The sequence below is a fragment of the Pristiophorus japonicus genome, chromosome 11 (assembly GCF_044704955.1).
Source record: "Pristiophorus japonicus isolate sPriJap1 chromosome 11, sPriJap1.hap1, whole genome shotgun sequence".
Lineage (NCBI taxonomy): Eukaryota > Metazoa > Chordata > Chondrichthyes > Pristiophoridae > Pristiophorus > Pristiophorus japonicus.
This window is the reverse complement of record NC_091987.1, coordinates 94,049,759-94,193,937: the sequence shown is the minus strand read 5'-3', so window position 1 is coordinate 94,193,937 and position 144,179 is coordinate 94,049,759.

Genomic DNA, 144,179 nt, shown 5'->3' with positions numbered 1-144,179 from the left:
GGTCAGTGCCATCCATTCACAATTTCCCCCTCCCCAAATTACCTTGCTAGCGGCTGGCTGGCCGGATCCTGAGGCCTCAATCTGGTGGCCTGCTAAATTTAAATGAGGCCGGGAACTCAAAATGGGAATGGGCAGCCAATCAGCACGCTCTGCTGGTCAATTGCCCAAAAGTCAAAATCGGCCCCCTAGGTGTTCCCTGTGCAAAATGCATTTTAATACAAGCCCAAAATAACCACAAAGTTGTAATTTTATTTTTAAGTACCAGAGTTCAGAAAACTAGTTGTATAAACAGAATACTTAATAGAAACAGGATATTGTATGACAGGCTCAAATAAATGATTGATATGATAAAGTATCAGCCCATCAAATATCCTCTATGTTCTAAATTAGGAATGTTAATGAGGCCTGTCCAGTACGAACACAGAATCGTCTATTTAACCAGTAAGGAAATCCAGCTGTGAGAGATAAAACTGTTCAGCTCATCTCCAAACACTTCTCACAACAAATTAACACTGACTGCCAACAATCACAGCCCTTCATGAAAGTCAGCTACTGGCTCTCACACTACTCCACAGAAGTTCAGGTAGATCCGAACCAGATCCACTGACCCACTGTTTAGAAAACTGGTGTACTTCCCTGAATGGGTCAGTGAGGAAATACACCAGGTGAGTGTAGTGTTAAGCCACTCAGGCCAGATGATCACAGGCTGAATTTCGCTTCTGTGCTGAGCTGGTGTCTCTGCGTTACACAGGAGAACTTTTCTGCTGCTGATTTCAATCTAGCGAGTCCTGCTGGAAAGTGCACGTGTGCTGTCATTAGGTGGGGACCTAGAGTGTCTGGTTCAAATAACACAAAATTGAATAGCTTACTGACAAGATTCAAACATGAAGACTGGTTCCTTGAGTGAGCTACCACAGGGAGACTTTTACCAATAGGTCCATACCCCACGCACAGCCAGTAAGAAGAATAGGGGAGGTAATATGGACACTGCCAAGTAGCATTTTGAGGCAAAGAAAAGAAGACAAAAGCTGACACATTGATCGATCAGAACATTTACTGCTATTAATAAATTCTTGTTTCTGAGAGACGGTAGTTCAAGGACTGCCAAGCATCAAACAATATGGCAATCACTGTCACTCAGGAATTAGATTTTGTTAACTGTGAAGGTTCGAAGGTGGATGTCTTCAGCATCAGTCTAAAGCAATCATCATTTTTCAACAACCTGTTTACTAAATATGTATGGTAGTTATTATTCACTTATGGTCTACGAGAAGCAAAGCTAAAATAAGAACATTTACAATTTGATCAGATTTTAGTACAACAATGTTGTTCTAGAACACCTCATATGGTTCAGTTGATAAGGAGAGAGCTTAGTGCAGATTTGAACCGTACAAATCAGATAGGACCCAGGTTTGATTTCTGATCTTTGCTAAATGAGATGACCTTAGACCAGATAGCATATAGTCTTAGAACTATATGTTACGGAAGAGAAACTGATCCAGAGCTCCCACTTTTGACTATATCCAACTGTTGGATAGCATGATGTTGTGGGCTGGAATGGAACTGGAGTTGTCTCCTCCTACCACCTGTAGAACAGTCCCTGAATGTCTTGTCACCTCTGGAAGGTGATATTGGCCTTGGTGGGGGGTGAAGCTCAGGTTCACCAGTATAATATGGGGCTTAGAGGGTTCAATTCTGAGGACATGTTGCATAAACTTGGCTTGTATTCCCTTGAGTATTGAAGATTGAAGGATGACCTGATTGAGGTGCTTAAAATATTAAAAGGATTCCAAAGGGTAGAGGGCCCAAATTTCCCCAGGAGTTGCTCTGTTTTGTTTGGATCAACTTGATTTTTCTGGAGTATCTTTTTAGTTGCAATTCTGGCCATTTAATTTGCGCCAGTGCAAGTGAGTTAGTTAGTTTTTTTTAAGTTTAGTTTTTTTTTCAAAAGGGGGTGTTACCAGCCACTTACGCTTCTTTTGGCCATTTAAGCATGTTTAACCAGCTAAAAGTTACTCCAGACTAAGTTAAGCCAGTGTAAGTAGGCACTCTTGTACGTTCAGAAAAACTAAATTTTCTCTCCTCGACCTTTCTGCTGTATTTTATTTCATTTTTTTAACGAGCATCAGCCTTTTAAATACATCAGTGGAATAATTGCATCAGGAACTAAATTTAGAATTCACATTTGGGCACCATCTTTTGAATCTCCCAAACTAATTTGGATTTCTTAATGGTGCATTCAATTTCATGAACAGTTACAGGTGCTTCCTGTTGCAACAGCTCTCACTACACATCTGGAAAGCGGAGATGTGGGATTTGCAGTTTGTATTGGTCTAAAATTTGCAGATTCAGGAAAAAACCCAAGAGCGGCAAATCGGCCCAATTTAGTACTACTTGGATTCTGTGGTAGCCTGAATCTCATCGGTGAGAAGCTTTAGGTCTGTCTCCAAATAGTTAGCTGTCAAAATAATCAGTAAAATACTCACAATTCAGATAATATTTTTGTATTGGATATTCCGCTACTCACCTGCATCAAATGAACAGGTATCCAGCACTGAGAGAAAAAGAAATGTTGGCAGAACCAACAGGAGAATTCGCTGCCCTTTGTCAAATAGCCTGTTTGGGGTTTTTGCATCTTTCTAATCAGGTAGATGGATCTCAGTTTCGTGCTTTATCCGAAGGACAGCACTTCTGACAATACAACAGTCCCTCAATGTATTGGAGTCTCAGCCTCGATTAAACGTGCAAATTCTAGAAGGGGCCATGCACATGCAATCTTCTGCTTCTGAGGCAAAAGTGCTGACAACTAAGCCAAACTGACACCATGGCCACACTGAGGATAATTCAGAGGGCAGTTAAGCGTCAACCACGCTTAAGGTGTGGGACTAAGGTCACATATAGGCCAGACTGGGCAAGGATGGAAAGTTTCCTACCTTAAAGGGCAGTTGGGTTTTTACGATAATCCAGCAGTATCATGGTCACTTTTATTGATGCTATCTTTTTATTTCCAGATTTTTAAAATTAAATTCAAATTCTCAAACTGTCATGGGGGAATTTATCTCATATTCTCTGAATTATTCATCTAGGCTTCTAGATTATAACCTAGTAACAACACCATTACGCTGCCATACCCAGTGTAGAAAGAAAGTTTTCGATTGGCCTGGTAATGGAAAGAGTCGCCATCTGCTTTTTAGAAGATGAGTGACACAGAGGTGATGGGGCAAGGTGCAGATCTAGTCAGCCCACGTGTACTGGCCAATCCAGTGGTGCATGCAAGGACCACCTGGGGAAAGGGTTCAGGCTGGGATCAAGCCTGGACCCTTGAAGATAAAGGTGGAATGGGGGGTGGGGGGGAGGGCAAGGTTTTTTTTTCAGGTTTTGAAAAGAGGCTGTAGGAGCAGCTAGATTGTTCTTCTGGGCAAGGGGGGGTGGGGGGCGCGAATCTGACACCCCCCTGCCTTGGCAAGTATCTGCCAGCATTTCCAGTGTCTTTGGTGGTGTTGGTGGTGAGGGGGGGTGGGTCCCGGGGGACGGCGGGCCACACCACAGATTTACTTCCAGACTGCTGAAGATCTGCTCCTCCCCGCCCCTGACCCCTGTGGCTTTTCCAAATTGTAAAAATGCAAACACATTAATTAACCAGCACATGCTGATTAAATAGTAGGACTTCTCAACTCAGTAAAGAAAGAACTTGCATTTATATAGCGCCTTTCACAATCTCAGGATGCCCCAAAGTGCTTTGCAGGCGATGAAGTACATTTGCAGATTAGTCACTGTTGTAATATAGGAAATGTGGTAGCCAATTTGCACACAGCAAGATTTTGTAAACTAAATTCAAATTCTCAAACTGCCATGCTGGGATTTTAACTCAGTACCAAGGACAAACTCAGTCTAAGATGGAAAATACTTGGTGGTCAATTGTTCATGGTGTCCCAAGAGTCTCTGTAGAAAGCCTCTTACGGTGTTTGCCTGCATTTTGAATGTCAGCAATCTCACAGTACAAACAGATATGAATAATAAAGAATGAACAGTGAAACTGCCAGCATCTTAAATGGCAAGTTTATTTATGGGCCATTCAGTACTGAATCTTAAATATATTCCAGCCACCCTGTCAGTCATTACACTATAATATATTGCTCCTTTGCAGTAAATTGTGTGCATTTGAACTCTGATAGTTCCAATAAAGCCAAGAACTGAGGGAAATAGTGTTTAATATTTATTGCCACTATCTATCGCCAAAGAGTTGGAATGCAATATGCATCCATTATGATATTCAGATCTTATATTCAGCCTGATGTGGAAATAATTTGTTTGGAATAACTATTTACATATAAACAGCCTTTTCTGAAATAAGTTAAGAAGGAAAGCCAAAAAGCTCAATTTTACTTGAGAGGCTCTTGGTAATTTTATGCAAACTTTTGAAGATGAATTCTCACATTAGTGATAAATAGGTTGAGCCATGGGACTGAAAACACTTTCCCCTAGAATATTTGCCTTATATTTAAATGATTTCCTGAGAACTTAGAGTATTGGTTATTAAGAGTGGAATATTGGATACATTAGTGAGAACAGGAGCTGATCCTTGCAAGCACAGTTGCAATACAAGTCCAGCATGTTTTATAATATTTAGTTTAGCAAAATCATCTGTTTTCTATAACTGACTTTCAAAAGTTCGGTATAGCTGCCATTCTATTTGACATTTTGTGAACCTTTTCAAGTTATTGAAGCGTATTCTGCAAATAAACCTGTTATAGGAGACACGTTGGTAGGTATGAAATTGTTTCATTCTCCCCTCCCTGGGAGGGGAGAATGAAACAATAAGGAGTGAAACCTATCCTTATTTATTTAAATATATTGTAACATAAGAATATAAGAAATAGTAGCAAGAGTAGGCCTTTCAGCTCCTCAAGCCTGCTCTGCCATTCAATGAGATCATAGCTGATCTTCCACCTCAAGTCCATTTTCCTGCACTATCTCCATATCCCTTGATTCCCTTAATATCCAAAAATCTATTGATCCCTATCTTGAATATACTCAACAGCCCTCTGGGATAGAGAATTCCAAAGATTCACCACCCTCTGAGTGAGGACATTTCTCCTCATCTCAGTCTTAAATGGCTGATCCTTTATTCAGTGACCCCTGGTTTGAGACTCCCCAACTAGGGAAAACATCCCCCCTGCACCTAGAATAATAGAATCATAGAAATTTACAGCACGAAAGGAGGCCATTTCAGCCCATCGTGTCTGCACCGGCCGACCAAGAGCTATCCAGCCTAATCCCACTTTCCAGCTCTTGGTCCGTAGCCCTGTAGGTTACGGCACTTTAAGTGCACGTTCAAGTATCTTTTAAATGTGGTGTGAGTTTCTGCCTCCAACACCTTTTAAAGCAGTGAGTTCCAGACCCCCACCACCCTCTGGATGAAGAAATTTCCCCTCATATCTCCTCTAAACCTCCCCCCAATTACTTTAAATCTATGCCCCCTCTCCTTATAGGACAATCCCCCTATCCCAGGAATCTATCTGGTGAACGTTTGTTGCACTCCCTCAATGGCAAGGATATCCTTCCTTCAGTAAGGAGACCAAAACTGTACACAATATTCCAGGTGTGGTCTCACCAGGGCCCTATATAATTGCAGTAAGACGTCTTTACTCTTATACTCAAATCTTCTTGTAATAAAGGCAAACATACCATTTGCTTTCTTAACTGCTTGCTGTACCTGTTCAGTGATTCATGTACAAGGGCACTCAGGTCCCTCTGAACACCAACATTTCCAAATCTCTCATGATTTAAAAAATACTCTGCTTTTCTATTTTTCCTACCAAAATGGATAACTTCCCATTTCTTCACATTATATTCCATGTGCCATGTTCTTTCCCACTCACTGAGCTTGTCGATATCCCTTTGAAGCCTCTTTTCATCCTCCTTACATTCCCACCTAGCTTTGTATCATCAGAAAACTTGGATATCACATCATTGTCCAAATCATTGATATAGATTGTGAATAGCTGAGGCCCAAGCACTGATCCTAGTTAATGCCTGCAAACCAAAAAATTACCCGTTAATTCCTACTATCTGTTTTCTATCCATTAACCAATCCTCAATCCATGCTAATATATTACCCCCAATCCCATGAGACCTAATTTTGTTTAATAACCTCTTGTGTGACACTTTATCGAATGACTCCTGAAAATCCAAATACACCACATCAACTGGTTCCTCCTTATCTATTCTGCGAGTTACAATCTCAAAAAACAGATTTGTTGATCAAAAAGGGCCACATTACAGCAAAATTCTAAAGGGGCAAAGTGTGTTAAAAAGACAAGCCTGAAGGCTCTGTGCCTCAATGCGAGGAGTATTCGTAATAAGGTGGATGAATTAACTGCACAGGCAGCAATTAATGAATATGATATAATTGGCATCATGGAGACATGGCTCCAGGGTGACCAAGGCTGGGAACTCAACATCCAGGGGTATTCAACATTCAGGAAGGATAGACAGAAAGGAAAAGGAGGTGGGGTAGCATTGCTAGTTAAAGAGGAAATTAACGCAATAGTAAGGAAGGACATTAGCTTGGATGATGTGGAATCTGTATGGGTGGAGCTGCGGAATACCAAAGGGCAGAAAATGCTAGTGGGAGTTGTGTACAGACCACCAAACAGTAGTAGTAAGGTTGGGGACAGCATCAAACAGGAGATTAGGGATGCATGCAATAAAGGTACAGCAGTTATCATGGGCGACTTTAATTTACATATAGATTGAGTTAACCAAACTGGTAGCAATACATTGGAGGAGGATTTCCTGGAGTGTATTAGGGATGGTTTTCTAGACCAATATGTCGAGGAACCAACTAGAGGGCTGGCCATCCTAGATTTGGTGATGTGTAATGAGAAAGGACTAATTCGCAATCTTGTTGTGCGAGGCCCCTTGGGGAAGAGTGACCATAATATGGTAGAATTCTTTATTAAGATGGAGAGTGACACAGTTAATTCAGAGACTAGAGTCCTGAACTTAAGGAAAGGTAACTTCGATGGTATGAGACATGAATTGGCTAGAATAGACTGGCAAATGATACTTAAAGAGTTGACGGTGGATAGGCAATGGCAAACATTTAAAGATCACATGGATGAACTTCAACAATTGTACATATCTGTCTGGAGTAAAAGTAAAACGGGGAAGGTGGTTCAACCATGGCAAACAAGAGAAATTAAGGATAGTGTTAAATCCAAGGAAGAGGTAGATAAATTGGCCAGAAAAAGCAGCAAACCTGAGGACTGGGAGAAATTTAGAATTCAGCAGAAAAGGTCAAAGGGTTTAATTAGGAGGGGAAAATAGAGTATGAGAGGAAGCTTGCCGAGAGCATAAAAACTGACAGCAAAAGCTTCCATAGATATGTGAAGAGAAAAAGATTAGCGAAGACAAATGTAGATCCCTTGCAGTCAGATTCAGGTGATTTTATCATAGGGAACAAAGAAATGGTAGACCAGTTGAACAAATACTTTGGATCTGTCTTCATTAAGGAAGACACAAATAACCTTCCGGAAATACTAGGGGTTCGAGGGTCTAGTGATAAGAAGGAACTGAAGGAAATCCTTGTTAGTCAGGAAATTGTGTTACGGAAATTGATGGGATTGAAGTCCGATAAATCCCCAGGGCCTGATAGGCTGCATCCCAGAGTACTTAAGGAAGTGGCCCTAGAAATAGTGGATGCATTGGTGATCATTTTCCAACATTCTATTGACTCTGGATCAGTTCCTATAAACTGGAGGGTAGCTAATGTAACACCACTTTTTAAAAAAGGAGGGAGAGAGAAAATGGGGAATTATAGACTGGTTAGCCTGACATTGGTGGTGGGGAAAATGTTGGAATCAATTATTAAAATGAAATAGCAACGCATTTGGAAAGCGGTGACAGGATCGGTCCAAGTCAGCATGGATTTATGAAAGGGAAATCATGCTTGACAAATCTTCTAGAATTTTTTGAGGATGTAACTAATAGAGTGGCCAAAGGAGAACCAGTGGATGTGGTGTATTTGGACTTTCAAAAGGCTTTTGACAAGGTGCCACGCAAGAGATTAGTATGCAAAATTAAAGCACATGGTATTGGGGGTAATGTATTGACGTGGATAGAGAACTGGTTGGCAGACAAGAAGCAGAGAGTCGAGATAAATGGGTCCTTTTCAGAATGGCAGGAAGTGACTAGTGGGGTGCCGCATGGCTCAGTGCTGTGACCCCAGCTATTTAGAATATACATTATTGATTTAGATGAAGGAATTGAGTGTAATATCTCCAAGTTTGCTGATGACACTAAGCTGGGTGGCGATGTGAGCTGTGAGGAGGATGCTAAGAGGCTGCAGGGTGACTTGGACACGTTAGGTGAGTGGGCAAATGCATGGCAGATGCAGTATAATGTGGATAAATGTGAGGTTATCTACTTTGGTGACAAAAACAGGAAGACAGAATATTATCTGAATGGTGACAGATTAGGAAAAGGGGAGGTGCAATGAGACCTGGGTGTCATGGTACATCAGTCATTGAAGTTTGGCATGAAGGTACAGCAGATGGTGAAGAAGGCAAATGGTATGTTGGCCTACAGAGCAAGGGGAATTGAGTATAGGAGCAGGGAGATCTTACTGCAGTTGTATAGGGCCTTGGTGAGGCCTCACCTGGAATATTGTGTTCAGTTTTGGTCTCCTAATCTGAGGAAGGACGTTCTTGCTATTGAGGGAGTGCAGCAAAGGTTCCTGTGATGGCAGGATTAACATATGAGGAGAGACTGGATCGACTAGGCCTGTATTCACTGGAGTTTAGAAGGATGAGAGGGGATCTCATAGAAACATATAAAATTCTGACGGGACTGGACAGGTTAGATGCAGGAAGAATGTTCCCGATGTTGGTGAAGTCCAGAACCAGGGGACACAGTCTAAGGATAAGGGGTAAGCCATTTAGGACTGAGATGAGGAGAAACTTCTTCACTAAGAGAGTTGTTAACCTGTGGAATTCCCGACTGCAGAGAGTTGTTGATGTCAGTTCATTGGATATATTCAAGAGGGGGTTAGATATGGCCCTTACGGCTAAAAGAATCAAGGAGTATGGAGAGAAAGCAGGAAAGGGGTACTGAGGTGAATGATCCGCCATGATCTTATTGAATGGTGGTGCACGCTCGAAGGGACGAATGGCCTACTCCTGCACCTATTTTCTATGTTTCTATGTTTCTATGTCAAACATGATTTCCCTTTCATAAACCCGAGTTGACCCTGCCCAATCTTTTATGCTTTTCTAAGTGCCCTGCTACCCTGTCCTTATTAATAGATTCTAGCATTTCCTCTACTACTTATGTCAGTTTAACTGGTCTATAGTTTCTCTCTCCCTCCTTTCTTAAATAGTAGGGTTACATTTCCTACCTTCCAATCCGTGGGAACCATTCTCGAATCTATGGAATTTGGAACATGACAACCAATGCATCCATATCTCTATAGCCACCTGTTTCAAAACCTTATGGTGTCGTCCATCAGGTCCAGGGGATTTATCCACTTTCATAGAAACATAGAAACATAGAAAATAGGTGCAGGAGTAGGCCATTCGGCCCTTCGAGCCTGCAGCATCATTCAATGAGATCATGGCTGAAGACTCACCTCAGTCCCCCTTTCCTGCTTTCTCTCCATACCCCTTGATCCCTTTGATCTGTTTAATTTCTCCAATATTTATTTTTACTAATACTAATTTCTTTCAGTTCATCAATCTCACTAGACCCTTGGTTTTCCACTATTTCTGGGAAGTTTTTCGCATCTGCTTCTGTGATGATAGCCACAAAGTATTTGTTTAAGTTCTCTGCCATTTCCTTATTCCCCATTGTAATTTCTCCTATCTCAGTCTGTAAGGGACCCACATTTACTTTCACTAACCTTTTCCTTTTTACATTCCGATAGAAACTTTTACAATCTGTTTTTATGTCTCTCGCTAGTTTACTCTCACATTCTATTTTCCCTTTCTTAAATTAATTTCTTGGTCTTCCTTTGCTGAATTCTAATATCCTCTCAATCCTCAGGCTTACTACTCTTTTTGGCAACATTATAAGCCTCTTTCTTTGATCTAATACTGTCTAACTTCTCTTGTTAGCCACAGTTCGACCACTTTTCCTTTGGGGTTTTTGTGCGTTAAAGAAATGAATATTTGTTGTAAATTATGTATTAATTCTTTAATACATTTCTTTCTGATCTGCCCTCTTGACATCTGCATGCTCATCCTGTCCGTGAGACCCACTTCTTGCTCCCTTGACTCTATTTCTACTAAACTGTTGACCACCCAACTTCATTTTCTGGCTTCCATCTTAGTTCATATTGTTAACGATTCTCTCTCCTCACGTGCTTTCCCCCTCTCCTTCAAATCTGTCGTCATCAACCCGCTCCTCAAAAAACCAACTCTTGATCCCATTTTACTTGCAAGCTACCGCCCCATCTCCAACCTCCCTTTCCTTTTCAAAATCCTTGAATGTGTTGTCACCTCCCAAGTCCATGCCCATCTTTCCCCAAACTCCATATTTGAATCCCTTCATTCTGTTTTCCGCCCCTCCCACAGTACCGTAACGGCTCTCACCAAAGTCACAAATGACATCCTTTGTGACTGTGACAAAGGTAAACTATCCCTCCTCGTCCTTCTCAACCTGTCTGCAGCCTTTGACACGGTTGCCCACTCCATCCATCTCCAACGCCTCTCCACCACCGTCCAGCTGAGTGGGACTGCAGTCGCCTGTTTCCATTCTTATTTATCTAATTGTAGCCAGAAAATCACCTGCAACGGCTTCTCTTCCCATTCCCACATAGTTACCTCTGGTGTCCCCCTCCTTGGCCCCCTTCTATTTCTCATCTATTTGCTGCCCCTTGGCGACATCATCTGAAAAGATAGTGTCAATTTCCACATGTACGCTGATGACACCCAGCTCTACCTCACCACCACTTCTCTCGACCCCTCCATGGTCTCTAAATTGTCAGACTGCTTACCCGACATCCAGTACAAGGGAGTCAAGGATTATGGGGAGCGAGGAAGTGGAGTTGAGGCCAGGATCAGATCAGCCATGATCTTATTGAATGGCGGAGCAGGCTTGAGGGGCCAAATGGCCTACTCCTGCTCCTATTTTTGATGTTCTTATGCACTGGATGAGCAGAAATTTTCTCCAATTAAATATTGGGAGGATCAAAGGTCTTTGGTCCCTGCCACAAACTGAGTTCCCTTGCCACCAACTGCATTCCCCTCCCTAGCATCAGTCTGAGGCTGAACCAGACTGTTCGCAACCTAGGTGTCATATTTGACTCTGCAATGAGCTTCCGGCCACATATCCGCAGCATAACTAAAACCGCCTATTTCCACCTCCATAACATTGCCTGTCTCCGCCCCTGCCTCAGCTCATATGCTGCTGAAACCCTCATCCATGCCTTTGTTACCTCTAGACTTGACTACTCCAATGCACTCCTGGCTGGCCTCCCACATTCTACCCTACATAAACTTGTGGTCATCTAAAACACGGCAGCCCATGTCCTAACTCGCACCAAGTCCCACTCACCCATCATCCCTGAAACTGGCTTCTGGTTAAGCAACGCCTTGATTTCACACCCCTCCCTATCTCTGTAATCTCCTTCAGCTTCACAACCCTTCTGAGATTTCTGCGCTCCTCAAATTCTGCCCTCTTGAACATCCCTGATTATAACTGCTCAACCACCGGTGGCCGTGCCTTCAGCTGCCTAGGTCCCAAGCTCTGAATTTCCCTCCCTAAACCTCTCCGTCTCTCTATCTCTCTTTCCTCCTTTAAGATGCGCCTTAAAACCTACCTCTTTGACCAAGCTTTTGCTCATTAGCCGTAATTTCTTCTTATGTGGCTCGATGTCAAATTTATTTGTTTTGTCTTATAATGCTCCTTTGAAGTGTCTTGGGATGTTTTACTACATTAAAAGTGCTATATAAATTCAAGTTTTTGTTGTTGTTTCAAATGCTAGCCATTGCTTGTCTACCGTCATATCTTTTAATGTAGTTTTCATTCTGGCTTTGCCAACTTGCCCCTTATACCTACTTAGTTTGCTTTGTTTAGATTTAAGACCCTAGTTTCAGATTTAACTAAATCATTTTCAATATATAATTCTATCATATTATGGTCACTCTTCCCTAAAGGCCCCCTTATTACAAGATTATTAATTAACCCTTTCTCATTGCACAATACTCGATCTAGAATAGCCTGTTCCCTAGTTGGTTCCTCAACATACTGATCTAGAAAACTATTTTGTATACATTGCATGAATTTGTCCTCCACACTATTACTGAAATCTATTAATATCTGACAGAATTTTTTCCAATGGAGGAATTTCTTTATTTGCAAGGTTTCCCCACATTGATGCAATCTGTTGCCCTGTTTGAACCTGAACACCATGAAACACGTTGAACTGGGGGGCGGTAATGTTAGAATTAATTTTAAATACATATGTGCAGTGAGATACACATATGCATACTGACATGGACAAAAATCACATGCACCAGAACAAGCAAATCAAATGCACTAACACATTCACACCCAGACAAAGGGACATCACCTACATACATATAGACTCCCATATGCACACAGACAAGCACATCGCATGTGTGCACACATGCAAATAAGAATATTAAAGCAAAACCAGGTCTGACAAAAGGTCATCAATCTGAAACATTACCGCTGTTTTTCTATCCACAGCTGCGGCCTGACCTACTGAGTTTTTCCAGCATTTTCAGTTTTAATTGCAAGTAAGAATACATTGGCCTGCAGTTTCCGACTTAGCCCCAACCCGGACATTAGACACAAAAATGCGCCCAATGTGTTGCCCATTTTAGCGACATCAAGTTTTGCCTAAGTATCCTCCCAATTTCATTAGACTATGCCTGAACTTAAAACGGGCGTAAATCAACTTTCAAAATTGGAGTTCAAGGAAAGCGCTGAAACCACACCACATGTTTTTTCTTTATCTGAATATTGAAGTTTCAACTCATTTAACCATCATTCATGCATATTAGACACAGCGGCCGCAATTTCGCCTACCGAGGAGGGTTCGGTGCGGCAAGAGTCTGTCACGAGGACCAAGGCAGATGCTAGCTGCAGCCCGCTCTGTTGAAGTGATTTTACGATGATTGGGCTTGTTAAGCCCACCCAGCGAGGTTCCCGACTAATTAAAAGGAAATGGGTGCTGTCATTTTAGGATGCGACATCAGCCGGTTTCTTTAAAGGGACCATGTCCAAATTTACTTTGACAGTTGTGTTGTCAGTGGTCTGCAGCATTGAGCTGCTGCAAACATTGATGATCACGGCACAGAGGTGCACGGCTGCACCCAAGCTCTCCCATGACTCCCTCCATATGCTTATGGGTGGAAGAGATCTCCCAGGAGACCAACGCAGCCTGGTTGCACATTGTCTTGGAGGGCACAAGCAGGAATATCATCGGGAGCACCTGGCTGCAATGGCGCAAACCTTTTAATGATCTCAGTAGATCATGAAATGTTGCTGCAAAGCCACACTCAACCTCATTCTGCTAGGCCACTCATTACATCCCCATCGCTCTGCATTCATGACCTTGCTCCTGCGCATCCTTACTCACACCAACTTACCTTGCACTTGGCGCATCGCTCTCTTTATCTACAGTTCCTATGGACTGGAGGGTAGCTAATGTAACACCACTTTTTAAAAAAGGAGGGAGAGAGAAAACGGGTAATTATAGACCGGTTAGCCTGACATCAGTAGTGGGGAAAATGTTGGAATCAATCAATAAGGATGAAATAGCAGCGCATTTGGAAAGCAGTGACAGGATTGGTCCAATTCAGCATGGATTTATGAAAGGGAAATCATGTTCGACGAATCTTCTGGAATTTTTTGAGGATGTAACTAGCAGAGTGGACAAGGGAGAAGCAGTGGATGTAGTGTATTTGGACTTTCAAAAGGCTTTTGACAAGGTCCCGCACAAGAGATTGGTGTGCAAAATCAAAGCACATGGTATTGGGGGTAATGTATTGACATGGATAGAGAACTGGTTGGCAGACAGGAAGCAGAGAGTCGGGTTAAATGGGTCCTTTTCAGAATGGCAGGCAGTGACTAGTGGGGTGCCGCAGGGCTCAGTGCTGGGACCCCAGCTCTTTACAATATACAGTAACGATTTAGATGAAGGAATTGAGTATAATATCTCCAAGTTTGCAGATGACACTAAACTGGGTGGCGGTGTGAGCTATAAGGAGGATGCTAAGAGGCTGCAGGGTGACTTGGACAGGTTAGGTGAGTGGGCAAATGCATGGCATATGCAGTGTAATGTGGATAAATGTGAGATTATCCATTTTGGGGTCAAAAACACAAAGGCAGAATATTATCTGAATGGCGGCAGATTAGGAAAAGGGGAGGTGCAACGAGACCTGGGTGTCATGGTTCATCAGTCATTGAAAGTTGGAATGCAGGTACAGCAGGCGGCGAAGAAGGCAAATGGTATGTTGGCCTTCATCACTAGGGGATTTGAGTATAGGAGCAGGGAGGTCTTACTGCAGTTGTACAGGGCCTTGGTGAGGCCTCAACTGGAATTTTGTGTTCAGTCTTAGTCTCCTAATCTGAGGAAGAATGTTCTTGCTATTGAGGGCGTGCAGCGAAGGTTCACCAGACTGATTCCAGGGATTGCTGGACTGACATATGAGAGACTGGATCAACTGGACCTTTATTCACTGGAGTTTAGAAGGATGAGAGGGGATCTCATAGAAATATATAAAATTCTGACGGGACTGGACAGGTTAAATGCGGGAAGAATGTTCCCGATGTTGGGGAAGTCCAGAACCAGGGGACATAGTGTTAGGACAAGGGGTAGGCCATTTAGGACTGAGATGAGGAGAAACTTCTTCACTCAGAGAGTTGTTAACCTGTGGAATTTCCTGCTGCAGAGAGTTGTTGATGCCAGTTCATTGGATATATTCAAGAGGGAGCTAGATATGGCCTTTATGGCTAAAGGGATCAAAAGGTATGACGAGAAAGCAGGAAAGGGGTACTGAGGGAATGATCAGCCATGATCTTATTGAATGGCGGTGCAGGCTCGAAGGGCCGAATGGCCTACCCCTGCACCTATTTTCTAAGTTTCTATGTTACATTATCGCTTCCCCATCTCACTAGCCACTCTTCACACTTACTCTCATCCTCGTGCAAACAAACCAACTAACAACACACAAGGGTAGGCACTTAGGTCTTGAAGCCAATGTTCATTTAAAGTTTCTGTAAATATGGTGTCAAATATTGAAAACTTTATTTTAAACACTTTGCGTTCTTGGACAGATTTGTGTTCACCTTTGGAAGTGGCATAGTGAGTTGCAGTGAATGGTGAGACATAAGGGTACCTTCCACAATGATGATGAATGTGAAAGGAATGGCTTGGGCACTGCAGGGATGATTTATGGTGTTGGTGAGGAGTGGTGCCAACCTGGTGCATCATGTGACAGCCATGGTGTACGGCGTAAATTGAAGTAAATCTGGCTATGGCAGCAATGTGGTTGGGTACTGACACCCTCTGTCTTGTGCAGAATCATTTGATTGCGGAGAAGGTTGGTGTTGTTATTAGTACAGCTGGTGTGCCTGGTGATGTGGGTGTTGGGGTTGATTGTGGTAGGATTCTGAGGACCAAGGTGAGATTTTTTTTCAAAGGCACCGATGCTGATGGAGTAGATGGCAGGTGAGGTTGAGATGACAGAAGCGATCAGTCAGTGGAGAGAGAGGTTGTTCCAATGAGGTGACAGTGGATGGAGAATTTACTCCAAACACTTGCAAGCTGCATAAAGCTAAATCTGTCTTCCAAATGCAGTAAGTACCAACTTCTAACCTTGGAAAATGAACACCTATGAAATGGGAGCTTTTATGGACCATTTGCAGCTGTCAAGTTAAGAAATCATCCCCTGCTGACAGAACACCTGACCTCCTTACCTGACGTGATCCCCGAGCAGTGGGAAGCTGTTGCCAAATTTTTAAAATCTAAAAATGAGCTTAAAATAGTTTCTCAGTGCCTGTTAACAAGTCCTTACTAATCTAAATCGCCTCCCCCACCGCTCGGTGTCGGGCCGGGGCCCAGGAGCAAGGTCGGAGCCCAGGAGCGAGGTCAGGCCCAGGAGCGAGGTCAGGGCCCAGGAGCGAAATCGAGGGCCCAGGAGCAAGGCCGAGGGCCCAGGAGCAAGGTCAAGGGCCCAGGAGCGAGGTCAGTGCCCAGGAGCGAGATCGAGGGCCCAGGAGTGAGATCGAGGGCCCAGGAGTGAGATCGAGGGCCCAGGATCGAGATCGAGGGCCCAGGAGTGAGGTTGGGGCCCAGGAGCGAGATCGAGAGCCCAGGATCGAGATCGAGGGCCCAGGAGTGAGGTTGGGGCCCAGGAGCGAGATCGAGAGCCCAGGATCGAGATCGAGGGCCCAGGAGTGAGGTTGGGGCCCAGGAGCGAGATCGAGAGCCCAGGATCGAGATCGAGGGCCCAGGCGCGAGATTGAGGGCCCAGGAGCGAGATAGAGGGCCCAGGAGCGAGGTCGGGGCCCAGGAGGGAGGTCAGGAGCCCAGGAGCGGCACAGCATGAACCAGGAGCGAGGTCGGGGCCCAGAGATGAGGTCGGGGCCCAGGAGCGAGGTCGGGGCCCAGGAGCGAGGTCAAGGCCCCGGAGCGGCACAGCATGGACCAGTAGCGAGGTCGGGGCCCAGGAGCGAGGTTGAGACCCCGGAGTGGCGCAGCATGGACCAGGAGCGAGATCGAGGGCCCAGGAGCGAGATCGAGGGCCCAGGAGCGAGATCGAGGGCCCAGGAGCGAGGTCGGGGCCCAGGAGCGAGGTCAGGGCCCAGGAGCGAGGTCGAGGGCCTAGGAGCGAGATCGAGGGCCCAGGAGCGAGGTCGGGGCCCAGGAGCGAGATCGAGGGCCCAGGAGCGAGGTCGGGGCCCAGGAGCGAGGTCAGGGCCCAGGAGCGAGGTCGAGGGCCCAGGAGCGAGGTCGGGGCCCAGGAGCGGCACAGCATGGACCAGGTGCGAGGTCGGGGCCCAGGAGCGAGATCGAGGGCCCAGGAGCGAGGTCGGGGCCCAGGAGCGAGGTCGGGACCCAGGAGTGGCACAGCGTGGACCAGGTGCGAGGTCGGGGCCCAGGAGCGTGATCGAGGGCCCAGGAGCGAGGTCGGGGCCCAAGAGTGGCACAGCGTAGACCAGGAGTGAGATCAAGGGCCCAGGAGCGAGGTCGGGGCCCAGGAGCGAGATCGAGGGCCAAGGAGCGAGGTCGGGGCCCGGGAGCGAGGTCGGGGCCCAGGAGCGGCACAGCGTGGACCAGGAGCGAGAATGAGGGCCCAGGAGCGAGGTCGTGGGCCCAGGAGCGAGGTCGTGGGCCCAGGAGCGAGGTCGGGGGCCCAGGAGCAAGGTCGGGGGCCCAGGAGCGAGGTCGGGGGCCCAGGAGCGAGGTCATGGGCCCAGGAGCGAGGTCGGGGGCCCAGGAGCGCCGGGCCCTGAACATCGTGGGCGAAGGTGTAGCGAATGAGAGTACGGGGCCCAGAAGAGCCGAGGGCCCAGGGGTAGCACGGGCCTGCCCACACTGCGATGTGTGTGCACACTAGGTGTGTGCAGCACAGCAGGTCTCCAATCATCCTGATTCAACCCTTGCCACTGGATAAAGGCCTGCTCCTTCGAGCCCGTGTGGTGGCTGATGTGTAACAGTCATCACAAGTTAAAAAGATCCATGCACAGGCATTTTCCACCCCGTCAATTGGAGCTCAGGACTGGAACATCGGGTCCTTCATTGAAACATTTGTGAACTTTTGTGGAAGCAAGTCATCCTCGATCGAGGCACCACCTATGATGCTGATAATGATCTCCAAAACAGCGGTGGCAACAGAAACAATCAACAGTGGAGCACTCAAGGACTCTGCTAAGAAAACCTTATTCAGCTCGCGCCTCACAACCAACCTGATGACTCCCAGTGATCCCGAGACACAGAGTGTCCACAGCACCTGGTTTGTCTTCAAGACCTCGATAATTAGTACCTGTGAATCGACGCTCGGTCACTCGTCCAGGTAACACCAAGAGTGGTTCGACGAGAATTACCAGGAGATCCAGGAGCTAATAAGCCGCAAGCGCAAGGCATTCTTGAACTGGAAACAGCAACACAACTCGAGAACAAGAAAGCAGTTCTATAGACGTCCGAAGGCTGAAATCCAACAAAAAACTTGCGACCTAAAGAACAGATGGTTGATGGAGAAAGCATAAGAGATCCAGTAACTAGCTGACAACCACGATGTGCGTGGATTCTTGAGCAGTCAAGACTACCTACGGCCCAAGCACCCAAGGCCCTACCCCACTGCGGGCCAAGAACGGAGAGGTACGCATCAAGGATAGAGAGGCAGTCAGTGCCCACTTCGAGGATGTCCTTAACCGAGACTGTATCTTTGATGTGCGTGTCCTTGACTCCATCCCGCAGCATGCTACCTGCCACCACCTCAGCACAACCCCAGCCCGGCATGAGGTTGAAAAGGCTATCTGACAACTGAAGAACAATAAGTCCTCAGGAGCAGATGGAATCCCCACCGAGGCACTAAAGCATGGCGGAGAAGCACTATTGGCACGAATACATGGAGTCAATTCTCTTATATGGAAGGAGGCGAGCATGCCAGAGGATCTCAGAAAGTTGACATGTCCGATTTTGGTAATTACAGAGAAGTTTCCCTGCTGTCTGCCACAGGGAAAGTCTTCGCAAGAATCCTCCTCAATTGCTTTCTCCCAGTGGCTGAAGAGCTCCTCCCAGAGTCACAATGCGGATTCCACCCACTAAGGGGCACAATGGACATGATTTTCACCGCACATCAAATTCAAGAGAAATGCAGGAAACAGCACCAACCGCTGTACATGACCTTCTTTGTTCTCACAAAGGTCTTCGACACGGAGGGGTTATGGAGCGTCCTCCTCAAATTCAGCTGCCCTCAAAGTTTGTCACCATCCTCCGCCTGCTTCACGATGACATGCAAGCCGTGATCCTGACCAACGGATCCACCACCGACCCATTCCACATTCGGACTGGGGTCAAGCAAGGCTGGGTCATCGCACCAAAACTCTTCTCGATCTTCCTGCAATGCTCCATCTCACCCTCCGCAAGCTCCCTGCTGGAGTGGAGCTAATCTACAGAACAAATGGGAAACTGTTCAACCTCTGTCGCCTCCAGTCCAGATCCAAGGTCGTCCCATCCTCTGTCATTGAATTACAGTTTGCAGATGTCGCTTGCGTCTGCGCACACTTGGAGGTTAAACTCCAAACCATCGTCAACACCTTCACCGAAGCGGACGAGAGCATGGGCCTTACACTAAACATCCGTAAGACAAAAGTCCTCTACCAACCTACCCCTGTCACACAGTACTGACCCCCAATTATCAAAATCCACGACGAGGCCTTGGACAACGTGGACCATTTTCCATACCTCGGGAGCCTACTGTCAACAAGGGCAGACATCGATGACAAATTCCAACATCGCCTTCAGTGTGCCAGTGCAGCCTTCGGCTGCCTGAGGAAGAGAGCGTTTGAAGACCATGACCTCAAACCCAGCACCAAGCTCATGGTCTACAGAGCAGTAGTGATACATGCCCTCCTGTATGCTTCAGAGACATGGACCATGTACAACAGGCACCTCAAAACACTGTTGAAGTACCACCAATGTTGCCTCCGCAAGATCCTGCAACTCCATTGGCAGGATAGGTCACCAACATCAGGCCAACATCCCCAGCATCGAAGCATTGAATCACGCTCAATTAGATGGATGGGCCACATCGTTCGCATGCCAGATACGAGACTCCCAAAACAAGCACTCTATTCGGAGCTCTGACATGACAAGAGAGCCCCAGGAGGGCAAAGGAAATTCTTCAAGGACAACCCTCAAAGCTGCCTTGAAAAAGCGCAACATCTCCACCAACACCTGGGAGTCCCTGGCCCAAGACCACTCAAAGTGGAGAGGAAGCATCCGGTAAGGCGCCGAACACCTCGAGTCTCTTCGCCGGGAGTAAGCGAAGGCCAAGCGCAAACATCAGAAGAAGCACATGGCAACCCAAGCACCCCACCCACCCTTCCAATAAACTACTGTCTGCCCCACCTGTGATAGAAACTGTAGGTCCTCCATTGGACTCATCAGTCACCTGAGAACTCATTTTAGTGTGGAAGCAAGTCATCCTCGACTCCGAGAGACTGTCTAAGAAGAATAAGATACTCCACTCAAGCCTCCTCCTGTCTTTTCTCATCTAAAGCTGTCAGCTTAACCCTGTATTCCCTTCTCCTTCACATGCTTATCTAGCCTCCCCATAAATACATCTATACTATTCATTTAAACCACTCCCTGACCGTAAAGTAGTTTCAAAGGGGTCGAAATTGGTGAAGGGCAAGTGCCCCCCAAAGGACCGTCAATGGCTGCCGAGATACCTGATGGTACCCTGGGCGGGATTTTTGGCAAAAAGACCCTTGAAAGGGCGGCCAGCAGCAAAAGAGGGATTTACGCCGTCAATCTGGGCGGCAGCGGGTGGGAGTTCTCATTCTCGGTAGCAAAGGCGCTTTGCCGCCCAAGTGCCACCGAGGATGGAGTCGGGCCTACGAAGGGTCAAAGAGCTGCAAATAAAAAGCATTAAAAAAAAACATCGGAAGACCTGCAGGGGATCCCATCAAGATAAGTCGCTGTAAAGAACATTTTTTAAAATTGTTTACTAACCTTTTTATTCAGCTCTTCATACTCACTGTCGGGGATAGACTAGCCTCCTCTCAGCGGTCCATCCCCGTTCTGGTGCTGATTCCCACCTGCACCAATTTGGCATCTCGGCAGGCGAGAGGTCAGTAGCGCCACTTGGCCATCCGCTGACACCAGATCCAGACCAAATCGAAACTGGCACTGGGCGCAACTCAGTGATTTTAACTTTCGTATAGATTGGGATAGCACTTCTCAGAAAGGAAGTGAATTTCTTGAGTGTGCCCCGGGATAGATTTCTACAACAATATAGAAACATAGAAACATAGAAATTTATAGCACAGAAGGAGGCCATTTTGGCCCATCGTGTCCGCCCGGCCGACAAAGAGTCGCATGGCCCTCAGTCAGCAGCCCTGAAGGTTGCATATAAACCTATGAACGATGAACAATGGCAGAAAAGTAAAGAACATCCAGCCCACCCAGTCTGCCCCACACAACTGCGATACCCCTTAGACTGAATATGTCCTACAGGCAACAAGGGGGGCAGCATGCCATATTAGGTTCAGTAATGAGTAATGAGCCAGATTTCATTAACAGCCTAACTGTGCATGAACTTTGAATGGTATCTACTCATGTTGTGCCTCAGGTACCTACCTAGTTTTCCCTACAGGAAAATCACTTTTTGAATAACTGCATTTTAGGGACTCCTCCAGAAGTGCTGCTGGTCTTTCATTATGTTGAGTAAAACTGTGCAATAAATTCAACCTGGATACATCAGTCAGGGGTTAGTCTAGGACTGTGTTCACTTCCAGGATTAACATTGGTGTTCAGTCTGGTTCTCACCATCCCAGTCTTCTTTCGTTCTTCAATTTATTCTCTGCCAAATTTTGTCAATGTTTTATCAAAAAAGCTCAGTTGTGACCATAAGAATACCGAATTGTTTCACACTTTTAAGTGAACCAAAAAGCAGTGGACAGTAACAGGCAGGTCGCTGGCAAAACTGGATTGAAGATTGGGCTGCTGTGACGCTGACAGCAGACCTTCGGGTGAGGGATGAAGGGCATTGGGGGTGGGGACGATTGGGGAAGGGGGACAACTAGTAGGGAAGGGGGACGATCGGGTTGGGAGGTAACGGCGGGGCACTCTGGCTCGTAATGAGTGTACACTTTGTACCCACCATACTGCGGGCTTAGGAGGCCATTAGGCACCCCAAAAAATGGACATTGTGTGGCTGAATCTCTAGGCCCTTCAGGTGGATAGTGAAGCTTCCTGCTATTAGCCCTACGAGATGACCCTACATATTAGGTTTGCAGGGTTATCTAAAATGGAGTGGGATAAATCCCAGCCCTGATGACAGGTCTATCCCTCTGGGTCCCATTAATAAGTTAGAGTGGTTGTTCACTTGTTAACTAGCGTACTGCACATTGCCTGCTCTGGTGTGGGATTATATTGACTGCCTCAGAGAATTGATTCAATTAAAATCTCTCATTACTAGGCATGCCATTTTGGAGCCAACTCAAACCTAAAGGGAGCCCAGATTTCATACAAATGAACAGCAGGAAGCATTTGGGGTCAAGCTGACATTTTTCGGAACATGGAATCCCTTTAACTGATGCTCATAAATCCAGAGATGCAGTAATCAGAACAATCACATTTTCCCTCCGTTTTTAATCCCGATGTCCTGAGGCCTGGAATGACATACCATAGTTCGTGGTCACCCTTCATTATCTTGTTAAAATGACTATTCTTCAAGATGAAACCTGGGTGGTGAGAGTCAGCAGGCAATCTAATTATAGAGAGCATTACAGGTGTCCTCGCCTGATGTGCACTCATATAGATATTCCAACAGATGCCATTGGATAATGATTAGTAACAGGAAACCTGGCTCATTATTTTCCCATAGGGGCTGAGGCCATGTGTAGCATCCTTACAGCCACCCCCAGCACAGAACAGCTAACTGAGTCCAGAATAGGGAGCAACCCTAGTCTATAACTATCAATAGCACACTGGGGCGTGCACTAAAATTATTCCAGCCGCCCCACTGAACCCACATTGTGTGGTTTAAAGTTGTTACAATAAAATAGTGTGTCTTTCGACTCTCTGAAAGCTATGGAACTGTTTTTAAAAAATGTAAATGACTTCTTTATTAAAAACTTTTTTTTCTCCATGGTGCTTTAATAAGAACACAAGAACATAAGAACATAAGAATTAGGAACAGGAGTAGGCCATCTAGCCCCTCGAGCCTGCTCCACCATTCAACAAGATCATGGCTGATCTGGCCATGGACTCAGCTCCACTTACCCGCCCGCTCCCCGTAACCCTTAATTCCTTTATTGGTTAAAAATCTATCTATCTGTGATTTGAATACATTCAATGAGCTAGCCTCAACTGCTTCCTTGGGCAGAGAATTCCACAGATTCACAACCCTCTGGGAGAAGAAATTCCCTCTCAACTCGGTTTTAAATTGGCTCCCCCGTATTTTGAGGCTGTGCCCCCTAGTTCTAGTCTCCCCGGCCAGTGGAAACAACCTCTCTGCCTCTATCTTGTCTATCCCTTTCATTATTTTAAATGTTTCTATAAGATCACCCCTCATCCTTCTGAACTCCAACGAGTAAAGACCCAGTCTACTCAATCTATCATCATAAGGTAACCCCCTCATCTCCGGAATCAGCCTCGTGAATCATCTCTGTATCCCCTCCAAAGCTAGTATATCCTTCCTTAAGTAAGGTGACCAAAATTGCACGCAGTACTCCAGGTGTGGCCTACACCAATAATGTGTAGAGGTGAAGATTATGGGGTTCTCCTCATCTTGTACCGTAACTTCAGCAGAAGATTGGTTAAAAACCATATGGTGCGAAATGGTGTGAATAGCCATTTTGGGCCATTTTTAGGCATTTACGCCATTTCGCCCATCGTTCCACCGATCACCCACCGAAATTCCAGCTGCCCATGTATATTCTTTGGAAGTCATGTATTTGAGAGGCACATTCATTTCCGTTGGCAAGCTGATGAGGGGAAATGAGACCAGTGAGTATTCACCCAATATATCTATGCCCATGATGCCTTGTGACCCACTGAGGCACGAACATCAGAAGCAAGAGCCAGCTTCCAAAACGGGGATTGTAAGCTTGCCTACAATTTTACGGCAGCCTACATTGCACGTGCTCAGAAGTAGCAGGTGAAGCACAGCTGCTTTTTTTTCACTTGCCTCCCTTCCAAGGGAATGTTCTAATGGATTATCGAAGATCCACAGTCGGTCCGATCTTCAAAAAGAAAGGCAACAAAAGAGATTGTGGCAATTGCTAAGGTATTTCACTTTTCAATCATCTAAAGAAAATCTATAGTCAAGTTACAGAAAGCACAGCATGTGCAACAGTGGATATATTGTTGGATGAAGCCCAGAGTGGTTTCAGACCAGAGAGGGGGATGCACAGATGCTACCTTTGAGTTTCAATAACAGGCAAAAAAAAGAAAATTGAAAGCAGAGATGAACTATGTGCTGCATACTTAAGCCAAGTAAAAGCATTTGGTCAGGTGCTATGGGAATTAGTGTGGAAAGCAATGAAACTACACTCAATGAAAGAATAACTCCTGAATGAGATCCAGCCTTTCTATCAGAATGCAGCAAAAAAGGCAGAGAGAGTAGAATCTGCTTTACCAGATTGAATCCAAGCTAATTGTTTTGCAAGGACAGATTATCTACTTCCTTTTTTGTTGTCACTTTCTTGGATTGTAAGATAAAGAATGGACAGCTACAAAATAAGTGACAGTATAGGCCTTTGTTGCATAGATAACTATGCCATTTTTAAAACCAACGCTAAAAACATTCACCTTCTCAGAAAATGTAATGAAAAGTACAAAATAAATCAAGTGGATATGAGGCCCAGCATGTAGAATTAGCCTTCGGTGCAGAGGAAAGTAAAGATGTTAAAGGTGTTAAAGAGGGATAGGTTTATCCACAGAGGATTTCCAATATCTGACTGCTCCTTTTCATAAAGAAGTAGCGAGATATGTAAAAGTGCATTACAACATCTATAAACTAAAATTTGTCCTTCAGTGAGAAATATAATACAAGCAAATCAATTCACTTCCAAAGGATCTAGCTTCACCGGATTACAGTTCCTACCAGTGTGAGGGATAGAGTAAGTCAGAGGAAGCAAGAGAAGAAGATGGCAGTTTTAAAAATGAATTTTGTCGGATCTTTAATTGGAATTAGACTGAGGGCCAGCATGTGGAATGGTGACCTTGGATAGATGAAAGATGTTACAATTCTGAAGAACTGCACTGAATAACAATCCTAAAATAGATTGAGATTTTTTAAAAATTGTTCAAAATGGGGCAAACTTCTTGGAATTCATCCAATATTGTTTCCTTATTCAGTATGTTGTATGTCCAACAAGGAAAGTTGCAATGCTAGATCTGATTCTGAAAATGAACCAGTACACGTAAGTGAAGGTAAGAGAAGAATTTTAAAATAGTAACCTAATTAACTTGATATTGAAAATAGATAGCAAAATAGTAGTCACAAGAGGAGTGATATCAAAGTTTGGGAATTATTGGGCCCAAGTTTCGGGCCACGCATAGAACGGCACAACCCCGACCTGGATGCCCGTTTTTCGCGCCAGAAAGTGCGCCTAAAAAATACTTACCGATTCTCCGGCTCCCCGCAGGTCCTCTGGAGTTGGGCGCGGCGCAGCACGAGCTGTGGGGGCGAAGCCAGGTCCCTGCGCTGAAAACAGTGCCGAGACCTCTGCACAGGCACGCTACAGTGGGCGCACAAGTGCAGTAGCTCCAGGCGCACAAAACTGTGTGGGAGGGGCCTGAAGCACGCAGCCCCTAGCCCTGGCCGAATGGCATCACTGGGGCTGCGTGGATCAGGCTGAACCTCCCACGCCCAGCTCCTGCTTCCTCCCGACCCGACCCTACTCTCTCCCCAACCTCCCCCCGGACCCGACCCGACCCGACTTGACTCCCGCTCCCCACCCCCATCCCCGGACCCGACCCTGGACCCGACGCCCCCCCCCGCCCCGCCCCCGGACCGGACCCGACCCGGCCCGACTCCCACTCCCCCCACCGCAACCGGACCCGACCTGACCCCGGACCCGACCCACCGGACCCGACCCCCCGCCCCCCACCCCCGCCGGACTCGACCCCTCCTCCGACCGGACCCCGGATCCAACCCACCCCCCCCGACCCGACCCGACCCCCAGCCACCTACCTGTAAATCCGGTGCTGGGCCCGAAGTTCAGCCTCCCTCTCCTCTCTCCCCCACCTCCCTTCTCTCCCTCCCCGCCTTCTCCACCTCCCTCCCTTCTCCCCCTCACTTCCTCCCTTCTCTCCCTCCCTCTCTCCCTTCCTCCCTCCCTCCTCCCCTCCTCCTCTCCCTCCCTCCTTTCTCTCCCTCCTCTCCCTCCCTCCCTCTGCTCCCCCCCTCCCTTCCTCTACCCCCCTCCTCCCCCTCCCCTCGCTGTCAGAAACACAGACACTGACAGACAGAGAATGAGAGACACACACAGACAGACAGACAGAGAGATAGAGACACTGACAGAGACACACTGGGCGGGGGGGGGGGCATCCCAGCATGCAGTTGGAGGGCTCCCGGTGCTGCAGTTGGTAAGTAGAAAATGTTTTATTTATTGATTTAAAAAAAAAATAATTTCTTATTAATTTTTTTTGATTGATTTATTGGTTGATTTATTTATGTATTTATCATTTATTATTGATGATGGCTCTTTATTTGTAAAACTGAAGTGTTTAATGTTTGTAAACTTCCCTTTAAACCCACCCCCCCCATTCCCTACGCCTGATTTGTAACCTACACCTGATTTTCTAAAGTGTAGACAAGGTTTTTTCGAGCATACAAAATTCTTCACTTACTCCATTCTAAGTTAGTTTGGAGTAAGTTTTCACTGACGAAACTTTGAAAACAGGCGTAAGTGGCCGGACACGCCCCCCTTTTGAAAAAAAAATTCTGTTCCAAAGTGAAACTGTTCTAACTGACTAGAACTGGAGCAAACTAAATGATGAGAATTCCGATTTCTAAGATACTCCGTTCTACACCAGTTGCTCCTAAAAATCAGGAGCAAATCATGTGGAAACTTGGAGCCTATGTCCCCGAGTTTTAGTTTCCCCTATGAGTGGAAATATCTTCTCTGCATCGACCTTGTCGAGCCCCCTCATTTTCTTGTATGTTTCAATAAGATCACCTCTCATTCTTCTGAACTCCAATGTGTATAGGCCCAACCTATCTTCATAAGTCAACCCGCTCATCTTCGGGATCAACATAGTGAATCTTCTCTGAACAGTCTCCAATGCAAGTATATCCTGTCTTAAATACGGAGACCAAGGGTTCAATTTTCCACAAAGCTTTTTTTTTGGCGTACTTGAAGAGTTACGCCCGTTTTTTGGGGGTCCAAGTACGGCAGAAAAAAAATTTCTAAGTTTCTCCATTGGATTTCTTCATTTTGGCGTGGCCTAACCTGTCCTTTAGTTTTGATCTGCGCCAAAAAGATCGGGCTGCCAAGGTAACCAGGGACACAATGTGAGCTGAGGCTGCAAAGTGAAACATACAGCCAGCTCCCAGCACATTGAAACATATTGCATCAACTTAAAAACACATTAAAATATATTGCAGCAACTTACCTCCAATTATTAAAGCCCCAGCTCCCCCGCTCTTAGCCCTGGCCAAAGGGCTTGCCGGTCTGCTTGCCTAGCCCGCCCCGAGCCCCTTACTGGTGCCGGTCCAGCTCCAGCTCCCCCACCCCCTCTCCAGCCCTGAGTGCCTTGCCGGTCCCCGACCCCCGCCCCTAGCCCTGGTGAAGGGCTTGTCGGTCCGATCCCCCACCCGACCCTGGCTCCGAGTGCCTTCCCGGTCTGCTCCCCCGCCACCAGCCCAGGCCGAATGGCCTCCCGGTCTGCTCACCCGTCCCTATCCCAGGACAAATGGCCTCCCCCCTCCCGGTTCCCACCCTCTCTCTCCCCCCTGCACCCCCTCCCCCCTCCCCCCATATCCTCTCTTTCCCCCCCCACACACCCATCCCCCACCACACCCCCTCCCCCACCCCCTCACCTCTCTCTCCCCCTCATTCTTACCTTTCCTGCTGCTGCTGACCGAGCATCTGCTGCACTTACCTGCGCCGATTTCTTTAACTTTCCAGAAGGTTTTTCTGCAGAATCCACATACGCTGGCCTAAGCAGAACTGGAGTAACTCCCAGCTGGCCAAACTTGCCAGAATTGGCGAGGATGGCAGGTTATGCCCCCTTTGGCTGAAAAAAAAACTTACCCAAAAAAAATCGTAACTAACTGAATTATGCTGGTGCAAATTGATTGGAGAAACTGTGCTTTTTTTAAACTTAGGCCAAAAAAAGCAGCCTGCTCAAAAAACGGCTCAAATCACTGGGGAAAATTGAGCCCAAAAATTGTACACAGTACTCCAGGTGTGGCCTCACCAATACCCTGTACAGTTGTAGCAGGACTTCTCTGCTTTTATACTCTATTCCCCTTGCAATAAAGGCCAACATTCCATTTGCCTTCCTGATTACTTGCTGTACCTAAATACTAACCTTTTGTGTTTCATGCACAAGGACCTCCAGGTCCCTCTGTACTGCAGCACTTTGCAATTTTTCTCCACTTAAATTATAATTTGCTTTTCTATTTTTTCTGCCAAAGTGATAACCTCACATTTTCCCACATTATGCGCCATCTGCCATATTTTTGCCCACTCACTTAGTCTGTCTATATCCCTGTGCAAATTTTTTGTGTCCTCCTCAAAATTGGCTTTCCCACCCATCCCACCATCAGCAAACTTGGTTACATTACACTCGTTCTTTTCATCCAAGTCATTAATATAAATTGTAAATAGTTGGGCTCCAGCACCGATCCCTGCGGCACCCCACTAGTTACTGTTTGCCAACTGGAAAATTTCCCATTTATCCCGACTCTCTGTTTTCTGTTAGTTAGCCAATCCTCTATCCATGCTAATATGTTACCCCCAACCCCGTGAACTTTTATCTTGTGCAGTAACCTTTTATGTGGCACCTTGCCTTCTGGAAATCAAATACACCACATCCACTGGTTCCCCCTTATCTACCCTGTTCCTTACATCCTCAAAGAACTCCAGCAAATTTGTCAAACATGATTTCCCTTTCATTAAACCATGCTGACTCTGCTTGATTGAATTATGCTTTTCCAAATGTCCTGCTAGTGCTTCCTTAATAATGGACTCCAGCATTTTCCCAACGACAGATGTTTGGCTAACTAGTCTTTGGTTTCCTACTTTTTGTCTGCCTCCTTTTTTGAATAGGGGCGTTACACTGACGGTTTTCCAATCTGCTGGGACCTCCATAGAGTCCAAGGAATTTTGGTAGATTAGAATCAATGCATCCACTGTCTCTGCAGTCACTCCTTTTGAGACCCTAGGATGCAAGCCATCAGGTCCAGGGGACTTGTCCACCTTTAGTCCCATTATTTTAACGAGTACTACTTCTTTAGTGATAAGTTCCTCCCTCCCTATAGCCCCTTGATTATCCACTATTGAGATGTTTTTAGTGTCTTCTACCATGAAGACCGATACAAAATATTTGTTCAACGTCTCTGCCATTTCCCTGTTCTCCATTATTAATTCTCCAGTCTCATCCTCTCAGGGACCGACATTTACTTTAACCACTCTTTTCCTTTTTATGTACCTGTAGAAACTCTTACTATCTGTTTTTATATTTCATGCTAGTTTACTTTCATAATCTATCTTCCCTCTCTTTATTATTTTTTAGTCATTCTTTGCTGGCTTTTAAAAGTTTCCCAATCCTCTGGCCTCCCACTAGTCTTAGCCCTTGTTTTCAATTTCCTTATTTAGCCACGGATGACTATCCCTTCTTTTACAGTCTTTCCTTCTCTTTGGGAGATATTTTTGTTGAGAGTTATGAAATATCTCCTTAAATGTTTGCCACTGCTCATCAATCATCCCACACTTTAATTTATTTTCCCAGTCAACTTTAGCCAACTCTACCTTCGTACCTTTGTAATCTCCTTTATTTAAGATTAGGACACTGGTTTGAGATCTAACTTTCTCACCCTCCAAAAGAATTTGAAATTCAACCATGTTATGTTCACTCATTCCTAGAGGATCCTTTTCCAGATCTTTTATTAATCCTGTCTCATTACACAGTACCATATCTAAGATAGTCTGCTTCCTGGTTAGTTCCGTAATGTACTGTTCAAGGAAACTATCCCGGATACACTCTATGAACTCTTCCTCAAAGCTACGCTGGCCAATTTGCTTTGTCCAATCAATATGAAGGTTAAAATCACCCTTGATTATTGCCATTCCTTTTTTACAAGCCTCCATTAATTCTTGATTTATACTCTGTCCAACAGTGTAGCTATTGTTAGGGGGCCTATAGACTATGCCCACCAGAGACCTTTTCCCCTTATTATTGCTGATCTCCACCCAAACTGATTCAACACCTTGATCTTCTGAGCCAATATAATTTCTCAATAATGCACTGCTCTCATCCTTTATTAACAGAGTTACCCCAACTCCTTTTCCTTTCTACTCTGTCCTTTCGAATTGGCAAATACCCCTGAATATTTAGTTCCCAGCCTTGGTCACCTTGCAACCATGTCTCTGTAATAGCTATCAGATCATACCCATTTGTATCTATTTGTGCCATCAACTCATCTATTTTGTTACGAATGCTGCGTGCATTCAAATAAAGAGCTTTCAAATTTGTTGTTTTTAAATCATTGTTTCCTGCTTTGACCCCACTTTCTGATTCACTTTTATGTTATACAATCTGTCCCTTCCTGTCATGCTCTGGTTTTCATTTCCCCCAGTGTTACCCTGATCTATTGCCTTCACCTTATTCTTTGACTTTTGACATTTTCGCTCACCTGAACCCTTCCCCCCGCCCCTACTAATTAGTTTAAAGCCCTCTCTACAGCCCTAGTTATTTGATTCACCAGGACCCTTGTCCCAGCATGGTCTAAGTGGAGCTCGTTCCAACGGAACAGCTCCCTCTTACCCCAGTACTGGTGCTAGTGTCCCATGAACCAAAACCCATTTCTCCCACACCAGTCTTTGAGCCACGTGTTTAAGTCTCTGATCTTATTTACCCTATGCAAATTTGCTCGTGGCTCAGGTAGTTATCCAGAGATTATTACCTTTGTGGTTCTGCTTTTTAACTTGGCCCCTAGCTGCTCATGCTCCCTCAGCAGAACCTCTTTGTTTGTCCTACCTCTGTCGTTGGTACCCACGTGGACCACGACAACTGGATCTTCCCCCTCCCACTCCAATTCCTCTCCAGCGCAGAGGAGATGTCTTTAACCCTGGCATCGGGCAGGCAACACAGCCTTCAGGACTCATGCTCTTGGCTGCAGAGAACCGTATCTATTCCCTACCTATACTGTCCCCCTACCACTACAATGTTTCTTTTTACTCTCGCCACTTGAATGGTCCCTTGTGCCATGGTGCTGTGGTCAGCTTGCTCATCCTCCCTGCAGTCCCTGCTCTTGTCCACACAGGGAGTAAGAGCCTTGAACCTGTTGGACAAGAGCAAGGGCTGAGGCTCCTCCATCACTACATCCTGGGTCCTCATATCTTCCTCACTCATAGTCACACCCTCCTGTTCCTGACCACGGATCGAATTTGAATTAATTAATCTAATTGGTGTGACTAGCTCCTGGAAGGCGGCGTCCAGGTAACTCTCCCCCTCCTTGATATGTCGTAGTGTTTGCAGCTCGGATTCTAGCTCATCAACGCGGAGCCGAAGTTCCTCGAGCTGCAGACACTTGCTCCAAATGTGGTCGCCGTGGACCTCAATGGTGTTCACCAGCTTCCACGTGTTGCAGCAGTGACACATTGCCTGCTCTGCCATCTATAATATATTTAATTAATTAGATTTAGTTTTTAATCCCGGCCCCTAATTTAAGGCCCTTAATTTAAAGCAAGAAAAGAGAGAAAAATTCACCAACCAATCACTTCCCTGCGTTCCTGTAATGTTGAATGTAGTCACCCTATTCTCCTTTGTCGCCCTCTCTGAGCTGCTCGTGCTGCTCCCTGCGGTGGCTGGCTACTGCTGCTTTTAACTGCCTACTGCTCCTCTGGTGTTCCCACACAGACCGGGGTATCATCGCTGTACTAAGATATCTAAGCCTTCTGATAGGTGTTTAAGGATGAAAGTTAAGCTATAAAGGCCATAAAAGACAAATAGGACTCTGGGTTTTATGCATGGGGCATTGATTATAAAAGCAAAGAAGTAATGTTGAATTTTTACAAGACATTGGACAAATTAGAAATTGTTTGCCATTCTGGGCACCCAGCATATGAAGGAAAGTACTGCTGTGGAAAGGGTGCAGTGAAGAATCATTATAATTTTATGAAGAATAAGCAGTTATAACCATGAAGAAAGCTGGAAAGATTGGGGCTTTTATCACTGCAACAGAAAAGGTTAAGAGTGAACCTAATAGAAATTTTCTAAATTACGAAAGGCTTTGTGAAGTAAATAGTGTAAGATTGTTTTTGTTGGTAGATAAATTGTAGACTGAGGATCTTTACTAGAAGAATGAAAGGGGAAGTTAGAAGAATTGTATTCACACAAAGGGCTATTCGAACATGCAATGCTTCATCACAAGTAACTACTGAGGCAAAGATTATACATAATTTAAAATGTATTTAGATAATTATTTGAAAAGGAAGAATATACAGGGATAGGACAAGGAAATGGAGTAAAGTTAGATAGATCCAGTTGAAGAGTTAGCATCAGCATAGTTGTGTTTGTTTGAACGGCCTCCTTCTGTACTGTCATTTCTCTGATTTTATAGGTACCAAAGAATAATATGGTTTACACAATCTGCAGAAAGCAGTATCAAGTATCCATGCAAGGTCAAAGGTGAAGGATCAGTTAGAATGTCTGTATAAAGTTGGGTAGAAAATGGAGATAGTTAATAGAAGTAACGTGAAATGTGGAATAATTATTGAGGACACAAGATGAAGATCCAGTTTTGCCTTTGCTGTTTGCACAATGACCATACACTCAATTTAAGAAGATAAAAATAGACAAAATGGAGCACAGCTTGTACACAGATATATGGTTATGTTCTTAACTCATAATTTATCAGTTGGAGTGGGGAGCGATGTAGATTTCAGTGCCTCAACATTCATGAGACTTCAATAACATTGAATACCTGACTTCAGGTTAGTGTTACCTTCATGCTAAATTGCATCCAAACATTAAAATATTGACTGGCATAGGTTGGTTATCCCTTATAACTTAATGTTAGTTCCATTAGGTAGGCAGCCCAACATCTTTCGTCGTAGAGTGTTGCCATTAGAGCTACAGCTGACATTTAAACTTGACTCTACTCAACTCTTTTAAATATGACGATTTGCAAATTGAATTCAACCCTTGCTGAAGGGGAACAACCACCAGAACCCGCAAATTAACAAAACCGTTAAAAGGAATCTTAATAAGTTAACTTAACATTCTGTTCCCTGTTGGGATGATACACTCCAGTCCCTCTGGTGCCCACCGATCGCGGAAGGCCTCAAGCGTGCCAGTGGACAGCACGTGTTCCATCTCCAGGGACACCCAGGCACCAACATAGCTGCCGAAGAGAGAAACATAGAAACATAGAAACGTAAAAAATAGGTGTAGGAGTAGCCCATTCGGCCCTTTGAGCCTGCATCACCATTCAATAAGATCATGGCTGATCATTCACCTCAGTACCCCTTTCCTGCTTTCTCTCCAGACCCCTTGATCACTTTAGCCGTAAGGGCCACATCTAACTCCCTCTTGAATATATCCAACAAACTGGCATCAACAACTCTATGCGGTAGGGAATTTCACAGGTTAACAACTCTCTGAGTGAAGAAGTTTCTCCTCATCTCAGTCCTAAATGGCTTACGCCTTATCCTTAGACTGTGTCTCCTGGTTCTAGACTTCCCCAACATCGGGAACATTCTTCCTGCATCTAACCTGTCCAGTCCCGTCAGAATTTTATATGCTTCTATGAGATCCCCTCTCATCCTTCTAAACTCCAGTGAATAAAGGCCCCAGTCAATCCAGTCTCTCCGCATGTCAGTCCAGCCATCCCGGGAATCCGTCTGGTGAACCTTCGCTGCACTCCCTCAATAGCAAGAATGTCCTTCCTCAGATTAGGAGACCAAAACTGAACACAATATTCCAGCTGAGGCCTCACCAAGGTCCTGTACAACTGCAGTAAGACCTCCCTGCTCCTATACTCAAATCCCCTAGCTATGAAGGCCGTCTTCAGCGCCTGCTGTACCTGCATGTCAACTTTCAATGACTGATGAACCATGACACCCAGGTCTCATTGCACCTCCCCTTTTCCTAATCTTCCACCATTCAGATAATATTCTGCCTTCGTGTTTTTGCCCCCAAAGTGGATAACCTCACATTTATCCACATTATACTGCATCTGCCATGCATTTTACCACTCACCTAACCTGTCCAAGTCACGCTGCAGCCTCTTAGCATCCTCCTCACATTCACACCGCCACCTAGTTTAGTGTCATCTGCAAACTTGGAGATATTACACTCAATTCCTTCATCCAAATCATTAATATATATTGTAAATAGCTGGGGTCCCAGCACTGAGCCCTGCGGCACCCCACTAGTCACTGCCTGCCATTCTGAAAAGGACTCGTTTATCCTGACTCTCTGCTTCCTGTCTGCCAACCAGTTCTCTATCCACGTCAGTACATTACCCCCAATACCATGTGCTTTAATTTTGCACACCAAGCTCTTGTGTGGGACCTTGTCAAAAGCCTTTTGAAAGTCCAAATACACCACATTCACTGGTTCTCCCTTGTCCACTCTACTAGTTACAGATTTGTCAAGCATGATTTCCCTTTCATAAATCCATGCTGACTTGGACCGATCCTGTCACTGCTTTCTAAATGTGCTGTTATTTCATCTTTAATAATTGATTCCAACATTTTCCCCACTACTGATGTCAGGCTAACCAGTCTATAATTACCCGTTTTCTCTCTCCCACCTTTTTTTAAAAAGTGGTGTTACATTAGCTACTCTCCAGTCCATAGGAACTGATCCAGAGTCGATGTTGGAAAATGATCACCAATGCATCCACTATTTCTAGGGCCACTTCCTTAAGTACTCTGGGATGCAGACTATCAGGCCCCGGGGATTTATTGGCCTTCAATCCCATCAATTTTCCTAACAAAATTTCCCGCCTAATAAGGATATCCTTCAGACGGGCAGTCAGGCTGAACGACCCCCTCGACCGCCCGCTGCCTGGACCTGTTAATGGCCACCTTGGCCAGGCCCAAGAGCAATCCTACGAGGAGGCCCTCAGCCTGCCCGCTCCCCCCACACCAGGTGCCCAAAGATCAGAAGCGTGGGACTGAAGTGCAGCCAGAAATCGAGGAGCAGCCCCTTCAAATAATGTTGACTCTACTCAATGTTGTACCTTCTCAGACAGTAATCTGTGCCAGTTGGGGGCTTTAACCTGGGAGAGGAAAATTATCAAGGCCAGTCTGACTGAACACAGCATGCTTCCTGTTGACCAATCATGGAATAGTAGCCATCGAGAAGCCGACATTCATGGCCACTCTGTTTTCCTAGCTGAGGCAATGAATCGGGGAATTTAAAGGGGAGCAGAGATAATAATAAAGTATGCAATTAATTTCATAGATTGGATCCATTACATTGATAAATTGCCACCTAGTGAATTAACCTTTGACACATTTGGTTGCATGTGAATGTCAAAATAAAAGCAGTTTCAAATGTTTATGCAAAGTAGATCATTTGTGGATTGAACATAAAAACAGAAAATGTTGGAAATACTCAGCAGGTCAGGCAGCATCTGTGGAGAGAGAAACAGATTTAATGTTTCAGGTCAATGATCTTTTGTCATCAACTTCTTCTGCCAAAAGATCATGGACCTGAAATGTTAACTCTACTTCTCCCTCCCACAGATGCTGCCTGACCTGCTGAATGTTTCCAGCATTTTCTGTTCTTACTTCAGATTTCCAGCAGCCGCCATATTTTCCTTGTGGATTGAACATGTTTGTTAGCTCTATAATATTTAGGAAAACAACAATTTGAAATGACTTTATGAATGTTATTTTATAATGATATGTGGATGATTATAAAATGATTTTATTAATGTAATTTTTTAAGCAATGTGGACATATGTACCATTGTATAACTAACTTTCAAAATAAGAAAACACATTGAATATGCTGATAAATTTGCAAATTTTTTCACAAGCCCAAGAATCCAATGCCGATTGCTTAGACAAATACTTACCATGGAAACAGCAAACATGTGTGCTAGCTACATCTCTGGGTATCATTGATAAAATGTCTTCAGAACCTGTGAAATTACCCTCCTGATAGAGTTGTGTACATTTAAAGGTACAAGAACATTCAGCAAGACAAGTAGTTCATGGCTAGTAACTAATAAGGGAATTACTAAAGAATGGAAGGTCGAGAGGTTATTCCAAAGGGCAAGAATGGTTGTAACTAAGTTGGTTTATAAAGTAGCAGCTAACTCCATTGTTGTTAACACAGTAAATTAGATGATTGGTCACATTAGACCATCTTGGTTGGGTATCTATATTTGTGCCTGACTATTCTCAAACTAGTTAGGCATACAGTTTTTAATTACATGGAACACTATTTTGAAACCCTGATCCTGAATTATCAATTGCCGACAAGTTTTATGATATTTTACAGAGCTAATTCAATTCGATGTCCTAACATTTTGTTGCCACTTCCTGAACTTTGCAGAAGTTTATGGGCTGAGTTTAAATCAGGAAAGAGAGGCTGGACGAAATAGTGGAATTATTCCTGCTCATTTCAATCAGTACCATGGAATCTTTATCATTATATCATTCGGAAGACAGGAGTTAGGGCTAGATTTTCCCAAAAATCTGCCAGTGCCGGATTGCCGCCCAAAATATCGCTAAGATTTAAAAATTATCGGCGGTGAAAAATTTCATTAAAAAAGGAAAAAATTCCAGCCGGCGAAAAAAAATGGACCTTACACCCACCCTGATTCTCGGTGGAAAATGGAATCTTGGGCTGATTGGGCGTTTCTTAAACAAAATGGGCGATAATTGCTAAAATTTACACTGAGGCTGCAGGTTGGGCCTGGAAGGAGAAATCACAAAAAAAATGTTTTTCCGAAAAACGTAAAATAAAAAAACAGAAAACAATCTTGGGACCATTTTCACCTCAATCACCATAAGAGGATTTAAAAATAATTATAAAAACCTTTTTTTTTTTGCAGGGCTACTTACCGACAGCCCAGCACTGTCTGCTTCTCACGGGCGTTTTTTCCCTACTTACCTACGGGTCACCGCTGAGTGAAAAATTGGGTGATGGTGGTCTTTGGATGGTGCATGCCAGCAGTCCGTTCCCCAGTGGTACTTCGAAACCGTCGGCGGAACTCTTTGTGGAAATTTTTGGCGACCCGGTTCTCGCCCAAAATGATCAATACCGCCGAGAAACCAGGCGGCGATGCAGTGGAAATTCTAGCCCTTAGTCTCTATTCTTGGGGAAGAATCCTTATTTGAAAGGTTCAAACTTTGATTGACAGACAGCAGTCAATGGCCTTAATTTATTTGATGATATTCGACCAGTGAGCTTGATCTTTAAAAGAACACAAATTTAAATTATCATTTTCTACCAACAATGTTTGTATAAACTCTCATTAACCGCTATAAATCTCTGTTTAGGTTAATACCTTTGTTGCACAGGGGCCCCATTCTAATCAACACACAGCTGCCTTAAATTGGCATATATTCTATTAAAGCCAAATGCGAGGTTCCAATTTAAGGCAGCTGAATGCTGATTAGGATCAGGCCCCAAATTGAACTTTTACTGTGTTCAGGTTTGATTTTGTTGTGCTTCTCAACACGCCTGGTATAATTTAATCATTTATTTTTACCATCCTAGAACATACCCTGCAATAAAAGTGCACTTAAAATAGTTTAGGTCCCATGCATTTTTCATCGAGACATTTTGCTATGTAAGATGTGTCGTAACATTTCAGTGTGGATTGTAAATAGGTCAATGATCTAAAGGAGCATAAGGCATTAAGACATCAGTGCAGCGTAACAAAGACCTTTCTAATGAAAGAATCACTAAAATGTTTACAGCAGCAGTATCATTTTTTAAGTTCTTTAAGTTTTACAGATCAAATAGGTTACTGTATTGCTATAGCAACTGTAGGTTTGTTAGCCTGTCTTCTCAGAGTGCTAGTTTAAAAATATGGTCCTGGTAATTGCAATGTACAGTATCTTATTACTGTTATTTAATATTTTTGAGGGATTGCTGCATCATGCCGAGCTGCGATATATTGGGGGAAAATTGCGGCCGGAGGCTTCCTTCGTACGAATGCCTCTGACCTGAAAAAATTCTACGAAAGTACCTGGTGGTCCCAGAGAAAAGTAGGATTCCGGTCAGTGGCCTAAATTCACTGCGCAGCATACGGGAAGATATATTTCAGGTACGAACGTACATGTTGGAGTCACATGGGCCTGGACCACCAATCACTATGCAGTATTCTCATTGATAAAAATGGGAAATCCGTTTTTATGAGTTCCCATTACTATCAATGAGAATAACCCCCTAAAACACCAAAACACAGCATAATAAATAAATAAAACACGTCACAATTGTAAAATTAATTGAAATTAAATGCTTTAGGAAAAAAAATGTTTTGGAAGTTTTTTTAATGAGTTTTAATAGGGTTATAAAAAAACTTACCTTAATGGACAGTGTTTTTAATATAAAAATGAGTGATTAAATGTAATTTTTATATGTTTAAAAGTGTTACGCTGGTGAAAGTAAGCTATGCGCCTACTTTTACCAGTGTAAGACTTTGAAGGACATTCGCTGAGAATCTCTCCCGTGCGCATGGGCAGAAAACCGACTTTTCCGAACTGACAAGATTTCTCTTGAAAGATCCTCCACATCCCCGGGAGAAGGACATCTGCAGTGGGAGAGATTGGGCTATTTGCGAGGTCTCGCCGGGTCCTTGTGCACTTCGTAAAGACCCAGCGAGGCCGCAATTTTTGGCCCATTGATTGTATGTAGGTTATTGAACACAAACCTGAAAGAACTGATTAAAGTACTTGTACACTGAGTGTATTCGGGAGTACCTTCACCACACAGACTGCAGCGGTTCAAGAAGGCGGCTCACTACCACCTTCTCAAGGACAATTAGGGATGGGCAATAAATGCTGGCCATGACAGTGACACCCACCTCCCAGGAACGAATAATAAAAAAATGTTCCCTCTCACCATCATTCCCCTCATGGGCCACCTGCATTTCCCTGCTAGCAAGGAGCTGTAGAGCACCTTGCTGCACAGCAGAGGGGTCATGAGGACCCAAGTCTACGTTTAAATTCCTCCTAGCGAGGAGGCCAATGATCCTCTAAAATCTGTTGTCCATAGATAGCATGTGCTCATGTGAGTGGCGCATTAGCTGCTCCATGCAGATGGCCATCCTTTCCATGGAAGAGCCTGCTGTACCCATCGCCTGCAAAATGGTGATACTCATGTTGAAGATGGACTCCTCCATTCTCTGCACATTTGCAGACATCGCAGCCACAAAACCTGTCAAAGCCTCTTGCACTTCTTCCTGCAGCTTCAGGAAAAGATTAGTGAAGACAAACGTAGGTCTCTTGCAGTCAGGTTCAGGTGAATTTATAATGGGGAACAAAGAAATGGCAGACCAATTGAACAAATACTTTGGTTCTGTCTTCACGAAGGAAGACACAAATAACCTTCTGGAAGTACTAGGGGGCCGAGGGTCTAGTGAGAAGGAGGAACTGAAGGATATCCTTATTAGGCGGGAAATTGTGTTAGGGAAATTGATGGGATTGAAGGCTGATAAATCCCCGGGGCCTGATAGTCTGCATCTCAAAGTACTTAAGGAAGTGGCCCTAGAAATAGTGGATGCATTGGTAATCATTTTCCAATAGTCTATCGACTCTGGATCAGTTCCTATGGACTGGAGGGTAGCTAATGTAACACCACTTTTAAAAATAGGGGTGAGAGAGAAAACGGGGAATTATAGATCGATTAGCCTGACATCAATAGTGGGGAAAATGTTGGAATTAATTATTAAAGATGAAATTACAGTGCATTTGGAAATCAGTGACAGGATCGGTCTAAGGTAACAACGATTTATGAAAGGGAAATCATGCTTGATAAATCTTCTGGAATTTTTTAAGGATGTAACTAGTAGAGTGGACAAGGGAGAATCAGTGAATGTGGTGTATTTGGACTTTCAAAAGGTTTTTGACAAGGTCCCACACAAGAGCTTGGTGTGCAAAATTAAAAGCACATGGTATTGGGGGTAATGTACTGACGTGGATAGAGAACTGGTTGGCAGACAGGAAGCAGAGAGTCAGGATAAACGGGTCCTTTTCAGAATGGCAGGCAGTGACTAGTGGGGTGCCGCAGGGCTCAGTGCTGGGACCCCAGCTATTTACAATATACATTAATGATTTGGATGAAGGAATTGGGTGTAATAGCTCCAAGTTTGCAGATGACACTAAAGTGGGTGGCGGTGTGAGCTGTGAGAAGGACGCTAAGAGGCTGTAAGGTGACTTGGACAAATTAGGTGAGTGGGCAAATGCGTGGCAGATGCAGTATAATGTGGATAAATGTGAGGTTATCCACTTTGGGGGCAAGAACACGAAGGCAGAATATTATCTGAATGGCGGCAGATTAGGAAAAGAGGAGGTGCAACGAGAACTGGGTGCCATGATACATCAGTCATTGAAAGTTGGCAGGCAGATACAGCAGGCGGTGAAGAAGGCAAATGGTATGTTGGCCTTCAGTTTAGTTTAGGAGCAGGGAGGACTTACTGCAGTTATACAGGGCCTTGGTGAGGCCTCAGCTGGAATATTGTGTTCAGTTTTGGTCTCCTAATCTGAGGAAGGACGTTCTTGCTATTGAGGGAGTGCAGCGAAGGTTCACCAGACTGATTCCTGGGATGGCTGGACTGACATATGAGGAGAGACTGGATCGACTGGACCTTTATTCACTGAAGTTTAGAAGGATGAGAGGGGATCTCATAGAAACGTATAAAATTCTGACGGGATTGGACAGGTTAGATGTAGGAAGAATGTTCTCGATGTTGGGGAAGTCCAGAACCAGGGTACACAGTCTAAGGATAAGCCGTAAGCCATTTAGGACTGAGATGAGCAGAAACTTCTTCACTCAGAGAGTTGTTAACCTGTGGAATTCCCTACTGCAGAGAGTTGTTGATGCCAGCTCATTGGATATATTCAAGAGGAAGTTAGATATGGTCCTTACGGTTAAAGGGATCAAGGGGTATGAAGAGAAAGCAGGAAGGGAGTACTGAGGTGAATGATCAGCCATGATCTTATTAAATGGTGGTGCAGGCTCGAAGGGCCGAATGGCCTCCTCCTGCACCTATTTTCTATGTTTCTATGTTTCTGAATGGCCCCCGAGGCTCAGCGGTTCAAGAAGGCGGCTCATCACTGGCTTCTCAAGGGCAACTAGGGATGGGCAATAAATGCTGGCATTGCCAACGATGACCACATCCCATGATTGAATTTTTTTAAATTGGCTGCTACAAATTTCAATTTTTCTTTGGTTTCTTTATTAATATGTCTATAATAGACAGCCACACATGCAAATGCATGTTATACAAATGCTAGGGAGAGTTCAGATCAATAACATTAATTTTTTTAAGATCCTTTTAAGTTAAATTCACTAGAATTTGAATAATGGCATATAACTTTAAAGTTTTTCAAAGTTGATTACTTGTTGAACTAAAGTTTATTTTTATTATTATTGATTTACAAAGAAAGTTCCACATCCAATTTACTACAATTACAACTTGCATTTATGTAATGCCTTTTACATAGTAAAGACTATTATCAGACAAAATTTTACATTGAGCCACATGAAGAGAAATTAGGACAGGTGAAAGCTTGGTCAAAGAACTCAGATTTAAAGAGTGATTTAAAGGAGGGGAGAGAGGTAGAGAGGTGGAGCGATTTAGGGAGGGAATTACAGAGTTTAGGGCCTAGGCAGCTGAAGGCAAGACGTCAATGAAGGAATGATTATAATCAAAGATGCGTAAGAACTAAAAGTAAGTATTTACATTTTTTTTTTAAACCTGCTATGGTGCCAGGAGGAGCAGGTATGCTGCCTCTGACTCCACAGCCCTGACGATCACACCCGCACCCCATTGCATGACCCAACGCCCCTCCCAGAAATTACCCGAGGGCTGCTGCTGACTGCAATTCATTTATCTCGTGGGTGAACTTCTTGTGAAAATGGAGCTAGCTGCAGCAGTTCGAGCCCAAGATATAGATTTATTGCCAGAAGGAACATAAAAATTGTCCGGAATTTGCGATAGAAATAACGGTGAGGCTATCAGCATTCATCATTATTAAGGAGTAAATCAGACAGCAACTTCCAAAGTCCGCGTAGACCAGTTAAATGCGGAAATCAGGAAGTTGCTGTCCGAGTTGCCCTGCTCCTCCAGAGCTAATGGTAACTCACCAAGAGACTCGGCATTGAAATACATGGAATGGTGTGAAGTCACTGTACTTACCCATTAGATACCCACTAAACTCACCAGAACAAGTTAGGATTTGTCCATTCAAGTTTAAGTGAATTTTTAATGTCATGATCATTCTTAATTACTGCCAAACAATTCCTCTGGCACTAAAAATTAACTTTTACAAGTGTGGAGCCTCATTCCTTTAGATTTACGTTATGTTGGAGGTTTATTAAAAATTTAAAACTTAAATAAAAAATGTTTGAAAACTTTTTTCCTGTCTCTTTTATCTCTCGCTCTTAATCCCATTGTTCTTTCCCTCTATTTTTTTCTGTACATAATTTGGCATTGAATTAATTATTCTAACTAATACTTCCTGGTTTAGACTCTGCGTGCTTCAGTAAGGATTCTTCAATGGGTCGAAAATTGCGGCCTCGCCAGATTCGTACGATGTGCGCGCACCCGGTGAGTCCTCGCAAAAGCCAGTTCTCGGCACGATGCGCATGCACCAAGAACCAGCTTTTGTGATCTGTCAAAATTTCTCTTGACAGGTCGAACACATCCCCGGGAGAAGGATATCCACGGGGCAGAGATTGGGCTACTTGTCCAACTCTTGCCCGACCAATGTCCTTCAAACTCTTACGCCTGGTAAAAGCAGGAGTATAGCCTACTTTTACCAGCGTAAGAGTTTTAAAATATTGAAAACTTAAATTTTAATCACTTATTGTTATATTAAAAATGCTGTCCATTGAGGTAAGTTTATTTTTAATCGTATTAAAACATATTTTAAAAAATTCCAAAAAATATTTTTTTTTCCAAAGCATTCAATTTCATTTAATTTTAAATATGTGAGGTCTTTTTTTTAAAAATTTATTGTTATGTGTCTTGTCTTAGGGGGGTTTTCTCATTGATAGTAATGGGAGTTCCCATTTTTATCAATGAGAATACGAGATAGTGATTGGTGGTCCAGGCCCGTGTGATTCCAGCCTGTACTTACATATCTGGAAGTTATGTTCCCGTACGCTGCACAGCGAATGAAGGCCCCCAACCAGAATTCTACGTTCCTCTGGGACCAGGTATTTTCGTAGATGTTTTTCAGGCCGTGGGCATTCGTCTGAAGGAAGCCTCCGATCGCAATTATCCCCCCCCAATATGATCGGTTGAGGAGAGCCCTCCCTGTTCACACAGGTCCCAGATCCACTGCAGAGGGCGTCGCACTGTTTTTGATTTCCAATCACGAGAAATCCCAGAGCAAAAGCCCAAAAATGACTGTGAGCAAGTAGAAGTGTAATGAACGGCTGGCAACATTCATCCGCCAGTGATCGCAAAATCTGGGTTATTCATTTTCCAGGCAGGAATGGTAGTAGAAACAGATGCCATTCAGGAATGAATCAATACATACAATGTTACTTTTTCTGTATACTTTTTAAAAACTGAGCACTTATTTTTGGCTCAACAGTGACCAAAGTGGAGGTGCTAATGGTCAAAGGAGGTCAAGGGTGACCAGAGGAAATGATAGCTGGTCTCTAGATGTGACAGAGTAGTGATTGCATTTCACGTTCTATGTTTCAGAGCTGGTTTGTATCTGGAGTTTACCTCAGTAAATTGAGAGCCCTCGCAGAGTTGCAGAATTGATGTAACATCAATTGGTTGAACTCTACACACCAATGAAAAGACCTATCAAAGAGGAAAACAATACGATTAATCCCAGGATGAAGAGGATGAGATTTTATATTAAATCTTTCTCCCACACCAAGCTATAGCTAATTTGTGCTTGTAATGATGAAAAGTGGGAGAGAGCAATATTATATATTCACAGAGCACAGCACACACAGCTCCAAACATGGCAGGCAGCTCTCTCGGAAGCCTCCGGAAATCTGCCTGGTTCTGTTTAATTATTAACTGTGCAATTGCAGTACACAATATGTCCACATCCATAGTGTAGGGCTACAAACATTACAGGCTTACAGACATTACACTTCTCCCTCCTTAATGAAGAAGTTATTATAACAAACATCATACATAACTTTCATGTTCATACATAACACAGGAAAAAACTTATTTTTTTCCATATTTACAAATTTAACTTTACCACTTGTTTTCATTTCGAAGAGGATACCTTTGCTCTCGAACAGAACCTGCCAAACATGGTGTTGAATCTAAACTCATTCGAGGCTCATCCTGAGGAAAGTTTTCCTCCACGGAATTTCCTTGATTTTCATTTGAACTCACTCTAACTTCAGGCTCATTGTTTTCCTGACTCGGACTCAGACTTTCATTCTGATTCTCTCCTGGATTTGTTTCCAGTACATTGGATTTAGGATTTGCTACTGGTTTTTATCAAAACTATCTGATGAGTCAGAAATAATTGAATCATTCCCACCTTCAACTCCTTCCATGACTGTAGGTAAAATATGATCAATATGAACAAATCTAACCTGTCCATTATCAAACAACTTTACCAAATATGTGCGAGGACCACATATCTTCACCACTCTTCCTGCTAACCACTTTACCCATTTATGGTGATGGTTCTTCACTCTCACCTTCTGGTTTAATTTCACACTTCTCTCTTTTACTCTACCTCTATCATGATTCTCTTTCTGTCTTAATTGTGTCTCTTCTACGGACTGTGCCAATTTTGGCTTTAACAACGAGAATCTGGTTCGTGGCTGTCGTTTGAGAAACAACTCTGCTAGTGTTCTACCTGTAGTTGTATGAGGAGTATTTTGATATGTAATCAAAAAATTAGCCAATTTGTGATCCAATGACAACTGTCGTTTCCTTGGATTTGGATCTAACATTTGTTTTATGAGGGCATGTTTTACAATTTGTACAGTGCACTCTGCTGCACCATTCGAAGCAGGATGGTATGGTGGAACCTTGGGTATGTTTCACACCATTTTTGCTCGTGATTTGTGCTGAACAAAATTGTAGTCCATTATTCGAAACAATTTCTTCAGGGAGGCCAAATGAAGAAAATAATTTTTGTAAAATGTCCAATATTTTACTTGTTGTTATTTTCCACATTGGAAACACCTCAACCCACTTCGAATGGCTATCAATAACAATGTACAATTGTTGTCCTTCTAACTCAGAAAAATCAATATGTAGCCTTTGCCACACCCTGGGAGCTCATTTCCAAAGCTGTAATGGATTGGTGGTGGTTGCTTGCTTACCGATTGACATGCCGTATACTGACTCACGATGTACTCTATATCTTTATCAAGTCCTGGCCACCATAAATAACTGCGCGCAAAACTCTTGGTCAAGCACATTCCCAGGTGCTGGTCATGGAGGTCTCATAATAATTTGGACCTGAATTTATTTGGTATAACCACTCTTGCACCCGACATGATACAATCTTTGTCGACTGATAATTCATTCCTACGAATGAAGAATGGATGTGTATCTTTATCTGTTACCTGGTTTGGCCATCCATTTGCAATATACTCATACACCTTTGACATCACTGGATCACGTTTGGTTGCTCTACCAATCTCTTCAGCTGTGACTGGCAGTTCATCAATGTATGAAAAATAAAACACTTCTTCCCTATCGGGTGTAACTTGTGATGGGGAAGGCAATCTGGACATTGCATCAGCATTACTGTGATCAGCTGATCATCTGTATTCAATATCATATGTATATACTGACAAAATCAAAGCCCATCTCTGCATTCGGGCTGCAGCTAATGTTGGAACTGGGGACTTTGGATGGAGGATTGCTGTTAGGGGCTTATGGTCCGTAACAATGGTAAACTTACGACCATACAAGTATTTGTGAAACTTCTTGACCCCAAAATTTAATGCCAAAGCTTCCCTTTCAATTTGCGCATAACTACTCTCACTGGCACTGAGATTGCGTGAAGCAAAAGCAATTGGTCTCTCCTCCCCACTACTTAATACATGAGAGATTACTGCCCCAACTCCATATGAAGAGGCATCACATGCTAGCTTAATCTCCTTAGATATGTCATAGTGAACTAACATGGTGCTCTCTACCAATTTGCTTTTACACTCCTTGAATGCTGTATCGCATTCTTTTGACCACTTCTAATGGACCTGTTTTTTCAAAAGTTCATTCAGTGGATGTAATACTGTAGCCAAATTTGATAGGAACTTCCCATAATAGTTCAAAAGACCCAAGAATGAACGAAGTTCAGTGACATTCCTGGGAGTGGGTGCATTTCTGATCGCATCCAATGTTTTCATGGTTGGATGTAAACCATCTTTGTCTACTCTGTACCCTAAGTACTCCACTGAGTTTTTAAATAACTCACACTTACGAGCAGACACTCGTACTCTGTGCTTCTCTAGCCATTTGAGGACTTCATTCAATATGTTATTATGAATTTGCCTATTTAGTGCTGAAATTAGTATGTCATCCAAATAACATACTACCCCTTCAATACATTGCAAAATCTGGTTTATCACCCCTTGGAATATGGCAGGGGCGGAAGACATTCCAAACAGTAGCCGATTAAATTGATATAGGCCTAGATGAGTATTTATAGTCAAACATGACTTGGACTCCTCATCTAGTTCAAGCTGTAAGTAGGCATTCATAAGATCCAGTTTTGAGAAGATCTGACCACCTGTCAGTGTTGTGAACAAATCTTCTATATTCGTCAATGTATTGGGGACATTACCCTCTAGAACCTGGTTTACGGTTACTTTATAATCACCACACAATCTTACCTTACCATCGGACTTAGGTACAACAACAATGGGTGTAGCCCAATTACATCAATCTATCTTACAAATAATGTTCTCAGTCTCTAGTCTTTTGAGTTCTTGCTCAATTTTCTCCTTGAGTGCATATGGTATGGAACGTGGCTTGCAGTAAACCGATCTAGTATACTTCTGTACCCTGACACTCGCCTTGAAGCCTTGGATCGGACTGCCCATTTTGCAGAACACCTTCGGATACTTCTTGATAACCTCATCCGTTGATGAAAATCTCACTTCCACACAGAAAATCTTACTCCAATCCAACTTCAGTGAGCTCAACCAATTTCTTCCTAGTAAGGCAGACTTGTCTCCTTTCACTATTATTAGAGGCAAGTTCTGAAATTGATCTTTATATTTCACCGGTACGGTGACACGACCTACCACAGGAATTTTCTCTCCCAAGTAGCCTCGAAGCTCTATCTTGGATTTCTCCAGTTGGAAATTACGCACTTTGTCGAGGTACAGCGACTCCGGTACTACACTCACAGATGCACCCGTGTCAATTTCCTTGAAATCGCAACTTGAAATCGCAACATCTATGTGGATTTTGATGCTTTCCGAATTGCTGTCTGTTAACCTCGTGCTCCTGATGACATGTAACTCTAACATCTCCTCATCCTGTTGTTGTTCTTCCATGCTATGTAGTCTCTTGGGATTTCTAATCATAGCTTTGAACGCTGGATTCATAGCTTTAAAAACTGGTTTACCCTTCAGTTGCCATGCCTTCACAAGATGCCCAGTCTTTCTGCAGAAGAAACACTCTGCCTTCATGCATGGACAACTTTGAGCAATGTGTTGTCCCAGGCACCAATAGCACGACTTCGACGCTCTGTTAGAATTTCCAGTTTCTGAGACTTTGGGTCCCCACCGTCTTTTACCTTGAACCTGCAGGTTGACTGACGACCGTAATCATTATTTAATTCTCGGGAATATTGTTCGGCCATGCCCATCGACCTCACTGTCTGACAAGCAATCTCAAAAGTCAAGTCATCTGTCATCAATAACTTCCTTCTGATCGCATCATTTTTCACCCCACAAACAAAACGATCCCGTAATGCTCGGTTTTGAAAGTTTCCTAAATTACAGTGCATCGATAGCTTTTTTAATGCTACGATGTAATCACTGATAATTTCATCAGCCTTTTGATTCCGAATCCTGAAACGATAGCTTTCAGCAATTTCTAATGGTTTGGGGTTATGGTGCTGCTCCAGCTTTATTAAAATCTCTTTAAGCATTGTGTCCTTTGGCTCATCAGGCACAAGCAGATTTACAAGAGTGTCATATAATACCGGACCTGCCTCCGATAAGAAGATCGCTTTCTTACGTTCCAACACAGCCTGGTTCTGGATTGTATCGTCTGAAACTTCGATTATGTTATTTGCAGTGAAATACATTTCTAGCTGATCCACATACGCTTTAAAACATTCCCGGTCGTGTCTATATTTGCCCAAATGTCCGATTACACCTGCCATTTTAATCTCTAGCTGTTCACACCTTGTGCTGTATTTAACCTCGGATTTTGTAACTTTTATCCAAAGACAGGAACTTCCAAAGTCTCTCTGTCGGCTGGCTGAATCCTTCCCCAACAAAATTTAAGCTTTAAATCATCTGAAAAAATCCCATCTCAATCGCCAAATGTGATAGCTTAACAGAGCACAGCACACACAGCTTCTAACATGGCAGGCAGCTCTCTCGGAAGCCTCCGGAAATCTGCCTGGTTCTGTTTATTATTAACTGTGCACTTGCAGTACACAATACGTCCACATCCATAGTGTGGAGCTACAAACATTACAAGCGAGAATCCAACAAAATTGCAAATAACAATTGTAAGCAATCCTTCGTGTGGGGGAAGGGGAAGATGTGGGAATTGTGATTCCCATGCTGGCAATCAGATTTACCCAATCTCACCAATTACTTGTCTGTACAAAACAGAACGAGTAGAATAGCCTATTAACAAGCAGAACAGGAAGAAAGAAAAACAGAAAACACTGAACGCACTCAGCAGGTCAGGCAGCATCAGTGGAGAGAGAAACAGAGTTAATGGAATAGAAATTCCGACGTCCCGGGCCTGTACGAAGTTTCTACGGACCCAGGAAGGAATTGGAAAAGTCGGTTTTCAGCACGCAATGCGCATGTGCTGAAAAGCAGCTTTTCCGGAGCTTGACAGAGCTTCGACATCTCGGGAGCGATGACAGTTGTATGGGCAAGATTGCGGGATTTATGCATATCTTGTCAGGCAAATGTCCTCAAAAACCTTGTGACTGAAAAAGCAGGTGCATAGCCTTCTTTTACAGGCGGAAGAGTTTAAAAACCTATAAAAAACATGATTAAAATAAAAATTTAAAAACATATTTATGTTAAAACCCTGCCCACTCAGGTAATGTTATTCAAACCCTAACCCTAACTTTAAAAAAAAATCGGCAATTTTTTTTTCTTTAAAAAACATGTATAACAACTTTAATTTCTATTAGTGTTTTGTGTGAGGTGTTTTTTAAATGTTTTATGCAGTGTTTGTGCGTTTTGGGGGTTTTCTCATTCATTGTAATCGGAGCTTTGTAAACTTACGAAACTCCAATTACAATGAATGAAATAATACTTACCTGTGATTGGGTGTCCAGGCACATGTGACTCCTGCGCCTGTCCCTAAGAGCACGTGCTGCGACGCGCAGAGAGAGGAGGCCTGTGGATCGGGATTTCAAGCGGGCTCAGCAGCTTCAGGTAAGTGCACATTTTATGTCCATTATTTAGTGCTTTGCCCGCAGGAAGTCCTCGAGAGGAATTTCTGCCCCAATGTTTGAGGACGATGGCCTATCATCAGAACGGAGAGAAATGTTCTGCTAGGAGATTAAATGAGCTGTGAAAGGAAATGATGAAATAAGTTCAGTTATCTTACTTTATGGCTCAGTGGGGAAATGCACTGGCCAGCTGGATTTAGAAATGATCAGATGGTGCATCACTTGCTGTCGTTTGTACCGCATAATATACATTGAGCCACACCCAATGTAGCACAGACCTTCTCTGTAATGCTTTTTTCTGCCCCCTCAGCTAGTCAGACTTAAATATCAGAGTCTTAGGGCCCAAATTTCCCCATGAGTTGCACCGTATTTTTTGGTGTAACTTGATTTTTCTAGTGTATCTTTTTAGTTGCAAATATGGCCATTTAATTTACGCCAGTGTAAATGAGTTAGTTAGGTTTTTTGTTAGGTCATGTTTTTTTTTCAAAAGGGGGCATTCCCAGCCATTTACACCATTTATGCCAATTTGGCCAGAAAAAAGTTGTACTAAATGAACTTAGGGCAGCGTATGTGTCCACTTTTGTCCGCACAGAAAGACCTTACTTACAGTTAAGGAATCGGTGCAAGTAACTACACTTAAAGCACCACCAAGCACCAAACAAAGCACAAGCAGTAATAACAATTCAATAAAAAATAAAGAAGTGAAGTAAATAATTAAAGTAACAAATAAAAGTACTGCATCAAATCCTATCTTAAACTGAAAGGGCAATTAAAAAATCGGTGCAGGTAAGTAAGGACCTGCACCCAAGCACCAAATATTGCAAATAAATGTTTAAATAACTCATTAAAAATAAAGAACTCAGTAAAAAATGGAATAACAAATAAAGAATTGTAGTAAATTCTATCTTGACGTGAACTCGGCCAGGGAAGGCAGCGGGCCAACCTGTACAGAAGGCCAATCGGCTGGGGAAAGGTTCGGCCGGCAAAGACGCATCGGGAGGCTCAAGGGAGGGGGAGGAGAGGCTGGGCTGGGCTGGCCACACACCAGCAAGCCCTTCGGCCAGGGCTAGGAGGGGGTGGCGTGCGAAGCAGCGCGACCGAACGCGGCATCGGTGGGGAGGAGGAAGGGAGAGAGAGAGAGAGCTGCTGGCTGGCCTGGGGGGGGGGGGGCCGGGGGGCAGCGGTGGCGACTGAACACGGCATCGGCGGGGGGCAGGGGACGGGAGGAAGGGAGAGAGAGAGAGAGAGCTGCTGGCTGGCCTTGGGCTGGGGGGACGACCGAACACGGCAACGGTGGGGGGTGGGGGAGGGGGAGGGGTGAGGAAGGGAGAGAGAGCGAGAGCTGCTAGCTGGCCTTCGGGGGTGGGGCAACCGAACGCAGCATCTTAATTTGCATACAAACAGCAACACAGGCAGGACACGGCTGCAAGTTTCGCTGCCACTGCACATGTGCGAACACCGGACCCGAAACCACTGCATATGCACGCGCTGCCGACACTGATTTCGGCACAGGGCTGTAGCTCCGCCCCCCACCGTTTAATCTGTGCCGCGTCAGGGCACTCCAGTTGTCATGTATCTCACATTACTGTATCTAACTGTATCTTACCATGCGAGACATGACTGTAACTGGATATGACCTGTAACAATAAGCATACCTTACCACCAGGGGTGCACTTACAGGAGACACTCCATACCTGTCCCACTGTGGTATATAAAGGGAGGTCTCAGGCAAGTGCAGCACTGGAGAGCTGGAATTAAAGGTGCAGGTCCTGAGTGACCTTGACTTCAGCATGTGTCTCGTGTAAGTCAGTACATTAGAGTCAGGACTTAACAGTGGCGACGAGTTACGGGATCACAGAATCCACAGAATGGCTACCAACAGCTCAGGTGAGAAATACAATACTGGAGACAATTGGGACGACTTTATAGAAAGACTCCAGCAAAGCTTTGTCACCAAAGACTGGCTGGGCGACGATAAGACAGACAAAAGAGCCCATCTCTTGGCCAGCTGTGGCTCGAAAGCATACGCTTTAATGAAAGACCTGCTGGCACCCGAAAAACCAGCAAGCAAGTCGTTTGAGGAGTTGAGCACACTGGTAAGAGACACCTGAAGCCAGCGAGCAGCCTACACATGGCCAGACACAGGTTCTACAACTACAGACGCTGTGTGGGCCAAAGCATACCCGACTTCGTGGCGGAACTTCGGAGGCTGGCTAGTTCCCCGATGAACTAAGGAGAGAAGTACTGAGAGACTTTTTTATTGAAGGAATAGACCATGCAGGCATATTCCGAAAGCTTATAGAGATTAAGAACTTGACTCTCGAGGCAGCAGCACTGGTCGCACAGACATTCTTGGCAGGCGAAGAAGAAACGAGGCTGATCTATACTTCGGGTATGACAACCAACGAGGCATCAGAACAAGGGGTTCACATTGTGAAACAAACCGCTACCCCCACACACAGACAAAGGCAGGAGAGCAGGCCTTCAACGGCAGACAGTGGCGCCAGAAGCCACATGAACGGCCGATCACACCTCATCAACCCACAATGCGAGCAATCAACAACAGACTGAGAGAAGCTCAAGGGAGATCAGCCAGACGCAGCTCATCCTTCGTAAACAATGGAAACGGCCTGTGTTGGAGATGTGGGGGAAGGCTCTCAACCAGGATGTGTCGATTTCAGCATGCCGTTTACAGAAACTACAACTACACAGGGCATCTGGCTCGCATGTGCAGAAAAACAGCAGCTTGGCTGGTATACGAATCGGAAGGGTCGGAAAGCGGACCAGAAGACGGTTGGAACAGTGCACGGGACGCCGAGGTACAGCGGGTTAACACGATCAATGTCCACTGTTCTTACAACAAGACACCTCCAATTATGATGAGGGGTTCTACTCAACGGGATACCCGGCAACATGGAACTGGACACGGGGGCCAGTCAATCCCTCATGAGCATTCAACAATTTGAACAGCTGTGGCTACACAAAAGCAACAGATCAAAACTCACAAAGATCGACACCAAACTAAGGACCTATACTAAAGAAATCGTCCCAGTCCTTGGCAGCACCATGCTCTCAGTCACACACAAAGGGATGGTGCACCGACTTTCCCTGTGGATTGTCCCCGGGGATCTCCCAGCCCTGTTGGGAAGAAGCTGGCTAGCAGAACTTAATTGGAAATGGGATGATGTTCACGCCATGTCGTCAGAGGAACGGACCTCCTGCTCAACAGTTCTAAGCCGTTTTGAACTTCTCTTTCAGCCAGGTGTGGGCACCTTCAAAGGGGCTAAAGTTAGAATCTACATCACACAGAATGCCAGGCCGGTCCATCACAAGGCTAGAGCTGTGCCTTATGTGATGAAAGAAAAGATTGAAAACGAACTGGACCGGCTTCTGCGGGAAGGCATAATTTCTCCCGTGGAATTCAGCGACTGGGCAAGCCCCATCGTCCCCGTCATGAAGCCTGATAGATCCGTGTGAATCTGTGGGGATTACAAGTCTACCATAAACAGAGTTTCCCTACAGGACCAATACCCGCTGCCACGTTGGCAGGAGAAAAGCTTTTCTCGAAATTTGACCTCACATTTGCGTATATGAGGCAAGAACTGACCGAAGAGTCTAAGCTACTCACCACCATCAACACACATCGAGGCCTTTTTGTGTACAATCGATGCCCATTCGGCATCAGGTAGGCAGCTGCTATATTGCAACGCAGCATGGAGAGTCTGCTCAAGTCCATCCCAGGGACGGTTGTGTTTCAAGATGATATACTCATCACAGACAGGGACACCGACTCTCATCTCCACAATCTTGAGGAAGTACTAAGTCGATTGGATCGGTTAGGCTGAAGAGTTAAGAAATCCAAGTGTCTGTTTTTCGCGCCTGGGGTTGAATTTTTGGGCAAAAGGGTTGCCGCTGATGGAATCCGCCCAACCGAATCCAAAACCAAAGCGATTCGCCTGGCACCCAAGCCCTGGAATGTTTCGGAACTGCGCGCCTTTCTCGGGCTACTCAATTACTTTGGGACCTTTATGCAGAACTTGAGCACGCTGCTGGAGCCACTCCACGTGCTACTCAGAAAGGGGTGCGATTGGTTTTGGGGGACGCCCAAGAACGCGCCTTCAATAAGGCACGCAACCTTCTATGTTCCAAGAGTGTTTTAGCCTTTTTTGACCCAGGTAAAAAATTAGTCCTTACGTGTGATGCGTCAGCATATGGGGTTGAGTGCATTTTACAGCACGTCAATGATGCGGGTAAATTGCAGCCCGTTGCTTATGCCTCCAGGTCACTTTCGCGGGTGGAGCGTGGGTACGGTATGGTTGAGAAGGAGGCACTTGCGTGTGTGTACGGTGTCAAAAAGATGCACCAATACCTTTTCGGGGCCAAGTTTGCGTTAGAAACCGACCACAAACCCCTCATGTCCCTACTATCCGAGTGCAAGGCAATCAACGCCAACACCTCGGCACGCATTCAGCGGTGGGCACTCATGCTGGCGGCTTACGACTACACGATAAGGCACAGACCAGGCACAGACAACAGTGTCCGACGCGCTTAGTAGGCTACCCCTGGCGACCACAGAAGGGTCCGACAAACAGGACTGTGAGATGGTCATAGCAATCAATGCCTTTGAATCCACAGGTTCGCCCATGACGGCTCGCCAAATCAGAGCCTGGATGACCAGCGACTCCACGTTATCTCTAATTAAAAGATGCGTTTTAACCGGTGACTGGGCAGAGACTCGCGATGCCTGCCCCGAGGAGGTCAAACCCTTCCATAGGCGCATGCATGAACTCTCACTACAGGCAGACTGCCTGATGTGGGGCAGTCGAGTAGTAATGCTCTTAGGAGGCAGGGAGGCGTTTGTCTGGGAGCTCCATCGCGAGCACCCGGGGATCGTCCTTATGAAGGCCATAGCCAGATCTCATGTCTGGTGGCCTGGCATTGATGTGGACTTGGAGCTCTGCGTCCGTCGGTGCACCATTTGTGCCCAACTCAGTAATGCCCCCAGGGAGGCCCCCCCCAAGCCCCTGGCCTTGGTCCATCAAACCGTGGTTGCGGGTGCATGTAGACTATGCGGGCCCATTCACAGGCAAAATATTCCTCATAGTCGTTGATGCATTTTCAAAATGGATCAAGTTCACCATTTTAAACTCGAGCACCACCTCCACCACTGTGGAGAGCCTTCGAACCATGTTGGCAACGCACGGAACTTCTGACATATTGGTCAGTGATAATGGTCCATTCTTCACCAGCTCAGAATTTCACGATTTTATAGTTGACCACGGTATAAATCACGTTAAGACGGTACCTTTCAAGCCGGCCTCCAATGGCCAGGCGGAGCGAGCAGTGCAGATCATTAAACAAGGCATGCTCAGAATCCAAGGTCCCACGCTGCAGAAAAGCCTGTCGCGAGTGCTGCTGGCATACAGATCTCGTTCTCATTCGTTGGCTGGGGTCCCCCCCGCGCAACTATTGATGAAATGAACCTTAAAGACCAGGCTCTCGTTAATCCTCCCAAACATGCATAAAATTGTTGAGGCTAAGCGTCAAAAGCTAAATGAGTACCATGACCGAAATTCGAGGGGTAGGTGGAATGAGATAGGGGACAAAGTGTTTGTGCTAAACTATGGCCGGGGTCCCAAATGGCTTGCAGGGACAGTAACAGAAAAGAGGGAAACAGGTTACTGGTTGTACAAATGGACCATGGCCAAACCTGCCGGAGGCATATAGACCAAGTAAAAAGTAGATTCACTGATAACACTGAAGAACCAGAGGCAGACTACAATGTGGAACTCACACCACACCTGGTGGACAGGCAGGTGGAACAACCTGAGGAAAGGGCAGTCTCATCAGACAGCCCAGGCGAGATACCAGCAATCACACCGAACGAAACAGACAGCCCAGGCAAGATACCAGCAATCATACCGAACGAAAAACAGGAACCAAGGCAAACAACTGAACCACAACTAAGACGCTCCATGCGAGAGCGCAGACCACCTGAGAGACTGAATCTATAAAGGCAATAAGACCTTGGGGGAGCGTGATGTCATGTATCTCACATTACTGTATATAACTGTACCTTACCGTGCTATACATGACTGTAACTGGATATGACCTGTAACAATAAGCATACCTACCACCAGGGGTGCACTTGCAGGAGACACTCCATCTCTGTCCCACTGTGATATATAAAGGGAGGTCTCAGGCAAGTGCAGCACTGGAGAGCTGGAATTAAAGGTGCAGGTCCTGAGTGACCTTGACTTCAGCATGTGTCTCGTGTAAGTCAGTACATTAGAGTCAGGACTTAACACCAGTCTCATCAGGATGGCCAAGCTGGGACTATTTTTTTCCGGCGCCGTTTCCAGAGTATAAAAACAGCGCATGAGGGGTAGGTATGCCAAAAGACTGCGTTGGCCAAAATCGGGCCCTTTGTGTGGTGCAGCAGAAGAAAAGGCCAGTCTTATTTACTGTTTACAGTTAAAGATGTTCTCAGGTTATTAGCCCTCTAGATTTGCAGGGCATACCAGTAAATTGCTTGTGGCATTACCACGGCCATATGAGGAGCGTAAGTATTTCTATGTACAAGATGGTGACAGATTTGGGAGAGAAAATGCTTTAGATTTTGGTTGCCTGAGACCTCCTGAGTTGTGCATTACGACGGCCCTACCTGTGAGTTAGTCGGTGTCTGCATGTTACCCGCCACCACCAATGTAAGACCCCAACACTGCACGCGGTAGAAAAAGCCATATGACAGCTTAAAAACAACAATACTACGGGTGCGGATGGAATCCCTGCTGAGGCATTGAAATATGGTGCAGAGGCACTGCTGGCACGAATACATGACCTCATCTCTCTCATCTGGAGGGAGGAGAGCATGCCGGGGGATCTCAGAGATGCAGTAACCATGACCATCTTTAAAAAAGGGGACAAGTCCGACTGCGGCAACTACAGAGGAATCTCCCTGCTATCAGCCACTGGGAAAGTCGTCGCTAGAGTCCTCCTCAACCGTCTTCTCCCTGTGGCCGAGGAGCTCCTCCCGGAGTCACAGTGCAAATTTCGTCCACTACGGGGTACAATGGACGTGATTTTTGCAGTGAGACCGCTACAGGAAAAATGCAGGGAACAGCACCAGCCCTATTACATGGCCTTCTTCGACCTTACAAAGGCCTTTGACACTGTCAACCGTGAGGGTCTATGGAGCGTCCTCCTCCATTTCGGATTTCCCGAAATGTTCGTCACAATCCTCTGCCTGCTCCACGACAACATGCAGGCCGTAATCCTTACCAACGGATCCATCACAGACCCAATCCACATCCGGACCGGGGTAAAACAGGGCTGCGTCATCGCCCCAACCCTCTTCTCAATCTTTCTCGCCGCCATGCTCCACCTCACAGTCAACAAGCTCTCCGCTGGAGTGGAACTAAATTACAGAACTAGTGGGAACCTGTTCAACCTACGCTGTCTCCAGGCCAGGTCCAAGACCACCCCAACCTCGGTCGTCGAGCTACAATACGCGGATGAAGCCTGCGTCTGCGTACACACAGAGGCTGAAATCCAGGACAAAGTCAACGTATTTACTGAGGCGTACGAAAGCATGGGCCTTACGCTAAACATCTGTAAGACAAAGGTCCTCCACCAGTCTGTCCTCGCCGCACAGCACTGCCTCCCAGTCATCAAGATCCACGGCGCGGCCCTGGACACCGTGGACCACTTCCCATATCTCTGGAGCATCCTATCAACAAGAGCAGGCATTGACGACAAGATCCAACACTGCCTCCAGTGCACCAGTGCAGCCTTTGGCCACTTGAGGAAAAGAGTGTTTGAAGACCAGGCCCTCAAAACTGCCACCAAGCTCATGGTCTACAGGGCTGTAGAAATACCTGCCCTCCTGTATGGCTCAGAAACATGGACCATGTACAGTAGACACCTGAAGTCGTTGGAGAAATATCACCAACTATGTCTCCGTAAGATCCTACAAATCCCCTGGGAGGACAGGCGCACAAACATCAGCATCCTCGTTCAGGCTAACATCCCCAGCATTGAAGCACTGACCACACTCGATTAGCTCCGCTGGGCAAGCCACATAGTTCGCATGCCAGATATGAGACTCCTAAAGCAAGTGCTCTACGCAGAGCTCCATCATGGCAAACGAGCCAAAGGTGGGCAGTGGAAACATTGCAAGGACACCCTCAAAGCCTCCATGATAAAGTGCGACGTCCCCACTGACACCTGGGAGTCTCTGGCCAAAGACCGCCCCCAAATGGAGAAAGTGCATCTGGGAGGACACTGAGCACCTTGAGTCTCAACGCCGAGAGCATGCAGGAATCAAGCGCAGGAAGCGGAAAAAGCGTGCGGCAAACCAGTTCCACCCACCCCTTCCCTCAACGACTATCTGTCCCACCTGTGACAGGTTCTGTGGCTCTCGTATTAGACTGTTCCAGCCACCAAAGAACTCACTTCAGGAGTGGAAGCAAGTCTTCCTCGATTCAGAGGGACTGCCTATGATGATGATTGTTATGTATGTAAATCTGTAAATACCATGTCTAACCACCAGAGGGCTTATCCCCTGAGTACCAAGGGATCCCACAAGCCCTTGGGAGCATCTGTATATAAGGAAGCCTCACAGGCAGGAGAGGCACTCTGAGATCTGTAATAAAGGCCTATGGTCACACCTTACTTGGAGCTTGCAGTATCTAGTCTGACTCTTTATTCAAGACATAACAACTGGCGACGAGATACAGATGACGAACCCCACCTCAACAATGCAAAGAACTGTGGGCATCCTGGAGAAACTTTTGGAGGGAGATGATTGGGAAACCTTCATAGAGCGACTCGACCAATACTTCGTGGCCAACGAGCTGGAAGGAGAAACGAACGCTGCCAAACAAAGAGTGATCCTCCTCACCGTTTGCGGGCACCAACGTATGGCCTCATGAAAAACCTGCTCGCTCCAGCGAAACTCACAGGCAAGCCATATGATGAGTTGTGCATACTGGTCCGGGAGCATCTAAACCCGAAGGAAAGCTTTCTGATGGCGAGGTATCGGTTCGACACGTACAAGAGGTCTGAAGGCCAGGAAGTGGTGAGTTACGTCACCGAGCTAAGGTACCTTGCAGAACATTGTGAATTTGAAGGACAATTGGAGCACATGCTCAGGGACTTCTTTTTACTTGGCATTGGCCATGAAGTAATACTTCGCAAACTTTTGACTGTAGAGACCCCAACCTTGATTAAAGCCAAAGCGATAGCGCAGGCGTTTTTTATCACCACCAGTGACAATACCAAACAAATTTATCAGCACACTAGTGCGGGTGCAAGTACTGTGAACAAAGTAACGTTGTTTTCGAATCGAAATGTACATGGCAGGACTTACACGCCTGCAGCTGCATGCCCGCAGATGACTCAGAGTCCAACATCAAGGCTGGTGAATACAAAGCCATTAACACCTTGTTGGCGCAGCAGGGGTGATCATCGTTTCCATTCATGCCGCTTCAAAGGATACATTTGTAAGGGCTGTGGAACAATGGGACAAATCCACCGCATGTGCAGGCGAGCTGCAAACCCTGCTAATCCTGCAAACCACCATGTTGCAGAGGAGGACAGATCCACAGTGGATCACGATGAACCAGAGCCTCAGACCGAGGAGGCAGAGGTATATGGGGTGCACACATTTACAACTAATGGGACTCAAGGTAGACAAGTCCCCTGGTCCTGATGAAATGCATCCCAGGGTATTAAAAGAGATGGTGGAAGTTTTAGCAGATGCATTCGTTATAATCTACCAAAATTCTCTGGACTCTGGGGAGGTACCAGCGGATTGGAAAGCAGCTAATGTAACGACTCTGTTTAAAAAAGGGGTCAGACAAAAGGCAGGTAACTATAGGCCGGTTAGTTTAACATCTGTAGTGGGAAAAATGCTTGAAACTATCATTACGGAAGAAATAGCGGGACATCTAGATAGGAATAATGCAATCAAGCAGACGCAGCATGGATTCATGAAGGGGAAATCATGTTTAACTAATTTACTGGAATTCTTTGAGGATATAACGAGCATGGTGGATAGAGGTGTACGGATGGATGTGGTGTATTTAGATTTCCAGTAAGGTGCCACACAAAAGGTGCCACACAAAAGGTTACTGCAGAAGATAGAGGGACGTGGAGTCGGAGGAAATGTATTAGCATGGATAGAGAATTGGCTGGCTAACAGAAAGCAGAGAGTCGGGATAAATGGGTCCTTTTCGGGTTGGAAATCGGTGGTTAGTGATGTGCCACAGGGATCGGTGCTGGGACTACAACTGTTTACAATATACATAGATGACTTGGAAGAGGGGACAGAGTGTAGTGTAACAAAATTTGCAGATGACACTAAGATTAGTGGGAAAGCGGGTTGTGTAGAGGACACAGAGAGCTGCAAAGAGATTTGGATAGGTTAAGCGAATGAGCTAAGGTTTGGCAGATGGAGTACAATGTCGGAAAGTGTGAGGTCATCCACCTTGGGAAAAAAAACATCAAAAGGGAATATTATTTGAATGGGGAGAGATTGCAACATGCTGAGGTGCAGAGGGACCTGGGGGTCCTTGTGCATGAATCCCAAAAAGTTAGTTTGCAGGTGCAGCAGGTAATCAGGAAGGCAAATGGAATGTTGGCCTTCATTGCGAGAGTGATGGTGTACAAAAGCAGGGAGGTCCTGCTGCAACTGTATAGGGTATTGGTAAGGCTGCACCTGGAGTACTGCGTGCAGTTTTGGTCACCTTACTTAAGGAAGGATATACTGGCTTTGGAGGGAGTAAAGAGACGATTCACGAGGCTGATTCCGGAGATGAGGGGGTTACCTTATGATGATAGATTGAGTAGACTGGGTCTTTACTCGTTGGAGTTCAGAAGGATGAGGGGTGATCTTATAGAAACATTTAAAATAATGAAAGGGATAGACAAGATAGAGGCAGAGAGGTTGTTTCCACTGATCGGGGAGACTAGAACTAGGGGGCACAGCCTCAAAATACGGGGAGCCAATTTAAAACCGAGTTGAGAAGGAATTTCTTCTCCCAGAGGGTTGTGAATCAGTGGAATTCTCTGCCCAGGGAAGCAGTTGAGGCTAGCTCATTGAATGTATTCAAGTCACAGATAGATAGATTTTTAACCAATAAAGGAATTAAGGGTTACGGGGAGAGGGCGGGTGAGTGGAGCTGAGTCCACGGCCAGATCAGCCATGATCTTATTGAATGGCGGAGCAGGCTCGAGGGGCTAGATGGCCTACTCCTGTTCCTAATTCTTATGTACTTATGTACTTATGTACTTATATCATTGAAAGGCCTCACCTGCATCAACACGCAAAAAAGTATCTTCATTTACAACAGATGCCCATTTGGGATTCGATCGGCCGCGGTGATATTCCAAAGAAACATGGAAAGCTTGCTGAAGTCAGTCCTGCGCACTGTGATCTTCCAAGACGACATCTTGGTTACAGGTCGGGACACTGTCGAGCACCTGCAGAACCTGGAGGAGGCTCTTAGTCGGCTTAATCATGTGGGGCTCAGGCTAAAATGCTCAAAGTGCATTTTCCTGGCGCCTGAAGTGGAGTTCCTGGGAGAAGACGGCATTAGGCCCATCGATTCGAAGACGGAGGCAATCAAGAACGACCGAGACCATAGAACGTGATGGAGCTGCGGTCATTTCTAGGACCCCTGAACTATTTTGGTACCTTCTTACCGGATCTTAGCACATTGTTAGAACTCCTGCAGTCTTTACTGCGTAAAGGAGATGAATGGGTATGGGGTAAAAGCCAAGAAAATGCCTTTGAGAAAGTTAGGAAGCTGTTATGTTCAAACCAATTGTTTGTGTTGTAAGATCCATGTCAGCGTTTGGTACTAGCATGTGATGCGTCGTCGTAAGGGGTCGGGTGTTTATTGCAACAAGCTAATGAATTTGGGAAATTGCAACCGGTTGCTTATGCATTCAGAAGTCTGTCTAAGGCTGAGAGGGGCTACAGTATGATCGAAAAGAAGCATTAGTGTGTGTTTACGGGGTAAAGAAAATGCATCAATATCTGTTCGGGCTCAAATTTGAATTGGAAACTGACCATAAGCCACTTATATCCCTCTTTTCTGAAAGTAAGGGGATAAATACGAATGCATCGGCCCACATCCAGAGATGGGCGCTCACGTTGTCCGCATACAACTACGCCATCCGCCACAGGCCAGGCACAGAAAACTGTGCCGATGCTCTCAGTAGGCTGCCATTGTCCACCACAGGGGTGGAGATGGCACAGCCCGCAGATTTAGTTATGGTAATGGAAGCATTCGAGAGTGAGCAATCACCTGTTACCGCCCGACAAATTAGAACCTGGACGAGCCAGGACCCCTTACTGTCCTTGGTAAAAAACTGTGTGCTCCACGGGAGTTGGTCTAGTGTCCCATTAGAGATGCAGGAAGAAATAAAGCCGTGCCAGCGGCGAAAAGATGAAATTCTACACAGGCAGACTGCCTTCTGTGAGGTAATCGGGTAGTGGTACCAAAAAAGGGCAGGAACACCTTCATTAAGGATCTCCACAGCACCCGCCCAGGCATCGTAATGATCGCCAGATCCCAAGTGTGGTGGCCGGTATCGATGCAGTGCACAAATGTAATACGTGTTCCCAGTTAAGCAATGCACCCAGGGAGGCACCACTAAGTTTATGGTCCTGGCCCTCCAAACCGTGGTCTAGGGTCCATGTCAACTATGCAGGCCCATTCTTGGGAAAAATTTTCTTAGTGGTTGTAGATGTGTACTCTAAATGGATTGAATGTGTGATAAAGTCGGCAAGCATGTCCGCTGCCACCATTGAAAGCCTACAGGCCATGTTTGCCACGCTCGGCCTGCCTGATGTCCTTGTAAGTGACAATGGGCCATGCTTTACCAGTGCCGAATTCAAGGAGTTCATGACGTGCAATGGGACCAAATATGTCACATCTGCCCCGTTTAAACCAGCGTCCAACGGTCAGGCAAAACGAGCAGTTCAAACAATCAAGCAGAGCTTGAAAAGGATAACTGAAGGCTCACTGCAGTCTCACTTATTCCGAGTCCTGCTTACATACCGCACAAGACCCCACTCACTCATGGGTTCCTCCGGCTGAACTGCTCGTGAAAAGGGCATTTAAGACAATGCTCTCGTTAGTCCACCCTGATCTACACGAACAAGTAGAGAGCAGGCGGCTTCAACAGAATACATATCATGATCGTGCAAATGTGTCACGCGAAATTGAAATAAATGATCCTGTATTTGTGTTGAACATGGACAAGGTCCCAAGTGGCTTGCTGGCACTGTTTTGGCCAAAGAGGGGAGCAGGGTATTTGTGGTCAAACTCGCAAATGGACTCACCTGCAGGAAACACTTGGACCAAACCAAACTCAGATTTACAGACTATCCAGAACAACCCACAATATACTCTACCTTTTTCGACCCTCCAACACACACACAAGTGGCAACCGACCCAACGGTTGACCACGAAACAGAACCCATCACCCGCAGCAGCCCAGCAAGACTCACCACCCCCAGCAGCCCAGCAAGACCAGCTGTGCAGCAGCCCAGCAAAGGCCCAACAAACGACTCACCAACACCAGCATTTGCACCGAGACGATCAACCAGGGAAAGGAAGGTGCCAGATCGACTCACATTGTAAATAGTTACAATTAACTTGCGGGGGAGGTGGCGGGGGGAGGTGGAGTGTTGCTATGAATGTAAACCTGTAATTACCATGTCTAACCACTAGAGGGCTTATCCCCTGGAGTCCCAAGGGATCACACAATCCCTTGGGAGCACCTCACAGGCTGGAGAGGCACTCTGAGATCTGTAATAAAGGACTACGGTCACACCTTACTTTGAGCTTGCAGTATCTAGTCTGATTCTTTATTCACGACATAACAATGATGATGTCTGCAGTGGTTAACTGGTGAGTCCTGCTTTAAGCTGTCTCTACCCCGCAACTGGTGCTCAAGGTATTTGGGGAGTTGATTTCCAGTTCCTTAAGTTGTGTACTTTCTCTCTCCGAATCCTTGCAGTGTCCAAGACATAAAACTGGCTTTCCTTACTCAGACATGTCAAATTCTACAGCAGTTTTGTGGAGTAAACAGCTGCCTTTGCCTTCCCAGTGCTGTTTCAGGTACTTAGTTGGCTCCCAATTACAATTGATAGTTGATTGCGAGGTTTACAGTAGCTTTGCTCTCTTTTCATCAATTGGTGTTTGAGAAAATCCCCACACTTTGGTGCATGCAATCAAAACAGCAAAGTTGTCTGGAAACCAGCAGCAACAGAAATGCTCCCAGAAATTTGAAGAATCCCATTAACCCAAATCATCATCATAGGCAGACCCTTGGAGTCGAGGATGACTTGCTTCCACTCTAAAAGTGAGTTCTCAGGTGACTGAGGAGTCCATTGCAGGACCTACAGTGTCTGTCACAGGTGGGGCAGACGGTGGTTGAATGAAAGGGTGGGTGGGGAGTCTGGGTTGCCGCACGCTCCTTCCGATGTCTGCGTTTGGTTTCTGCTTGATCTCGGCGATGGGACTCGAGGTGCTCAGTGCCCTCCTGGATGCTCTTCCTCCACTTTGGGTGGTCATGGGCCAGGGATTACTGGCATTACTGGCAACCTCTAGACTGAGGTTATTTTATTCAGGTGACACAGATTTACAGATATATAGAAGCGATGTGAGCTCCACATGGTGAAAGAGCTGCTTGGGGAACAGGAGACATCCAAGTGTTGGGTGCTTTCTTCTCATTTTCTCTTTTATATCGGAATTACAGCACAAAAACAGGCCATTCGGCCCAACAGGCCCGTGCCAATGTTTATGCTCCACGCGAACCTCCTCCCACCCTACTTCATCTAACCCTATCAGCATAACCTTCTATTCCTTTCTCCCTCATGTACTTATCTAGCTTTCCCTTAAATGCATCAATGCTAATCACCTCAACTACTCCCTGTGGTGACGAGTTCCACATTCTCACCACTCGCTGGGTAAAGAGGTTTCTCCAGAATTCCTTATTGGATTTAATAGTGACTATCTTATATTTAGTTATGACCCCTAGTTTTAGACTCCCCCATAAGTGGAAACTTTTTTTCTACGCCTCCCCTATTAAGCCCCTTCATAATTTTGAAGACCCTTTTAGGTCGCACCTCAGCCTTTTCTTTTCTGGAGAAAAAAGCCCCAGCATGTTCCGTCTTTCTTGATAGTTATAACTTCTCGGTTCTGGTATCTTCCTTGTAAATCTTTTTTGTGCCTTCTCCAGTGCCTGCTGGCACTGATATTATGATGGGATGTAGACAAATCCTTCCTTGGCTTGTCACACTGGAGGTTCAGCCTGCAAACCTGATTCTATAACCCAGTTGGCCAAATGGAAACTACCTGCAGAGCAAATTGGGAGGCCATGTCAGGAATTAACTTGCTGCTGCTTCACACATGTAGGTGTTAATGAGCTGCTTGTTTCCCTTTCTGGCATTCTGGACTCCGTTTTACAAGATTTCTGTTGAATGGAAGCATGTAACATTTTATTTAACCCATAAATCCCTGATGCAGCAATGATGGACACAGTGAGGAAAAATGTTCCCTGTGTCCTGGCTATAGCAAAATTGAAAATTAATTCTTCATAAACGGGCTTAAAATGTGTTTACACATAGCACGCAGAGGAAAACTCTTCTACCCCATCCCCCAATCCCCCCAATTAAACAGATAGATAAAAATGAGTTAAATATTGAGAAAATGGATGAGAAAAAATATAATTGAATCGCACGTAGTAATTCGTACTTTTAATTTATTTGTCATTAAACCTATATGAAACAAAAATGAGATTCAGCCACCCATTATGGTGCTTTTCAATATCAATCTTATCTAAGCTCTCTCATTTAATAATCACTTCAAAATTTCACTTCAGGTTAACAATCAAGGTTTGGAAGATTCAGATTTCACAGATGTCAGCTACATCAAGTAATAGCACAATAGTGGTGTGCAGTAAATCAGTTGATTCAAAGCTATGCATCTCTGTAATCACCCATTTATCTGCAACAATCTTCAAAAGAAAACAAAGGTTTCTCCATGCTTCTGTTTATATAATCTTTAATACTTTTCCTGGAGTGTAAATAGGGCAATAGTCTAGGTGGAATGTCTAACAAAGTACTCATAGATATAATGTGTAGGAAACTATCTTTTCAACGATCCATGTGAGGAGCTTCGAGCAGGTTACAGCAGAATGGTGGTCCATGAATTAAAATTAATTGCACCGGTTCCTATTGTAACCAGCTCAACAGCTCATTTTCAGCTGGTGCGAGAAGCACCTGCTCCCTCAGCTCGAAGAAACAACGTCAGTATGGCTGGTGAATGCAAATTCAATTCAGCCACTCAGACCACACACCTTTAAACTTCAATAGCTTCTGATGTAGAGTAAAAAGAGAGAAAAAAACATGAGATGAAGCGAGGTTCTTTGTGAAATCAAGATATGGACAGGGTATTGTAAAGTTACAAGATTGCCTTGACTGGCTTGACTTCAAACTAGAGCAGACTAGATTTGACAGCTGATGGAATCATGCCTACAACTGCGAATAATACTCTGACTCTCTGGTTATTTCAGGCACTTTTATTGCCCTTTATGAATAACCAGTGACCCAGAGGTCACTTAGTTCCTATGCCGATGATTTTTTCATTCTACAAGCACATTGCGTCTTTTAGCTGGTGGCTCTCGGCTCTTTATGTTTTGCAATAACAGAAAAGCTCAATGCACAGACGCAGCATGGTAGAAAGGTGATTTTTTTCCTCCCCTTATTTTTTACACATGATGAACTCAAACAATATAGTTGTTGACTGAATAATCATACAAATTGCCTACCCTACACCATTAATGCCCCCCGAATTTTCTGCAGACCATATTTACATTCATCCTTCAAACCGATATTTTTCCTGACGATAGGTCATTGGCCTGAAACGTTAACTCTGTGGGCTCAATTTTCCCCATGCCGTTTTTTGACGTATTACAAGAGTTGCATCCATTTTTTTTGGTGCCGTCTATGGCAAAAAAAACTAGCAAGTTTCCCCGTTCTAATTTTTTTAATTGGCGCAGCGCAATTTGTCCTTTAGCTTCGGGGGTGGAGTCTAATGTCTGCACCGAAAAAATTATGTTCCCTCCCTTCTGCGCATGCGCGGAAAAAAATGAAGTTTTTACGTGACTGCAATGGGCAGTACAGCTCCCGGTCTGCATTCGGCCATTTTTAAAGAGTCAGTTGTGTGTGAGAACTTTAGTTCTCAGTGGAAAGGTCGGAGCGGCAGTATACAATGCGGTTCAAGGACCAAGAATTTCTCACAGGACAAAGTGGAGGCACTGGTTACTGTAATTGAGGCCAGATGGCAGGAGCTGGACACCAGCAGAAGTCACATAAAAGTTTCACCAAAAGAATTGAAGAAACGCTGGAACCAACTTGCAGAAGATTACTGTGCAATGGTGACCACCCCGAGGTCTGGAGGCCAGTGTAGAAAGAAGTGGCAGGATCTTGGTCAAGTAGTTAGTGTAAGTAATATTTTAATTTATTCACTCGAATTGCAATTGTAAATGTGACCAACTGTATGTCCCACCCAGCAGAAAGACACCCTCTCTAAAAAGTTATATTTTCATCTTTGCAGAGGAAGGTGGCACACAACAAAAGGGAAAGAACTCGAACAGGAGGAGGCCCGGCAAATCTGCACCCACTGACACATTTGGAAGACAGGGTCGCTGCTTTGATGGGTCCTGCCTGGAGAGAAGCAACCACCACTGCACAAGCAGAAGATTTCTTGGGAGCAGTCACATACGTCGTCCTAGGAAAAATGTAAGTTGGCCAAACTTGCTTAAATGTGAAAAACTGGCGCAGACATAAGGTTACGCAAAAAGATACTAGTCTAAAAAAAAACATAACTAACTGAGTTATGCTGGTGTAGAAACTTTGGGGAAACTTGAATATTTTAATTTACGCCATAAAAGGTGGTGAGCGCCAAAAAAATGGCGCAGATAACTGGGGAAAATTGAGCCCTGTTTTTCTCTCTCCACAGCTGCTGCCGGACCTGAGTCTTTCCAGCATTTTTATTTGTATTTCAAATTTCCAGCATCCGCAGTATTTTGCTTTTATATACTTTTTTTTTCCTCTGGCTGTTCACTCTTACGCCCCCATCCCCCGCCCATGTTTCTTCCCTCCTAAAGTACCACAAAATCATTTTTGCTGTTGTTGGGGTAAGATTTTAACTCTCTCCGCATGTTGAAAACGAGTTGGTAATGGAGTTCAAATGGAAGTGGTAGACTTGCCACCCTGTTCCCACTCTGCCACCATTTTTCCCTGGGCCTGTTCCTGAGTGGCCCTGGCACCCAGCTGAATCAGACAGGAGCCTCATTCATCCACGCCGAACAGGATCCTGTGACATATGTAGGATCTCAATGGCACTTTAACTGCCTGCTGGGTGGAGCATGCCCATAGACGCTCTGCTCACTTAAACCTAGTGCTCGAAAATTAGCCTGAAAAGGTCATTGATAAAAGGGACCAGGAGGAGTAGAAATGTACCTCTGGGTTCCAGAAGAATAATGGGGGCTACTGCTGTCCTGGGCAACGTTCCCTCCTCCCTCTGCACCCCCACCTCCTCCAACCCCTCTCGGGTTCACAATCCCACACAACCTACCTTTCTCTCAGCCAGGTTGGCCTCCAGGCTGCCTGATACTGCACCAGCGAGCTGCATCTGGATACCCATTCAGGTCATGCATATATGTTAATGACGTCCGGCCCTTGAAATGGACCAGGCCTGCCACTGGCACCATTGGATAGTAAGCCGGCACATGCTACTAGTCCGTTACCCAATACTGCACGTGGTTAAAATCTACCCCGTGGAGTTTTAGGGATTTCTAGTGAGTGTGTGTGCATCGAAGGAGGAAGGGTGGCTAATGCAGCTCTAGAAAGGAAAACTCTTTGCAAGGGCTTTCTACTTTGGGAATAACTTTAACTATCAAAGCAGTTTGACATCTTGATAATTTTTCATCTACGATTACATAAATAAAGTTTATTAATATTTGCAATAAACCTTCTATTTGCTATAGGATGGGTTTGAAAATAGGAACTTTCCATAAAACAATGCCGCTCAACAAGAAGACAAAGTTGTGCTGAAAAGAGTAGGTCAGAAGACAGGATAAATTAACTAGTGATTAGTTGGCAACAAACTTGGGGTTTAAAAGCCGACCGATTGTAGATGAATTCTCAAATAAAATTAAGCATTATTGAGCTTTGGTCTAGATTACATTGGATCATACATGGTGTTATGTCTGTAATGTACTTATGAATGAATCCACGAGGCAATGTGTTGTACTCAAACTGTAGTGACTTTGATCCTTTATTTGTAACTCCAGAGTGAGGCATAGCATGGTGGGCAGCCTTTTATACTGAGCCCTGTATACCTATGCAGGTGCCCCTCAGGTCTCCCACCACAGTGCCCTCTGGTGGACAGCCTCTGCCACAGGGGCAGGAAACCCCGGTCTCCATCAGTTTCACCCTCTAGTGGTGCCAGCATAGTATATACACAGTGTAAACCTTATTGAGAGTACATCAGGTAACAAGTCTCCATCTTATGCAACTATACAGTGACTACACAGAGAGTATAACTGTAGTCTGCATATATAACACATGATATACTTCAAATGCCATTAATTTCCATGGGAGTTCTCCCTATTGTCTCAATTTTGGCCCAGCCCGTTTTTCAGTGCACTTACCGGAGTTGCGCCGCTTATCTCCGTTCCGAGGTGCGCCGAAAAATTTTATTGCCACTTTGGCCGCTGTCCAGCCTCTTACCTGTAGTCACGTAGCGTGACCAGTCGAGTCAGGGATTGAACCAGCGTTCTGCGCCGAAAACTGTGCCAGGACGTCTGCAGATGTGCAGTGGAATCCCTCGCCCCCACCCCGCGCCCCCCCAATCACTCCTCATCCCCAGCCTCACCGTTTGCTTGCTGCAGCCTCTCCATTGATTTGCTTGCTGCAGCCGCTCTGTGGGCCCCGATGCTGGCCAGTTGAATCACTCTCTCCCCGAGCCCAGGCCGAGTGGCCTCCCGGTGCGTTGTCGTCCCGCCCCTAGCCCAGGCCAAGTGGCCTCCCGCACCGGCCGGCCCGCTGCCTTCCCAGGCCGAGTTTGAAGATGAAGATAGGACTTACTTCAATTTTTTATTTCATATTGAATTCTTAGAACTTTTTGTTTTCAAGGTTTGGTGGTTTGTAAGGCTTGGTGCTTTAGGTGCAGGTCCTCTCCGCTTCCCTTCCTGCCCCTATCCCAGGCCAAATGGCCTCCGATGTACCTACCTGCGCTGCTTTCTTTAACTCTCCGCAAGGGTGGTCACATACTCTGGCCTATGTATAAATGGAGTAACTATTAGCTGGCCAAAGTTGCCTAAATGGGCAGAACTGGCGTAGGTGACTGGTAATGACCCCTTTTGAGAAAAAAAAACTAAACTAAAAAAATCATAACTAACTCAGTTACACTGGTGCAAATTGATTGGGGAAAATAGGGATTTTTAAGTTAGGCCAGAAAAACCAAGTTACTCCAAAAAAAACAGAGCAACTCCTGGCCAAAATTGAACGCATTGTTTGGCAGAAGATCTGGGATTTCCACGGATCTGATGCTGAAGTTACGGCAGAGAGCAGGAATTCAACCCCAATGTGCTTATTAAATATAAGGGGCGCTTACTCTTGAATGCTGGTTGGAAAGGGTACATTTTCTTTAGTGATAGTGATTGTTTTAAGTTCCTCCCTCCCTATAGCCCCTTGATTATCCACTATTGGGATGTTTTTAATGTCTTCTAGATGTTGACTTCCAAAAAATTGCATTTTAAGGTGCCAAAATTGGCCCTTTTTATAGCCCCACTAGCACCTCCAGGGGGCACTAACAGGACGTAAAAAACCTTTCGCCCAGGGATGGAGGGGTGGGCGCCTTCCGGGAAATTGCCTGGGAATCTGTGGAGGTGCTGCCACGGCAGCCCTGCAGCCCGTGGTTTGCACCCTGGGCCGCCACGTAACCAGCAATGATATCATCAGCGTGCGTGGCAACCACTCACTGCCCCATGTCGACCCCTTAACACCCCACAGGGGAAATTGCCCCATGGGTCGCAAGGCTGGTGTGAGTGGATGTCAACGCCAGATTCGCGGATCGCGAAGCTGGCTGACATCCGCTCACATGGTACTCCTTAAAGGGGATGGGGCCAGCGCCCCGGGCCGCCATCTTATTTTGTTGGCCGACTCTCGCGTCAGCTCAATGATGGCAGTCCTAGCATGGTCTAGGCCACCATCGTGCAGCCTGGCACTCCATCAAGGGTGCTGTGCTACAGACCTGGTCGCACACTACCCTGGTGACCTCGTGAAGGTCACCAGAGGCTGTGCAGAGTGCGCAGCAGCCCTCCACCTCAATCGAAGGGGAACGATGTTGAAGTGCATTAGCGCTACGTGGAGCATCTGCGTAACACTTCCTTCAGTGGCCCAATAGTGCCCTGGTTATCGTCCCCAAAGGAAGTGAAGGGCGTGCGATTGCGCTCTGTTTTCTTTGAGGGGCAGTAAGTGCAATTCTGCAGTGGGGCGCGGCTTCTGCACTGAGCGCTAAAAGTCCTGGCCCCAGAAGGTTACCGCTTTCAATCGGGACATTGGGCAATTTTGTCCCTAAGTTTCTAAAGCTTAATATTAAAAAGTAAATAGAAGAGCTATGTGAAACCAGAAAATAATTGCAGTTATGTTGTTTTTTGAAAGGTGCTTTCCATGACATTTCCTTATGAGCTATAAAAGGGTTTACCATCATGAAGGATCTCTCATAGTGAAGTGTCTGTCATAGTGAAGAGCTCCCAGTCCAGCAACGCCTCGATTGTAAAATTCCCATCCTGTGTTAAAATATCTCCATGACCTTTCCCCTCCCTATCTCTGTGACCTCTTCCAGCCCTACAACATTCCAAGATCTCAACACTCCTCCAATTCTGACCTCTTGCGCAACCCCGATTTCCTTCCCGCCACCATTGGTGGCTGTGCTTTAAGCTGCCTGGGCACAAAGCACTGGAATTCCCTTCTTAATGCTCTACGCTTCTCCACCACTTTCTCCTCCTTTAAATCACTCCTTAAAATCTACCTTTTTGACCAAGTTTTCGGTCACCTGTCCTAATATCTCTTTTTAATGGCTCTGTGTCAAATGTTGTCTGATAAGGTTCCTGTGAAGGATATTTTATTACTTTAAGGGTACTATATAAATGCAAGTTGTTGTTGTTGTTGTGAAGGATCTGTCACAGTGAAGGGTCTGTTCTAATGAGGGAGCTGTAGACCATAGGTTGTGGCTGCCATCAGGAAGCGGTACAGTGAGGGTAAGAATCAATGCAGGTAACTCTAGTCTCTGGCTCAAGGAACAAATGACAAAGGAGTGTGGTGGGAATATAAGAAAGCACAGAATGGTAAAAGGCAAATCAGTTCATCATGCCTGTGCCTCCCATCAAACAGGTAAAGCCCACTCTATCGTGGACTCAACTCAACTCATACAGTCTGCAGAAGGAAAATATTTTGAAAACTTTCTCTCTGGCTTCAAAAGTAAATCACACAAAACTCCAGGATAATATCCTTAAAATTGTATAGCCCACACCAATTGGCTCTCCATGACCCCAGAAACACAGAAAGCATAATTCTCCACATTAGTCAATTCTTATTTTATCTATACCTATTTTTATGATCCTCAATACCATTACCAAGAAGATACTACATTAAAAAGTATGATGGTAGACAAGCAATGGCTAGCATTAAAATAATTAATACATAATTTACAAATGACATACATTCTTTTAAGGCACAAAAGCTCCACAGGTAAAATGATCCAACCGTGGCTAACAAGAGAAGTTAAAGTTAGTTTTAGAGCAAAGGAAGAGGCTTATAACATTGCCAAAAAGAGCAGTAAGCCTGAGGATTGGGAGAATTTTAGAATTCAGCAAAGTAGGACCAAGAAATTGATTAGGAAAGGGAAAATAGAATATGAGAGCAAGAGACATAAAAGCAGATTGTAAAAGCTTCTCTAGGTATGTAAAAAGGAAAAGATTAGCGAAAGTAAATGTGGGCACCTGACAGACTGAGACCGGAGAAATTTTAATAGGGAATAAGGAAATGGCAGAGAAATTGAACAAATACTTTGGGTCCAAATTTGATCACCTTATCGCCCACTGCTGCCGACATTCCTCGTGAAGATCTGCCCAATGCCATTTTCAAGGTGGGCTGGAGCGGATGGGAGGGGAGAGCTGTCAGGAACCACCCGCTGACATCAGCGGATGGCTGAGTAGCGTAAGTGACCTCCCGCCCGCCGAGATGCCAGATTGGTGTGGGTGGGAGTCGGCAGGAGTCGGTGCCAGAACATGGGTGGACCACTGACTGGAGGCTGGTCTATCCCCAACGGTAGGTAGGAAGATCCTGAAAAAAAGGTTAGTGAACATTTAAAATTATTTTTCACAGCGACTTACTTCAATGGTGTCCCCTGAAGGTCTTCCAATGAAATTTTTTTTCTGATGATTTTAATTTTCAGGTCTTCAACCCTCCATGCGCCCGACTCCATCCTCGGTGGCACTTAGTCGGCAAGCGCCTTTGCCGCTGAGAATGAGAGCTCCTGCCCGCTGCCGCCCAGATTGATAGTGTATGTCACAGATTTGCCACCCGCCGACCTTCGAGGGACCTGGGTGATGAAAACCCCATTCAAAGAACCGTCAGGGACCTTGCCGTCCATTGGCAGTCCTTTAGGTGGCACTTGGGCATCAAATTCAAGCCCTTTGTGTCTGTCTTCAAGGAAGAAGAAACAAAAAACCTCCCAGAAATAGTGGAGTATCAGGGGTCTAGCGAAAATGAGGAACTGAAAGAAATTAGTATTAGTAAAAAAAAGTACTGGAGAAATTAATGGGACTGAAAGCCGATAAATCCCCTGGACCTGATGGCCGACATCCTAGTGTTTTGAAAGAGGTGGCTATAGAGATAGTGGATGCATCGGTTGTCATCTTCCAAAATTCCGGAGACTCTAGAGTGGTTCCCGCAGATTGGAAGGTAGCTAATGTAACTCCGCTATTTAAGAAAGGAGAGAGAGAAAATGGGGAACGACAGACTAATTAGCCTGACATGCTTGAATCTATTATTAAGGACGTGGTAACAGAGCATTTAGAAAATAATAATGGGATTTGGCAGAGTCAACACGGATTTATGAAAGGGAAATCATGTTTTACAAATCTATTAATTTGTAACTAGTAGAATAGATAAGTGGGTGTGCTATATTTGGATTTTCAGAAGGCATTCGAGAAGGTGCCACACAAGAGCTTATTGAACAAAATTAGGGCTCATGGATTTGGGGGTAATATACAAGCATGGATTGAGGATTGGTTAATGGGCAGAAAATAGAGAGCAGGAGTAAATGGGTCATTTTCGGGTTGGTAGGCTGTAACTAGTGGGGTACCGCAAGGATTGGTGCTTGGGCCCAGCTATTCACAATCTACATCAATGATTTGGATGAGGGGACCAAATTTAATATATCCAAGTTTGCTGATAATATAAAGCTAGGTGGGAATGTAATTTGTGAGGAGGATGCAAAGAGACTTCAAGGAGATATAGACAGGCTAAGTGAGTTGGCAAGAACATGGCAAATGGAATATAATGTGGAGAAACGTAAAGCTATCCACTTAGGTAGGAAAAATAGAAAAGCAGAGTATTTTTTACATGGTGAGAGATTGGGAAGTGTTGGTGTTCAGAGGGACCTCGATGTCCTTGTTCATGAATCACTGAAAGCTAACATGCAGGTACAGAAAGCAATTAAGAAAGCAACTGGTATGTTGGCCTTTATTACAAAAGGATTTGAGTATAAGAATAAAGACGTCTTACTGCAATTATATAGGGCCCTGGTGAGACCGCACCTGGAGTATTGTGTAAATGATGGTCTCCTTACCTAAGGAAGGATATACTTGCCATAGACGGAGTGCAACGAAGGTTCACCAGACTGATTCCTGGAATAGGGGGATTGTCCTATGAGGAGGGATTGAGTAAACTAGGCCTATATTCTCTAGAGTTTAGAAGAATGAGAAGTAATCTCATCGAAACATACAAAATTATTACAGGACTTGACAGGGTAGAAGCAGGGAGGATGTTTTCTCTAGCTGGGGTGTCCAGAACTAGGGGGTCACAGTCTCAGAATAATGGGTCGGCCATTTAGGACTGAGACGAGGAGAAATTCCTATACTTGGAGAGTGGCAAATCTTTGGAATTCTCCACCCCAGAGGGCTGTGGAGGCTCAGTCGTTGAGTATATAAATATATTATATATCTCCCAATATTCCTGTGAGTGCCTTAGGACGTTTCACTATGTTTAAGGCTCTATATAAATACAAGTTGTTGCTGTTGTTATATTCAAGACAGAGATTGATTTTTGAATATTAAGGGAATCGAGGGATATGGGAATAGTGCAGGAAGGTAGAGTTGAAGTAGAAGATCAGCCATGATCTTATTGAATGGTGGGGTAGGTTCAAGGGGTTGAATGGCCTACTCCTGCTCCTAATTCTTATGTTCTTATGTTCATATTATGTTTCCTGGTGTTCCAGGGGCTGGAGAAGTCACAATGGTGATACTTTTTGAACCGGGCAGGAAAAGACAGAATATGGATTAGAATCTGGTTGCCCAGGAATTCTGCCCTATGTTGATCACAGAAATGATCATATCCGAGTCTACCTTAAGTTATTAAAGTCCCCCATTATTACAACTCTATTGTTACTATAAAACTTAAAAAACCTCAACCATGATGTTTTCCTCCCTGATTCAGTGCTAAATAATATACTGACAGTAAGGTCACAAAGCCTTTATCATTCCTTAACTCAACCCAGACAGACTCCATCAGAACACCACCATCAATAAAACTTTTCTATGACATAATCCTGTTCTTAATTAACAAGGCCACTCTTCTCTCTTTCTTCCTTCTGTATCTCTCCTAAAAATTTATAGTCGGGCATATTTAGTCCTCACTCCCACCCTGGCTAAAGCCAAGATTCCTTCATATACCTCCATTCTAATTAGTGCTTCTGTTTCCTGTTGGGTTTAGTCTGGAATAATACAAACCATTCTAGGTCATAGTTTTTAGAGCTGATGGAAAGATGAGATAGAAAAGCAATTAAATAAGCAATTATATTGAAGTGAAATGCTACAGATGCTAGAAATCTGAAATATAAACAGAAAATGCTGAAAACACGCAGCAGGTCAGACAGCTTCTGTGGTGAGAGAAAAAGTGTTAACGTTTCAGGTCGATGACCTTTCGTCAGAAAAAATATACGCTTGAAGGATGAACGTAAATATGGTCTGCAGAAAATTCAGGGGGCATTAGTGGTGTTTCTGTGAAGGTATTAAAGAGCCTATTCAAGCAATATTTTTTATCAATTGAATCCCAGTTTTGATTTTACCTTGACTACAGTCAATGATAACTCAACCTCATTAAAATAATGGTCATCTCTAACCTATTATTCCTCTTTTATTTGTCTAATAATTCATATTTTATTTGTTTAGATAAACCAAAGACAATCTGTGGATTTACTATTTGGACATCCTCCCTTATATTTATAAATTTATTGGTAGATATAAAACATGCATTATGCAAACAACGATAAAGGTTTGACTTTAATGAGAGTAGATGAAAAAAACTAAATTATGATCATGTGGAATAAAAGATGACTGAAATTCTATCTATATAAAAGTGTCTGAAATGTAACTCAATAGGATTGACTTTGGGGAGCCCAGAAAGGGATGTAAACAATAGTGATATTTAACAGGAAAAATTTACCTATCTAACTTGTAATGCACATTGATATAAAAAAATGTGGGCTGACAAGAAAAGAGTAGGTGGTACATATTGTACAAGAAAGAACCATTTTCTTGACTAATCAGCCAGAACATTTTAATTACTTGTATACGCAGATAGTCAACACTTCATACTCTTCTAATTGCTACATCAAAAATCAACCTTTAGTTGTACTTTATTTTTCCCTAATTGTAAGCAATTGAAGACAAAGGTGAATTGAATTGATAACCAACCCAATATAAATACATTGCTGTAACTTTTTGTCATTGAGCAAACTGATCCAGTCGAAAGGTTGAAATTGTGTTACCATACCTCACGTGATTTAAAGTATCTTTTGAACTGTGAAATTTTTACCATCCATTATTTTGCAAATGCATTGATTTTGTAGAAAAGTTGATTAAATTCACAGTCCACATTTCACATGAGTGATAGCAGTTCGCCGTGGGGTTCATTTCTTTCATAATCGTAGGCTATCAGTCATGTTATGTAGTTTTGAAACTGATAACTTTAAAGGAGTAAAGAAGTCTAGGGGGAAAACGCATTCCAAGGTATGCCTTTGTGAAAGAAAAATAGTCATTACTCTTGACCTAAGTCACATCACTGTTACAATTCAGGCTACTTTCCAATGCTTTTTACTCAGGATCGCTGGAAAAGTCAGCTTTCTGGCAACTGAAATTTGACCTTCTGCATAAAATATATGGTTTAGCATTGCCACAGGGCTAACAGTGAAACCTTCTATTGTTGTGCTATGCACTAGAAATAGTGCAGCCTATTCACTATGTGCTCTAAATCTCTCTGAACTAGTAGATAGCAACATCGAGTTCAGTCTAAAAATGACTACATAATGCTTATTATAAAGCAAAAATATACAGAAATAAGAATAAATCAATGGATTAAGAAGTATAACAATACAATGCTTAATTCTCACAGGTATTCTAAAACCATTTTTTCTTGAACTAAGATAGTAAAGATCATTTGAGGTGCTTTTAACTGAAGTGCACTCCTTTGTGCTGCCTCTCCACAGTGACAGGCAGTGGAACAACATGAACTCAACAGAAGAACTAGAGAAAGCTGCCTGTATTTATCAATAGATTCAGGCAGCCTCTGGCTACAGAGCTGTCAATCAAATTAGATCTCAACGGTATAAGGGCACCTGATTTGCACACCTTCAAGCCAAAGTAAAGCTGCAAGAGTTATGCTAGCAGGACTCTCGGTCAATGTATAGAGTCGGGCTACATCCCAATCCTCTTTATTTCTGCTCTTTAAAAAAAAAGTCAACTTTCAAGGGCATATACAATGAACCAAAACTTAACTTCTCTGGGAGAAGTCTCTGGGAGAGCATCATTGCAGGGTGAACAATGAACCTTTGACCATTACAGCCTACACACCATGCACTCAGTTCCTCACTGAACCAGCAACAAACACCATGCTGCCAGACCATAGAGCTCAGGCTACGGACTGCTAAATTGTCCTAATTAAATAGTAAAATTATAAAGCAGAAAAATTGCATCAGAAAATAAAAATAATAAGCACTATACGGGACTTAACTCTATGCCGTCTGATCCAAAACAACAAAGATTCTGAAGTCCTAGCAGTTTTCTTCAATAGGTTTTCACAATGGACAGCTTTATGTGAGACATGAGTCTAATTGCGCTCCTAATAGCCCCCAATCTGCATAGTGACACAAAAAAATAGGAAGCTGAAGAGTTTACCAGACTAACTATATATCTCTTTCCTTTTGATGTCCAACCTCGCAAAAAGAAAGATAAAAAGACATTCTTCAGAATTAATCAAACATGTTAATGAAACTTGATTTCAAAGAATCAATGAGCCATCAGAGATAACAGCTGCCTTTCTTAGTAGAAGACCTCCTGATGGCACAGCAATCACAGTTAGCTCATGTCCATTAGTTTGCATTTTGTCTTGAATTCCCAAAATGAAAGATGTATTGTTCGGCAAAGGCTGGTTAGCAGAATTGAAAGGACTACTAGACATCCAATCAGGTGACTCAACATGCACTTTGCTGAAATAAGGAACTCGCTGCTGTGCATATCAGAAAGTCAATGGATGGAAAATCATGGACAGTTTGTCTGAGGGTTTTTGCTATGTATGGCTGGTGTATGAATCTTCCTGTCAACAGTGCACACTTGGAAAGTTGGCGCTGTTGTGTTTTCCTAGGGTCAGGCAACAAATGGTAGATCTCTTGTTAGAAAATATGCCTTTTCTTAAGAGAAAGAATATTTTTAAGAGCCATATCATTTTTTACATGGACAATGGGGAATGTTAATTTGAATAAAAAAATACTCCGAAGGGTTTATCCCCCTTTGGGCAAGATTGTATTTTTGATCCTCATATTCGGATTCAAATGTGATGTTCTAGCGTAAACTGTTGGAGCTAATAAAATTGTACATCTGCAGAGTATTTTAGTATTATAGGATATCATTTGTAGAAATTCAGTACATTTCCTGAACTGCGTTGTGATATAACTGGTTCCTTATTTTCAAAGGATCGTATTAACAAGAGTCGGGATTTAACTCTTTGGTGAAAATTTGGTATGAAATTGGCAGTACGAGTTTTGGCATCCGTTTCACTGACCCCAGAAAATTTTCCAGAAACAGCCTCATTTATATTTTCTTGCAAATAAAGATACTCTTTATCTTTCTATTAAATCAGAAATCTGTTCACTTATTTTCTTCTGCTTCCATGTTTTTAAAAATTCATTCACAGGATGCAGGCATCGCTGGCTTGACCAGCATTTATTGCCCATCCCTAATTGCCCTGTAGAAGGAGGTGGTGTGTCGCCATTTCAGAGGGCAGTTAAGAGTCAACCCACATTTGTGGGTTTGGCATCACATATAGGCCAGACCAGGCAAGGATGCAGATTTCCTTCCTTAAAGGGCATTAGTGAACCAGATGGGTTTTTACAACAATCGTGGTCATCATTACTGATACTAGCTTTTTATTCCAGATTTATTTAATTAACTTTAAATTCACCAGCTGCCGTGGTGGGATTTGAACTCATGTCTAGGCATCTGGATTACTAGTCCAGTAACATAACTACTATGCTACCACACCATGATAAAACTTTTGCAAGATTGAAACAAACCAATCTGTGTCCAAATGCATCAGTTTGTACTAAAATTACTTTTTTCATTTTAAGTAACAGTCATGTTAGCCAGTAGACTAGAATAGCTTGAGAATATTTGAACCTCATCATGATCACTGCCATACAATTGGTGCTACTATCAGGTTGAAAACCTAAGAAAAAAACAACAGCCAAAACCTAGAGCAACATGATATGAATGGGATCACAAGGTAAATATAGTAAGTTCCATTCAATCAGTATTAGCTCATAAAACCAGAAAAGCCTTACAATTCCTTCATTATGGCACCCACCTGTTTTATAGAATCTTGAATCGTAGAATGATTACGCAACGGAAGAAGGCCATTCGGCCCGTCGAGCCAATGCCGACACTCCTCTGCCCTTTCCCTGTAGCCCTGAAAATGTTTCCCTTCAGATATTATCCAACTCTTTTTTGAAAGACTAAGTCTACCTCCACCGCCCTTTCAGACATTAGAGATCTTAACCACTCGCTGCGTAAAAAAGTGTTTTTCTTACGTCATCTTTGGTTCTTTTGCCAATCAAGTTTCTTGAATGATTTCAGGGGTTTAACCTCCACTATCCAACTAAGAAGTCCATTCCATGTATTAATCGCTGTCTGTGTAAAGAAAACATTCTTGGCATCATTCCTAAACTTGTCTTTAAATTGTCTTTTCCTAGTTTGAACCCGTCTTCGCTTGAACCTGTCCAGTTATCCTACTGTCACGGTTCAGCTTAAGACAATGTTCGATAATATTTCATATAAAAATGCTTTTATTTTAAAGTATGTAGCTATTGTGATAGATTACTGTTTTTGTTTCAGTTTAATTTACACCTTCAAAGTTCCTACCTGACTACCAGCTCTTGTTCACTTATTTGGTCTACAGTACCATTATTGATTTCAAAAGGGCACATAATAGGAAAATTCACCTGGGATAATGGTTGTGCTCCTTGTAGCTTTATTCCCAGAATCTCATTCAGAACAGACATCGTGTTCAATAATTTGCAAATATGGCCATTATTTCACATGCATAGTTTGCATACTTTGGGAATACAATTCCTTTATCCTTTTAATTTATTTCAGTTCTTACTGAAGTCTGAAAAAATGATTTCAATGTAGTTGTGGTAGGAAAGAGCACAACCAGGTTGCTTTACTTGTGACCTGACCTCAGTTATCTCTGAGGTAGAATTTCTAGGCTCTGCATCCCATCCACAGCACCAATGTAAATTGAACGTCACATTACCAGAAGTTGGCTGAGTGGATAGTTAAGTATTCAATAATGACCATTATTATAAGAAATGCAAACAGGCTGAAATAGATGGTTGGTTATCTGCTACTTTTTTACGGCTTTTGACGTTCCAGGTAGTTCTCGTGCAAGCAATTAATATTTCTGTATGTGTAAATTAACTCAAAATCACAGCCAATCTTAATTAAAGGTGTTCCATTATGGTTATAAATTATTAAAGTTGTTTGGGAGCAGAGTAGCATAGAGTCGACTGCCAGGTCAAATGCTGCTACACTATCTTATAGAACATGCTTGAGTGGTAACAATAATGAACCTAGTTGGATAGGAAATTGGAAAAATGGCAGAAGATCTAATCTGCACTCATTTTCACCCAACCCCATTTCCCAGGTTCAGTTGAGTCTTATTATTGTGCTCTCCAGATAGGATTATCAGCCTTTGAATGATGCTATTTGCGGTGAGATAGATCTGTGCAACAGTGAATCAATTCATCATTGTATTTACTGAAGATTCTTCCAGATTTTTTGTTGGGTATCATGCAGAATGCATTGGTCCCCCATAAATGAGAATGTGTGTTGTTATAAACAATCGTTTCATGATCTGAATGTTAAACCAATATTATAAATGCTATCTGTCTTGCTTCTAAAGTTTTTAAAGGTTATTACAAGGATTGAACAACTTGACACATTCTGATTCTGAATTTGGACTCTGAAAACTCAAATTTGAATCCAAATTCAACTTAAAAAAATATGTTAACAGTCTAAGCAGGGAAAATTTAAACTGCTTAAATATTTTAGTAATCTGCAAATTGAGAGTTAATAGATCAGCAGGGAACTCAGATAGTTGGCACATGCTCACTGGATAGCTAAGAAGTAGCATGGACAGTCTATAGCCACTCAATTACAGAAGGAAAAGCTAGCACCATACTGAAGACACCTCTATTTCACACTGCTGAGTAGCATTGTAACATTGAGTAGTGCCCAAACCAGACTTCATGGGTGGAAAGCACGATAACTTGGCGCAGTGATCCTAGAGTTCAAGTCTTACTCCAGGGCTTAAGCACATATATAAGAATATAAGAACATCAGAAATAGGAGCAGGAGTTGGCCACCTGGCCCCTTGAGCCTGCTCCATTCAATAAGATCACGGCTGATCTGATCATGGACTCAGCTCCACTTCCCTGCCCACTCACCATAACCCTGTATTCCCTTATCGCTCAAAGATTTGTCCATCTCTGCCTTAAATATATCCAATGACCCAGCCTCCACAGCTCCCTGAGAGAAGAAATTCCTCCTCATCTCAATTTTAAATGGGTACCCCTTTACTCTGAGACAATGTCCCCTAGTTTTAGTTTCCCCTATGAGTGGAAGTATCCTCTCTGCATCCACCTTGTCGAGTCCCCTCATTATCTTATGATTCGATAAGGTTATCATGAGTATGGGCCCAACCTACTCAACCTAGCTTCATAAGTCAACCCCCTCATCTCCAGAATCATCTGAGTGAACCTTCTCTGAACAGCCTCCAATGCAAGTATATCCTTTCTTTAAAAAACCCGGGACCTAAAGAACAGGTGGTGGATGGAGAAAGCATAGGAGATACAGCAGCTGACCGACAGCCATGATGTGCGAGGATTCTTCATCGCAGTCAAGGCCAACTTCAGTCCAAACACCCAGGGCCCCACCCCGCTGCTGGCCAAGAATGGGGAAACACTCAGCAGGGCCCACTGGAAGGAGCACTTCGAAGATCTCCTCAATCAAGACTCTGCCTTTGACTCGAGTTTTCTCGGCTCCATTCCACTACCTGCCATCACCTCAATGAGACCCCAACACTGCACGCCATAGAAAACGTCTTAAGACAGCTAAAAAACAACAAGGCTACGGGAGCGGATGGAATTCCTGCTGAGGCACTGAAGTATGGTGGAGAGGCACTGCTGGCATGAATACATGACCTCATCTCTCTCATCTGGAGGGAGGAGAGCATGCCGGGAGATCTTAGAGATGCAGTGATTGTGACCATCTTTAAAAAAGGGGACGTCTGACTGCGGCAACTACAGAGGAATCTCCCTATTATCAGCCACTGGGAAACATAGAAACATAGAAAATAGGTGCAGGAGTAGGCCATTCGGCCCTTCTAGCCTGCACCGCCATTCAATGAGTTCATGGCTGAACATGCAACTTCAGTACCCCATTCCTGCTTTCTCGCCATACCCCTTGATCCCCCAAGTAGTAAGGACTTCATCTAACTCCCTTTTGAATATATTTAGTGAATTGGCCTCAACAACTTTCTGTAGTAGAGAATTCCACAGGTTCACCACTCTCTGGGTGAAGAAGTTTCTCCTCATCTCGGTCCTAAATGGCTTACCCCTTATCCTTAGACTCTGACCCCTGGTTCTGGACTTCCCCAACATTGGGAACATTCTTCCTGCATCTAACCTGTCTAAACCCATCAGAATTTTAAACGTTTCTATGAGGTCTCCTCTCATTCTTCTGAACTCCAGTGAATACAAGCCCAGTTGATCCAGTCTTTCTTGATAGGTCAGTCCCACCATCCCGGGAATCAGTCTGGTGAACCTTCATTGCACTCCCTCAATAGCAAGAATTCCTTCCTCAAGTTAGGAGACCAAAACTGTACACAATACTCCAGGTGTGGCCTCACCAAGACCCTGTACAACTGTAGCAACACCTCCCTGCCCCTGTATACAAATCCCCTCGCTATGAAGGCCAATATGCCATTTGCTTTCTTAACCGCCTGCTGTACCTGCATGCCAACCTTCAATGACTGATGTACCATGACACCCAGGTCTCGTTGCACCTCCCCTTTTCCTAATCTGTCACCATTCAGATAATAGTCTGTCTCTCTGTTTTTACCACCAAAGTGGATAACCTCACATTTATCCACATTATACTTCATCTGCCATGCATTTGCCCACTCACCTAACCTATCCAAGTCAGTCTGCAGCCTCATAGCATCCTCCTCGCAGCTCATACTGCCACCCAACTTAGTGTCATCCGCAAATTTGGAGATACTACATTTAATCCCCTCGTCTATATCATTAATGTACAGTGTAAACAGCTGGGGCCCCAGCACAGAACCTTGAGGTACCCCACTAGTCACTGCCTGCCATTCTGAAAAGTACCCATTTACTCCTACTCTTTGCTTCCTGTCTGACAACCAGTTCTCAATCCACGTCAGCACACTACCCCCAATCCCATGTGCTTTAACTTTGCACATTAATCTCTTGTGTGGGACCTTGTCGAAAGCCTTCTGAAAGTCCAAATATACCACATCAACTGGTTCTCCCTTGTCCACTCTACTGGAAACATCCTCAAAAAATTCCATAAGATTTGTCAAGCATGATTTCCCTTTCACAAATCCATGCTGACTTGGACCTATCATGTCACCTCTTTCCAAATGCGCTGCTATGACATCCTTAATAATTGATTCCATCATTTTACCCACTTCTGAGGTCAGGCTGACCGGTCTATAATTCCCTGTTTTCTCTGTCCCTCCTTTTTTAAAAAGTGGGGTTACATTGGCTACCCTCCACTCCATAGGAACTGATCCAGAATCAATGGAATGTTGGAAAATGACTGTCAATGCATCCGCTATTTCCAAGGCCACCTCCTTAAGTACTCTGGGATGCAGTCCATCAGGCCCTGGGGATTTATCGGCCTTCAACCCCATCAATTTCCCCAACATAATTTCCCGACTAATAAAGATTTCCCTCAGTTCCTCCTCCTTACTAGACCCTCTGACCCCTTTTATATCCGGAAGGTTGTTTGTGTCCTCCTTAGTGAATACCGAACCAAAGTACTTGTTCAATTGGTCTGCCATTTCTTTGTTCCCCGTTATGACTTCCCCTGATTCTGAATGCAGGGGACCTATGTTTGTCTTTACTAACCTTTTTCTCTTTACATATCTATAGAAACTTTTGCAATCCGTCTTAATGTTCCCTGCAAGCTTCTTCTCGTACTCCATTTTCCCTGCCCTAATCAAACCCTTTGTCCTCCTCTGCTGAGTTCTAAATTTCTCCCAGTCCCCGGGTTCGCTGCTATTTCTGGCCAATTTGTATGCCACTTCCTTGGCTTTAATACTATCCCTGATTTCCCTTGATAGCCATGGTTGAGCCACCTTCCCTTTTTTATTTTTACGCCAGACAGGAATGTACAATTGTTGTAGTTCATCCATGCAGTCTCTAAATGTCTGCCATTGCCCATCCACAGTCAACCCCTTCAGTATCATTCGCCAATCTATCCTGGCTAATTCATGCCTCATACCTTCAAAGTTACCCTTCTTTAAGTTCTGGACCATGGTCTCTGCATTAACTGTTTCATTCTCCATCCTAATGCAGAATTCCACCATATTATGGTCACTCTTCCCCAAGGGGCCTCGCACAATGAGATTGCTAATTAATCCTCTCTCATTACACAACACCCAGTCTAAGATGGCCTCCCCCCTAGTTGGTTCCTCGACATATTGGTCTAGAAAACCATCCCTTATGCACTCCAGGAAATCCTCCTCCACCGTATTGCTTCCAGTTTGGCTAGCCCAATCTATGTGCATATTAAAGTCACCCATTATAACTGCTGCATCTTTATTGCATGCACCCCTAATTTCCTGTTTGATGCCCTCCCCAACATCACTACTACTGTTTGGAGGTCTGTACACAACTCCCACTAACATTTTTTTCCCTTTGGTGTTCTGCAGCTCTACCCATATAGATTCCACATCATCCAAGCTAATGTCTTTCCTAACTATTGCATTAATCTCCTCTTTAACCAGCAATGCTACCCCACCTCCTTTTCCTTTTATTCTATCCTTCCTGAATGTTGAATGCCCCTGGATGTTGAGTTCCCAGACCTCCTGGAGCCACGTCTCTATAATCCCAATCACATCATATTTGTTAACATCTATTTGCACAGTTAATTCATCCACCTTATTACGGATACTCCTTGCATTAAGACACAAAGCCTTCAGGCTTGTTTATTTAACACCCTTTGTCATCGCTAGAGTTCTCCTCAACCGTCTTCTCCCCGTGGCCGAGGAGCTCCTTCCGGAGTCGCAGTGCGGATTTCTTCCACTACGGGGCATAATGGACATGATCTTTGCAGCGCGACAGCTGCAAGAAAAATGCAGGGAACAGCGCCAGCCCTTATACATGGCCTTCTTCGACCTCACAAAGGCCTTTGACACTGTCAACCGCTAGGGTCTATGGAGCATCCTCCTCCGTTTTGGATGCCCCCAAAAGTATGTCACCAATCTCTGCCTGCTCCACGATGACATGCAAGCCGTGATCCTTACCAACGGATCCATCACAGACCCAATCCACATCCAGACCGGGGTCAAGCAGGGCTGTGTCATCGCCCCAACCCTCTTCTCAATCTTCCTCGCTGCCATGTTTCACCTCACAGTCGACAAGCTCCCTGCTGGAGTGGAACTCAAGTACAGAACCAGTGGGAACCTGTTCAACCTTTACCATCTCCAGGCCAGATTGAAGACCACCCCAAACTCTGTCATCGAGCTACAGTACATGGATGATGCCTGCGTCTGCGCACATACAGAGGCTGAACTCCAGGACATAGTCGACGTATTTACTGAGGTATACGAAAGCATGGGCCTTACGCTAAACATCAATAAGACAAAGGTCCTCCACCAGCCTGTTCTCACCATACAGCACTGCCCCCCAGTCATCAAGATCCATAGCGCGGCCCTGGACAACGTGAACCACTTCCCTTATCTCCGGAGCCTCCAATCAACAAGAGCAGACCTTGACGACGAGATCCAACACCGCCTCCAGTGCACCAGTGCAGCCTTCGGCCGCCTGAGGAAAAGAGTGTTTGAAGACCAGGCCCTCAAAACTGTCACAAAGCTCATGGTCTGCAGGGCTGTAGTAATACCTGCCCTCCTGTAAGGCTCAGAAACATGGACCATGTACAGCAGACACCTAAAGTCGCTGGAGAAATACCACCAACAATGTTTCCGCAAGATCCTACAAATCCCCTGGGAGGACAGACGCACCAACGTTAGTGTCCTCGTCCAAGGTCAACATCCCCAGAATTGAAGCACTGACCACACTTGATCAGCTCCGCTGGGCAGGCCACATAGTTCGCATGCTTGACACGAGGCTCCCAAAGCAAGCACTCTACTCGGAACTCCTTCACGGCAAACGAGCCAAAGGTGGGCAGCGGAAACATTACAAGGACACCCTCAAAGCCTCCCTGATAAAGTGCAACATCCCCACTGACACCTGGGTGTCCCTGGCCAAAGACTGCTCTAAGTGGAGGAAATGCATCCGGGAGGGCGCTGAGCACCTCGAGTCTCGTCACTGAGAGCATGCAGAAATCAAGCGCAGGCAGCGGAAAGAGCATGTGGCAAACTAGTCCCACCCACTCCTTCCCTCAACGACTATCTGTCCCACCTGTGACAGAGACTGTGATTCTCGTATTGGACTGTACAGCCACCTAAGAACTCATGTAAAGAGAGGAAGGAAGTCTTCCTTGATCCCAAGGGACTGCCTATGATGACGATGATGATGATGATCCTTTCTTAAATACGAAGACCAAAACTGGACGCAGTACTCTAGGTGTAGCCTCACCAATACCCTGTACAGTTGTAGCAGGACTTCTATGCTTTTATACTCTATCCCCCTTGCAATAAAGGCCATCTTCCATTTGCCTTCCTGATTACTTACTGAACCTGCATATTCACTTTTTTTGTTTCATGCACATGGACCCCTAGGTCCTTCTGTACTGCAGCACTTTGCAATTTTTCTCCACTTAAATTATAATTTGCTTTTCTATTATTTCTGCCAAAGTGGATAACCTCACGTTATACTCCATCTGCCAAATTTTTCCCCTCTCATTTAGCCTGTCTATATCTCTTTGCAGATTTTTTGTGTCCTCTTCACAATTTGCTTTCCCACGCATCTTTGTTAACATCAGCAAACTTGGCTGCATTACACTCGGTCCCTTCATCCAAGTCATTAATATAGATTGTAAATAGTTGAGGCCCCAGCACCAATCCCTGTGGCACCCCATTTGTTACTCTTTGGCAACCGGAAAATTACCCATTTATCCCGACTCTTTGGCCCCAAAATTCATGGTCCTGGGAAGAACCGTTACTGCCCGTTTGCAGCAGCCATTCGTCAAAATCGAATTGCCGCTGTTTCGGCTCAACTGGCCGTCCCGACATAGATTCGGCCTGGGACGTCGTGCAGCAATGTGGGCCACTGCTGACTCTCGTGGCAGTGTGGAGCTTGCGACAGTAGTGACGCACTAAACGTGCGCACCACTGCTGCTCCGCCTCCTGATCCATTTTCAGCGTGAACAACCTGGCCCTTCAGCTGACAGTGCCCCCGTCAGCTTTTTGGGCAGGTGCAGAATGGCAGAAATCTCAGAGCTGGTTTAGCTTGACGACAGCAGCTGAGTCGGTCTCACAGAGAAGTCCAGTAAGAGATCATCTGGGGGAGATCAGCGAGCTGCGGACGGGGCGAGATCCCGGAGCCAGCTCCGTATTGCTCAGCAACAAGTCCAGGAGCCTCTTGAATGGACCAGAGGAGTTCAGCACAGAATCCACAATCAAGGGGAAGGAGAGAGAAAGGGAGAGAGGGTGGGAAAAGAGAGAGGGTGAGAGAGAGAGCAAGAGAGAGGCTGAAAGAGAGAGAGAGGGAGGGAGAGGGAAAGAGAGAGGGTGAGAGAGAGCAAGGGAGAAAGAGAGGGGGAGATAGGGAAAGAGAAAGAGAGAGGGAAAGAGAGAGGGTGAGAGAGAGAGATGGAGAAAGGGAAGGGTGCCAAAGAGAAACAAAGAAACATAGAAAATAGGTGCAGGAGTAGGCCTTTCAGCCTTTCAAGCCTGCACCACTTCAATATGATCATGGCTGATCATGCAACTTCAGTACCCCATTCCTGCTTTCTCTCCATACCCAAAGGAGAAAGAAATAGATGTGGGAAAAGAGAATTAGAAACAGAAAGAGAAAATTTGATTGGGAAAGAGAGACATAGAGAAATAGGAATAGAGAAAGAGAAAAGGGGAAAAAAACTAGAGAGAGAGAGAGAGAAATAGAGATCCCAAGATTCACAGAGAGAAAACTGAAATCTCAATCCAGGGGCTCAGACTGGAAACGTCGCCCCAGCTCAGAATTCTGAGCAGTAACAAATGGTAATCTGTTCCACCTCCGCTGTCTCAGGCTAGATCCAAGGTTGTCCCATCCTCTGTCTTCAAACTACAGTGCGCAGACGAAGCTTGCGTCTACGCACACTCGGAGGCCAAATTTCAAGCCATCATCAACACCTTCACCAAGGCGTATGAAAGCATAGGCCTTATACTAAACATCCATAAGACAAAGGTCCTCCACCAACCTGACCCCGCCACACAGCACTGCCCCCGCCGTTATCAAAATCCATGGTGAGGTCTTGGACAACGTGGACCTTTTTCCATACCTCAGGAGCCTACTGTCAGCAAGGGCAGGCATCGATGACGAGGTCCAATACCGCTCTCAATGCGCCAGCACAGCCTTCGGTTGCCTGAGGAAGAGAGTGTTTGAAGACCAGGACCTTAAATCTGGCCCTGAGCTTATGGTCTCATCATCATAGGCGGTCCCTCAAAACGAGGATGACTTACTCCCATGCCAAAAAAGGATGAGTTCACAGATGTTTCGAAAGAAGAACCTGAACTACATCCTCAAGGGTTGAAGATGCCTGTGCATGGATTTTTTAAAAGTGTGGTGGCCATTGCACACCAGCCACCACACGGGCTTGTCAGAGCTAGGTCTTGGTCCAGTGGCAAGGATTACTCAAGACCACTGGAGATCTGCTCTGCTGCATGGACCCAGTGTGCACACATATCGCAGTGTGGGCTGGCCAGTGCTGCCCCTGGGCCCCTGGCCCCGAACTCACGTCTCACGATCACATCCCTCCAAAGTCTCTCACAGCTCCTTCGCCCCGATCTCATCACTCCTGCTGCACCTGCTCACGCTCCAATCACCGAGCTGGACTTTGCTGACGTCACTCTTTGCTGCCGTTTCCCTACTGCACCAGCTCACACTGTACCTTGTAGTGGCATGCCTCCACACTACCCATGGCTGCCACTCACCACTCCTTTTATGGCCCTGACCTGCCGCTGATGGTCTCTCGCAGGTCGGGGCCTCCACGCTTATGGTCTACAGGGCAGTAATTAAACCTGTCCTCCTATATGAGATGAACTATACACAGCAGACACCTCAAAGCGCTGGAGAAGTACCACCAGCGCTGCCTCTGCAAGATCCTGCAAATCCACTGGGAGGACAGATGCACCAATGTCAGTGTTCTTGCCCAGGCCAACATCCCCAGCATCGAAGCACTGACCACATTCGATCAGCTCCGCTGGGCAGGCCACTTTGTCCGCATGCCCGACACCCGAGACTCCCAAAGAAAACGCTCTTCTTGGAGCCTCGACATGGCAAGCAAGCCTGAGGTGGGCAGAGGAAATGCTTCAAGGACACCCTGAAAGCCTCCTTGATAAAGTACAAATCCCCACCAACACCTGGGAATCCCTGGCCCACGACCACCCAAAGTGGAGGAAGAGCATCCGGGAGGGTAATTAGCACCTCGAGCCTCATCGCTGAGAGCAACCAGAAAACAAGCACAGACAGCGGAAGGAGCGTGCTTCAACCCAGGCTCCCCACCCACCCTTTCCTTCAACCACTGTCTGCCCCCCACCCACCCTTTCCTTCAACCACTGTCTGCCCCACCTGTGACAGACACTGTAATCCCCGCATTTGGACTCTTCAGTCACCTGAGAACTCACTTTTAGAGTGCAAGCAAGTCATCCTCGACTCCGAGGGACTGCCTATCATGATGATGATGACGCTCACCTCACACTATACAGCATCCCAGATATAGGTGTGAAAAATAAAGATTGAATTCACAATAACTATAGCGACAAACAACTACCAGAACAATAAACAGTGCAGAAAAATAACATATAAACATCATTTACCATCCTTGTGCCTTTCCTTACAACCCATCTTACGCGTGCCTAACTTGCGACTTCGTCTCCATGTCTCCCCTGTGGCTAACTCAGTGTTCCCTGAGTGGAAGCTGCAGATGTCCTTCTAGGAAACCCTCGAGCAGCTTTGGGCCTGGAAGGGCCGGCTGGAGACTGGTCAACACCTTCCTGGGAGGGTTCAATCTGGCTTGGCTCAGGCGAGGCCATGCGTGGAGGAACTGGCGGAGTGACAGGTCTGGGGCCAGGAATGCTGCAAGCCGGAGGGAGCGCATCATCCATATCCTGGCCTGAGGAGCCTGAGTAACTCACCAGGGATGGCACAATACCACCACCACCACCAATTTGAGGGAGCTCAGTTGGTGTTGTGGCAACACACCAGAAGGTCCCCCGTGGCCCGTGGTGGACCCAGCCACGAAAACTGAGGTCTCGGGGGACATCCAGCTGAGACTGCATGCGAGCAGCCAAAGTCTGAAAGTCACCAGATAAGACAGCACTTAGACACTCCGTCGACTCTTGCAGAACCGCGGCCATCCTCTCCAAAGCAGCACCAATACGCTTGTTCCCTCGCGCCTGCGCTACAATGGCAGCTGCCACATCACCCTAAGGGTGAATTTCCCGTGGGAATAACACCCCAATTAACACTGCAAATTTCAGCTTTGCAGGGCTAATAAGACCGGAACAGTTTTTTGTGGTCAAAAAGCTGAATTTGGATCCAATGGCCGCCGCAACTTTGCGGCACTAATCGGGGAAAAAAGCCTTAACACCACCAGCTTTCTGGCTGCAATGAATTTTGGCCCATCTGTTTTCTGTTAGTTAGTCAATCCTCTATCCATACTAATATATTACCCCCAACCCCGTGAACTTTTATCTTGTGCAGTAACCTCTTATGTGGCACCTTATCGAATGCCTCCTGGAAATCTAAATACACCACATCCACTGGTTCCCCCTTACCCACCCTGCCCGTTACATCCTCAAAGAACCCCAGCAAATTTGTCAAACATGATTTACCTTTCATAAAACCATGCTGACGCTGCTTGATTGAATTATGCTTTGCCAAATGTTCCGGTACTGCTTCCTTAATAATGGACTCGAGCATTTTCCGAACGACAGATGTTCGGCTAACTGGTCTATAGTTTCCTGCTTTTTGTCTGCCTCCTTTTTTAAATGTATGAGTGCTATATTGTCTTTTGGATGAGTCATTAAACCAAAGCTCTGTCTGCTTGTTCAGGGCATATAAAATATCCCATGGCATTATTTGAAGATGAGCAGGGTCCTGAGCAAACATCTCATTGCAGAATGTGGGAACTTGCTGTGTACAGATTAGCTCTTGTGTTTGCATACATAACAATGAACACTACACAGTAACATAGAAACATAGAAAATAGGTGCAGGAGTAGGTCATTCGGCCCTTCGAGCCTGCACCACCATTCAATAAGATCATGGCTGATCATTCCCTCAATACCCCTTTCCTGCTTTCTCTCCATACCCCTTGATCCCCTTAGCCACAAGGGCCATATCTAACTCCCTCTTGAATATATCCAATGAACTGGCATCAACAATTCTCTGCAGCAGGGAATTCCACAGGTTAACAACTCTCTGAGTGAAGAAGTTTCTCCTCATCTCAGTCCTAAATGGCCTAACCCTTATCCTAAGATTGTGTCCCCTGGTTCTGGACTTCCCCAACATCGGGAATATGCTACCCGCATCTAATCTGTCCAGTCCCGTCAGAATGTTACATGTTTCGATGAGACCGCCTCTCATCCTTCTAAACTCGAATGTATAAAGGCCCAGTTGCTGCAGTTTCTCCTCATATGTCGGTCCTGCCATCCCAAGAATCAGTCTGGTGAACCTTCGCTGCACTCCCTCAAGAACGTCCTTCCTCAGATTAGGAGACAAAAACTGAACACAATATTCCAGGTGAGGCCTCACCAAGGCCCTGTACAACTGCAGTAAGACCTCCCTGCTCCTATACTCAAATCGCCTAGCTATGAAGACCAGCATACCATTTGCCTTCTTCACCGTCTGCTGTACCTGTATGCCCACTTTCAATTACTGATGAACCATGACACCCAGGTCTCGTTGCACCTCCCCTTTTCCTAATCTGCCGCCATTCAGATAATATTCTGTCTTCGCGTTGTTGCCCCCAAAGTGGATAACCTCACATTTTTCCACATTATACTGCATCTGCCATTTATTTGCCCACTCACCTAACCTGTCCAAGTCATCCTGCAGCCTCCTTTGTCCCCCTCACAACTCACACCACCACCCAGTTTAGTGTCATCTTCAAACTTGGAGATATTACACTCAATTTCTTCATCCAAATCATTGATGTATATTGTAAAGAACTGGAGTCCCAGCACTGAACCCTGCGGCAGTCCACTAGTCACTGCCTGCCATTCTGAAAAGGACCCGTTTAACCCGACTCTCTGCTTCCTGTCTGCCAACCAGTTCTCTATCCACGTCAATATATTACCCCCAATACTATGTGCTTTGATTTTGCACACCAATCTCTTGTGAGGGACCTTGTCAAAAGCCTTTTGAAAGTCCAAATACACCACATCCACTGGTTCTCCCTTGTCCACTCTACTAGTTACATTCTCAAAAAATTCCAGAAGATTTGTCAAGCATGATTTCCCCTTCATAATTCCATGCTGAGTTGGACCGATCCTGTCACTGCTTTCCAAATACGCTGCTAGTTCATCCTTAATAATTGATTCAACATTTTCCCCGCTACTGATGTCAGGCTAACCGGTCTATAATTACCCATTTTCTCTCTCCCTCCCTTTTTAAAAAGTGGTGTTACATTAGCTACCCTCCAGTCCATAGGCACTGATCCAGAGTCGATAGACTGTTGGAAAATGATCACCAATGCATCCACTATTTCGAGGGCCACTTCCTTAAGTACTCTGGGATGCAGACTATCAGGCCCCAGGGATATATCGGCCTTAATCCCATCAATTTCCCTAACACAATTTCCCGCCTAATAAGGATATCCTTCAATTCCTCCGTCTCACTAGACCCTCGGTCCCCTAGTACTTCCAGAAGGTTATTTATGTCTTCCTTCGTGAAAACAGAACCAAAGTATTTGTTCAATTGGTCTGCCATTTCTTTGTTCCTCATTATAAATTCACCTGAATCCGACTGCAAGGGACCTACGTTTGTCTTCACTAACCTTTTTCTCTTCACATATCTATAGAAGCTTTTGCAGTCAGTTTTTATGTTCCCGGCAAACTTCTTCTCGTACTCTATTTTCCCCCTCTTAATTAAACCCTTTGTCCTCCTCTGCTGAATTCTAAATTTCTCCCAGTCCTCAGGTTTGTTGACTTTTCTGGCCAATTTATATGCCTCTTCCTTGGATTTAACACTATTCTTAATTTCTCTTGTTAGCCATGGTTGAGCCACCTTCCCCTTTTTTAGTTTTACTGCAGACAGGGATGTACAATTGCTCAAGTTCATCCATGTGATCTTTAAATGTTTGCCATTGCCGATCCACCGTCAACCCTTTAAGTATCATTTCCCAGTCTATTCTAGCCAACTCACGCCTCAAAGCATCAAAGTTACCTTTCCTTCAGTTCAGGACCCTAGTTTCTGAATTAACTGTGCCACTCTCCATCTCAATAAAGAATTCTACCATGTTATGTTCACTCTTCCCCAAGGGGCCTCGCACAACAAGATTGCTAATTAGTCCTTTCTCATTACATATCACCCAGTCTAGGATGGCCAGCTCCCTGGTTGGTTCTTCGACATATTGGTCTAGAAAACCATCCTCCTCCACTACATTGCTACCAGTTTGGTTAGCCCAATCAATATGTAGATTAAAATCACCCATGATAACTGCTGTACCTTTATTACATGCATCCCTAATTTCTTGTTTGATGCTGTCCCCAACCTTACTACTACTGTTTGGTGATCTATACACAACTCCCACTAACGTTTTCTGTCCCTTGGTATTCCGTAGCTCCACCCATACCGATTCCACATCATCCAAGCTAATGTCCTTTCTTACTATTGCATTAATTTCCTCTTCTACTAGCAATGCCACCCCACCTCCTTTTCCTTTCTGTTTATCCTTCCTAAATGTTGAATACCCCTGGATGTTGAGTTCCCAGCCTTGGTCACTCTGGAACCATCTTTCCGTGATGCCAATTATATCATACCCATTAACTGCTATCTGCGCAGTTAATTCATCCACCTTATTCCGAATACTCCTCGCATTGAGGTACAGAGCTTCCAGGCTTGTCTTTCTAACACACTTTGCCCCTTTAGAATTTTGCTGTAATGTGGTCCTTTTTGCTTTCTGCGCTCCACTTTTACTTTTCTTCTTTCTATCTTTTGCTTCTGCCCCCATTCTACTTCCCTCTGTCTCCCTGCATAGGTTCCCATCCCCCTGCCATATTCATTTAACTCCTCCCCAACAGCACTAGCAAACACTCCCCCTAGGACATTGGTTCTGGTCCTGCCCAGGTGCAGACCATCCGGTTTGCACTGGTCCCACCTCTCCCAGAACTGGTTCCAATGTCCCAGGAATTTGAATCCCTCCCTTGTGCATCACTCCTCGAGCCGTGTATTCATCTGAACTATCCTGTGATTCCTACTCTGACTAGCATGTGGCACTGGTAGCAATCCTGAGATTACTACTTTTGAGGTCCTATTTTTTAATTTAGCTCCTAGCTCCCTAAATTCGTCTCGTAGGACCTCATCCCATATTTTACCTATATCGTTGGTACCTATATGCACCATGACAACTGGCTGTTACATAGAAACATAGAAAAATAGGTGCAGGAGTAGGCCATTCTGCCCTTCGAGCCTGCACCGCCATTCAATAAGATCATGGCTGATCATTCCTTCAGTACCCCTTTCCTGCTTTCTCCCCTTAACTGTAAGAGCCATATCTAACTCTGTCTTGAATATATCCAGTGAACTGGCATCAACAACTCTCTGTGGCAGGGAATTCCACAGGTTAACAACTCTCTGAGTGAAGAAGTTTCTCCTCATCTCAATCCTAAATGGCCTACCCCTTATCCTCAGACTATGTCCCCTGATTCTGGACTTCCCCAACATCCTCCCTTTTCAGATTGCCCTGCACCCACTCCGAGACATCCTTGACCCTTGCGCCAGGGAGGCAACATACCATCCTGGAGTGTCGGTTGCGGCCGCAGAAACGTCTATCTATTCCCCTTACAATTGAATCCCTATCACTATAGCTTGCCCACTCTTTTTCCTGCCCTCCTGTGTAGGGCACAGTAATTCATTGCCTGTGAAACACTTTGAGATATCTTGAGAATGTGAAAGATGCTATTCAAATGCACGTTCTTTCTTTCTATGTGGGAATAAATATTTGAGGATGGAAAAAATCGAATTGAACGATGTTTTTCATCTACAACTCGGCCTTTCTTCTTCCTCATCGACACGTTGCTTCATGGAAGGATCAACCGCACATATTGGGCTGGGTTTCACGCATGCTGATGGTGCCTAGCTGTCCCACTCTACCTGTCCACAATTCTCTCAGTTCCTCAGCTGCCACTGTACAGACTGCTAGTTCAACATCAAGTATGAATCACAACTTCTTCCAGCTCAACAGACTGAAGCCAGCATCTTTGGTCACAAACTCTGCTTCCTTGCTACTGATTCCTCACCCAACCCACTCACTCAGGCTGAAACAAACCATTCACAATCTTAGTATCCTGCTCAACTTTGAGATGAGCTTTAAACTCCATATCCATCCATCACCAGGACCATTACTTCCTCCTCCACAACATTACCCATCGCTGCCCTTACATCAGCCTCTTCACCACTAAAACCCTTATACATGCCTCTGTCATCTCCAGGCTCAAAAGAAACCACATTTTATACAGCACAACCACCAGATGTCTCAAAGCACTTTCCAGCCAATGAAGCACCTTTTGAGTGTAGTCACCATTGTAATGTAAGAAACAGACAGCCAATCAGTTCTCAGCAAGCTCCCACAAACAGCAACCAGATAATCTGTTTTGTTGATTGAAGGATAAATATTGACCAGGACACTGGGGATAACTCTCCTGCACTTCTTTGAAATGTTGCTATGGGATTTTTACATCCACCTGAGAGCAGACAGGGCCTTGGTTTAACATTTCATCCAAAAGATGCCACCTCTGTCAGCCTAGATTTTTGTGCTCACATCATTGGAGTGGAACCTGAACACACAAACTTCTGACTCAGAGATGAGGGTACTACTCACTGAGCTACAGCTGACACTGCTCAACTCCACTCTCTCCCTGCTGCCTTTCCCATCCTCAACCCGATATAAAGCTTAACTTGTCCAAAACACTGCCACATGTATCCTGCCCTCCTCTCCAGCATTAGATTATGTTAGAAAGATGTTTGTATCCTATTTACTGATGCATACTCCTAAACAATTGATATAACTGCAGCTACACTTTGGGGCTGAAATTCAGCCTCCTGAAAAGGCTGGAAACGGCAGAGTCCAGTGGCTGCTGATTTACGGTCGAATGGCTGCCGCTATTGAAATTCACCTTGGTGGATTTTCTGCCGGTTCCCACTTCCGCCTGGCTGCTGCCGACCAGCTTTTTCTGTTGGTGCACCGTATTTTCTGTGTGTGGGACATGGCTGCACGGTAGCCATTAAAGGCAAGGGCGCACTGCCGCAGGGGCCATTTTATTTTTTTTGCCGGCCGACTTCCAGATCGGCCAGGCAAATATGCCCCCAGATTCGGCTGGGCACCTAACAGGCAGCCTGGCACCCCCTCTTGGGTGCCAGGCCACTGCCCGTGCTGAAACTCCCCCCGGTGGCCCAGAACACCTAACTTAAAATCTTTGCAGAGCTCGCAGCGGCTCTCCCCTTTAAGTGAAGTGGCGAGACATGGTGCTGCACAAGCGTCACGATGTCGTCATCACTCCACTGATGAGTGACAGTGGCAGTGACTCCATCCCGCCTCCACTTCCGCTCCTTTCATTGTCGATCTTCTGGTTACCGCTCCACTTCTGCCCCCCCATTATGACCGATTTCTGGTCCGCTTCAAAAAAAACGACAAAGGGCTGAATTTCGCCAAAGAGGCCACCTCATCCGATGCGGCGGAAGAAACACTTCAGAAGTGGAAGGTGCGACTCGTTTCGGGCGGACCTGGATTTTACCCCTTTATATTTGGTTTGGACTGGTATACTCACCATGTTATTCCAGAGTGGAAACAATTGTAAAGGTATGATTGCAAATTTGAAAGTTTAATTCTTCCTAAATTTTCTGAAAAAACTAAGATGACTATTTAATTATACAACTCAAATTTGATTTTATTGATATAGATGAGGTATCAGAGCTTTTTTCTGCCACTATTGCAGACACAGATGGTAATGAAGTTTCTTCGACTTCAGTAAAGCAGAAGCTTGTCATTGAGTATGTGCCAACATGAATAGCAACGTACAAACCACTTTTCTAATCAAAAACATATAATCAGTTTAATTTAATTGGTGTCTGTTTATTTTAATTGCAACAATCATTGAATTGTCTTTTGAACATGATTATGTTGCTCAGCTATCCTGATTGCCATATGATATGATGGTGCATAGCTAACTAAAGTGACAGCGGAGGTATCAGATTAGCAGTGGCTCCTTCTTTGACAGCACACTGAATAAGAAATGATATACTCCAGGGCAGAGTGCACTGGGGACCTGAAGAAATAGAGTACAGATTGTTTTGATCAAACCTACATGTGTCTAGGTTGCTAATCCCAAATTAATTAGAAGTGCGCCGAATAAAATGCATTCAGGATTTGTAAACATTAAGGCGAGAGTTGTAGTGATTATAGATATTAGAAGTGAATTAATCTAACTAATATTTATTTGTTGATTTGTCATTGTTCATGTAATTGGCATCTTTGACTTACATGGAAAAAATGCCATCCATAATGTATTATTTTCTGGAAAACAGCAATGAGCTATTTCTTTCGTAAATGTGTCATTAAGCATTGAAATTTGATTATTAGTTTCAATGGGACACTTGGGGGGCAAAATTACCCCTTTTTACAGCCCCGCTAGCACTTCCAGGGGGTGCTAATGGGGTGCAATGGTATGTTTGCCCAGAGGTTTGGGGGGGCACTGTCCCGGCAGCGCCGCACCCCACGATTAGCACTCCGGGCCGGCATGCAACCAACAATGACATCATTGCCATATGCACTAACCCCTCACCACACCGCGCCGACCCCTTTGTGCCCCACATCTGCCACCCGGGCGCCCCTTGAAGGGATGGCCCATAGTGCCATGGGCCGCAATTTTTATTTGTCGGCCGACTCTTGCGTCGGTCCAACAATGGCGACCCTTGCCACACCATTATGCAAACCGACACTCCGTTTGTGGTGCCGGGTTGCTGGGCCGGTCGATCACCTCTCTGGAGGCCCAGTGGCAGCCACCAAAGGGCCTGCAGAGTGCGCAGCCGCCCTCCCCTTTAATTCATGGGGAGGGGCGTTGTAGTGAGCTTCGCGAAGCATCTGGCCTGCACCATGCACCTTTGGACTCTGCACCACGCTACCACTTCCTCTGAGTTGCACATGGCCCAATTCCGCATCGGGGGCGGGAATTCCCAGCCGGATCCAGCAAGTCCCTTCCCTGGAAGCTTACCGCCCCCAATCGGGGCGAAGGGCAATTTCGGAGCCTTGGAGCGTGGCAATGGTGGTGGAGGTGGAGGTGGTGGAGGGGGTGTACTGTACCAGTATCATTTCTCTTGGCCTATATAAGATGAAATTCAAAACCATTCGAAAATGAGTTTTTCTAAATGGATTGCCAGCAATAAGGAATACGATGGAGGTGGGATGGAGTAATTGTCAACATTTTCCCAAAAGTGGCATAAAGTGGGCGGGACATCTGTGGCTCCCACCCAGTTATGTTAGTGAGAGGCATGAACCATTTTCAGCTTTGTTCCTCATTTCCATATGATGGGCAAGCTGTGAGCACTACTTGCTTATCGAGGTCGCCTGTGACAGCCATCTGAACTGCCTTCATTGGATGCACAGTAGCCTTCCACCTTCCACTGCCATGTTGTAACCATTGGGTCGCTCCTTGTAGGAACTCAAGAATGGGTAGAAGAGATCTAAGACAGGCACAATGGGTTTCCACTAGGGTGACCTTTAGCTTTTGTGTGTGTTTGCTGGCAATTTAAAACATGCAGGCCGTGAATTCTCACTTTTCTCACTGGTCAATTCTATGAACACTGAAGTGGGGCCCATAATGACGGAGCCTCTGGTGACAGCTCTAACAGCTTCATTAGTAGCTCATATTGCTGTCATTATTGCTTTATCATCTCACATCTCCTAAGGCTCTCCATTCTTGAAGGAAAGTGTGGGTAGGAGTATGGAGAACATGGATAGGGGCATCCACGTTGTGCTGGGCAGGCTTAAGAATAATCAAATCAAATGCTCTCAGGCACCAATCTCCCAAAGGATCCTAATACAAGTTGTTGGAGTAAAAGGAAGACTTCTCTCCCTCGGGGTGGACTACCCGATATAGGTAATCGACACCTCGCCCGTCGCCCTCTGTATAACGACCAAACGAAAGCAAACAAAAGAAACCTTCAGTTTGACCAGCTTTATTTTGAGCAAATGCAAGGGAGTGTTCAATTGTTTAACCTTCAAAATACAAGAGATTTCAAGTATAATTTATACAAGTTTTGGAAAGGAGCTACCCTCCTACAAAATCATCGATAGGTCTATTGCTATCATTGGAGTTACATTGATTTGTCGTCTCTTATCAGACTGGCTCTGAGTGGTACATGCAATTGTCCATCTCCCATCATATATTAATTGTGTTTGTTCCGTGATTTGCATTTTGCCATAGTCTATATGACGTCTGAAGTAACTGTTCCCAAAATACTGGCTTTCTTATCTCTTCCTCAGAGACTTCTAATCAAAATTGTAACTGTTGACTTGTGCTGTTTTGTTACTAAGGTTAACCATATAGTTTTAATGCGTTATAAGTGTGCTATACTTACATAAGCTAGTGTTACATACAATAAGGAATTATTCCTCAGACCCTCTTAAAACTGATTAGTTCATTATCTTCAGCATTGTGTTGTGACCACCTATCTGTCTGCTCTTTGCCTGCTGCAATTCTATATCCCTTACAATTACCAGAGTCCTGCAAAAAAACAATATTTCCCAGTCGTCACCGGTTAGTTAGTGACCATGCTATTTTAACTGGGTCCAGTTTTTCCACTTGCCAATATCCCTTATAACTACGCAGGCGCACACGTCCCTTGCCATCCTCACCATCACCTCATTGGTCCCTTTGGGGTATTTGGACCTCCTGTTCCTTAGTGTCATTCTCGAAGTCCTTGATTATTTGCTGATCACTAGCCTGTGCTTTTAAGTCATGTAACTGCTTACAGAGTTCCATCACAAACCTCCGTATCCTGTTTTTATAAGGTCCTTCGTCCTCGCTTCCTGTAACCAAGACTGTTGTGTATGTAGAATATAAGTATACTCCCTGTACACTCAATGTACAGTTACATAAGACTACTGGATGTACCTTCACACTGTATATACCATGCTTGTACCACCAGAGGGTGCAACTGGTGGAGACCTAGGGGGTCACCTGTACACGACAGGTAACCAGGTATAAAAGGGAGCTCACCTTGCTGTACCCTCACTCAGGAGCTGTAATAAATGGACTAAGGTCACCACAGTACAATACCTTACCTCGTGGAATCATTACTAGATTTGCTTACAGATATAATAACTGCCAATGAGCTTATGAATTTCCACGTGAAAAATGGCTAAACTTGGCATCTTTCAACAATTCGCTGATGGGGAAGATTGGGAGGCCTTTGTAGAAAGGCTCAAACACTTTTTCATTGCGAACGACCTGGCAGGAGACACACCGACCTCATTGGCTGATAAGCACAGAACTATCCTGCTCAGCAGTTGTGGGCCCATCAGGGACTTGCTAGCCCCAGCGAAAACAACAACCAAAATATATGAGGAGCTCACAACTCAAGATACAGGAACAACTCAAACCGAAGCGGATGACTCATCCCCAGGACTCTAACCAAGGCAAGTACTGTGAACTGTGTGGCGCCTTTTTGAGGCAAGGCTGCTGCAAGCAGTCTCCCTCAGGGAAGAGAGAAAGAACCCAGAGTCTCGCAAACCTGAGTCCGCCACATGGGGCCAACCAGCTAACCCTATGCTGGCGCTGTGGAGGAAATCACAGGGCCCACCAGTGCTGCTATAAAGACTGTACATGCAAAGGCTGTAAAACGAAGAGCCACCACCAACGAATGTGCAAGAGAAATTGTATTCACTGAATTGATGAAGAGAGAGTCCATGAGGCAGCTCAGCCCCGCGATGAGGTGTACGGAGTGTTTACCTGCACCAGCGAGAGTTCCCCGTTCAAAATGGAAGTCGAAATCAACAAGGGCAACCTCCCGTCGGAAGCACCCAGGTCCAGCGGGCTACCCGATCATGTAGCCTGCGCCTCCGGGACCAATGTGATGCCCCAGGGAGCGTGGCCACACACAGAGGGAGCATACTAGCTGCAGGGCCAGCGATCACCTATACACGACAGATAAACAGATATAAAAGGGAGCTCAGCATGCTGTACCCTCACTCAGGAGCTGCAATAAATAGACGAAGGTCACAACAGTTTAAGTACAATACCTTACCTCATGGAGTCATTACTAGAGTGCTTACAGATACAATAAAGACTTCTGGCAGTCTCATTTTTGCCTAATCCCAAGTAAAGCGCAGGCCTGTTTCATTATCTTCCCTGTGAAATGTGTACCTTGATCTGAGTCTAGCTACAGTGGCATTCGCCATTGGGGTATTATTTCTTCTGCTAGGGTCCTGGCCATGGTTTCTGATGAACAATTTCTAGTGGCGAAAGCTTCTACCAACTTCGTAAACTGGTCTATTATAACTAGGCACTCTGTCTTCCCCTTGTTGCTGTATAATGGTACAGTAAAATCTATCTGTAGTTTTCCCAGGATCCTTTTGGTCGGGGCTGATGTCCCATTCTGACCTTTACTTTCCCCCCTGAGTTGTATTTTGCACATGTCATGTACTTTCTATACTGGTTCTCTATATCTCTACCTATTCCGTTCCACCACCAGCATCTGGACATCGAGCTTATCATGTTGGTTCTACCTGTATGGATATACCCGTGGTATAAATTTAATAGGCACCCTTGGATATATTCCGGGGCCACCACATTCCCATCTTTCCTCCATATCCCGTCGGTCCCTTGTTGGATCCCTCTCTGCTTCCACCCCTCCTTTTCCTGTGGAGTGGCTTCTCCCTGTAACTTAAGCATGTTTACTTCCTCAGGCCCGATTGTACATGCTCCGACCTGGGCTTCCCCGGCTAGTGTACCTGTCTCCACCACCCGCTTGGCTGCCTCGTCTGCCCATGCGTTTCCCTGTTGATGTTGATTATCGCACACTCTTGGGGTAGGAGGGAGGCTTCCACTAATCATGCACTCCTCCAAAAGCATACTGACTGTTTGTATAGATGTTTACTCTTTTTCCCTTAGCCAGCCTCAGAGCCTCAGTGAGAATCACCAATTCAGCCACTTGAGTGATAAGCCCCCTTCTAGCCGTCCTTCCCTTCTAATCTGTCCACTGCTGTCTACCACTGCCCAGCCTGTCTGTGGTGTTCCGTTCATATAGTGCCGAGACCCATCTACATATAGATCCATGTCTGCCTCCTCAAGCCTGACTACTTCCCTCGTTTTCTCCTGTCTGGCTCCACTGATGCTCGTCTCCCTGCGTAATGATCCATCCTGCAGGGTTGTTACAGTTGTCTTTTATTGTTACCGTCTCATTGGTGGGAGGAGTGGGGGTAAGAGCATTGCTTCCCACCCAGCCTTTTGCGCGTCGGATACCAGCTTTAGCCTTCCTGTGTTAAGCAATTCTACTAAGGTATGCTGGGTACGTGTCCCGATATTACTATGCCATTGGCCTATGCCTGTCCCCATGTAATGATCTTTACTGTGGTGGGTAGAGGTGTGGAAGAGCCTATTCTGGTAGGGTAATCCCAGCGCTGGAGCACTTGTGAGAGCTTGTCTTAACCTTACAACCACAATTTCCTGATCTCGGCATTTCTGCAGTAGTTGAATAGCCCTAGTACCTGCCTGACCCCTTTCACAGTTCCTGGCCTGGGCATTGATCGAATTGCTTCCTTTCTGTCCTCTTCCCTTGTGATATTATGTATCCTAGATTTGTTACTTCACTCCTCCCCACCTGCACCTTCCTAGGATTTATTTTTAATCCCTCACTCTGTAGAGCTCCAAGCACTGTAGTTGAAGCTAGTGCGTGTTGTTGTTCTGTACTGGAGGCAAAAAGGATAACATTCACATACTGCAAAAGGGTGCTCCCTTCTTTGCCTGTTGGGGGCCTCGCCTTCCTGCACCTCCTCCCTTATTGCGGCTAAAACTTATCAGGGGAGCTGCTCGGGGGTGTGTCTCCTCCCCTTCGCCTCTGCTGCTACTGTCGCTGCTGCTATTTTTGCTATAATCTCCCTTTGTTCTGACTTTAACTCCTCTACATGTTCTGCCCAATCCAAAGTTTCATCCCGCACACTAAATCCCAACTTAATTATCTTTTCATGGGCTTCTCCTAGCCTGTTTTTAAACAAACCGTGCTTGAGGAATTCCAATTTTTGCTTTTTTTTTGCTACGGCTGTGCACTGTACTATCCGTCCGGCCCTGTCTTTTATTTCTTCCAGCTTATTTATCTTAGCTTCTAACTCTTGAATTTGTTTTGTTTCAGTATCTATTTCTTTTATCTATCCTCTGTAGCAGGCGAATATTATTACATAGGCTTTCTCCGTTTTATTCTTACTCTGACTATCCCATCATTTCCTCTGTCTGTCAGGTGAGTCTTCTAGCTGCCATCCTTGCTTTTTCATTTCTTTTATTAAGAAACCCAAATGGAAAGGGTTAACTCCTTTCCAGGTTTGTAAGAAGGCCTGATGTCATTACGTGACTTCGCATAATTTTTTAAACCTTTCTTGATATCAGAATTTTTTTCTCAAGTCTTTGTGCCTTCAAAACTTGCTTAGAAATTAGGAATCCGTTAAAACAGCAGAAATCTTTAGTAAAGCTGACATTATTAGCTTTAAATAAAACATTCTCATTGGGAAAGACAACATTTTAGATTAAACTCCAATTGTTTCTAAACTTCCAATTCAAATACTTGCCAAAGATTTTTTTTTAATTGATTTAAAACGAGACCACACATTTTTAATAGCTATTTTGTTCACTGAAATCCAATTTAAAATAAAGTACTGGCAATTGTGACTTCAAGGCCAGAACTTATTTTCCTTAGCTCTGTAAATCATAGTCAAAACAATCAGGGAAACTGCCACACTTTTTACATTTTCACACTCGCTTTATACATTCCAGCATTCTGTTTTTTAAGGTCCCGTTCACTGAGCAAATCTTGTGTTTTATTTCTCTCGGCACAAAAGCTAAAACTTCCGTGCCAGTTCCATTCCCAGTTTTATTTCCTTCCTTTGCAGAGTTTGCGCAGCTTAGATCTTTTCCCTTCATTATCTCCAAACCCTCTCCTGCTTGTTTAGACTGTTCAGGACTTTTCCTCGATAAGCACTGTCCATTTTGAAAAGGTTTTCAAACCTGAAATTAAATCTCCTTTACTGCTGTGAAACTTTCTCGTAATTTAAAATCATTATCAACATAGAGTGTCTTTTATCTCTTTTCCAATATTCACACTTTGAAACAAAGCTGAAATTTCACTGTGGCCATTATGGAAATTCAGCTTTCATTGGTTAATTACCCTCCAATTAAACCAGTATATTTTTTAAGCCAATATCAGCTAGTATCGAGCAAGTTACGTCTTTTTCCATTTAAATCTCATTTCTTCAAATTAGTTTTTGTATCTAACAAACATTTTACACAGAGGGCTTGTGTCTCCGTGAATGTGTTAATTTCAACTACATAAGACAATCGCAAACACTTTTTTTCCAATTAGATGTTCAATTTGTTTTCCTTTTAGCAGTCTAGTTTCAAGGTTGCATCTTTAACTTTTGATAAAAACAAGCTGTCCTTTGTGAATTTAATACAGCTCATACTATGTTTTTTCCAGCAACTTAATGCATGCCATTTTTTGTCTGGGTACGTTTACCCCTCTACTAGATTCCATGTACTGTTTCCAAGCCCTTGGACCCCTCTAATGTCCGGCTGGACTAACAATACTGCTTGCCTCCCTAATCTGGTTACTACGACTGGAAGTGTCGATTTTATTTTGAGTCTTTCCTGCTAGCATTTATATCTGGGACTCTTTTGGTCCATATCTCAGAGACCCCCCTTGGTCTTCATTTTATCCCACTGGCCAGTTTTCCTAAATATCCTGGAGTCACCCCCCCCTTTTTTTAGGTTGTATTCCTTCTTTTTCAGGCAATACACCTATCCCCAACCTTGGTTTTCGTCCTTCCGTGGTTCGCTATAACTTTGTTCTACAGATTATCCCCTTCCAGTTCTTTATACAGATAACCTCCTTCCCCGTCAATGCTACAGCTGCAGATGGTACAAAAAACATACTCACTGCCATTGCTAGCTGTCGCATCATCCAGGTCGGAGGGTCTGCACCCTGCTCGTTGCGCCAATTGTTGGGGTAAAAGGAAGACTTCTCTCCCTCGGGGCCGGACTACCTGATATAGGTAATCGACACCTCGCCCGTCACCCTCCGTATAACGACCACAGAATTAAACAAACAAAACCTTCAGTTTGACCAGCTTTATTTTGAGCAAATGCAAGGGAGTGTTCAATTGTTGAACCTTCAAAATATCAGAGATTTCAAGTATAATTTATACAGGTTTTGGAGAGGAGCTACCCTCCGACAAAATCATCGAGAGGTCTATTGCTATCAGCAGAGTTGCATTGATTTGTCGACTCTTATCAGACTGGCTCTGAGTGGTACATGCAATTGTCCATCTCCCATCATATATTAATTGTGTTTGTTCCGTGATTTGCATTTTGCCATAGTCTATATGACGCCTGAAATAACTGTTCCCAAAATACTGGCTTTCTTATCTCTTCCTCAGAGACTTCTAATCAAAATTATAACTGATGACTTCTGCTGTTTTGTTAAGCGTTACTAAGGTTAACCATATAGTTTTAATGCATTATAAGTGTGCTATACTTACATAAGCTAATGTTACATAAAATAGGCAATTATTCCTCAGATCCTCCTAATGTTGATTAGTTCACTACCTTCAGCATTGTGTTGTGACCACCAATCTGTCTGCTCTTTGCCTGATACAATTCTATATCCCTTACACAAGTGTAGCGCCCCTATTTACTTATGTAAATCAGCCCACCGTTCATTATAAGTGACCTCCAGGGATGTCTAAAAAGCACCTTAACCAATATAGCAGTCACTTTATTTCATGCACACTTTCATTGCGGAACATCCCACTGCAAAATTGATATATCGAACGCTCATTTAAGGCCCCCAAAGTGGGTGAAACACTATTGACTTTCTACCCGTAGGTGCCCTGTTACATTTGAATACAAAGACAACCATTGTGTAGCAGCAACAGTAGTAAATTACAATACATTTTGAATCTAACAAAGTTTGTTTTAATGGATCTTGTGCTCTTTAAAGTGAGGGATATTCGTGATGGGGAATAGGTGTCAGTATCAAGCACTCTCAAATCAGATGTAGGAAGACTGGATGCAGAGTAAAGCTGTAAATCTCAACCTCAGAATAGGACCCGTCAGTGCACCTGTGTAACATTTTTACATTTCCCACATCAGAGAGGTCACTTAGTTCTGAATTAGGGTCAATTTTGAGCGGTCTGCTCTATTAGCAATTGGATTGAGATTGTTTGAACTCATTTCATACAGGACCCCGCAAATCCAGTAGACAGAAGAGAATTTCATCCCATCAACCTGGTACATACAGAAATTACAAATTACACCGCGCTTTCATCTTGTTAAATTTATCTTGCCTCCATTCTACCCCGTGCCATTCTTACTGGATTGTTCAATTGATTGTTTTTTGGACAGAATTTTAACTGTGCTCCTTTAATTTATCCATTTAATCCCTGCATCATTCTGAGCAATAATTCACATGGAAAGAGGCGATCAACTCATTTTAACAATAGCATTTAAGAGAGGTAAGTGCTCCATTTTAATTTATGAGCACTTCTGAACCCAGTGCACTGAGGAGCTATTTAAAATTCTAGCAATTTGAGGTTTGATTGAAACTATTAATTCCAACAAATCCTGCAGATATTGGAATCTTACTTGTTCCCACATGTGACAAGCCTTGCAAACATACTACTCATACACCATTTGTTATACATACGGCTGCAATAAGTTAGAACACAATGCCCACATCTTCCTCCATTTCTTGTCCTCGAGTGAGAGGAATGGATAAGATGGATTGTGAATGCAAGGACCAGAGGGCATGAGTACTTAATTAAGAAGCCTCAAGCAAGACGTGCAGTAAAAAGGATTTCTCTCTCTCACAGATATGTGGAATAAACTCCCAAATAAAAGCTTGATGAATATCTTCTTGGGAATGGTATTGAGGATCATAAAAATAGGTATAGATTTAAAAAAAATTGACTGTAATGTGGAGAATTATGCTTTCTGTGTTTCTGGGGTCATGGAGAGCCAATTGGTGTGGGCTATACAATTTTAAGGATATTATCCTGGACAGGCATTCTGGTGTTTTGTGTGATTTACTTTTGAAGCCAGAGAGAAAGTTTTCAAAATATTTTCCCTCTGCAGACTATATGAGTTGAGTCGAGTCCATGATAGAGTGGGCTTTACCTGTTTGATGGGAGGCACAGGCATGATGAACTGATTTGCCTTTTATCATTCTGTGCTTTCTTATATTCCCACCACACTCCTTTGTTGTCATTTGTTCCTTGAGCCAGAGACTAGAGTTATCTGCATTGATTCTTACCCTCACTGTACCGCTTCCTGATGGCAACCACAATCTATGGTCTACAGCTCCCTCATTAGAACCGACCCTTCACTGTGACAGATCCTTCACAACAACAACTTGCATTTATATAGTGCCCTTAACGTAATAAAATATCTTTCACAGGAACCTTTACAGACAAAATTTGACACAGAGCCAGAAAAAGAGATATTAGGACAGGTGATCAAAAGCTTGGTCAAAGGAGGAGAATGTGGTGGAGAAGTGTGGAGCATTAAGGAGGGAATTCCAGTGCTTTGTACCCAGGCAGCTTAAAGCGCGGCCACCAATGGTGGAGGGAAGGAAATCGGGGTTGCGCAAAAGTTCAGAATTGGAGGAGCGCTGAGATCTTGGAATGTTGTAGGGCTGGAGGAGATTATAGAGATAGGGAGGGGAAAGGTCATGGAGGGATCTGAACACAGGATGAGAATTTTAAAATCGAGGCCTTGCTGGAATAGGAGCCAATATAATACTCTTCACTACGACAGACACTTCACTGTGAGAGACCCTTCATTATGACAAACCCTTATGTGGCTCGTAAGGAAATGTCATGGAAAGCACCTTTCAAAAAAAAACAACATAACTGCAATTATTTTCTAATTTCTTGCAGCCCTTCTATTTAGTTTTTAATATTAAGCTTTAGAAACTTAGGCCTAGAGATTGAGTGCATTTGCACCTCTTGTTTGCACCCCTGGGGGGGCACTATCAGGGCGCAAATGCGTTTGCGACCAGGCGCTGCGCTGACTATGATTCCTGCCCTTTTGGGCGGGAGTTTAGCGGCAGCGCTACAGCGCTACTCTTGCGCCCAGAGATCGTGATGTAATCATTGTGCGCATCGCCCCGTTTGCACCCCGGACCCAAACTTCACTATCGCCCCCTGCAGCAGCACCGGGCAAAAACACCAGCAGCTGCCGGGGACATGGGCCGGACGACCGGCCGCTACTGGGGCGATAATTAACGGCAAGGTGGCTGAGATAAGTAAAAACAAAAATGTACTTTTCCTTCTATTTTATTCACGGGGTCCTGCCCACTATCATTCAGCCCAGCACTCTGTTTGAGTGCCGGGCTGATCACGCATGTCCACCACTCCCTTGGTGGTCCAGTTAGGTGTTTTTTAACTTGCAGAGCCTGCAGCGATGGACCTTCCCTTTAAGGAAGGGAAGGGCCCTTTGTACGAATCAGCGCTGCACAGCCCAGTGTGCTTCATTTAGAACTCCACTGCCTTCTTGGAGCACTCAAGGCAATTTCTTGAGAGCGGGGAAACATTGAGGCCTGGCCCTAAGTTTCCAGGCTCTCAAAAGTTAACACCCCCACATGGGGCAATTATCAATTTCTCCCTCTTAAAATGCAATTTTTTATTGGTGTCAATCTTTAGAAAATGCAAGCAGACAATGAATATTCAGTTCAAGAAAAGTTGCTCTCAAGCATATTTCCTTGAATGTGTCTTTGGTGACTCAGTAGCAACAAATGATGATAGAAGTTTGTGTAATAATGGCAGATTTTGTGAAATAAGTCATTTATGCCATGGCTGATATAACGTTTGTATATATCTTATGAGTTATAAGGGTTATACCACTTGGGTATATTTTCTAAAAATGGCTCTACTACTTATCCTTTGAAGGTGAATGATGGCTAGTACTGTGTAAACTCAGCAGAAATCCATGTCGTGTGAAAGGGTAACAGGTAGCAAGTTACTCAGGCCTGCAAATACGTACCTTTGTTTATAAAAATTGTTTACTTTTAAAGAACAGTAGCTCACTTGAAATTTAACAATTGAAATTTGATGTGTTAAAATAGATTTTGTATTTTTATCAGGGAACTGTGCAATGCTGCTGACCCCTGTTGCATATCACATGATCCCAGCTCCACTATTGTCAGGATCTAGGAGGACAGTATGGAGGGCAGCGAACAGAACATGGTAGTACAGAAACAACAGGAAACACCGAGTAAAGGCTGACCGAGTTAAAACTGGTGTTGCATGTCTCAGCATCAACTCCTGCCTGTGTGTGCTTAAACTGGATAAGTAGTGTGCCCAACATTGGAGAGAAGCCAATATGAAAACAAGAAACCAAAAAAAACAGCCGATACAGGTAATCCAAAACAACAACAACAACTTGTATCTGTATAGCGCCTTTAACATAATGTCATATCCCAAGGCTTCACAGGAGTATTATGAGACAAAAAAATTTGACACTGAGCCACATAAGGAGAAATTACGGCAGGTGACCAAAAGCTTGGTCAAAGAGGTAGGTTTTAAGGGCGCATCTTAAAGAAGTAGGGAGAGGTAGAGAGGTGGTGAGGCTTAGGCAGGAAGTTCCAGAGCTTAGGGCCTAGGCAACAAAAGGCACGGCCACCAATAGTTGAGCGATTATAATGAGGGATGCTCAAGAGGGCAGAATTAGAGGAGCACAGACAGCTCAGGGGGGTTATGGGGCTGGAGGAGATTGCAGAGATTGGGAGGGGTGATGCCATGGAGGGATTTGAAAACAAGGAAGAGAATTTTGAAACTGGAAATTGAGAGATAAATATTGGCCAGGACACCAGGGATAACTCCCCTGCTCTTCGTCAGAATAGTGCCATGGGATCTTTTACATCCACCTGAGAGGGTATATGGGGCCTCGATTTAACGTCTCATCTGAAAGATAACACCTCTGACAGTGCAGCACTCCCTCAGCCCTGCACTGGAGTGTCAGCCTAGACTTATGTACTCAATTTCCTGGAGTGGGACTTGAACCCACGACTTTCTGACTCAGAGGCAACTGTGCTGCCTACTGAACCACAGCTGACATTAATGCAACAATACACCAATACAGGGCAGCTATAGCCATATGCTCCCACTTCTTCTAGTATGCCTCTATTTTCATCATCGCAAATTGAATGGAGGTAGGTGGATGAGGTTCACTATTGTGTCTGAACCAACATCTGGCTCTTGACAAGCAGAAGCTGATGGAACCCAATAAAGTGAATTTAACTTCTATATTTATTTTCTGAAAACCTATTTGCAGGTAATAAACAAATAGAAAACCTTCAGCGAGATTTAGTTTTTTTTAAAGTGAAACCCTTCAGGCACTTATTGCACAGAAAAGCGCCTTTCACAAAACTCCTTCAAAAGCATAGCTCATATTTATGCAGCTGTGCAGTGATATTAAAAAAAAACAGCTGTACAGGATTTAATACTTGCACAATAATAGTATTTGTTTATATTTAAAAACCTGGTACTAATTTAGCAACTCTTATTCACTCACACAAAGATCATAGTGAATGGAAAAGTCACACTGAAGCATTAAAGGGTTTTTTTTCAGGCTGAGTAGAGAGCATGTTGGATAAATTTAAAGAGACTGTGCTTTTTATCTCCTCTCGTTGGATTCAAAGAAGAGAGATGCTACGTTCCCTAGCATTCAAAACCTCTAAAACACTCCACATAATTTAAAAACATAGTTGTCTTCATAAATTTATCCCAGTTTTCTTCCTAGCGTGGCCTTTCCTGCAATTTTTAAATTTTATTTCGTGCTACCTACATTGCAACAGTGACTACACTTCAAATTGGCTGTAAAGTGCTTTGGGATGTCCGGTGGTCGTGAAAGGTGCTATATAAATGCAACTCTTTCTTTCTCTCTCCTGAAGGTGTTGACTCCATTACTGGGGTATATGGGTGCCAATTGGTTGGTAGTCATTATTCATGTATTGGTTCTCGCTTCACAGTGAGCGCCAGTAAGCTGGGACAAAGCAGAAGAGCTCACCCCGTGGAATCCGTCACCTCACCCAACGTCCACACCCTGCGCTTCCGAGGTTCCAGTCAGCCGCATGGCCTCTGGCAATAATACTGAATAACTAGCCAGTGAGTTAGCCAAGAACTGCCAACAGCTTTTTCCTCTTCCCATCAAATGGGCACTCCAACTTCACTTGGTGCCACTCAGAATGGTTCACAGAAGATCAGCAGCAAGATGCTTCCTCAGAAATATCAGGAAAGGCTGGAATTTAAAAGTGTCTGGGGCAATGTACACTAATGAATGAACATGATTTATTACAGGGCACCTCACTCATCTTTTTAAAGAGCTTGTAACATTTTAACAGTGCTAACAGTGATGTAATAACTTCCAAAAGTAAATATTTAACATTCTTAAGTAGTCCAAATCTTACTTAAAAGTATTGTTTTCCTACTTAACATTCCTATAATGAAAGCGCTACTGGGATTAGGATAATTTATCATGTGAAATAATAACACTTCAAGTATAGTAAACTGGCACCCAGCCCATGGAGGAGTCCTGCACTGGCTGCAAAGGACTTGGATTCAAGATGGAGTTGCTGCAATGCGAGATTCTCACCATAATTGTATTACCACATGCTGAAGGTAAAATCAATATGGGCATACATTTGGGCCGCAAAATTTGGCTCCGTTGTGCCCATTGTTTGGCCATTATTGGTGCTGTTTTGGTTCCAAAATGGCGTGTATCACGCATGCACACTTCTGGTGCAGGCAGCAGCGTACGCCATCTTGGGTAGGACGCTAGAGTGGGTGGCGGAAGTAAGCAGCGTAGGCAGATTGTGATGTCAGTCAGCGTGTAACGCTGATTGGACACCAGCGCCGCCATTTTAGAGCTCAACGCTTCAGCTAACGTCCTCTCTTAAGTTCGAACAGCTGAACACACTGTCAGAAGCAGGAAGGACCCCCACCAGCGCTATTTAAAGGGCTCATTACCTACTTACATGTTAATTGCAGCTTGATTTCTATGGGCTGCTGCTGAGCTTGTAGAAATGTTTGGTGATTTGTACAGTTATTAAAGTCTACAGGGATTGGTGTGGCAGGTGTTGAAGGATTTTTGTCCTGACTTCAAGGAATCTGTACAGGCCACTTGCTCCCAGCCATGGGTGAACATCGTAGGCATTCCACTTGGCCTACAGCATGGCAGGGAGGATGAGCAGAGGCGACACAGAGCAGGAAAAGCTGCGGGGAGAGGGAGGAAGAGGAGGGGGAGAAGGGCTCTCAGCAGGAGGCCATATCCACCCATGGTGCTCAGGGAGCAATTCTCCTACCTGAACTTCAGCGAGGAGCAGTGTGTCAGACATCTGCGCTTCACCAAGCATGTTCTTACTGAAATCTGCCACCTGCTGCAGCCAGAACTGCAACTTCAGAGCAGGGCAAGGACTGCATTGCCAGTGGCCATGAACTTTTAGGCATTGTGCTCCTTCCAGGCTGCAGCAGGAGGTATTTGCAACATCTCCCAGTTCACCATTCACTGTTGCATAAGGGAGGTAACTGAGGCTCTGTATTCCTAGAGAGCCTCCAATACATTTCCTTCTCTCTGGCTGGAGAGCAGCAAGCAGAGCGAGCATGTGGCTTAGCGAGAATTGCAGGCTTCCCTATGGAGCAGGGTGCCATCGACAGCACGCATGTCTCTTTGCAGGCACCGCATATAAACTCGGAGATGTACTGCAACCGAAAGGGATTCCACTCCCTCAACGTCCACCTGGTGTGCGACCATACTCAGTGAATGCCAGGTATCCTGGCAGCAGTCCTGATTCCTTCATTCTGCGCTGTCCACTGTCCCATGTGCATTTGAGCCACCACGACAAACCAGGGGGTGGCTACTGAGCGACAAGGGCCATCCGTTAACAACATGGCTCACGACTCCGGTGCGCAACCCACGCACACGTGGGAAGCATATGTACAACTTTGAAATTTTCTACCCCAGAGGGCTGTGGAGGCTCAGTCGTTGAGTATATTCCAGACAGAGGTCGATAGATTTTTGGATATGGAGGGAATCAAGGGATATGGGGAGCAGGCAGGAAAGTGGAGTTGAGGTAGAAGATCAGCCATGTTCTTATTGAATGGCAGAGCAGGCTCCAGGGGCCGAATGGCCTACTCCTGCTCCTTTTCTCATATTCTTATGTTCTTAACGTGAGCCATGCTGCCACACGAAATATCATCGAGCAGACCATTGGCATGCTGAAGCAATGTTTCTGCTGCCTGGCCCGCTCAGGAGAGGCCTTGTGTTACTCGGCAGCGATTGAGATTTATGGTGGTGTGCTGCATGCTGCACAACTTCACCATCACGAGGGCACAGCCTTGCCACCAGCCATATGGTGATTGTAGTGTATGTAGGCACCTTTAGTAATGACTCCACGAGGCAGGGTACGGTGCTTTAACTGTGCAGACCTGCAGTCCTTTATTAGCAGCTCCTGAGTGCTGACAACAAGCTGTGTGTTCCTTTTTATATTGGGTTACCTGCCGTGTGCAGGTTACCCCTGGGTCTCCAGCAACAGCACCCTCTAATGTACCGGTAAGGTGTGTACAGTACAAGGGTACATTCAATGTTGCATGACAATGTTACAGACATCACACAGTGAACAGGCATGCCTACACAACAATACTCCCCCCCCTGAGCATTTTTCATATCCTAGTTGTCATGACCAGGGGAGGTGATCAGTGGTGAGCTATGGGAGGTTGTGGTGAGGGTTGTGTGGTTGCCAGGTGTGATCCCTGTGCTTGAGGCTGGCCCTCACACACACACCAATGGGTGTCACTGTTGTGGGATCCCTCGGGGAGGTAGCCATGGCAGCAGTGGGTGGTGTGTATACACTGTGATGTGGATAGTTGTGGGTTGGTGGGCAGGGCCACAAGACTGGGTGGGCTCCTTGTCCACCAATGGGGATGAGGGCCAGGGTTTGCCAGGGAAGCTGGAGGCTATTGGCCTCATGTTTCTGGTGTTGGCCCTGGTGGCCAGGAGTTGTAGAGCTGGTCTGGTGCCGGTTGCCATTGATGGTGGCTGGGCTGCCCATTGACCACTGTCCCTGTAGTGGGTCTGCTCCCACTGGCTGTGTGTGTGTCCTGCAAGGGGCATCACATTCGTTCCAAAGGTCCAGGCTACATGGTCAGGTAGCCTGCTGGACCTGGGGGGTCTCCCACAGGGGGATTCCATTGGCATTAGCATGGTCTCTGTAGGACTCAATATCCTTTGGCAGTGTCCTACTGATATACATGACACCTTGGCTCTGATCACACATAGTCGAGCCTGCATTATACATTCTAGCACTTGCATCACTTTCATTATTGTTAAGCATAATAAATTTGTTCTTAACCTTACTGACACCTGCATTCATCTCATTAGTCACATTAGTTAAACCAGCATCACAATCCATGGTTACATTGCATACATTTTCATACTTGCACCCTTTAATTGCATCTTTAGCTTCAAAGTCCGTGTACTCAAATAGTTGGAACTTCCCCTTTAAATTTTTTTGGTTACCGGTCTCCTTTAAGGGAGCTTTCAAATCCGATTGGCCGCTCGATGTCACATGATTCTCCTCCACGTTGACTCGTGGCATGGAGGAGGCCATTTTGAATGCATGTCTGCTGCTTGGTGTGCTACAGCCATTTTGTGGTGCTCTTTTCTTCCACGTTCTTGTGGTGCTGCAGCCATTTTGTGGTCTTGTTGCAGGCAGGCTGTGGTGCTCTTTTCTTCCACAGCACCACTTCACCTGATGTGGACCCGGTTCATCCAATTCCTGCCCAGCAGCGTGGGACCGTCGCCGGCTAAAAACAACAGAGGGAGTTTGTGCAACACGCCGCCTTGGGAAACCTGGACGTCCACACTGCCAACGATTTGGATTTTACCTTTGGTATAGGTGAGCAGCTTTGCCTGGACAGGAGACAGTTTTGGTCGAGTGGCAGGATTCCTCCAAATTTTTTCAAAGGTCTTTTGGCTCATCACAGACTGGCTTGCCCCTGTGTCGATCTCCATGGAGACTGGGACGCCGTCGATGTCCACTTCCATCATCCACGGAGAACTTCCTGTGGAGCAGGTAAAGATTCCATACTCCTCTCCCAGGATTAGAGCAGCTTCATCTTCATCTGTGTCAGAGCCCCGGTGATTAGCCAACTCATCAGAGACACAGTGAGTACAGCCTTTTCTGCACATTCTCTGAAGGTGCCCTTTTTCTTTGCAGCCTTTTCATGCATAGTCTTTGTAGCAGCACTGGTGGGCCCTGTGGTTTCCTCCACAGCGCCAGCATGGAGCCATCTGGTTTGCCCCATGTGGCGGACTCAGGGTTGCGGGACTCGGGGCAGCATTTCTGCCTTTAGAAGTGTCCATGCGGTGCACTGCGCTCGCCGGTTTAGAGTCCTGGGTCAGTATTCGCTTGGAGTCGCTGGCCGAAACCATGTAGGCCTGGCTCTCTTGAATTGCTTTCTGCAGGATGACCGTGATGTCAGCCGAGAGCAATTTGTGTAGGAGGCCTTCATGGCCGATTCCGATGACAAATATGTCCCTTAGTGCTTCATTAAGGTGGTCGCCAAACTCACACGGTGCAGCTAGTCTTCTTAAGTGTGCAGCATACTTGGCAATTTCTTGGCCCTCAGGTCACCGGTAAGTGTAGAACTGGTGCCTGGCTGTGAGGATGCTTTCTTTTGGTTTTAGTTGTTCCTGTATGATTGTTACAAGTTCCTCATAGCTCTTGGTGGTTGTCTTCTCCGGGGCTCGTAAGTCCCTGACGAGACCGTAGATGGTGGGCCCACAACTGCTAAGCAGAATGGCCCTGCGTTTGTTCGGTAGTGTGGCCGGTGTGTCCCCGTCCAGGTCGTTGGCTATAAAGAAGTGTTCCAATCTTTCCACAAAAGCATCCCAATCCTCCCCTTCTGTAAATTGCTGAGGTTAGACATGTTCATGATCCTGTATTCCCGTCGCCAGTTGTAGTGTATGTAGGCACCTATAGTACTGACTCCACGAGGCAGGGTATGGTGCTTTAACTGTGCAGACCTGCAGTCCTTTATTAGCAGCTCCTGAGTGCTGACAACAAGCTGTGTGTTCCTTTTTATACTGGGTTACCTGCTGTGTACAGGCAACCCCTGGGTCTCCAGCAACAGCACCTTCTAGTGTACAGGTAAGGTGTGTACATTACAAGGGTACATTCAATGTTGCATGACAATGTTACAGACATCACACAGTGAACAGGCATGCCTAGACAACAGTGATCATCTGAGGAGCAGGAGGCGGAAGAGGAGGAGGAGGAAGAGGAAGGGAGGAAGCAACGCAGACAACCCCTTTCTGGCCAGGTTGTCTGTGAACGATTCGTCCGACTGTGATACCAGTAAATGCAACCTCAATTCCCCATTCACCATCAATCCTACACCTGATCTTCCCTCTGATACTGGCCACAATGCAAAAATAAAAGCCAACCAAAAATAAACATTCCAAACCCAATTTATAAATCAAATCACACCATATTGCATACAAACTTAAACTAATCGCCCTTGTGCATTTCCTTAGTGCCTGCCTTCAGTGTGCCTTTGCCTGCTCTAGTGCTCCTACACAATGCTACCCCAGTGGCTGGAACGTGGCTGGTGGAAGGCTACTGACTTTCAGTGGGGACACTACAGATGGCCTGAGAGGACGACCTCGAGCAGCTCTGGCCCTAGAAGGCCCAGCTTCGGACTGCAGCATCTTTGCGTTACATGGGGATCAGCAGTCTGGGCTGGCTAGCTGACAGGCAACAGCAAGGGCACTGGCGAAGTGGCAGTAGTGGGAGGGCGAATGCTATCATACTGAGAGAGGACAGCAGGTTCGTGCTCTATAGAGCCCTGCCATTCCCCTGGGGCAGAGCCTCAGCAATCTGAGGAATCTGTTCGAGGACAGATTGCTGGACTGCTGTGATAACCTGCAAGTCCCTTTCCACACTGGTAAATGCATCCACGATGGCAGCAACCTGGGCTTGCGTGGCAGAAGCCTGAGCTTCTACTGTTGCGCCCAGAGTTAGGGTGGCTTCTGCCTGTGCTGCAGTGGAAGCTGAGATCTTGGAGCAAATTGTGAATGTGTCCTTAAAATACTGACACTGTACACCGGGCCCCCGGCTCTAGCTCCAGTGTGCTGCTCTCCTGCACTTTTCCACTCTCTCTCTAGCCACTCATGCTTTGGTCGTTGGTTCTTTACTAGTGACCACACGTATTCTGGCCTTGTGTCCCGACCTCGCTGCTGATCCATGTTATACCTTCCCTGGGTCCTGACTTCGCTGATGGCCAATGCTGTACCTTTCCAGGGTCCCGACCTCGCTGTTTGTGCTCCTCGCCACTCGCCAATTCCTGCTGATCCTCCACTCTTCGCCATGTGCTGATTCCCACTGATTCTCCGATCCTTGCCGCTTCTCGCCACTCGCCACTCCTCATCGATGCTCCAGTTCCCGCCGCCTGAAGATTCTCACCGCCTGCGGCCCCGCGGCCCCTGGAGCCACCTTTTTTAATGTTTTTTGCCGGTATCCTCGTCCCTAGTCAAATTGGGGATGCCCAGTCAAGCACTCAAGGTCCTATTCCACTGGGAGGTGCTCATCAAGGACAGAGAGGCAGTCAGTGCTCGCTGGAAGGAGCACTTCGAGGATCTCCTCAACCAAGACTCTGTCTTTGACATGAGTGTCCTTGACTCCATCCCATAGCATGCTCTCCATCAACACCTCGGCACAACCCCAGCCCGGCATGAGGTTGGAAAGGCCATCCGACAACTGAAAAACAACAAGGCCTCAGGAGCAGATGGACTCTCCGCTGAAGTATTAAAGCTTGGCGGAGAAGTACTCTTGGCATGAATACATGACCTCATCTCTCTGATCTGGAAGGAGGAGAGCATGACAGGAGATCTCAGAGACACCGTAATCGTGACCGTCTTCAAGAAAGGGGACATGTCCATCTGCGGTAATTACAGAAGAGTTTCCCTGCTGTCTGCTGCAGGGAAAATCATTGCAAGAGTCCTCCTCAATCATCTCCTCCCAGTGGCTGAAGAGCTCCTCCCAGAGTCGCAATGCGGATTCTGCCCACTAAGTGGCACAACAGACATTATCTTTACCGCTCAACAAGTCCAAGAAAAATGTAGGGAGCAGCATGAACATCTGTACATGGCTTTCTTTGACCTCACACTGGCTATCGATTCTGTCAACTGTGAGGAATTATGGAGTGTCCTTCTCAAATTCGGCTGTCCTCAAAAATTCATCACCATCCTCCACCTGCTTCACGATGACATGCAAGCCGTGATTCTTACCAACAGATCCACCACAGACCCAATACAAGTGCAAACCGGGATCATACAAGGCTATATAACACCAACGCTCTTCTCAATCTTCCACGCTAGAATGCTTCATCTCACCCTAAACAAGCTCCCCGCTGGAGTGGAGTTAATCTAAAGGACAAGCGGGAACTTGTTCAACCTCTGATGCTTACAGTTGAAATCCAAAATTGCTCCAACCTCTGTCATTGAATTACAATATGCAGATTATCCTTGCGTTTGTGCAGACTTGGACTCTGAACTCCAAACCATCGTTGACACCTTCACTGAAGCATACGAGAGTCTGGGTCCTCTATCAATCTACCCCTGCCACACAGCACTGCTCTCCGGTTATCAAGATCCATGATGAGACCTTGGACAATGTGAACCACTTTCCATACATTGGGAGCCTACTATCAGCAAGGGCAGACATTGATGACGAAGTCCAACACTGCTTTCAGTGTGCCTGTGCAGCCTTCAGTCGCCTGAGGAAATGAGTATTCGAAGACCATGATCTCAAACCCAGCACCAAGCTCATGGTCTATAGAGCAGTAGTGATATCTGCCCTCCTATATGCTTCAGAGACGTGGATTATGTACAGTAGGCACCTGAAACCACTGGAGAAGTACCACCAACACTGCCTCTGCAAAATCCTGCAAATTCATTGGCAGGATAGGCGCATCAACGTCAGCATTCTCTTGCAGGTCAACATCCCCAGCATTGAGGCATTGACCACGCTCGACCAGTTCCGGTGGGCGTGCCATATTGTCCTCATGCCCGATGCTAGACTCCCGAAACAAGCACTTTACTCCGAGCTACGTCATGGCAGGCGAGCCACAGGAGGGCAGGGAAAATACTTCAAGGACACCCTCAAAGCCTCCTTAAAAAAATGTAACATCCCCACTGACGCTTGAGAACCCTTGGCCCAAGACTGCTCAATTTGGAGGAGGAGCATCTGAGAAGGCACAGAACACCTCGAGTCTCTTCACCGGGAGCACGCGGAAGCCAAGTACAAACAGCGGAAAGAGAGCACGACAACCCAAGCACCTCATCCACCCGTATCTCCGACTACCGTCTGCCCCATCTGTGACAGAGACTGTAGACCCCGCATTGGCCTCATCACTCACCTTAGAACTCATATTAGTGTGGAAGCAAGTCAACCTCGACTCCAGGGGACTGCCTAAGAAAAGAAGAGAAGGAAGCTGAGGCATTGGTCATCAGACGTTGCATCATGAAAGGATCACAAGTCTGCTAATGGAGTTGGCCATCACTTCCATGCTGGAAAGGAAGGACTCCAAGCTCTGCACAAAGCCCTGTGCTATGTTGGTGCCGGACTCCTCCATGCGCCGTGACAGTCATCATCATCATCATCATAGGCAGTCTCTCGAAAGTGAGTTTTTAGGTGACTGAACAGTCTAATATGGGAATTATAGTGTCACAGGTGGGACAGACAGTTGTTGAAGGAGAGGGTGGGTGGGACTGGTTTGCAGCATGCTCCTTCCGCTGCCTGCGCTTGTTTTCTGCATGCGCTCGGTGACGAGACTCGAGGTGCTCAGCGTCCTCCCGGATGCTCTTCCTCCACTTAGGGTGATCTTTGGCCAAGGACTCCCAGGTGTCGGTGGGGATGTTGCATTTTATCAAGGAGGCTTTGAGGGTGTCCTTGAACCGTTTCCTCTGCCCATCTGGGGCTTGCTTGCCGTGCAGGAATTCTGAGCAGAACACTTGCTTTGGGAGTGTTGTGTCGGGCATGCGAACAATGTGGCTCGCCCAACGGAGCTGGTCGAGTGTGGTCAGTGCTTCGATACCGGGGATGTTGGCCTGATCGAGGACACTAACGTTGGTGCATCTGTCCTCACAGGGGATTTGCAGGATCTTGCGGAAATATCGTTGGTGGTATTTCTCCAATGATTTGAGGTGTCTACTGTGTATGGTCCACGTCTCTGAGCCATACAGGAGGGTGGGAATTACTATAGCCCTGTAGACCATGAGCTTGGTGGTAGATTTGAGGTGACAGTGACAACAGGCTCTCTGGCAGGCCTGCCAATGCACCAAGTGTTTCATTGTGCATACCCTTCAGCCTTCTTCTGTTGCCTGCCCCAGCGAAGTGCTCATCTGAATTCTTTGCAGCAAAACTTGTGTGCGACCTCACCCTCTAGGAGCTGTCACCTGCTCTAACCTTCCCACCTGCCTTGGCTGCAGCCCACTTTTGCTTGGTGTCTCATCACATGCAGATTCCACGTCTAAGCTGTAAGGGGGGTGGTTCCGGGGGTCAGGTTCACCTCTGACCTACTTGAGCGGTTCGAATCGCTCCCACTCCCTTGGGTTCGAGACTCTGGATTTATTTGGGGGGCGGGGTGATAAAGTGCAAAGGACAACTGGTTTGATGCAAAAGAACTTTGACTTTATTTCAGATAAGAAAAATACAATCTCAGACTTATAATCACTCTAATAAAGAACAATACATTACACATTCAAAGGGGGTTACAGTAAAATTACACCTCCCAATACCTAATTCTAGCTCGATTAGACTCCAGGGCAGGCAGGGACTATGCTTACCAATCCTTTCTGGTCAGTTAGAGGTAGTTCGCGATTTTGGGGTTCATTGAAATCTGTAGGTTCTGCTTGCCGTACCCCAAACGTCAGAGAAGACCACTTACTGCTCAATCTTCAGTTGGGTTGAGTCCGCTGATACGGTAAGGCGCGTTTTGGATCTATGGGGTAAGTACCCGGTTTCATTCATTAGAAATAGGTTCAAAGTCTCTTTAAGTAATGTTTTCACCTGTTGGTCGTCAGACTTAGATTGTAGAGTTGAAGCTTTCGATTCTTCGGTTTCTTTCTGTTGGAGTTTTGTTTTGAGTTTGGTCGATCGCGGTAGTTTTTCGTTGGTACCACGTTGGCTGTGGTCAGTTGCTGCCACGATGGTGATGTTCTTCCTTCCTTCAGGACTTCAGGACTTCGAGGCTGGAGAAGTTAGTTTTCAACTGTCGCGTTGGTCTCTCTCCCTTCTTGATGGCATAGTCGTAGTATAGCACGAGCAATATGGCATTCCCTCTGTTAAAACAGGGGGCCAGTTATACGGTTTGAGTTGTTCTAATCTTCGTGCCAAATCAGTCCAGTATTCTTTGTTTAAATTTGGCGAGCTTAACTTTTCTTTGTAATATTTTGGCGGGTTTGTTAAAAGTTAATATGTCTAAGGTGGGTTGCATTTCTAAAACTGTTTCCTGATGGAAATATTAGCTTGGTAATCGCAATGTCCTTTTGTGCTTGGTTTTTCGCATACAGGTTTTAGTGGGCCCTTTGTTCTTATTCATGTTGAAGATGGCTTTTCTCAGTTTGGTTTGATGGCTGGCCATCTGAGTTATTGCTGTAATGTAATGTCTCTTGTGGAGAAGGGTTTTCGAATGTCCATTCCTCCAGACAATTTAACTTAGTCCCAACACCCAGACAGTTCCAATAATCAAGTGGGCTTCTTTAGTTCCTTAGGCCCGTCCACAGGCTTGAATTTGTCTTGTAAAAGTCCAAAATTCGACTAAAAGTTCGTAGTTTCTTCCATAAACACTTTAGGATTTCAAACTTTCTGGTAGATAGTCCCAAATCAAATTTCCTTTCGAATGAGCCCAAACACTGGGGGGTTCTTGTGAATTTTGCACCCTTCAGTCCCCCCTGTTGACACTCCACGCTCTTGAGTGTCAAACAAGGTAAGCAAAATTCCTGATCCTGAGAGTCAACCTTCCCTGCATTTATACCAGCTAAACATTAACCTGCATCCCCCGTTGAAAAGCAATGCAATTTACAGGCAAATACAATCACTACAATTCGGTTACAGCATAGCGGGGGTACGATGCCCCTCCTTTACTCGGTTTTCACAGTAAAATAACGATATACAGTCAAACACCACTTTAACTTCAGTAAAAATAAAGGTACATAGTCAAACACATTCTTCGGTATTCACTTAAAATAAAGGTACCTAGTCAACACATTTTTAGGTAACATAACGATACATAGTCAGACACAGGTTTTAAGTAACATTCTTACAACACTCGATATTTTGCAGTTTACAGCAAGTAAAATCAAACACAAATTGAACATGGTAGTATGGTGTCACTCCTCCCTGCATGATTCCCAAGTTCGGCCAAGGAGCATACAGCACCCTTTGGTGCCTGACCTGGCGGCCTCTGCATTTCACTCGGTAAGTGAGACACCATAAGTAAAGAATAATCGCGAGTTGACAGATAACTAAAGTGTGGGAAGCGATTCAGATCCAGACTGGGACTTCTATATTTCTGAAAAGGTCCCACCAAGCCGGAATTGCGATCTCGAGAATCTTTTTCCCTATCTTAATTGTTTTCTGTCCTAGAGTGTAGAAGTGTTTTTGTGAGATAATCACAGCTTTATCAGAGCGGTGAGATGTTCGGGTAGAGGGGGAATTGCACAGCCAAAATGTACAACATAATCCGGCAGGTTTGTAATGTTTTCCTTCACAGTGAGGTGGACAGTGGAGGGTTCAGGAATGGGGACAATCCTTTCCTGGGCCACTTGAACTGATGCCTCGGGTTTAAAGCAAAAACTGCTGTCACTCACCGGACACCAGAAGTGTCCATGCTGGAAGTGGGGCGCACTGGTGGTGACACAATATTTCCCACCCTCCTATGTATGTTACCTGTGGGGGGACATGGTCCTGTGCCATTACTTCCATGGTACAGTTAATAGGCTGTGCTCCAGCAGCTTTAAACCCACACTGTGACTTTGAATGGGCATTCAAATACAGGGGACACAGTATTACTTGTGCACCCCGGCTCTGGTACCCGGAGAGGTCAGTACCCGTTACAGCGTGCTCCCACTTTATGATAGCGGGTGGGATCGCTGTGAAACAAAAGTGTGCACCTCCCTGAATAACTCCAATGTTCTCCACCCGGTAAACCGGTGCAGGTCGGGCTGTCCCACCCATGACCGGCATCCTTAGTACTATCCCCATAATAGTGTGGTTAGATTTCCCACAGTCTACTGGGACAGGATAGGCTTCAGAGGCTAGGCGGAGCTGGCACGGGCTTATTGAATTGCTGTACAGGTGGAGGGCTGCGAGGTGCTTGTTCCTGACCCAGGAGGGGACTGAACTCCTCCAGGTTGTTGCAGTCCTCGCCCAACAACCATGCTCCATACAGTACGCACACTTCATTCTGTGCAGCCTGGTCCGAAGTGTTTCTATCCTCCCGTATGAGTGCATTGACTGTCTGTGCATGTTTTTCCAGCTCAGCCACTATTTCTTTTAAATGGACAGTCATAGCCTGGTCCTCGTGTAGTTCTGAACCTACTACTGTGTTCTCTTGTTTCAGGATTTTCCTCAATTGGTTCTTTAAACCATTTATCTGTGTTTGCAGTGCTATGTCATCTAAGCTATTTATTACAGAGGATCCTGTATTGTAGGCAGTAAAAACGCCATTTATGATTCCCCTTCTAGGTCTCCCCGAGTCCATGGTGTCCCTAGGTCTGATTTGTCTACATTTCCAAAGTCTAACTCATAAAATTTCTTGAACATGTCTCTAAGTAGGGCCTGGTATAGCAGCTCTGTTTCCTTCGGGCACCATGCAGGTAGGTGTACCTCTAAGGTTTAAAATTACTGAAGCTACTGCATAATATACCCCCTGGTAAAACACCTTTTCGGTCGGTACCAATACTAACCCGTTCCCAGGTCCCTTGGTGGTGGTAGGACACCTTTCTATTACTGTGCGTACTGGCGGGGTTGTGGGCAGGGGTTTCATAATGTGTGCTCTTAGTTCAGTGGCGTTAATTGGGAGTGGGGAGTGTGGGACTGCGTATCCGTGTAGGCTAGAATCCCACCCTGTCCCTTCCCCTTCATCTTGTCATTGCCTGGCGAAGGCGATCAATATGTCTGTGGGACAAATATTCTCTGATCCCCACATGCAAACGTAAATTCCTTGTTCGGATTCCCACCATTTGTCCCAACACACTTTTGTTCCTCCCCATGTCCCCGTGATGATGCGGTACATATCATTACCGAGTCTTCCCCAGTCCGATTCTTGGTCCCATGCGTCCTTGCTGAGCTTTCTGAGCCACCACCATCTTGCCAGGGGAATCTTTCCTTTGCAAGTCAAACATACAGGTTTTCCCTCTGTAACACTGACTCGGGCAGCGATGATCCATACCCGGAGGCATGGAACTGAGGCCCCCCTAAAGGTAAACCCTTTCTGGCTGGAGTAGCAGGTAGAATTAGATCCCAGCCACCCTGGCCATCTTCCCTCGTGGGCAAAAAGGAGAGTTCTTCCATGCCTGGGGTGTCACCCCCGGCGGTGACGATCGGTGCTCTTTCTCCTGAACACCCGTAAATGAGGGATTCTTCCACGTCTCCTCGGTCGCCACTGTTCATCCTTATCAGGGCGAGCAGGAACAGAATCCTTCTCATGTTGTTCTCTTTCCTGTAGGGGCACATAAAACATATTGTCTAGCCCTGAGAAAGCTCTCTGGCTTGACAAAGATATGACCGAGTTCCAGTTTGGGCTCATTTCCTTTCTTATTCAGTTCCTTGTGGACTGATGTTTGCTTCTAACTATTATCTCACAGCCGTTTTGCTTGTTATCTCACAGGTGCTTCCCTTAATAGTTATACTGGTAAATTCTTACTCCCGGTTATTATCCGGCCTCTGCCTCTTTTTAATAGCTGCACAGGTAGATTCTTTTCCTTACCCCAGTAACTAATACATATATCCTTATCATGACACAGATTAGCTTACACTACTCTAAATTACTGACTAAACATTCTTAAATTCATATTGTACCAAAACTGTACATCTGCCACCTGTCTTCGGGTGGCCAGGTCAATTCCTGTCTTCTTTCTTTCTTCTTTTGCCTCCGTTAGTAAGTCGGCCTGCACCGCTGGACCCTGAGTGTCCTGACCGGACGTGACTATTGGGAGAATGTCCCCTCCGGTGCTACAGCACACCGCTCCTTTGGGGGTGGCTGCCTGGTTCTTTTCTTTCCCTGGGGGTTGTTCTGCCTGGTCAAGGGCCACAGGCTGGGGACTCTCGCTTGGTGGCTGGTCCACTGCTATCTCTTCTGAGTGTCAGAGGCGGGAGTTCATGGCATTGGTGAGGCCTACAAAAGGCCCAATGGCAGCGAGAGGCGGTGGTAGTCAGAGGCGGGAGTTCGTGGCATTGGTGAGGCCTACAAAAGGCCCGCGGCAGCGAGAGGCGGCGGTAGTCAGAGGCGGGAGTTCGCGGCGTTGGTGAGGCCTACAAAAGGCCTGCGGCAGCGAGAGGCGGCGGCAGTCAGAGGAGGGAGTTCGCGGCGTTGGTGAGGCCTACAAAAGGCCTGCGGCAGCGAGATGCGGCGGCAGTCAGAGGAGGGAGTTCGCGGCGTTGGTGAAGCCTACAAAAGGCCCAGTGACAGCAAGAGGCGGCGGCAGTCGGAGGCGGGAGTTCGTGGCATTGGTGAGGCCTAGAAAAGGCCCAGTATTGTGCAGCTCCAGCCGGGAGAAAAAGCAAAAAAGAAGTAGAAAGAAATCAAAAGGTGAAGTCACAGCCAAAGGGGTAAGTGATTGGCTGGTGATTGGTGAGTAGCTTTTCTTTTTCTTTTTTATATCAGTAAGTAACCTGTAACAGTGTTGTCGCCAAATTAAGTGTATCTAAGGGTGAAGTCATGGCAGGAGAGCTCAGTGACGTGATATGCTCCTCCTGTACCATGTGGGAACTCAGGGACACTTCTGGTGTCCCTGACGACTACGTGTACGGGAAGTGTATCCGCCTCCAGCTCCTGACGGACCTTTTAGCTGAATTGGAGCTGAGGGTGGATTCACTCTGGAGCATCCACGATGCTGAGAATGACATGAGTAGCATGTGTAGCGAGTTGGTCTTACCGCAGGTGAAGGGTCCACAGCCAGCTAGGGAATGGAAGACCAGCAGGAAGAGCAGTGCAAGGAAGGTAGTGCAGGGGTCCCCTGTGGTCATCCCCCTGCAAAACAGATACACCGCTTTGAGTACTGTTGAGGGGGATGACTCATCAGGGGAGGGCAGCAGCAGCCAAGTTCATGGCACCGTGGCTGGCTCTCTTGCATAGGAGGGCAGGAAAAAGAGTGGGAGAGCGATAGTGATTGGGGATTCAATGGTGAGGGGAATAGATAGACGTTTCTGCAGCTGCAACCGAGACTCCAGGATGGTATGTTGCCTCCCTGGTGCAAGGGTCAAGGATGTCTCGGAGCGGGTGCAGGACATTCTGAAAAGGGAGGGTGAACAGCCAGTTGTTGTGGTGCACATTGGTACCAACGATATAGGTAAAAAAAGGGATGAGGTCCTACGAGACGAATTTAAGGAGCTAGGAGCTAAATTAAAAAGTAGGACCTCAAAAGTAGTAATCTCGGGATTGCTACCAGTGCCACATGCTAATCAGAGTAGGAATCGCAGGATAGTTCAGATGAATACGTGGCTTGAGCAGTGGTGCAGCAGGGAGGGATTCAAATTCCTGGGGCATTGGAACCGGTTCTGGAGGAGGTGGGACCAGTACAAACCAGACGGTCTGCACCTAGGCAGCACCGGAACCAATGTCCTAGGGGGAGTGTTTGCTAGTGCTGTTGGGGAGGAGTTAAACTAATGTGACAGGGGGATGGGAACCAATGCAGGGAGAGAGAGGGAAACAAAATGGAGACAGAAGCAAAAGACAGAAAGGAGATGAGTAAAAGTGGAGGCCAGAGAAACCCAAGGCAAAAAACAAAAAGGGCCACTGGACAGCAAAATTCTAAAGGGTCAAAGTGTAATAAAAAGGCAAGCCTGAAAGCTTGGCGCCTCAATGCGAGGAGTATTTGGAACCCAGGAGAGGGCTCTGAGCTAGTTAGAGTGGGTGAGAGCTCAGATGAACAGGACCCCAAGAAAGAATGCAAAAGGCAGGAGGCAACAGAGCAGAGTAGCACTGGGGTAACTGTAAACCACAAGGTGATAGGAAGGGACAATATGTATGAATATAAAGGGGCTGCAGGAGGGATCAAAACTAAAAATCATGGTTTAAAAACTAGTATTAAAACACTCTACCTAAACGCATGCAGCATTCGAAATAAAGTAAATGAGTTGACGGCACAAATCATTACAAATGGGTATGATTTGGTGGCCATTACAGAAATGTGGTTGCAGGGTGGCCAAGACTGGGAATTAAACATACAGGGGTATCTGATAATTCGGAAAGATAGACAAGAAGGAAAAGGAGGTGGGGTAGCTCTGTTAATAAAGGATGATATCAGGGCAGTTGTGAGAGATGATATTGGCTCTAATGAACAAATTGTTGAATCATTGTGGTTGGAGAATCGAGATAGTCAGGGGAAAAAGTCACTGGTGGGCGTAGTTTATAGGCTCCCAAATAATAACTTCACAGTGGGGCGGATAATAATCAAGGGAATAATGGAAGCATGTGAAAAAGGAACAGCAGTAATCATGGGGGATTTTAACCTACAAATCAAATCGCACGGGGTAGCCTGGAGGAGGAATTCATAGAATGCAGACGGGATTGTTTCCTAGAACAGTATGTTACAGAACCTACAAGGGAGCAAGCTATCTTAGACTTGGTCCTGTGTAATGAGACAGAAATAATAAACGATCTCCTCATAAAAGATCCTCTCGGAATGAGTGATCACGGTATGGTTGAATTTATAATACAGATTGAGGGTGAGGAAGTAGTGTCTCAAATGAGCATTCTATGCTTAAACAAAGGGGACTACAGTGGGATGAGGGCAGAGTTGGCTAAAGTAGACTGGGAACACAGACTAAACTGTGGCACAATTGAGGAACAGTGGAGGACTTTTGAGGAGCTCTTTCATAGTGCTCAACAAAAATATATTCCAGTGAAAAAGAAGGACGGTAAGAGAAGGGATAACCAGCCGTGGATAACCAAGGAAATAAAGGAGAGTATCAAATTAAAAACCAATGCGTATAAGGTGGCCAAGGTTAGTGGGAAACGAGAAGATTGGGAAAATTTTAAACGACAACAAAGAATGACTAAGAAAGCAATAAAGAAAGGAAAGATAGATTACGAAAGTAAACTTGCGCAAAACATAAAAACAGATAGTAAAAGCTTTTACCGATATATAAAATGGAAAAGAGTGACTAAAGTAAATGTTGGTCCCTTAGAAGATGAGAAGGAGGATTTAATAATGGGATGTGTGGAAATGGCTGAGATCTTAAACAATTATTTTGCTTCGGTCTTCACAGTGGAAGACACAAAAACCATGCCAAAAATTGCTGGTCACGGGAATGTGGGAATGGAGGACCTTGAGATAATAACTATCACTAGGGGGCTAGTGCTGGACAGGCTAATGGGACTCAAGGTAGACAAGTCCCCTGGTCCTGATGAAATGCATCCCAGGATATTAAAAGAGAATGGCGGAAGTTATAGCAGATGCATTCGTTATAATCTCTGGACTCTGGGGAGGTACCAGCAGATTGGAAAGCAGCTAATGTAATGCCTCTGTTTAAAAAAGGGGTCAGACAAAAGGCAGGTAACTATAGGCCGGTTAGTTCTCATCTGTAGTGGGGAAAATGCTTGAAGCTATCATTGAGGAAGAAATAGCGGGACATCTAGGTAGGAATAGTGCAATCAAGCAGACGCAACATGGATTCATGAAGGGGAAATCATGTTTAACTAATTTACTGGAATTCTTTGAGGATATAACGAGCATGGTGGATAGAGGTGTACCGATGGATGTGGTGTATTTAGATTTCCAAAAGGCATTCAATAATGTCATGTATTCAACCAGCATTGTAACCCATGTATAAACTGACCTAAGTTGTACACCGTGAGAACACTGACCACTAGGTGGGAGACACTCCTAACCTGGACCTTCAGGTATAAAAGGGGAAGCTCCACCCACCTTCATCACTTGAGTGCTAAGGAATAAAGGACAAGTCACAGACTGACCTTCTTTCAAGCATGGGCCTCGTGTGCATTTATACTGTGCAGTAAGGACGTATCAATGGCGACAAGAAACTGGGATTTAAACCACGCGAGCATGGCCACTAGCAGAACAGACGAGAGGTACTGTGTTAAGGAATGGTTGGGACAGAGATTCAACATTGTTAAAGCAGCACACAGTTCTCCAGGCAGACAAGGGCAGTCAGGCATACCCCAACATGTAGTCGAACCCAGAGGGGGAGTTCAACAGAGACAATCGCAAGCTGAACAGCGATTCACGCCATTGCAAGGGACAATGCGGCCAGTAATGGGGCCATCAACACCTGTTAATGGTGCACTCAAGGACAATAACAGGGGCAGTCAGGGACGATCGACTGGCAAGGGACCTTTTGTTTCAAACCACAACTCATGCTGGAGGCGTGGAGGCATACATTCAGCCGGAGTTTGCAGAGATGAGCAAAATACCTGCAGAAATTGCAGAAATGGACACTAGGGGAAATCGCTGGAAGCTGAAGTTCAGCGAGTGCATGTGGAGCACGTATACAGTTCATACACCAGGACGCCACCGATAATGATGAAAGTGCTCCTCAATGGCATCCCAGTATCAATGGAGTTAGACACGGGTGCCAGCCAGTCCCTGATGGGTATCAAACATTTCGAAAAGTTGTGGGCATCCAAGGCCAGGAGGCCAAAATTATCGCCAATTGACGCACAGCTACGGACTTACACAAAGCAGATCATTCCGGTGCTGGGCAGCGCCACGGTAGTCGTGACCCACAAAGATTCGGAGAACAGGTTGCCACTCTGGATTGTCCCAGGGAATGATCCCGCACTACTGGGGAGGAGTTGGCTTGCTGTCATGAACTGGAAATGGGGCGATGTCAATGCAGTTTCCTCTGTGGAGCGAGTATCATGCTCACAGATCCTGGACAAATTTGACTCATTATTTCAACCCGGCATTGGCACTTTCATGGGGGCCAAGGTAGTGACTCACATAAACCCTGACGCCAGACCAGTACACCACAAGGCCAGAGCGGTGCCGTATGTGATGCGGGAAAAGATAGAAGGCCAATTGATGCCTGTTGAGGGAAGGCATCATCTCGCCAGTTGAATTCAGTGACTGGGCGAGCCCGATTGTGCCGGTGCTCAAGGCGGATGGGTTGGTCAGGATATGTGGCGATTACAAGGCCACCATCAATCGGGTGTCACTCCAAGACCAGTACCCGTTACCGAGAGCGGAGGACCTCTTTGCGACGCTATCCGGTGGCAAACCTTTTACAAAATTGGACCTGACCTCAGCTTACATGACCCAAGAGCTGGCGAGTGAGTCAAAGAAGCTGACCACCATCACGACACACAAGGGGTTGTTTGAGTACAACAGATGTCCGTTCGGGATTCGCTCGGCCGCCGCGATCTTCCAACGAAATATGGAAAGCCTCCTCAAGTCGATTCCAGGGACGGTGGTTTTTCAGGACGACATCCTCATTACGGGTTACGATACTGAAGAACACCTCCACAACCTGGAGGAGGTGCTACGCAGACTGGACCGGATAGGTCTGCGACTGAAAAAGGCGAAGTGCGTCTTCCTAGCTCCAGAGGTAGAATTCCTGGGGATGAGGATAGCAGCAGACGGGATCAGCCCTACTGCATCCAAGACAGAAGCGATCCAGAGAGCATCCAGACCCCGTAACACGACGGAGCTGCGTTCATTCCTGGGGCTCCTGAACTATTTTGGTAACTTTCTTCCCAAGTTGAGCACGCTGCTAGAGCCGCTACACGTGCTCCTACGCAAAGGTCGCGAATGGGTCTGGGGGGACAGCAAGGAAAGGGCTTTTAATAGAGCTCGCAATTTGTTATGTTCCAACAATCTGTTAACGCTATATGACCCATGTAAGAAACTTGTGTTAACGTGCGATGCGTCGTCCTATGGTGTCGGGTGTGTGTTGCAGCATGTTAATGCCAAGGGTCAGTTACAGTCGGAAGCTTATGCCTCCAGGAGTCTGTCCCAGACAGAAAGGGGTTACGGGATGGTAGAAAAGGAGGCGCTCGCATGTATATGCGGTAAAGAAAATGCACCAGTACCTGTTTGGCAGGAAATTTGAGCTGGAGGCAGATCACAAACCCCTAACGTCCCTTTTGGCCGACAACAAGGCCATAAATGCAAACGCATCGGCCCGCATACAGAGGTGGGCACTCACATTAGCTGCCTATGACTACACAATTCGGCACAGACCGGGCACCGAAAACTGCGCCGATGCACTCAGCAGGCTCCCACTAGCCACCACTGAGGGGGCTACCGAGCATGGTGCTGAGATGGTCATGGCTGTTGAAGCTTTCGGAAGCGAAGGCTCACCCGTGATAGCCCGTCAGATTAAAGTCTGGACAAATAGAGACCCGCTATTGTCTCTAGTCAAGAAATGTGTCCTGAATGAGGACTGGGCAGCCACGTACAGGGCATGCCCTGAGGAATTTAAACCATTTCACAGGCGCATGGATGAACTCTCGATTCAGGCCGATTGCCTACTGTGGGGAAACCGCGTAGTCATGCCCCAGATGGGCAGAGAGGTGTTCATCAGAGAACTCCACAATGGGCACCCGGGCATTGTCACGATGAAGGCAATTGCCAGGTCACACGTTTGGTGGCCAGGGATAGACGCAGATCTGGAACTTTGTGTTCGCAGGTGCAACACATGTGCCCAGCTGGGCCATGCGCCCAGGGAAGCCCCCCTTAGCCCCTGGCCATGGCCCGCCAAGCCTTGGTCATGCATCCATGTGGACTACGCAGGTCCTTTCATGGGGAAAATATTTTTGGTTGTAGTAGATGCCTACTCCAAATGGATCGAGTGTGACATTTTAAATTCAAGCACATCCTCTGCCACGGTAGAAAGTCTACGGGCAATGTTCGCCGCCCACGGTCTACCGGACATCTTGGCCAGCGACAATGGCCTGTGCTTCACAAGCACTGAATTTCAGGACTTCATGGCAGGCAATGGAATTAACCATGTTAGAACGGCACCGTTGAAGCCGGCCTCAAACGGCCAGGCAGAACAAGCAGTGCAGATAATCAAACAGGGGATGCTCAGATTCCAAGGGGGTTCCCTACAAACCCGCTTATCACGCCTCCTGTTGGCCTATAGATCCCGACCACACTCGCTCACAGGGGTTCCACCCGCAGAGCTACTAATGAAAAGGACGCTCAAAACCCGATTATCCCTTATACACCCCACCATGAAAGAAATTGTCGAGAGCAGGCGCCAGTCACAATATCACTACCATGACAGGAATACGAGGGCGCGATGTATTGATGTAAATGATCCTGTTTTTGTCCTCAACTACGCTGCAGGGCCCAAATGGCTCGCAGGCACTGTGGTTGCCAAAGAGGGAAATAGGATTCTGGTAGTTAAACTTACCAATGGACAAATCTGCCGCAAACATGTGGATCAAACAAAAAGGAGGTTCAGCAACCCCGTAGAAGAAGCAGAGGAAGAACACGATATAGAGTTCACTCCACCACAGGTGACCGAACACCGGAACCAAAGGGAGGAGAGCCCAGTCACTGTGGGCAGTCCGGACAGGCCTGAGGCACTGCAAACAGCAGACACTCAGGCCAGCGCCCAAAAACCGGAGCCATAACTCAGGCGCTCTATCTACAAGGGAGCGTAAACCACCAGAGAGACTCAACCTGTGATCCCAATAAGACTTTGCGGGGGGAGATGATGTCATGTATTCAACCAGCATTGTAACCCATGTATAAACTGACCTAAGTTGTACACCGTGAGAACACTGACCACTAGGTGGGAGACACTCCTAACCTGGACCTTCAGGTATAAAAGGGGAAGCTCCACCCACCTTCATCACTTGAGTGCTAAGGAATAAAGGACAGGTCACAGACTGACCTTCTCTCAAGCATGGGCCTCGTGTGCATTTATACTGTGTAGTCAGGACATATCAGATAATGTGCCACACAAAAGATTACTGCAGAAGATAAAGGTACGCGGAGTCAGAGGAAATGTATTAGCATGGATCGAGAATTGGCTGGCTAACAGAAAGCAGAGAGTCGGGATAAATGGGTCCTTTTCGGATTGGAAATCGGTGGTTAGTGGTGTGCCACAGGGATCCGTGCTGGGACCACAACTGTTTACAATATACATAGATGACCTGGAAGAGGGGACAGAGTGTAGTGTAACAACATTTGCAGATGACACAAAGATTAGTGGGAAAGCGGGTTGTGTAGAGGACACAGAGAGGCTGCAAAGAGATTTAGATAGGTTAAGCGAATGGGCTAAGCTTTGGCAGATGGAATACAATGTCGGAAAATGTGAGGTCATCCACCTTGGAAAAAAAAACAGTAAAAGGGAATATTATTTGAATGCGGAGAAATTACAACATGCTGCGGTGCAGAGGGACCTGGGGGTCCTTGTGCATGAAACTCTTTTAGGAGTAAACAAAAAACATTAAACCGTGCCCCCCGATCTGGGGGAAACACCAACATTTAAAATGCCCTTTTTTTTATTTTTTTGTGGTATTTTTGGGGGGGTTTTTTTGGGCACAAAAAACATATTTTTTCTCCAAGTGCCCCCTATAAAAGGGGAGGGGGACACTAAAAGCACCGGCAATTAAAAAAAATTAACTTAAAAACATAAAATCAAATTAAAATTTGGTTGCCGGGCGTGATGATGCACTCCAGTCCCTCCGGTGCCCACCTCTCGCGGAAGGCCGCGAGCGTACCGGTGGACACCGCGTGCTCCATCTCCAAGGACACCCTGGACCGGATGTAAGAGCGGAAGAGAGGCAGGCAGTCTGGCTGAACGACCCCCTCGACCGCCCGCTGCCTGGACCGGCTGATGGCACCCTTGGCCGTGCGCAGGAGCAGTCCTACGAGGAGGCCCTCGGACCTACCCGCTCCCCTCCGCACAGGATGCCCGAAGATCAGGAGTGTGGGACTGAAGTGCAGCCAGAATTTCAGGAGCAGCCCCTTTAGATAACAAAACAGGGGCTGAAACCTCGTGCACGCAATAAAAACATGGAACACGGACTCTTCCAGACCGCAGAAATTGCAGGCGGCCTGGGAGCCCGTGAACCGGCTTAAAAATTTATTGCACGGCACTGCTCTGTGCACCACCCTCCAGGCCAAGTCCCCGACAAATAGTGGGAGGACCCCTGCATAGAGTGCCCTCCATCGGGGACCCCCGCCTCCTCCAGATGGCAAGATGGTATGCCATGGCATGTCCGGACGGCAGGCGAGGATGGCAAAGTTGAGCGTGTGCAGGAGCAGCCCGTACAGGAAACCCCTCCGCGCGGAACTGAAAGGCACGGAGGGGATTTCCCCGAGGCGGCTCAAGTTGTGAGGCGCCGGCCCCCGAGGGAGGTTCCGGGGTTTGGCGCCGATGAGGAATTCCGTCCGGACGGGGGTCAGTTCGGACGGGATCTCCCCACGTGCTTGAGCCTCCTCGATGCACCTAACGCAGTCGGGGCACAGAGCTCTTTTTCGCGACACGATGGCATCGGCCGCGTGGCGGACGTTAGCAGAATTTAGTCGCCGCGCCAGCGTGTCTGGCGCCATCCAGCCCGCTCCTCCCCCATCGAGCAGGTCCCTGACGCTGGTCACCTCCCCAGCCACAGCCCTCTCTTCCGACCGCCACATAAAACCTCGGTCGTGGAGGTACGGATTCCCGAGCAGCGGCTCCTGCGGACGGCTGCCACACCAGCCGGTGGAGAGCTGAGCTTGGTGGAGACTTTGTTCCAGACACTGATGAGTTCCTTGTAAAAGACAGGCAGCTCCCGGAGGGCGGTCCTGACGCCCCCCACACTCACAAACAGGAGCTGCGTGTCGTAGTTGAGGCCGTGCTGCTGGCGGAAGAAATACATCGCCAGAGCACGCCACCTAGGAGGGGGCTCAACGTAAAGGTATCTCTGCAGGGTCTGAAGACGGAAAGTCGCGAGCTGGGCGCTGACGCACACCAATGACTGACCGCCCTCCCCAAGCGGGAGACTCAAGACCGCGGCAGAGACCCAGTGCTTCCTGTTGTTCCAGAAGAAGTCCACCAGCTTCTTCTGTATCTTGGCGACAAACGCAGGGGGAGTGGTCAAAGTGACCAGCCAGTACTACAACATGGCGGCCACCAGCTGGTTTATGACTAGCGCTCGACCCCTGTAGGACAGCACTCGGAGCAGTCCTGTCCAGCGCCCTAGGCGAGCGGCGACCTTGGCCTCCAGCTCCTGCCAGTTCGCTGGCCAGGCTTCCTCATCGGGGCTAAGGTAGACTCCCAGATAGAGGAGGTGGGTCATGCTCCAGGCAAAAGGCCTGAGCTCCTCCGGCAGGGAGTCCACCCGCCACTGACCCACCAGGAGTCCGGAACATTTCTCCCAGTTGATTCACGGGCCCTGTTGTTGACGCCCTCCGGATCCGAGACGAGAGAGCCGTCGTCGGCCAGCAGCGTCAAGAGCTGCTTACGGACACTCTGTCTTTTTTCCAGCGAGTAAAAGAAGGGGGAGCCGCGGTCTAGATCCCGCAGGAACCGGATCCGCGACCTCACGAATGCGCCTCGCGACCCGACGAGCTGCAGGTCCTTCTGCGCGGCCTTCTTCGCTTCGTACACCGTCCGCAGGGCCGGGTCCCCGACGACTTGACCGAGACGGGACTCCAGGTCGAGCATCTCTTTTTCTAGGCGCCCGACCCTGGCCGCCCGCCTCTTGGTCGACCCCCTCGCGTACTCTTGACAGAAGACGCGGACGTGAGCCTTGCCCACGTCCCACCATAGCCTCAAGGAGGGGAAGCCCCCCTGCTTCCTTCTCCAGTCGGCCCAGAAACGACGGAATGAGTCCTGGAACCGCACGTCCTCCAGCAGCTGGTTGTTAAAGTGCCAGTACGCGGACCCCGTCCTCGCGCGGAGCGAAGCGAGCTCCGCCCACACCAGGTGGTGGTCCGAACACGGCACCGGCCGCATGGAGGCCGCCGGGACGCAGGAAACGTATGCCCGAGACACGTAAAGGCGGTCGACTCTGGACCATCCTACTCCAGGCGTCACCCAAGTAAAGGCGCTGGAGTCGGGATGGAGATTTCGCCAGACGTCCACCAAGTCGAAGGACCCGACCAGGTCCCTCAACTTCTCCATCGCCGTCATGCACTGCGGGGCACCGGAGCGGTCCCTCGCCTTGAGGGTGCAGTTCAAATCCCCCCCGAGGACAATGCAGTCGTCGACGTTGACGGAGCCAAGAAGAGCGGACACCTCTTCGAAGAAGCGCGTTTGCTGCGGGCCGGGCTGAGGGACGTACACGTTCACGAGATGGAGCGGCACGTCCCCCAGGCGAACCGTTACGTGCAGCAAGCGGCTTGGCACGGGCTCCTCGACCCCCAAGATCTCCGGCTGAAAATGCGGGGCCAGCAAGATGGCCACCCCACTAGAAGTGGCAGTGAGGTGGCTCATGCGGACCTCTCCTTGCCATTCCAGGAGCCACGTGGCTTCGTCTCCCGGAACGGTGTGGGTTTCTTGCAGGAAGCACGCCGCATATTTCCCCTCCCGCAGGAGCGAAAAATTGTTAAATCTACGGCGTGCCTCTCTGCCGCCGTTGATGTTGAGGCTGGCTATGGTTATCTTCATGACAAGAGCATAGTGCAACCTCTACCTAACCTATTGTGGGGGGGGAGTGGAGTCGTTTGTTGACCTCCACTCCTTCAGCAGCCCAGCGAGGAACTTTTTGAGCCGGCGCAGCTCAAGGCCTTGCGCCTTTGATAAGGGCCCGCCCGCGGCCAAGGTTTTAGCGGCGGCGCGGACGGACGCGATGATCAACACCGGCTCAGACCTTCTTTCCAGGGCCAGACGGGCTCGGTCGCGGCGACCCCGGCACTGGACCAAAAAGTCCCGGAGTTCCTTTGCAGGAATGAGGAGGACCTCAGCGGCGGACGCGAGCAGATCCACCGCCTCACTGGCGGTGGACTCTAGATCTTCTCCCGCGTCCTCCACCGACTCCCTTTCCTCCTGCGGGAGGTCGCCTCTAGCAGCCGGCCCGTCGATCGCACGAGGTACGGCAAACGGCCCGGCCGCTCCATCCGGCCCTGGCTCTGCCCCGATCCCACCCCCAGGATCGTCGGCAGAGGAGTCCCCACTGGGCTCTTTTAAAATTGGTGCTGGGTCGGGAAGCGACAGCGGAAGGGGGTCCCCGCCCGCCCCAGGAGCCGGGGAACACGGAGAGACCTGGTTCAGGAAATTCTCCAGGTCCACCAAGTCCCTCAGTTCAAAAGTAGGGGGCGAGGGTTGGTGTTCTTCCCCCTCCCCGCCGCCACCCCCCGGCCCAGCGTGTGGATGTATGTTAAAATTGTCTGCAGTTTCATTTTCTGCCGAGTCGAGCAAGTTCCGGGGGAAGTCGGTTATTGGCTGGGCGGGCTCAGGTGTGGCCTTTTCGGCCCCGCTCGCCTCAGTCCCCGGGACGCTCGACCCGGCGGCTACGCATTCTTCCGCTGGCCCCACGCCCCCCACGGCAGGCAGATCTTTCACGCCATCCCCGGGAGGCAGCGGCTGGGCAGCCTCGACTGCCTCACCCTCCCCGGGGACAGATTCCTCATGCCTACGGCGCAGTTTGGGGGCGCCGTTGGGGGACGCGGGACACGCGGCGGGCACCGACTCCTCCGCGGAGGGATGTTGTTCCCCCTCCACCTCATTGGAGCGGCGACTCCTTTTGTTCCTGGGGGTGCGCGGAGACAGGGAGACCCCCGTGTCTGCCGAGGCCTCCCGCTCCGCCCCCCCCTTTTCCTTTTCTTGCCCGCGCCCGAACCCCTCTGCGGTATTAGTCAAGGGCTCGGGCACGGGCTCAGGGCACCCCGCGCTCGCTGGTGACGGGGTTGGGCCGAGCGCGGTAAACAGATTGTCTGGCGCACCGAGGGGACCCGTCTCTAGATGTCTCATCTTCTTCCGCGCCTTCTTTCCGGTCGGACGCTCTCCCTCCCCGCTGCCGGAGGCCGTGAAAACAAAGGCCTCCGAGGATGCCCGCGCACCTACGGCTCCCGGCACGCGGACGCAACTGGGGGGGGGCAGGCGGCGGCGCCAGCCTTGGCCACCTTCGGTGGTTTGGCGGCTTTGGAGGTGGGGCAGTTCTTGCGAACGTGCCCCACCTCCCTGCAGGCATGGCACCGCACGCCGTCCGACGTCCAGAAGACGCGGTAGGCAGTCCCCTCGTGCACCACATTAAAATTGCCCTCTGTTGTCTCCTCCCGCGCCAGCCGGACAAAAAGCTGGCGGCGGAAGGAGAACACATGGTGCAGGCTGTTCTCCCTGAGGCCGAGCGGTATGGGGTTGATCCCCGACCTTACCTCCCCCAGTTGGTGTAGGTGAGAGAGGAGGAGCTCAGCGGGATCAAAGGGCGGGACGTTCGATAGAATGACCCTCTGCGCGGTGGTCTCGAGAGGGTCCACCGGCAGGAACGCCCCGCCCACCGTGAGCCCCTTTTCGAGGGCCAAGGACACCGCTCGCTCTGACCCCAGGAAGAACACGGCCTTCCCAGACATCTTGGAGGCTGTGACAATGGCCGAGGGGCCAACTACCCCAGCCATCGCCCGCACGCACTCCTCGATGCTCATTGTGGGGTGAGTGTTGCTCTTGACCCCGTGTTTTTTAGTTATAAGTCTGAACGGTGGCAGGGCAGCAGGAGGCGCAGGAGGCGCTGTGGTTTGTGGACGCCGTCTGCGCATATGTCTTTGCTGGCCCTGCCACCGGCGTCGATGGGGTCGCCATCACGGGGTCCCTTTAAGGGCGACACCCACCCCAAAGTCACAGGCCTTAATGGTCTTAAGTGGCCTCGTTTAAGTATTTAACAGAGGGAGCTCTGAAAGAGGCACACCTCTCCCCTAGTTGGCAATTGGGGAGGAGCCTTGCTCCCTCTGCTCAGTTGTCTTAATTGTTTTTTTTTGTTTCTTTTTTCAATCAATTAGGAGGAAGGGCTCTCAGAGAGAGAGGGGAGAGACAGAGAAAGAGTAAAAGAGTGAGGGGGGGGTGGGAAAGAGGGAAACTGCGAGGGCAGGTCTCCCCTCACAGCAATGGGTGGGTGCACTCCCCAGATGGCAAACAAAACAGTCTTCGGGGTGGTCTTCGGGTGGGGGGAGAAGATGTCTTCACCTGGGGCAGCTGGAGCCACACAGGTACACACTCCCAACGATGTTAATTAGGGTAATTGAGTTTCTTCAGCCTGGTAGCTCCAGCTATCCCAGGCTAGGCAATGGGGGAGGGGTGCTTCAGTGGTGTGTGGGGCCTAGCTGTAGGCAAGACCCCCACACACACTTCCACACACACACACACCCCCCGCGATGTTCCATCCCTCGAGTGGTCTTCTTTCCTCCCCCCACCGATTCAACAAAGTCTTTTTGGGGAATGCACCAAAACACACCCACCTTTGGCTGAAGAAGTCTTTCCCTCCTTCCACACTGGTAAGTTGTTGTTCTGTTTTCCCCCTCTCTCCAACTCTTTGTTGAAATAATGAAGGTTTTGCAGTCCTCTGTTCTCCTCCTCTCACTCTGGATGGATTGTAATGAAGCCCCTTCCTTCCTCCTCTTCCTGGGCTGGTCTCAGGGCTCTCAAAGGCCTTCCAGACAGGAGCTAAAACAGCAGCTCCTTCTCTCACTGCTCCGGGCTCCAACTGATTAGGCCACGCCTCCAAAGCTCCACCATTGGTTCTTGTGCATGAAACTTTTTTAGGAGTAAACAAAAAACATTAAACCGTGCCCCCTGATCTGGGGGAAACACCAACATTTACAATGCCCTTTTTTTTTTGTGGTATTTTTGGGGGGGGTTTTTTCCGGCACAAAAAACATATTTTTCTCCAAGTGCCCCCTATAAAAGGGGAGGGGGACACTAAAAGCACCGGCAATTAAAACAAATTAACTTAAAAGACATAAAATCAAATTTAAATTTGGTTGCCGGGCGTGATGATGCACTCCAGTCCCTCCGGTGCCCACCTCTCGCGGAAGGCCGCGAGCGTACCGGTGGACACCGCGTGCTTAATCTCCAAGGACACCCTGGACCGGATGTATGCGCGGAAGAGAGGCAGGCAGTCTGGCTGAACGACCCCCTCGACCGCCCGCTGCCTGGACCGGCTGATGACCCCCTTGGCCTTGACCAGGAGCAGTCCTACGAGGAGGCCCTCGGACCTACCCACTCCCCTCCGCACAGGGTGCCCGAAGATCAGGAGTGTGGGACTGAAGTGCGGCCAGAATTTCAGGAGCAGCCCCTTTAAATAACAAAACAGGGGCTGCAACCTCGTGCACTCAATAAAAACATGGAACACGGACTCTTCCAGACCGCAGAAATTGCAGGCGGCCTGGGAGCCCGTGAACCGGCTTAAAAATTTATTGCACGGTACTGCTCCGTACACCACCCTCCAGGCCAAGTCCCCGACAAGTAGTGGGAGGAACCCTGCGTAGAGTGCCCTCCATCGGGGACCCCCGCCTCCTCCAGATGGCAAGATGGTACGCCATGGCGTGTCCGGACGGCAGGCGAGGATGGCAAAGTTGAGAGTGTGCAGGAGCAGCCCGTACAGGAAACCCCTCCGCGCGGAACTGAAAAGCACGGAGGGGATTTCCCCGAGGCGGCTCAAGTTGTGAGGCGCCGGCCCCCGAGGGAGGTTCCGGGGTTTGGTGCCGATGAGGAATTCCGTCCGGATGGGGGTCAGTTCGGACGGGATCTCCCCACGTGCTTGAGCCTCCTTGATGCACCTAACGGAGTCGGGGCCCAGAGCTCTTTTTAGCGACTCGATGGCATCGGCCGCGTGGCGGACTTTAGCAGAATTTAGGCGCCGTGCCAGCGTGTCTGGCGCCATCCAGCCAGCTCCTCCGCCATCGAGCAGGTCCCCGACCCTGGTCACCTCACCAGCCACAGCCCTCTCGTCCGACCGCCACCCAAAACCTCGGTCGTGGAGGTACGGATTCCCGAGCAGCGGCTCCTGCAGGACGGCCGCCACTCCAGCCGGTGGAGAGCTGCGCTTGGTGGAGACTTTGTTCCATACCCTGATGAGTTCCTTGTAAAAGACAGGCAGCTCCCGGAGGGCGGTCCTGACGCCCCCCACACTCACAAACAGGAGCTGCGTGTCGTAGTTGAGGCCGTGCTGCTGGCGGAAGAAATACATCGCCAGAGCACGCCACCTCGGAGGGGGCTCAACGTAAAGGTATCTCTGCAGGGTCTGAAGACGGAAAGTCGCGAGCTGGGCACTGACGCACACCAACGACTGACCGCCCTCCCCAAGCGGGAGACTCAAGACCGCGGCAGAGACCCAGTGCTTCCTGTTGTTCCAGAAGAAGTCCACCAGCTTCTTCTGTATCTTGGCGACAAACGCAGGGGGAGTGGTCAAAGTGACCAGCCGTTACCACAACATGGCGGCCACCAGCTGGTTTATGACTAGCGCTCGACCCCTGTAGGACAGCACTCGGAGCAGTCCTGTCCAGCGCCCTAGACGAGCGGCGACCTTGGCCTCCAGCTCCTGCCAGTTCGCTGGCCAGGCTCCCTCGTCGGGGCTAAGGTAGACTCCCAGATAGAGGAGATGGGTCGTGCTCCAGGCAAAAGGCCTGAGCTCCTCCGGCAGGGAGTCCACCCGCCACTGACCCACCAGGAGTCCGGAACATTTCTCCCAGTTGATCCTGGCGGAGGATGCGGCCGAGTAAATCTCCTGGCACTCACGCATCCTCCGCAGCTCAGCGGGATCCTCTACCGCGAGGAGCACGTCATCGGCGTAAGCCGAGAGGACGACCTCCACGCCCGGCCCTTGCAGAGCCAGTCCCGTCAACCTCGTCCGCAGGAGGCGCAGGAAAGGCTCCACGCAGACGGCATATAACTGGCCGGACATGGGGCATCCCTGGCGCACCCCTCTCCCAAAGCGAAGGGGCGCCGTCAAGGACCCGTTAACCTTAATCAGACACTCCGCGGCGGCATACAAAAGTCGGATTCGGGCGACGAAATGCGTCCCGAACCCGAAAGCGCGCAGAGTTCCGAGCAGATAGTCGTGATCCACCCTGTCGAACGCCTTCTCTTGGTCGAGGGATAGGAAGGCGACCGACAGACCAGCCTCCTGGGAACAATGGATGAGGTCCCGGACCAGATGGATGTTATCGTGGATTGTCCGGCCCGGGACCGTGTAGGACTGGTCGGGGTGGATCATGTGGTCCAGCACGGCACCAAGGCGAGCAGACATCACCCTGGCGAAGATTTTGTAGTCCGTGTTGAGGAGGGAGACCGGGCGCCAGTTCTTAAGGAGGCGGAGATCGCCCTTCTTAGGCAGCAGGACGATGACTGCCCTGCGCCAAGAGAGGGGCATCTCCCCGGTCGCCAGACTTTCCCCCAGGACCCGCGCGTAGTCGCTCCCCAGGACGTCCCAGAACGCCCTGTGGAACTCCACGGTCAGCCCGTCCAGCCCCGGGTATTTTCCCCTCGAGAGCCGGTCGAGGGCGCCGGTCAGCTCCGCCAGGCTTAGCGGAGCTTCCACATTTTCGGCGCCC